This window comes from Vigna unguiculata, chromosome 8 (assembly GCF_004118075.2).
Source record: "Vigna unguiculata cultivar IT97K-499-35 chromosome 8, ASM411807v1, whole genome shotgun sequence".
NCBI classification, from domain to species: Eukaryota; Viridiplantae; Streptophyta; class Magnoliopsida; order Fabales; family Fabaceae; genus Vigna; species Vigna unguiculata.
The window spans coordinates 31,104,264-31,226,159 of record NC_040286.1 but is presented as its reverse complement, the minus strand read 5'-3'; the positions used below and the strand labels follow the sequence as shown (position 1 = coordinate 31,226,159).

The window sequence follows — 121,896 nt, the reverse complement described above, 5'->3', positions numbered from 1 at the left end:
CAAGGTTGAATTTTTTTTGAATCGACCCAGATCGAACCAGTTGAGATCTCGAGTTAACTTTAACCAAAAGTCAAGACAAGATGTACCAAATTAAAAGTCGTGTTAAGTTAATTTAGACTCAAATGTAGAGTTAAGTTTGTCGTAAAATATAAATTAAATTACTTCATCCAAACAAGAAAACTGAAATCTAAAATATTTCAATTACTTCGTCCAAACAAACTGTTTAAGAAATTGAAGGAATTTAATACAAGTAATTCAATTTTTATGTATTTCAATTTCTTGAAATTGTTGAAATCTCTCATTCAAATACAAGGTAAAAGTATTACTCACATTATACTTACTTGGCAGATCGGTCTTGTAGCCATTGTTATTCATTTTTACTGACACTTGAAACGGTTCATCTTCTTTAGGCTGGAGCTTGGATTTTCTCTGTTCAGAAAAGCTTTCTTTCCTCAAGTGTACCTAGACCCAATCTTCATAATTAAAGATTACTTGTTGTCTTCCTTTGTCGGCTTGTTAGGAATAACCTTCAATTTTCCATTCAATTGACTTATTCATGTAGCCTTTACAGAGAGATAACATTGTCATGTGCACCTTTATTCCTTAAAATAGAAATATTAGGCATAAATAACAAATCTAATGGTGTTAAAAGGGTTTAGTCTTTAAACTAAATTACATTAAAATCATATATTTAAAACTCTTTACTTCTAAAATAAAATATTTTAATAATAGTTTATATTTTGTTGATGATTTGTAAGTGATATATAATATTAATGAGAAAATTTAAAATGTTAATTATAAATAAAGACATATTTAATTTATTTTATATTTTAGTTTAAAATTTGAAAATTAAGGGTGACAATACGAGTTGGATCATCCCATTTTTGTCTGTTCCACATTTGTTTCCAAAAAATATGTCAAGCTCATTTGTCCCATATGAAAAATATGAACTAACTTTTTTGACTCACTTAATATAACATCTGGTTCGCGAGTCTGGGTCAACCTGCATAAAGATCGTTTAATTTTGTTATTTTAAATTAACAAATATATTACATTGTATTCAAGAAAAAGAAAAATATAATTTAAACATGACCAATAAAATATTACTACAAATTTTAATTCTATTTTAAGTTCAAATAACATTATTACTTAGTCACCTTAAAGATAACCTAATTTATGTTACTAACGAAGTCAAACCATATCAATGACTTGTTTTATGATTAATAGAAGTGGAACACATATCCAATAAGGAGGTGATACCAATCTCATCTACATGTTCCAACCATTTAATTTAACGGTGCTAAAATACCAACCAATTTAGAAAGAAGATAAGAAAATATCTTATATCCATGCTGACCTACCAAACATATCCCCACACCGTTTATTTATTCCTATCAACACTACTTTTGGTACGACTCATCCCTTCTTCAATACAAACAATATAAAGATTTTAAGCACGAGAAAAAAAAAATCCAAATAAAAGATTAAAAATATTAATTTACCGAACTAAGAGAGTCTCTGAACCCTTGAATACCCTATCAAATAACTAACATTCTCACTCCTACCAACTAATCATTCATCACTTTCCACATTTAATTAATCTAATCATGTTTACCAATCTAACCAACCTCGACTCTTAATTCTCAACACTAACACCTTTTTCCCATTAAATAATGGGTAATGAGATCTGAGTCAAAAACGTTTCCCACTATCATATAGAGAATTAGGTCCATTAATTAATTGCAAAAACCTTAAAGTACCCAAATGTTTATGATTTAATTTGACCTACCAATCCAGTTTCGGTAAATAGCAGTGACAAGTGTCCGTGGATCTGCGTCAAGACAAGTGAAATAGTGATCCAGTGCGATGAGATCCACAGAAGGTGCAAATTGCGTACGTGTCAAATTGTGTTGGAATGAACGTGTGTGTCCCATTTTTCTCAATTCCTATTCATTTGTTCCACTTTTCCACTGTGTAGGGTATTATGCAAACCGACAAAGGCCCACTGGGCCCCATGCAGCCCATTTAGGGGTAAAAAAGTGCAAAAACTCTATAATTGGCAACCCGGTAGGGCCCACGCTCTCACCATCAAACCAATCCCGCGATCCCGTGAAATAAGTGTATAGTCAATGGGAGAGTGCCACGTCAGTAACCACATCACCGTTTTGAACACCGCTTTGTGGCACACGATAAGGTTATCCTTCTCTCATTGGCTGATTGCATCCACGTGGATTTCACTTTTCTTGCGCACTTTATGTACCTGCCGTCATTTCTGGGTCGTATCCGATTCATTTTTTTCCTACCCGGGTCGGGTCTATTCACAAGTGAAAACTCTAAGCCACATGCTGATTTATTTCGTATCATTTGTTGTAATTGTATTATAAAAACATTTTTAATCTTTCGTCACTCATTTGGTAGATTATTTAGATTATGGAAATTAAAAAAATTAAATTCTAAACAATATGACAATGTTGTAACATCTTCCTATAATTATTTTGTTGAAACGAGAATATTAACTAATATAAATAATGTAAAACTTATTAGATGATAGAACATAAACAATGTAATCATGTCAAACATTTACAAATTATTTGCAATAAAAATATAATTTTACAATTTCAATGCATTACAATTTTCTTAATATTGTAATTGCTTTTACCTTTTTCAATAATATTAATTTACTAATTTAATTCTAAAAAAATATTTATATAAAAAATCATAGATGGTAGAGTTGAAGATATGGACATGATTATACCATACTCATCTTATTAATGAGCGTAATGTGTCCGTCGCCTTTGTTAAAAATACTAACCTTACCAACATCGAAAATTTTTACTCACAAATATTTGGAATGTGACTTTTTTTTGTTTCATCCATAATAATTTTAAACACATATACTAAAATAGAATTTTTATTTTAAAGTATAATATAAAAAAATAACATTGTAAAATATTATTATAAATACATTTATAAAAAGAAACAACATAATAAAGTATAAGTTGAACTAAAATTATTATTATTTTTTAAATAATTTCATTTCAATAAATTTAAATATAACAAATATATAAAAGAAAATTATGTAAAAACAATGGTGCTATCCACACTATATAATTAATTTAACATATACAAACTTTGTTTGACCTTTTTTATAATTACTATGTCCTAAAATACTTTCAAAAGAATACGAAAAAAAAATTAATAATAGAATTAATTAATTAAGTTATTGACGAGGAATATATATATATATATATATATATATATATATATATATATATATATATATATTTAAAGAGAGAGAGATAATAGGACACATTTGGGTTTCTCTATTTCAAAATATTTTTGTGAAAAATAAAAAAAAGTTTAATGTTTATGTAATTTATATTTATATAAATTTGTAACAATTTCTTAAAATAAGAAGACTTATTTAAAATTTTGAAAATTTATTACAATTATATTTATTTATTAGAATTAAATTATTACATTCAATGAAAATTAAATGTTACTTAATATATTAACTAAAATGGTTTTATATTTGTTACAATCATATTCATTTATTAACATTAAATTATTGAATTTGATAAACAAATTACATTCAATAAATAATTAATATTATATTAATAGCATTGGCTAAATGTTTTGATTATGAGTTTTTAATGGCAATTGTAATTTTACTTAAAGGATTAAATATGTTGTTGTCCCTCAAGTTTTAATGAAATATGGAATCAGTCTTTTTTCAATTTTTTTTACCAATTTAATCATTTATTTTTAAAAATATGTGAATTTAGTTATTTTAACCAACTTTTGTTGAGTTTATCTGACATTTTAAGTGCATTTTATGATAGTATTTGAATTGTTTACATCGTTTGACACATTTTTCGCTTTAATGTTAATTCAATTATTATCATAAAATACGTTTAAAATGTTAAATAAACTTAATAAAATTTGGTAAGAATAATTAAATTCACGTATTTTTAAGGAGGAAATACTAAATTGGTATAAAGTTTCGAAGAAAAACTAATTTCAAAATTCACTAAAACTTGAAACACATATTTAACCCTTATTTAAATAACGAGAGAGATGCGTGATTAACTATTGGAGAGATGTGTATTTTTCTACATAAGAGCGAACCATGTGATAATATATATATATATATATATATATATATATATATATATATATATTATTAATTTTATCTTTTAAAGAAGAGAATTATACTTAGTTTCTTTAATTTTATATAAGTTCAAGTATCAATTTTTTTATCATATTTAAAAATAATAAAGGTTAAATATACTTTTTAGTTTTTATATTTTTAATTTGACACTTACTTTTATCTTAAATTTTAGTATATTTTAGTCCAAAATTTTCAAAATAAATAATATAATCATTTTAATTTAATTATATTAATTTTTTAACATATTAAATATATTTTTAGTTAATTTTGACCTTTTAACGCATTTCAATTCAAATATTAAAAACATTATTTAACAAGAAATTTTTTATATAATTAAATTAAAAAGATAATATTTATTTATAAGAAATTTGAAAATCAAGGCATAATGAATTAAAAATAAAGATAAATTTTAATTTTGAGTAAATTTAAATTTAAAAAATATATTTAACTCAAATAATAAAAATACTATTCCATTTTTGTGTTCACCCTTTTTGATTACTTATTTTACTTTTTAAACTGCACAGTATAATTAATAGTATTAATTTTCTACATGTAACACTGTATAGTTAATAAATGTGATTTAATTTCGTATTCAATATTTTTCCTGGCATTTCTTTATGAAATTTTTATTTTTACCAAGAAAAATAAAAGCTCACTGCAAAAGCAAAATGCGGGTATGGAGCTGGGAACCCGACCCACTATAAATGTGAGTAGCTTACGTTGAATTGATACACAGAAGGCTCCAAAGAACAAACTATTGTAACAAGAGGCGTGTGAGACTCAGAACCAGACAGTTCTGTCGTGTCACACAAGAGTGTGGTCTCAAATGCCGTAAGAGAGATTAGCACAGCAAAGAGAGAATTACCCTTTAACAAAAGGGGCACACTTTTTTTCCTTTTTCTTTTTAAAAAAGGAAGAAACAAAAAGACGAGCAAAAAAATAGTATTAAGACTCTGGAAGAGTGGAGAGAATTTGGTGGGTCATATCATATGGTGAGTGTAAGAAATTGCTCTTTAGTGGCCGTTGTTAGTTTTTGCTTCTTCCATGATGTTGATGCGTCCAACCATTTTTTCAATTAATGGGAACCTCTCCTGAGTGGGTCACAGCAGCACCACCCAACACAGGTGTTTGTGTGTGCCTGCATTTTGTTTATATCTTTTCATTCATGCTCTTTCTCTAAGAGGTTGGATTTTCGTGTAGGTTAGGAAATATAGTACGTAGATACATAATATGTTTGACCAACTTCATAATTTAGTGCTGTTTTGGTGTTGGAATGAATGAATGGATGAAAAGTCGTAGCAAACACTGTTTGTTGGCTGGTGTTTTCTCTGGTGACAGTTGTAACTCATTTGTTTTCTACCGGGGGGAGGGGGTGTTGTTTGGATTTGGATCTTCATTAGGTGTGTTTTTGTAATCTTGTTGTATCTGATCAAAAGGGTTTTTCCTGTTTTGTGTTGTTTTATGTTTTTGTCTTGTTTTAGGTTGATGTCACTGTGATACTGAATAAGATGTTTGTTTTTTGTCCAGTCACAGATATCTTTGGTAGACCAAGTTTTGCGGCTGCTGTCTGAGACTTGCATGGAAATAGAGGCAATTGTTTTTGCGTGATTTGCCGGTGTCTTCAATTTAGTGGTTCTCTGAAGGATAACTATTTGAGAAAAGGAAGTGAAGGAGGAAAGAAGCTCCACGAGCAAGTTTCAAGAACACAATTGTATAGTCATGTCTGTGACATTACTATGGGTTGCTTCCTTCCCTGGTTTGGAGGTTTCGCGTTCCCCCGGGTTATTTGATTCTATCCAACATGCGAAGTTCTTGGATTCTTCGAAGGTTATGTCTCAAGATTATGGGTCGATTAGAGCGAAGGATAGGGAGAGGAGATGGAGATTTTACTCTTTGAGTACAGACATGAAGTATGCATGTGTTGGACGGTCTGGCTTAGAACGTGCTAGCAACTTCCCTATGGTAGCGAATGTGCTAGCAAACCCAGCAGCTGGAGAAGTGGCTGTTTCATCAGAGCAGAAGGTCTATGATGTGGTGTTGAAGCAGGCATCTTTGGTTAAGAGGAAGTTTGGCTCTATGGGTGAAATTGATGCAAGACCAGATATTGCTCTGCCTGGGAATTTGAGTTTGTTGAGTGAAGCATATGATCGTTGTGGAGAAGTTTGTGCAGAATATGCTAAAACATTTTACCTGGGTTAGCTTTCTCTTATCCTTCCTTCATGTGAGGATGTCAACCTCAGATTTCATTTGGGTTTGTGGCATGGTTTGAGTCCAATTTACATGGGTTTTTGTCTTTGCAGGAACTCTCCTAATGACTCCCGAAAGACAAAGAGCTATTTGGGCAATATATGGTGAGTGATCATGCTTATTTGGTTAGGATTGCTTTCTCTTACAGTATAGTTGGAATCACCTCAAGCAGGCACTTTTTAGGAAGACTTTTCACAAACTGTTATTGAATTGAGACATATTGTAACAACAAAATTTTTTGGTTTTAGAATACCCTAAGATGGGTTTTTTTACTCAGTTTCGGTCCAAACTCCATATCTGATTGCAGTATCTGACTTAGAAGTTAAAAGGGCAAGAGAAAAGTTTTGGTCATCAGAAAGCATGTTGACTAATTATACATACTTGATCAAATCTTTTTTGAACTTTCAGGCTAGTTTATGTTTGAAACAAGAACTAGCAGACTTGTTTCGCTCTAGGTCTTCAGGCTTGAAAATCTGGTTGTTTGAATGTTTGAATGAGTCCTCAAAAATTGAAAAAATCTGTGTATGTTCCTTCGAAACTTCAAAGGAATCCGTGGCAATGTCCATTCCTTGGTGAAACTAAATCATTGCATGAAAATGTATCTGACCAAATATGTAAATGAGAACTTAATCCTCCTATGTACACTATAAATTGACAAACCTTTAAGGTGAATCAATAATGAAGCTTTCTCCTTCAGATGATAAAATTGCAAAAGCACAATTGTCTTACTTTAATCTCTGACCAATGCTTAAATTGTTAGATAACCAAAATTGGAAGGATATGGGTAAACTGTGTTATGGATTCCTTGGTGAATAAAATCTGCTTGTGCTTTATCTTGTAATGTATTGCCTATCTTTTGTCAGATGATCGTGCAAGACTGTAAGATGATCGTGCAAGACTGTAAGAACAATTGCCTTGTATTGATCCCTGTTTTTCAGTGTGGTGCAGGAGAACAGATGAACTTGTTGATGGCCCTAATGCTTCTCAAATTACACCAGGTGCTTTGGATAGGTGGGAATCAAGACTGGAAGAACTTTTTCAGGGTCGTCCATTTGATATGCTTGATGCTGCTTTATCTGATACAGTTGCCAGATTTCCTGTTGATATCCAGGTACGGATCCATTTCCTTAATCATTTAAGATATTTTCCGGAAATTCATCGCTAATCTTTGCACAGACATATGTCATGTAATATGAATTGTGTGTGTTTTAAAACATTTCAATCTATGCACAGACATATGTTATGTCCGAATCAGAGTTCTTAACTGCTCATGATACTAATCTGTTTGTTTCTTAATTTCAATTCTGTACTACATTTCAATCTTGAGTCCTTGGAGAAAAAACTTATATAGCGGTTGCACGTTTTGAAATTCTGTTTAAATTTTTCTGAGAATATCACTGCTTGTCTTTGCTATAAAATCCTGTAAACCGCCAAGGTATTTCAGGTGCCCCTCAAATCCATTAATCATGTTTTATTACATATAATAAACTTGAGTTTAATAGTTCATCTTCATTTTTAGAGAACATATTTTTCAACTCTTTTATTCATGTCCATGCAGCCATTTAAAGATATGATAGAAGGAATGAGAATGGATCTTAAGAAGTCGAGATACAAAAACTTTGATGAACTATATCTTTACTGTTACTATGTTGCTGGGACAGTCGGTATAATGAGTGTTCCAATCATGGGCATTTCTCCATATTCACAAGCCACAACTGAGAGTGTTTACAATGCTGCCTTGGCCCTGGGAATTGCAAATCAGTTAACAAACATCCTCAGAGATGTTGGAGAGGAGTAAGTCCGTAAATACTCATGTTTTATTCAAGTCTTTAGAAAAATTTGGAAGAAAATACTCGTAGAATCAAGATTGTGAAGTTTACTTGTCTCACTGTGGTATTGTCCATTATACCATTATATGTCAATGTCTAACTTGATTTTTTGATGATTATGAGATGCATATCCCCTTATTGAGACACAGGATAGCTGGACTCTATTGTCTCCAAAAAAAAAAACATAAATAAATAAAAGCTTGAGATGTATACTAGATGCTGTATTTAGTATTAATGTTCAACATCAGCAAGTCTTTCTGTTAGTCCTTTTCTGGACTTGTAAAAACTTATGTAGGAGTTATTTTTATTGTTAACACACCAGTAAGCCTTTCATGCTATGTCTGGTTTGGGTTTCAGGATGTTTTTATTCTTTCTCCGGTCCATAAAACTTGAATATGCTTCTATGTGATTTGTTAGAATTTACTACTCTGTGGTGTCTAACATGATTAGGTAGAGAAAAGAAAAATAGGTGGCTGAAAAATGAAAAATTATAGTGGAACTAATACCAAAATATGCTTCAAGGATACCTTGTTAGTTTATTCTGATGCTGATTTCAAGAATGAATCTGCATCATAATTTGGTTATACCCTTTTCATTTTCAACAGTGCCAGCAGAGGAAGAGTGTATCTACCTCAAGATGAGTTGGCTCAAGCAGGGCTCTCAGATGAAGACATATTTGCTGGTAAGGTGACAGACAAGTGGAGGAACTTCATGAAGAGCCAAATAAAAAGAGCTAGAATGTTTTTTGATGAGGCAGAAAAGGGAGTGACGGAGCTCAATGAAGCTAGCAGATGGCCGGTATGAGATTCCAACATATATAATTTTATAAAACCTTTTCTGTGCTTGAGATTTTAAGAATAATCATCAATTCATCCTTGAAGTATTTTCCTCTCTCCTAAATGGTCCCTAAAGTAATTTAAGTATTAGAAATCAAGATTCATAGTCTGCAAAATTTGAAAATCCCTTCAAAATGGTCCTCGGAGGATATAGTAAAATATGTTAACACAGGAGGAATCAAAGTGATGGATATTCCATACTCAGGGAATCATTTCAGTACTTTAATTGTTTAGGGACTACTTAGTAATCCTTGAAAGATCAAATTGTTGGTTTATTCAAATTTTAAAGGGGACACACATGCAAAACCTTTTCAGAATCAATGGGGGTGGGCCTGTGGAAGCTTGACGAAACATGTTCTTGGTCAAAATATTTGTTTAACAATGATAGTCACACACAAATATAAAAATCTGAACTTTAATCCAAGAGATAAAGCTTTGCAGTCAGTGTCAACAAAGAAATATATTTATAATTGGTTATGCTGTTAGGTATCTGTATACGAGTCTGTAGCATGTTCTAATGGAGTGACGTCATTGTAACCACATTTTGCCAATATAATAACAGTGTAAAGTTGAATGTGGACTAATAAATTTTCTAGGGCTACCCAAGTGAGAATACACACACTCCTAGAAAGATTATGGCAATTCTAGAACCAAAATGGAAAAAGGTGAAGCCTTTCATGCATTATTTAAGTACTTTGACGTGTGAACTCAAAAGGGTTGTGTGGGATTTGTAGGTTTGGGCGTCCTTGCTGTTGTATCGCCAGATTTTGGACGAGATTGAAGCTAATGATTACAACAATTTCACCAGAAGGGCTTATGTGGGCAAAACCAAGAAGTTTCTTTCCTTGCCAGTGGCTTTTGCTAGATCTATGGTTCCTCCATCAAAAGTACTATCTCCTGTAATGAAAACCTAAATCCAATGCCATATAGTGTTATGTGGAAGAATGGATTTAGGAGAGCCACAGAAAATGCAAAAGCACAATTTGTATATAGTCAAATAAGGCATAATTTTAGTTAATATTGGATTTTGATATTGATGTTCCCCTTTTTATGAAAAAGAAGTTTGGATTAATATGTTGTCTTTATCTTTTTATTTATTTTTTGGTATAGTTCACTTTGATGCTAGTTATGAATTATGTGAACCGACCCACGTTTTAGTTCTTTATTGTTACTATTATAATTGGAAATTGGCTAAACTTTACTGAAAGGTCTTTCCAAATTGACAACCATTACTTTGTAGTGTTTCAATTAAATAATAACTTCATGAAAAAGCAACTTATATTTTAGATTAAAAATTATTTAGTTGGAATATTTGAATATTTCTAATGAATATTATTTGATTATAACACCCCAGCATAATGAGATGTATGAAAAAATGAGAGGTTTTAAAATATTTTCTTAGGCAACCGAGTCAATAGCAGAAAGAAACTACAATTATAAATACCAGAAACATAAAATGTGAACTTCCTCTTTATGGTAATCAAAATAGTGACTATAACTAATTTTTTTATATAACTATGGATACAATAAAAGGTTTGCAGAAACATAAAAAAGTAGAATGTGAACACTTTCGATTTTATGTATAAACATAAGTTATAAAAATATTTTAATTTTCAGTAATTATATTAATTTTTATAATAAGAACACTTCCAATTTTACATCATGTATGGTTTACGTTTATTGTAGACCAGGAAACTAAAAAATTGATTAACCAACATAATAAAACAAAGGATAAGTGAGATAAGAAAATGCATACACAAAAATAATTACAAAAATTATTTCACTTAAATAATCTTATAAAGTCACAATCAAGTTATGCTGAAAGTTATTAAATTGATAAATTGTTTTAAAAGATACACTCTTGAGAAGTTGCATGAAATTTGGAGAATGTTTTAATTCGTCAAAATTATTACACAGAATAACATATCAAACAGGCCTATTAGCTCAGCTGGTTAGAGCGTCGTGCTAATAACGCGAAGGTCGCAGGTTCGAGACCTGCATGGGCCATAATTCAGTTTTTATTTACAGTGTCTTGATAAGATGACGTGGCAGAATACAGACCGTTGATTCAACGGGAGCGACGCGCAGATTCGATGTAGTCTTGAAGGGCTTTGACTTGCTCTTCGGAAGGGGGTGTTTGGTTGTTCTTGATGGATCTATGGACATCATAGGTTGTCGATGCAAAGAACAGAAGCCTGTAATGTTTAGGTTTGCACGTTTAAGCCCGTTTATAACGAACAATTTAACGGAATTAGTAGGATCTATTAGAACTGAAATTCACTAGAAAATTGAATTGAATTAGAACGTATGCATACATACCCAGAAGCAAAAAGTATAATCTGGCTCGGGAAAACGTGTTTGCCGAAGATCCTCATCGTACTGTTTATTGTCTGGGTCGCTGTTCGACGCGCTTCTTGCTCCTTTGTCTCCAACCAAACGCAAAGAATGCGTGCAACTGATTATTTATTATTACTTTTTGTTTGTGTTTATTAAACTTTTTGGCTTGGGTCAAGGGTAAGGGGAAGTTTCTTACTGCACCCCATTTTTTCCACCTGCACCCTAAAAGGGGCGATGAAATGTTCATTGTACCCTTAATGTAAAAATAAATAAAAACATATTTTTTCTTCTCCTTTAATAGCGGCACACCCTCCCTCTCGAGATCTCTTGTGATTTTCTGCCTAAAGTCAATGTGCATGATCCCTTTGCCAGTTTCAGGAACTGCTTACAGAGTGGTTGTTCTGTTGCATTCATGGATAACACTCTTGCTTTTCGTATACTATAGGATATTAATTTATAGAGATAATTAGTTTTACTTTATAATCCTTAAGTTTAATGGTTAGAGAATATTTAGTTTTGGTTAATTTTTCTTGCATCTTATAAAAAACTTGTTGCACTCCCTTTCACTTTGGAATGTAACAAAAGGAGACTGATAAAAAATTTTATAGATCGTAATTGTTGTGGTCAATATTGCATGTAACAAAGGTAAATCGAACCTAGAGAGAATTTGTAGTTTTGAGAGCTAAACATTATCAGGTTTGGATAATTTCTTTATAATTACTCTTAAGAGAGAGAAAAAAAAAACGATGAATTTCTCTATGAATAAAAGTTAGCTTTGGTGATATTTTACCATGGTTTAAGTTGAACTACAATGTGCAATTACTCTAAACAACAGCAACTCATTCTGCTGAGCATTGTTCTCATTTTCAAGAACAGGAAGGTACACAAATCACATTCTAGAGATTTGAAGAGGTATAGTAGTTTCAAACATTTCATGCCTAACAGCAGGAACCAGAGGGAGATTTTCTCTGTGGCCATGTTTCTGCAGAAGATGTCTCTGACAATTTTCAGCAGCCATGACCCCAGCAGAGTAAGCTCCATGCACAGATCCCTGGTGATCATCCATGCTCACAGCTTCTCCACCAAAGAATACATTTCCCAATGGTGCACGAAGCCTCTCATACACATCATCTGGTTTCCCAACTAAATCACATGCATAACAGCCAAGAGAGTTTGGATCTGTTCCCCAATGTGACACAAGATATTGAACCTGCAATAGTCATCAAAACTCAAAATCCATGATCATGAAAGTGGATATAGAGAAACACATGGCATGAGAGGTGAACTTACAGGCCTAGAAGCATGAGGAAACATGTTCTTGAGCTTTTGCATTACAAAATTTGCAGCTGATTCATCAGATAGCTTTTCAAGATCATAAGCAAACCTTCCAGCAGCCATATACACAAGAATTGGATGACCTGTTGCTTTGTGGAGATTGAGAAAATAACCACAGGCATAAGAGGTGGGTGCCACCATGCCCAGAACTTCTACATTAGGCCAAAATACTCTATCAAATCTTAGGGCAACTTTGTTCTCATTTCCCACACCAATATCTTTAATTGCTGTAGTCTTCCATTCAGGCCATTTTGGTGTAAATTCAATTGAATTGGCCTTAAGGATTCCAATAGGAACAGTTAGAATAACAGCATCAGCAACAAAGTTCCTGCCACCCTCAACTGTGACCATTACCATGTTGTAACCATTGGATATTTTGGTCACCCTACATATGAGGTTTCACAAGAAGGGTCAAATCTTCACCCCTAATCACCCCATGAGAGGGGCAGAAAAAATTGGTCTTATTGATAGAAGTCACCAAAAGTTATAATAAGTAATTCCACATAAATTTTAGTTTTCTCTTTTCTTTTTTGCATGTTGTGACACAAATCATGAATACGATTATGTATCAAATCACATAGCTAGGTCGTGCAATAAATTATACAGAAAACCTGTGGTTTAAGCGTATGTCGAGATCAGTTGCAAGAGCTTTTACAACAGGATCATATCCTTGCACCACGAGTCCATGGCCACCAGTGAGGACATGCTCCTGTACGAAAACCAAGAACAAGAGCAATACTAGCATTCACTTGAATACTAAACAATGCCAAGTTCATCTTGTACATACAGACGGAACCTTGTTTAAATTTTATCACTTCAACCATCGGAATAACTCGATGAATCAAGGGCCTAACAGGGTAACACGTAAGTGTCATGCGGAAATATAGCTTGTTCAGCAAAGACTTCTATAGAAGAAAATACAAAAACAGATAGATATTTTTCATATTAGTACCCCAAATGAGTACAAAGTTACCAATAGAGGTAATACTTAATATTAGGGTTAAATATGTTTTTTGTCCCTTAACTTTCAGTGAATTTTGGAATTAGTCTAATTTGAAATTTTGCACCAATTTAATCCTTCATCTTTCGAAATATATGGATTTAGTCTTTTTAATCAAATTTTGTTAGGTTTATTTGATGTTTGGTACGCATTTCAGGATCATATTTGAGTTGTTTATACTGTTTGACACATTTTTGCTTTAATGTCAAGTCAAATACTATTATGAAACACGTTTGAAATGTCAAATAAATTTAACAAGATTTGATTAAAAGGACTAAATCCACGTATTTTAAAAAATGAAGGACTAAATTGGTCCAAAGTTTCAAAATGGACTAATTCTAAAATACACTCAAAGTTGAGGGACCAAAAACATATTTAACCCTTAATATTATAATGAAAATCCATATAACTTATCAGTATTGTGAAATTCACAAAGCTTGTTCGAACAATCATAATCTTGACCCAGTCCCACTCACCCAATATCAGTCAATTTAACTCTTCTAAAATTTTAATGAAGTTTAGAAATATAATCTTTAGTAGAAAAGAATATTGTGTATGCTTTATAAAAGTTGGTAACTTAAAGCTTTCTGCTTATTATAAAAGTTCCAACAAAGCAGAATTCATCAGTTATATCAACAACTATTTAGCCCGGGACCTAGTGGCTAAACGAGATTTCATAATGAAATCATACTAAAGTATGAAAGAACAGAAAACGACAAACGTAGAAGTTCAAGGCAAAGAGAATCTTGTTGTATTCTTCAACTAATATAATGGCACTTGCCTGATCCCAGGTTTTCAGTGATATCATATCTGCATCAGTAGCAAACCAAGCTTCCATTCGGCATATGTACCACTGCAGCACTTCATGAGCCAGTCCTTGTTGCCTGCAGAAAACTGTCATGTTACACGGATACATTGAAATTCAGGTCTTAGCGCTTATATACAATATATGCTCTTATCAATCCCTTACTTCAGTTCTGGATGTCTATTTAACACAACTGAAATTGCTTGGAGAATAGACATGTCATCAGGATGCTCTTCCCTCACTTTCACTGTCTAAAAATATGACACGAAAGCCAATAGATTAAAGTTTAAGATAATCACAATTTCCTTCATGATCAAGGAGAAACACACGCCATATTCAACAAAGATCTCACCTCCGCTAGAATTCTTTTGAAAGTGTCTCCAACTTCCATTACCATTTGTTGAGGGACTTGATGACCATCCATGTCAAATAGCATACAGCTATAAAGATTAAATAGCAAAGTAGTACAATTGCAAAAGTTTCAGACGTTCTACACTCGTTAGAAAATCATATGTGAATTCTTCAGTTCAACGAGAAACAGATTGTAGAACTGTCTAGGCATAATAAAAGGTTAAGGTTCATGCAATACATCATCTTGCAGAAACATGGAGAAGAAATCTAAATTATTACCTTTCCAAGTCATGATCATATAAGACAGAGTTATCACTACTGGTACGATATAATGTGAGCCCTAAACCACGTATCAATGGTGCCAAGGGATTCTCATTGCAAACACCATGTAGCCTGGAACATAATCAAGAAATAATCAATAAAATAGAAACAAAGTTATTGACTTCTTCTAACTCATTTCGTTGCTTTACACTTAAAAAATACAGTGTGGTGATCTGAAGAGTGCAAAGAAAGATCATATAAACTAAAATAATAATAAATAAGGTCCCCATTTGCTGGTATACTGCTGGAAGGAGAGTACAGGGGACTTTTCATTTTTGGTACAACTGCTACTGGGGTCACAACAAATACACTGGCATAGCTTTATTACTATATTGGAAATTTTAGATCAACATTGATGTTTACAAGCTTTAAATCTCTTATGTAATGTAATGGTTACTGGGAAAAAATCCGCTAAGATGCAGTTCACACTTTTAGCACACTTCACACATTGTTTCATTGAAAATAGGCAAGAGAGGATATTTTTCAATCTCAGCATATCTAGGACTTTGGTGCAGTATGGCTAAGAACAATGAACACACCAAATTAATGAATGTAGTTAGAAGATGGTGAACAAGGTTCACAATTTCAGGTCATCTTCCATTTCTAAAACAGTGTATTAGCAACAAAAGAAAATTTAGTTCAAGTAGAACTTACCATGAGGCTCCCATATCTACAGGACAGCCAAATGAGTAATCAGTATATATCCGGCCACCTACCCTATCCCTTGACTCCAGAACAATTACCTAACCAAATGATGAGAATGAGACAAAGCAAAAAGCAATAAAAAATCTTTCCCTGACCTAATTAGAGAAATAGAAAGAAGAAGTAAATAAAGATGAATCTGACAATAGTGATATAACACCTTAAAAGATGCATCATAGAGACTTCGTGCAGCAGCAATTCCTGATATTCCAGCACCAATGACAATAACTGTTGGAAGAGAATTGCATGGCCTCTTGATGTGTGCAGCAACAGTACCTGGTGGACACCAAAATCACAAGGGAAAAAATTCTCTATGAACACACAGTGCAAAATATCTCTTACGTGTCAAAGAGATGAGAGAACAAGAAGTAAGAAAACATAGATATTGAACCACCAATACAAAAATAGTATTTTGCATCATAATTTATCTACTTGAAAGAGATTCACATAAATACACCACTCTAAAATTTCTTAGACAAGCCATGTAAAAAGTTTCATTTGCATTCCACTAAAGAATCTATATCCTTGTTTTAAAAGGCTCTCACACAAGGTCAGATCACTACAGAACATACATTTCCCTCAGTTTTACCTCATCAAAACGATTACGTTACTTTGGTTAAAGGAAAGATTTTATTATTCTTTATTTTTTCTTCTTAATTTTTAAGTGCAAGTTGCAAGAGTGATCATTTTCAAACAATTAATAAATGAATAGGGGAATTTCACTCAAATAATGTGCAGTCATAAACTTCTTTCAGAAGACGATATGTACACAATATAGACAAGAGAATTAACTTTCTGTTTTACAAGAATAAATTTTTATGAGAGTATTCATTTACTTGACACTACTAACTTTAAAAACAGTACTATGTGTCTTGGTGAGGTTTAAAGCTCATGTTCATTCCTCTGACGAAAATTGAAATAATAACACCGGAAATTGCACCCAATTTTGTTCATTTTAAATAGGACTACACGATATTCTGTTTTTTCAGCAATTTATTTTATGGTGTCCGAAATTAGAACAACAAATTGGATATTGAACTGATAAATTGTTCATTCGGTATTTAAAGACTCAAACAGGAATCAGTCCAACTTTACCAGGCTCTGACTCAAGCTAAACCTAAAACAATTTTAAAAAGAAAAAGAAAACTGAAAAATCAATATCAAAATTAGATCCTCCCAGCTCAATGTTTTAGCACAAAAAGTTTCACTTGGAAATGAAATAATTCTTCAACTAAATTATTTCTCACTTTTCCTTTCAAAATGGAAGTTTGAAATTGACAAATAGACCAACCGAAACAAATGCAATCATATCATATGAAACAGAATGTGACATAGCGTAACTGAAACCTATTTATGAACTTAGTATGTGCTCCGTCATGTTATTTGTATTTTCCCTAAAATTGAAGGAAGGATAGAAGAAATAGCACCTGAACATAACAGTGGACCAAAAAAGAACATAATAACAGCAAAAAACTATTTTTGTAGCAAGCATCTACAATGCAGCATGATTAAGATCTTAATTATTCAAGAAACATTCCATGCACCGGTTTGCAATCACTGACAGAACAATTCAGCATTCAGAAACGTTACCATCCACGCACAATATTACTGTTATATTGAGATATATTAATGACAAGATCCTCAGCAAGAAAAAGGTAAAACCTAAATGTTTTAAACATTAAATCGAACAGTTAAGAGACGTAGCTCAAATGTCACCCCTTACGATTGTTTGATCCCTAAATCAAGCCCCATAATCAAAGTGGCTTGGTTAACTAAGGGAAACCAACTTCCTACAAAGTCTCCAAACAGTTAAACCTTTCATTTGTAACGAAAATACATTAAATGAGAGCAAAAGTAAAACAAGCCATGTAAAAAAGCATATAAAACAATGCATAAACAAACACTGTATGTGCATGTGAATGAGAGCAACAAAAAGAAAACACTCACCATCAATCATATCTGTGGAGCATAATTCTTTTGGATCCATGGAAAAGGAAAGAGATCACAAGACTTCCAACAGAAGGGTAGGCAATCAAAAGGGTGTGTTGTTGAGATGAAGCAATGGAATCAAAGGATTTCAATCAAGGGGAAATAGATTGGAAGAGAAACACAGTTCATCAAAATTATTCATATTAGAGCTGAATGTTCATTCATTTTATTTCTTATGAAAATGAAACGATCTCTTCAGAAGATGACCTCAGATTTGCCATGAGTTTCACCGATGAAGGGACAATTGGCAATGAACCTCTCTTCCACAATCAGATCACCACACGCTTCCTCTTCTTCTGAATCTCTCTCTAAAACTAGAGAAATCCAACTACCAACGGCACTTTGTTGGTGTAATGTAATAAACTAATAAACTAATAATAACATTAATATTATGTAATCTAACAAAGACAATTTGTTATCATGTGTTTGTGTGTGTTATCATTTATTCATAGATATTTATTTAATCCCTGCATCCATGTCCTAACCACTCCCTGTTTCTGTTTAAATAGAATTTTCTTTGAACATTTTCTTTTCTATTTCTCAACCATTTCAAAGTTTAAAATGATATTAATTATTTTTCAATTACGTCATTACTTTTCACTTAGCCTTGTTAATTAGTTTATATATAGGGAAATAAAAAGGATAAAAAAAAAGTAGATATAAACACAACAAACAACTATAAGAGTTATTGTTTATGTAATTCTTTAACTATATTTAAAACTTTATCTATAAAATATAAAATTTTAAGTACACAATATTTGTTAAATATTAATATATACTAGATGAAAATTTAAATCTGATTGAAAATTGTTCAATAATATTTATGAAATTGCGTGTAAGTTTTGTATTCATAAAAGTATTTTTCAAATACGAGACATGGAACTCAATGATATGTGTAGCAAGTGACAAACTTTGACGAAGACAGTAACCAAACAAACATGAGTTTAAGAATGGTGATGTACGATATTTAAGAGAAGCACTTTTGGAACTTAAGAATATGTTGAAAAAGTATCGAACCGTTTTTTTACTGCCAAAGAACAAAAGAAACTTTTAAACTTTAAAATCAACAAAACTATATTATGTGTCTGGTGAAGTATCGGTTAAAAACATACTATTTAGATAACTAGATTTGATCTTTGTGTGAGGTGCTCTCAAACTTGTTCATGAAGAAAGAAAAACTCAATTTAGTTTATAAATTTCTAAAAAATTCAAATTGGTTTCTAATTATTAAAATAAATATTCATGAAATTGGTGTCTAATCATGAGTATTTATTTTAATAATAATATTATTATTATTATTTACAAAAATGATGTATAATATGATGATTCCATTGGTTATATATTTGAAATTATATGATGAATGAATGCATGATATTTTTATGATAAGTTGTCTAATGTCGTCGGCCATCAAATACTACATGCATTCATTTATAAAGTGTATGAATGAAATTAATACAAAGTTTATATGTAATTTCGCTTAAAAATTTCTGATTAAAAAATAATTTTAAAAAAAATTTATGTACAAGTTATTACTGGAAAGTTATATATCTAATTTAGTGACAATCTAAACCATATAAATTAAAATATCATGAAGTGAGAAATTGAAAAAATTTGTTACATTAATAGAACAAGACATTGGTGCGGAATGAATTCTTCATCATCTATAAAGGTTTGTAATCCTGAAATACTTAAAATGAGTCAAATATTAGTTTTTAAGACATCATGTTTAATATGAATGTTTTGGAAAAATGTTTATTTGTTATTTCTATTTTGTGTTTTTGTAATAGATAGATCTACAATGCATGACAATAGTTTAAATAAAGTTTTTTTGATTTTGTAATGAATACAATTATATATAATGATATTGATTCTAATGTTAAATATCTCACTTTAATATGGTTGTTGCTTTTTTTCTTGTAGTGATTATATTTGGTAGTTTGTTTTCGTGGTGTGATTATATTTGGTAGACTAGAAAAGAATGTTATAAGTTGAAATAGAAAACCTTAGATAGATATAGACCAGTGGGTTAATAATATAAAGAGGATTACATTAGATCTTCAAGAAGTTAACGTATCTCATCTATTGATTAATTAATTAATTAAGTTAAAATTTAGTAGTTGAAGTTATTATGTATATATTAAACACTTAATCATAAAATTCTAGAAAATACTTTTAGGGTGTGTTAAATTTTAATACCCCTAGAAAAAGTCGGAAAAAACAATAGAAAACAGAAGAATATTATAAAACTGGAAAGTTCATCTACCAATTACCTATTTGATTCATTCATACATTCAACGGGCCAGAAGAGGCCCAAAACAAAATACAACAACTTAAGGACAGTTTCTTCCTACACCTCCATAATCTCACTCTGCATACTGTACACTTTGTAAATTTCAAATTTAACCTGTAGTTTACGAGGGGTGCATATTGAAATGTATAGAGATTTAGGAAGAAACTACCAGCTCAAAAGGAGTGGCCAACATTTCAGGAAGATCTAAGAACTACTGCAATGATGCTCACTCACCTGAAACTTAGTAGTAACAAATTGCTACAAATAAGAAGTCAGAAAGAAAAACACTCTAACAGCTAATAAATCATAATTTCATACCTTCAAAATATGTTGGCCAAAAGGTTGAAAACAAATCTAATATGCAGCAATTGACCAGGCATAGTTACCATATTCAAAAAGAATTTCCGAACAGAGACACTTTCTTTAAAAGACAAGTTTCAAAAGCAAGCCTTAACAAACTTGAAACTTAACAAAACTTGGCTGCACCAAAATTTCATTTGTTTTCATATCACTCTTTTTTTCATACCCTGAGCGTACACAAAAGTTACAAGGATCATTTCATTTCCTTAAAAGTCATGCTATCTTTTCTCATGTCTTCTGTTGTTCTCAATAATACAACCATTCATTTTGTTATGATTCCAAGACACTCGTTTCCTTCCTTTACAAACCCCACCCATCATATTCACACCCAATCCAACGTGCTTCACCTCCTCCCCTCTAATTTTAAACTTCATTCTTTCTCTTCCCTCTGGCAATTCCCTCCTTGTGTCTTTTCCTTCTTTTCCATTCATATGATTGCTATGTGATATGACACTGTTTTCGTCCACAGCAAATGAATCCTCCCAATATTTCTCTCCACATTTCCTCTCCTTAACTAAAACCTGATCACAGTTTTGCTCAGGAAAATGTGGGAGCCACCTTGGTATGTGAATTTTGGTTTGGTTAGAGGAACACATTAATGTACCAGAATCAATGGTTACATCAGAAACATTTCTACATTGAATTGATTTAGCAAAAGGAACTTTATCAGAGAGATTGACAAAATTCATAATCTCTCTTAGAGCTGAAGACCTCAGCAGGTCATCTTCGTGCAACGCTGAACCACCGGGAAATCCTTGAACAGAACAAAGATCATGAATGCCATTGACAAGGTCAAAGAGATTGGAGTCAGTACGATTGGATGCATTAGCAAATGAGGCAGCTGCTCTCACTATTGCTTCCAGATATCTTGTGGAAACAGCAGTTAAGGTTTCAAGTGCATTATTTTCGGACTTTTTGAATCCAGCTGATTGACAGATTTGAGAAACTGCAATTTTGGCTATAGCAAATGAGAATTCTGATGGGTTTTCTGCTACTGGAGGATCCTTTAGTGCCAAACCCTTCTTTTTTCTTTTTCCCCTTCGGGATAGTTTTGATGTGGCTTTCGTGTTGCTGTCCTTTAGCATAGGGTTCATGGAAAAGGAGTTAGAAAAGGAACTATAAGAAGGTATATAGAAGAACTCAGAACCCTTTGAAGAACACTGAAGTTACAATTTGTCCCTAATATCAAAGACAAGCACCCTAGCTCCTCTCCTGCAATCAGCAGACAAAAAAATATAATAAACAAAATTGAACACACAACGGTATGTATGTGCGCTAGTAGTTAATAGTAATTTGCTCAATCAAAAAATGATCGAGATTCACGAGGTTCTAACAAGCAGCTTCAATTTGAAAGCAAAACTAAACATTCACAGTATGATCAATATCTTAATCCAGAAACCCGAAGATTAATTCTACAAATTCTAAAAAGGCACTTCAATTGTTCTTCACCAGCCATGGAATAACCCCATGGTTCTGGGAACTGATAGAAACTACATTGATCAAAGGGATCAACGAAGGCAAAGCTAGAATTTTTTCTGAGAATTTGGAATATGAAACAGCAACACATGAAATAAACGAGGTCAATAAAAGCTAACAAAAAGGGCATTCTAGTTCATTATCTGACAACCCCGCCAAAAACACATTTTTTTTCTGTTCTCCTTCACACTGCCCCATCATACCCTTTTATCACTCAGCAGCCATCATTCATAAACCAAAAAATAAAAAAAAATAACAATTAACCCAACAAAACCAGAGTTCAACAAAACACGAGGACACGCTGTAAGAAGAAAATACCAGTTAGCAAGAGATGGATATGACAACAATGTAACATCCAAAATTAATTTGAAATTTGAAGATCATGGTATTCAAAATATGTGGCAATACTACAAGAAAGACCCAATCTATGTGTATGAAAGGGGAAAGAAATGAAAATATAAAGAAAAAGAAATTGGCAAACAGAAAAGAAAATGAAGAAAAGAAAAACAAACCGTTGGTTCAAAGGAAGTAAAAACTGTTCGGTGCCATCCTTTGGCGTTCGCTGTACTCCTCCGCGGCAACTGAGAAGGTTAAGCGCAAAAACAAGTATTTGTTTATGCGAGGAAAACTCACATCACTATTAATTGGGTCATATTTGGACTTTATGGGCTATTTGGGCTTCTTTCTCGCAAGGACTGTAATTGTTTTTTGTTTTTTGCTTTTTGAATTTATCATTGAACTATTGAAAATTGAAAAGAAAAAACAATTATCTTTATTCAATAAACATAATGAATAAGTAAGATGAAGTAACTTACACCATTTAATAATTCTTTATTATGCAGTAAATAGTATTAATTTTAATTTCATCATAATATTAATTTCAATTATATCCATTGATATTATCAATTCAACATAATCACCAAATAATATATATACTAATTATATATATATATATAATTAGTATGAATGATCGTATTAATATTAATAATATCAATAAAATTGAGTAATATATATACTAATTTAATATATATATATATATATATTATTTAATTTTATCTCAGAATATTTCGATGTTATCAATATTAACATGATCATCAAGTAGTATATATATTAAAAGTGAATAATTATCTTAATCAATTAGATTAAAAGTTTACTTATTTTTCACTCACAAAACTAGTAAGTTTTTATTCTATACTTTTATGAATTTGACTTTTTATTTTATTTTACAAACTATGCGTGTATATATTTCTTTTTATGATCTTTTTATCCTCAACCAAGAAATAAGGATTAATTTCCTGATATATTGTAATTTAAGAGCGGATATCTGACCTAAATTTTAGATGTGATTTCGTAAAAGCATTGTTTTTTTATAAACATTCTTTAAATATTGAAAATGGAGAGTTTTTTAGTAGAAATTATAGGTATTAGTTGTTAGAAAAAATCTATTCGAGCCGAACAAAATAGAGTTGGTGATGAATACTTTATACTAGAGTATTTTATGGGTTTTTATTTTTTATGATTCGATTATATTTCTCTTACTGTAGCTGGGTCTGAGTTAAAAGAAAGAAACTTTTTGATGGGTTTAAATTTAATAAGAAAAAAATACTTGTAATATGTTTTAAGAATGAACTATATTACACTCTGAGTTATCCCAATCTAATCTAATGTCATACTTTTTTTAATAATTGTGTTTGAATAATACTTTTTTTTTATATGTAATAATTGTCCTAACGTGGTATTACATTTTATTATTTATCTTTTTATATTTTAACTTACATTTTGTAAATACATTATTTTTTCAATTTTACTATTTAACTACATGTAAATTTTAATATATTATGTTGATAAATGGAGTTCACTGGATTATAAATATATGCTATTTAACTCCTTAAAAACAATCCGTCATCCGTATCTGTAACGATATATAACTATGTATAAAGAATTTTTTTTTTCAAATTTTATTCTTTATAATATAATTATTTATTAACTTTTTTATTAACTTTTCTAAAATTAATAATTATTTTTATTTATTTTTTACAAAATCATTTTCCTTTTTTCTTATTCATCAAGAATTAATTTTTCTATTCAATTTACTTTATTTTTAATAAATATAAATTTCTTTTATATATTAACTTAATAATATTATATTTTTATCAACTTAATAATATTATATTTTTATCACCTATTATCATATTATCATTCATATTAAATTATCTGATTCATATTAAATTATCTGTTTTACGAATTACTTTATATTCATAAATATCTACAAAATATCTTAAATATTTGTATTTTTATTTTCTTTAATTCTTAATATATACTTTTAAAATAAATCATTGCAAAATATATTTAAAATAAAATTATATTATAAATAGTAAGGTAAATAGAATTGACTTTATAAAATAAATTCACTTTTTTGATTCTAAATAACATTTAAATAAAATGATTAACAATAATTAATAAAGTGGTGAAATAAATACCATATTATTTAAAATTTGTTGTTTATTAAATTTATTTATTATTCAACTATTGATTCACTTGTTACTTTTATTGATATATATATATATATGGAAGAAAATTAGTTTAAAATTTCACATTAACTATACATATAATTACATATCAATTGATTCAATTAGAAAGCGCTGCTAATAACGGATTAAATAATTTTCGCATCATCAGCCAATTATAAATCACTAATCTCTTTTATAATAACCATTTTATTCACAGTGGATGTTCTAACTTAAGCTTCTTATCCGATTTCTTTGAGAGAACAAAAAACGAAAAAACTAATTAAATCAACATATCACTAATTATTACATTTTTAAAGATTATGACTGAAAATTTCTAAAACCAAAACTCTGAACTTACTAATCTACCAAAAGAACTAAAAAACCATTAGATCCCAAGTTGTTTCTTCCACCCCTTTCAAACAAACAAAACAGTTTGATTAGGAAGGGTGGTGGCAGTAGAAGATCTACGAGGTACCATTGGAGGTATTCTAACCATTAACTTCTCACTTCCTCTTTTAGAACTCTGCTTAGAGATAACACCATTGGTAGAAGAAGAAGTACTGCACTTTGCTTTCTCAGACTCACCCATTACCCCTCCATTGTTGCTTCTGCAAGACTTGAACTTCTTATTGTATGGATTCTCTGGCTTCACAAGATCCTCCAAGCTCCTCACTTTTTCCAATGAAGTGAAAGACTCTGCCTTTCCCTGGTAATACTTTGAAAGCCCCCTCCTACACATTCACAAAATTTTACAACCAAAATCAAACACTTTCATCACATGCATAACAATAAATGATTCTTACGATCACATGGTGTAATCTATTGTATTCTAGAAAGTAACTCCTTTTCAACTTAATAAACTTTTACAAACTCGGAACAAAATCTCATGGAGAGAACAAAAGGGGTGGAAAAAGAAGCTTACTTGACAGGGAGTTGTTGAATCAAAGAAGACATATCATTCAAAGGTTCTGTTGCGAATTGATCCGTCGAAGAAGAAGAAGAAGAAACAGAGGATGTAACTTCTTCAAACGAATCAGAATCCGACCACGAAGCACTTGAAATTCCAGACTCAGATTCAGACTCAGAAAAAGAAAAGGAACGAGCAAGGGCACAGTCATTAAGTGGTTCCTTGTTATCATCAGCAGCTTCGACAACCTTATAGTTTGGGTGTTCCATCTCCTACCAAATCTTGTTTCTGAAATACCCCTTTTGAGGGTTTTAATGTCTCCACTTTATTGTTCTTCTCCCCCAACAATAAACCACACGCAACGATTTGTATCTGTGGCTGGCACTGAATGCGTGAAAACATATAGGCACACTTTTCTCTCTGTTCTAAAGGTTCGCTTTAAATAGAATCACGAGTACCTTTTTGTGTTTGTGAAGAGAAGACTTGGACGGTTTATAAGCAAGGCTCTGAGATGTGTAGGATAAGATTAGTACGTGCTATTTTCTTTTTTATTTATTATTCGCATTAAATCAAAATTATCATAATCTTTTTTGACAGAGAGAGTAAGATTCGGCTTTATCCGAATGTGATATTTGTTGTTCCCCCAACTGCAACTTCCACTATTCCATCCTTCTCTCTAGCCATTACCAAAACATATTTTTAACAATCTATACATATATTATTAAAGTATAATATAACATTTGAGACTAAAATTATATTTTTTAGATTTAAGAAAATAAGGGTTCCGTCTAATAGTCTCATTTCTAGTAAAGAGAATAGGTCATACAAAATAAAATTAGTAAATTGAAGATTGGTGATGCTTGTTGGATGGATTAAAAATAGAAGAAAAAGTGTGTACATGAATTCCTATAATATAAACATTATTAAAAATGAGAATATATTATAGTAAGGAATAAAATAAAAGGAATTATGATGATGATTAAAAAGGGTTTGAAGATGAAAGTTAAGGTGAGTGCATGGATTGTGAAATTGGGAAGAAATTTGGATAAGGGTGAAGTCCTTGTAAGTTGTATTGTGTCTCATTCCATCCCGTGTTGATGGAAAGTGGATATCTCCGAAGCTGGAAGATGTCTCTGTTGGGTAAGCCCAATGTTTGTCAGTTTTATGAATTCCGGATCTTGCGTTCATCCACTCACCTATATTTTATTATTTAATTATGACCTTTTTAATAATTACTTTCTTTTATAATAAATAATATTTTATTATTATTATTACTATTAATTCTTACGTTAATATTTATTTGTTACAAGATGTTGTTGTTAGAAGGGGAGGTTGTTACTCAACGAACAGTGTGTTGGGTTGTTTTGGGCCGTACGTGATATTGGGCCCGTTAGTCTCGGTTGATTAAGATTTAAGGCATTTGTTTGTCTTATTACTAAGAAACTTTTGTTATGCATGGATATTAAAAATATTAGTTATTTTATTAAAATTTTCCAAATAAATTACATCAAAGTTTGTATATAATATATATATATATATATATATATATAATTTATAAAAAATTAGAACGAATCCGAACATTAAAATTAATGATATAGTTATTTTAATCCATATATGTTAAATTATTTTAAATTACAAAATACATTTGTTATATGTTAGTATTTGAATTATTTATACCTTTTCATATATTTTTGTATAAAAGTTTGTTGAAAAATATGTTAGATACGTCAAAAAAAATTTAATGTATTAGATTATAAATGTTATATTCATTTATTTTTAAAATTAAAATATATCAAAATTTTAAATAAAAATGAGTAATAATTTTACAACGCTTTGAATCTTGATTCATGTAAGAAAATGTTGCTATTTTGAATCAATAGATGTGGCTGTCTTAGGTTAGGACTAGATTCCACTGAAAATTGTACACGTGGTCGGTGTGCATTCATTTTGTATTGTAGCGAAAATGAAACTACTTGTCGTATTATCGATCTATTTGATTGAATTAACTTTATTTCCTTTTCATATAGACTCAATCTTCTTCCTTCAATAATGAATGAAATTCGATCACTTTGACTTCTTTCTTCAAACTCTTCAATTATTAAATCCCCAATCTTCACTATCTTGAACAGTAAAAAAGGACTCTGTGTGGATCTGTTCTACTCCATCAAGCACCATTCCTGCGTCAAGTTTTTTGGTTAAAGATAGAATTAGTTTAAACAGTATATATAAGCGATGAAAAATCATACGGTGCAAAATATATAATTCTGAATAGATGCTATTGAAGTGGGTGAGAAAATTAAGAAGCAGAACCCACTTTAACTGGAAATTTATGGCTTATAATTGCCTCAATTTCACCGTCTACGAAAGTAAATTTAAGCCAAGTGAAGAAGTAGCCGTGTCTCACCTTCCTAGAGTCTAATCATAAATTCGATGTGATGTCCTCTTCCAAAATTTATTACTCTCAACCATCACCATATCACGTACCATTCAGCCAGCATTTAGGGTAATTGATAATTTTTTTTTTCTTAAGGTCCCAAAGAAAAAAATTGCTATAAATGAAAGACTTCAAATCAAAGGAAAAACGGACTCTAACAATCGATTATGGTGTAGTTTGAGAGGTATCGTGATTATAACAGCATAAGACAAGACACTAGAAAGAAAATGACCTTATATACGACGCTTACTAGTATTTTGGGTAGTAGTCATATTATAATGACGTGATGCACATTGAATTGGCCTTAATTAGAGCCTTGAGCGGATAGAGGGGGCTATATCATAACCTAATTCATGCACATTTCAAAATGAGAGAATAGCTATGGAAGAGGGAGGTGCAGTGCTTCAAAATTCGAGATCTGACAAACACCTGATAGGAGGAGGTGAAGGAAGAAGACATGAGGAATTTGAAGGCAACGACAACAGCGTCTTGCGCGTGGTGGAGACGTTGCTGCGTCTGTTCCCCATTGTTCTCTCTGTGACGGCTCTTATCATCATGCTTAAGAACTCTGAGGAGAATGAGCATGGCTCTGTTAGCTACACCGACCTTAGCGCTTTCAGGTATCTCTCATTCAACTCACACATACTTTCGCTCCTTTTGGTTTTACAGAGATTCATTCAGAGTAGATTTGTAGATAGCGTTTGCGGATTTGTGCTGAGGTTCTCGTGATTTGGGAACTAACAGAGGGAAATTGGAAGCTTAGGGATTTTGTTTTATATTTAGCAAGATAGAAATTAAATTGTGATTGTTTTTCTAATGAACTAAAATGAATGCTTTGAGCTATGGATTTCGTATGTTGCAGATATTTGGTGCAGGCCAATGGCATCTGTGCAGGGTATTCATTATTCTCAGTGGTTTTTGTTGCTTTGCCTCGTCTTTCCAGCATGCCCAGAAATTGGACTTTCTTTTTGCTTGATCAGGTCAACTCACCTTGATCTCTTAATATTATTTGTTCATGAATGAACCAAATATACGGTTAAATCACTCTTATATTTAATAAAATAAATAATTATTATCTCTACAAAACACTTTTACAATTGGTCTTTCAAAGTTTTAATCAAATTTAACATCTTTCTTAAATTTAATTATTTTTATTTAATTAATTATTTAAGTTTTATTTTTCTGGTATGACACGACTGTTTTATTCTTTTGTCATTATAATTACTTGTTTTTACATATTAAAAATATAATTAATATGAAAATAATGTTTTGATTAAGGTAAAATATTAATTACATCAGTTCAGAGGTCTCCATCTAATGAGATCTCAAGTAGGTCTCCTCATTTTTATTTTACTCAATTGAGTCGTTTTGAAAAATTTATTGCAATTAGATCCTTTATGATAATAATACATTAACGATGTTAGTTGTGTGCCATGTCATGTGTTACCATGTGGTTTATTTATTTATTTATTAATTAATTTCTTTTTATATTTTTTTTAAAAAAATCACGTGTCAACCTGACATTATGTCACGTGGCAAAAACAGTGTGAAGTGACGGTGTTACGTGTCACTATTAGATAGGGATGTCAAAAAAATCCGTACCCGAGGGTATCCGCGGGTAAAACCCGCAACGGGTAAGAAATGGATATTAAAAATTGATACCCGCTACCCGTGGGTATGGATATTTTTGATACCCGCATGTTAACGGGACGGGTACGGGTATCATAGTATCCGTACCCGTGGCTACCCGTACTCGCTAAACTTTACCCTTATATATATATATATATATATATATATATATATATATATATATTAGTAAAAAACATTATGAATCTTAATTGAATAATGGTGGTCAGATTCTTACCCCACAAATGAGTAAATTACTTGCATATAATGTGGAGGCATTGATGTGTCTCTAAGACTGGTTATGGACCAACATGGGAGGTAATAAAATTAACACTTTTACTTAGATATTTTAATTAAGTGATTGTTAGAATTTTTTACTGAACTTCTTATGTTTTAAGGTTCTTCTAGATTAAAATTGGACAACCATGAAACTTTATACAATGTTGCAAGAGGTGGACATTGATGAAGTTAGTAATTTCTTTAATATTTTATTCAAAAATAAACTACAATATAAATTGGTAGTAATTTTTTATTTGTTTGTTTTTCAATAATCAATCGGAGAAAGGGGACAGACTTGTTGATCTAAGCACTGATTATGGTTAAATATTTATTTTTTAAAATATTTTTGTAAATACCCGCGGGTACCTGTGGATACCCGCGAATATGAAAAAAATAGACGAGTACCCGCATAACGGATACCCAACGGATATGGGTATGGATACGGGACTAATATTTATCCAGCGGGTAGGGTACGGGGGAGCTACTACCCGTACCCTACCCGCCCCGTTGACATCCCTACTATTAGATATGAGATCTCGATGCATTCTTTGTATTTGTTATTTTATCTTAATTTAGTTCCAATTTTTTTAAAACTAAATAAATTTCATTTATATATCAAATTTAGTTTTTATATAAATTTTATAATGATATTTTTATTATAAGTGATATTTTTAACAAAATTAAATTTATTTAAATATATATTTTGCATTGAACTTTATTTAAATATTGTTTCAAATATTTATATATCAATAATTTATAAACCAATTATAAAATTGATTTAAAAATAACAATTTTATAAATTGAATTGTAAAATTTAAAATAAATATATTTATTTTAAATTGTTATAAAATTGTTTTAGATCGTATATATCTTAACCAAAATACTTGCTCTTTTGAAAAATATATATGAAAATTGAATATATAAACTTAAAGCAAACAATACATTATTATAACCGTGTCCACAACGAACTCTATAAAACTGAGACCTTCTTCTCCTCAAAGCTTTTAACTGATACTACGACTGTTTGAAAATGCATGAAATATTTATTGGCACGACAGAACTTAAGAAGAATTTAAGAGAATAAATAAGTTTCCATTTGGTTTGTAGGTTTTAACATACCTAATCCTTGCTGCTGGAGCTGCATCAATGGAGGTACTGTACTTGGCTGAGAAGGGAAACGCTGCAACAACATGGAGCTCTGCCTGTGGTGCCTTTGGTCCCTTTTGCCACAAGGTTACTGCATCGATAGCTATCACTTTTGTTGCTGTTATTTGCTATGTCTTCCTTTCTCTCATTTCTTCCTACAAGTTATTCACCAAGTATGATGCACCAGATATCACCAACATCTCTAAGGCTGTTCACATTGCTGCTTTTCATGCCTAATCCAACTCTTTCTGCTTCTCATTTGTGTTAGTGTGGACTCATTAAGACATGCTTATATGATGTAATCTTCTTTCCCTTCTTCTAAGTAATCAATCGCATGTCAAATATTACTGCTTGCTTCACACATAATAAAATTAACCATAAACTTTATTAGTGATTATAAAAACATAATATACTAAAAGTAACTAAATTAAGTATCTAAACTACTGCTTGCTTGTCGCACACTAAAATTAATTGCTGATATGGGATAATTTTAATTACAGATTTTTCAAACCTTCTTGTTTATCATAGGTAAGATACTATAATAGTGTTTTTTTGTTTTTTTTTAAATTACCAAAATAAAAAAATTTTAAAAAAATTATAAAAATGGACAAGCCGATTAAATTTGATATAATTTTAGTATAAAAAAATTGTATCAGTTTACCATGATTTTTAACTTAGTTTATATTTAAAGTTATATTTTAGTTATATGTATATTTAAATTAGATATGTTCCATCACAAACAGAAGTCTTCCAAAACTTTTGTTTCCTTCCTGTGAATGACATTTATATTACCGTTAATGCAGTGATTTTTAATTCATTAATTAACATTTAACTACTGTGATAAATGAAAAAATCACATGTATACTAACATTTGATTACAGCAACAAATCACAAAAAATTAATTAAAAATATATTAGCGTACTTATTTTTTTAATCTTATATAATCTTTAAAATAAAATCATAAATATAATTTCAATAATATTCTAGAATTAAGCACGAAACACTTCAATTAATGAACATATAAAAAAATTTAATTTATCAGTTAATAAAAAAAATTCAATATATATATATATATATATGATTATTTTAGTGTAGAGATAATAATGGGTCAAATAACCGATCTACACTAAAAAAAATCAATCTTATTACCTGTTTCAAAAATATAGGTTAAAATACTTTATTGGTATACGTTTTTATTCAAAAATTTCAATTAGGTCCTAAGATTTTTTTTAGTCTCAATTAAGTTTATATTTTTAAAAATGCATAACAATTAGGTTCATTTCATTAGTATGGTGGTAACGATATTAAGAATGTGTCACGTGTCAGCTCCTCATTTTTTTTTTAAATATTTTTATTTTTTTTTTAAATTATTCATGCCACATGTTATGTCAATATTGATATGCAAGTGACAAACATTCTCAAGAACATGTAAAATCTAAATGTGACAGTTATATGTATAACCTCTAACCGGTGTACATGCTCATTGTTGAAAGTGGAGCATACCACCCTACTCATATGGAGTTTTTGAAGATGTTTAAGTCAAGTAAATATGGTCTAGCATTGCTAGTAAGATGTTTAATCATGAATAGAATAGTTCTGCATGTTTAGAATTATTGTAAGTCAAACTTAGAATCCTTTAGATCAATGAATCCAAATGTGGTGAGTGTTAACACAAAATGAAAAACATTAATATGGAGTAAGAAAAATTCTCACAGAGCTTTATAATGGATTAATTCACTTATCTAATCAATTACAATATTCATTAGTGTCATTGCATTCACAATCTAACCACAATAATTAATTAGGTTAATCTCTTAATCCATTCATCTTAGAAGAGGACTCTTTCTAAATCAATATTAACTCATTTTAAATAAAATACAAGAAACAACTTCTAAAATCTGATTTGATGGGTCTTAAAAAAGTCTAATAGATGAATTTAATCTTGAGAGTTCAAGCTTGACACTATAGATCAATTGTAAAATCTGCGGATCGATGTATTCATTCATTCTTTTCTTTGACTTGCACATTTATGTGTATCTTGTTCACTATTTAGGTGGTGAATGATTGCTTGCAATGTGCATTACCTTCTCTTTTCTTATCTTTGACCTGTATAAAATAATTTATTATATGCACATCCACTAATTGATAAGAGTGTTTGTTAAACATCGAAAACAATTTAAAAAACTGTTTAATATATTAAAATCTTAAAAATCCAATTCACCCCGTTATATTAAAATCTTGAAAGTCATTCACCCTTTTAGTTTGTGTATACTAGACGTACTGTTTTAACACTCGTAAATAAACCAAACAATAATTTCTTTTTATATACTTTCCATGTTAGAAGTAACATAAATTAAATAAAAAATAATTGTTATTATGTTTAAATATTTGGAACAATAAATTTAAATTTTTATAAGAGAGCGGTTGTTTTGAGTCTTCGGTAAAAATGTGATATTGTTAAATTTGATAAAATTATATATTATAAAGATATAATTTTCAAACTAATTGACACTAAACTAGCATTTATATGGGTACTAAATTATTATACAAGACAATGATTTAAGCTTTAAACATATTCAAAAACTAATTTAAAATTTTTATTTATAAAAAATTGAACGACCAAGAAAGCCCACACAATTTTTCATTTCATAATGTATTATAGTTAAAAAAGAACAAAAGATAAAGTATCTACTAAAAGTGTAACGTCCCAATTAAACGGACAAAAATCAATTTAAATAAAACGTCACATATTAAATATTCAGAGAGTACAGAAATTTAGAATATGACACATATAGTACTCCAACATATTCATAACAAAAGAAAAAGGCCCCACATGGCCTAAATAAAGTACAGAGTCTCGTCAAGTGCGAGAGAGAAACTACTACTACTACTACACTCCAAGCTGTGGGCCCCCAGAGTGAGCCCGATAGACGTCCAAGGATTTCATGATTTCATCAAACTGCGACATCTCTATTATTGTTACCACTGCTAGAGGTTCTCACATCTGCTCACATCAACGAGGTTGATGATCATCGCAAAGGAGGAAACCACACACAATCATACAAAGTAATGGGTAAGCTAGTGAAAAAGAAAAGTATTCAAATCGTACACTCAACATACATTTCCATATTCAACCATAAGTACTGGGAAAACAAACATGATATACCAAACCAATTAGAGCTTCAATAATAAACAAACATGCATATCCACCCCCTTTATACATAATAATTCACTGAACCAGCCAATCAAACAACCATCAACATTCATACATCCAAGCATAGCAAAAACCAAGCTAGGTCTCGCTCAAGCTGGGAGTCCTCGCTCAGACGAGAGGAGTGCTCTCGCTCAAGCTGCAGACTTTTGCTTAGGCGAGACTGCGACAATGCCCCTGGAAGGATTCGCGAACTCTCGCTTAGGCGAGACGGCCCCGCCTGGGCGAGATTGTTCGTCGCTCAAAAATACAGCCGCTCGCCTAGGCGAGCGCTCGAGCAGAAACCTGAACGAGTTCCCGCTATTCTCGCCTGGGCGAGATGAGCTCGCCTGGGCGAGTATATCAGTTCCCACCACTGTTCCACGCACGTTCTATCAAGGACTCACTCATGACAGCACCCAAAGCATTTTTACATCATCATAAGCAGCATACTAGCACCAGAAACTCGAAACAGAACCAACGCATACAAAAAGTGAATCAAAAACGTGAAGCCTATCTTCCCTTACCTGGAACTAGCTAGAATAGGGGTTCAACTCCAACAGTGGGATGCAACAGTACAAGGAAGATGTGAGCTAGCTGGAACAGAACAACGGAACAAGTCTTAACATAACTCAAAACGAAACCCTATCTGGAAAAAAGAATAACGAACGGAAAAAGGTGTGTATGAGTCACAGAGTACCTACGTGAATCAAGAAGATGAACGAAGCTCACTTGATTGAGATTGAGTAAACCCTAGCAGAGCTTCTGGGGAGAGGTTGGGGACTCGACGCCTGCGATTTCTACGAATGAAGGGAAAGATTAGGCTATGACAGACTTAGGGTATGGTTCCCCTTTTTGGACCAACCCTAGGCCCAACCAACTTTGGAGCAGCCCTTAAGGATTTAGGCAGAAAATAAAAGGGCCTTACAAAAAGTTATCATACTAATTAGTAATCCAAACACAATTAACTAGTACACTGTATAACATTTAACATTTAGTTTTTTCACAAACAACATTCCAAAATAAGAAGCTCGTTATAGAGAACCGATGAAAAAATTCCAAAATCACCGCAATAGTGTCTCTGATGAATTCATTAACCACATGCTACAGTGCATTACCTCCTCCTTGATTTGTATGACCTGCACCAGACATAAGACAAAGACAATGTAAATTGTACTAACAACATTTTACAAAGAGAAATTTTATCACATGGTTTCAACAATGGAAGATATGCAAATAGTTTTATCACGCATCACTATGAAACAAATATTCCTCAATTTACCTGGACAACTTAGGGGCAGTTACAGACTTTTCTGCCAAACTGAGTCTCTTAAACAGAGACTCAGATTCATCAAGCAGTTCAAGTTCAAGAATAGCATCCTCAATAGCCTGACCCAATTTTTTGTCCTCATCAGCATTATGGAAACAGTCCCTTTTCTTAGCATCATGAACCACATTTCTCCATACAGAGTTGCTATTCATTAATGTTGCACCATTTCCTACTATCCAAAGACAGTATCTGAAGTAAAACAAAAATAATCCATTACCTATTTGCCTATTCATTACAAAGAACACTAAAAAAAATGACCAAATTACAAGAAACATACTTAGCTCGGGTAAGAGCAACATTTGCTCTTTGCCTGTTTGAAAGAAAACCCACTTTTCCACTCCCATTAGACCTCACAGTAGATAATATTATAATATCCTCTTCACCACCTTGAAAACCATCAACAGAACGAACACTAACAGAGAATAAAGAATCAGAAACTGAAATGTACTGCTTAATTTTCTGCTGGATTTCATAAACTTGAGCCTTATATGGTGATATGATTCCTACACTAACTTTCTTCCTGGTCTTCAAAATATCTGGAAATAAAAGAATGAATTAGTCTTTTCTTTTTGTGTATTCTTATGATTATAGAGATTTTACTTAATCTTTTCAAATGACATATCAAGGACAGAACAGAAGGAGTAAGAGAAAGTAACCTTTTTTAAGATTTCCAATAATCTCAGAGATAGCTGCAACCTCAATTTTGTTCATCAAACTATGATCATGGTTGGACTGTTCTTTACCCTTAGAAATGTTTATAAAAGAATATGAAGCATACATTTTCCCATGAAGAAAACTTTTATCATAGCTTGTTCCTCTGACAAGTGGAGCATCAGAAAGTTGCTGATTGTAGAACTCTTTATTTGGGAACATGCTAATGGATGGACGCATTCTATATTGAACATTGAGCATATGTCTCTTGTATCCCAACAACACCATCCTTTCAAACAAACTTCTTCCAAATTCAGCCCTGTCAGCAATCTAAATTTTTTGATCCATTTATGCATACAAGACAAAAAAAATATACAATAGTCACAATCAAATCACTACTCCTCTTACCTTGCTTTTGACCATTGCCGGAAGTTGTCTCTCATCACCTATGAGGATACCTCTACGAAGGCCTGGAAGTTGTAATGGAATGGTTGATTCACATTCTTTTAGTTGTGCTGCTTCATCAATCACTACATATCTGAATGGTGTCATCTCCTTCTTGTACAATTTAAAAGAACTTGATGCTGTACAGAAAACAAGGCACGCATTGTTCAAGCAAAATTGTGATATGGCATATTTGCTTCTGAGGTCGTTAGGAAGGGAAATTGACTGAGAAAGTATATTTAGAAGCTCCAGACACTCATCTCTATCTTCATTATCAGAGTTTGTGTGTTTAGAAATGTTTTGAAGAATGGAAACTTCAAGAGATTTTAGCAAATTCATAGCTCTCAACATACTCTTCAACACATTTAATGGAATAAAAGATGTTGGCAAGTGCGTGTACAAGGTTCGCATTAGTTTCTTGAGCTTCTCTCCAAAGTAACTCAACCTCTGCTTTATAAATTGCTCCATTGTCATACCAGAACTTAACTTTTTGTCATCCTTGTAGGCCTGGTATAGGTCTACAATATGAGCGTACTTTTTCACCAGAAATTGCTCAAATGTCATTGGATCGCGATTCTTACGAACGCGTTTCTTATATGAACCATATGCAATGTCTGCATTTTTGACTCTTCCCTTAGCAAATTCTTCTAATGACATAACATTCTCAACATCCACACGATTCTTGTATGAAACATAAGCCTCTTCAGGTTCCTTTAGAAACTTGATCGTTGATTCCATGTAGTATTTCCAACCAATATCTGGAGAAAAACAGCGCAACAAATCATCAACACGATTGTCCAAAAACACTGTCTCAAGACCCTTGTAACTCTCAATTTTCATCCTAGAACTGTTGCCAAATAGCACTATGTCACCAAACCCATGTGTCTCACACTCAGGTGTATCAGCAGAATCCTTAACCAAACCATGCAGTCTAACAGCCACTTCCAACACTGCAGTGTTAGTTGGAGCACATGCCAATGTTTTGGTTTTAAGCTTGAAAAGGGAAAGTAACAAAGAAGCAACTGTCTTCGTTTTCCCAGTTCCTGGTGGACCCCATATAAGTTTAATATCGTCGTTATGCTTACATTTCTTCATTGTCACAGAACTTAAAACTGCATCCTTTTGAGACTCATTTAGATTATGAGCACTGATTATAGTTTGTGCAACAGTATAGGCTCTACCGTGGCTAGAATTTTCTCCAGATAAGCAGATATGACAGTTTTCTCCGTTCTGTAAAATACAAAGAAAACTTGAAGAGTGTTTTTTCATACACAATAGTTTAGAAAAAGAACAAAAAACGAATGATTTATTGATTCTTACCGTTGAAACAACACCTAGCACTTTCTTAAGTATGTTGGTATCTGCACCCTCCAATCTCGAGGTCAAGGCTTTCGAAATACGAATATTTGTTGTCATGTTCATAAGATACACTGCATAAAGCTTCTGTGATTTGTTGCTTCTCACGTCAATTTCAATATCATTCTCCATGAACTTAGATGTGAGTATAGTGATTTCATCACTAAACACATCTGGGGACTTAAGAACATAAGCAATATGGCAATATTCTTTGGTCATTTTCAAGTCATCTATGCGTCTAGGTTTTACATTTGTGAATGCAATGATATCTCCAGACTCAGGTTTATACTTTCGTGCACCTTTCACTTCATCAGTGATGCTCTTCACGGTAATCTCATAGAACAAGCCATAGGGAAGTTGGAAGTCGTTGGACCTTTGAAGGGTGCTGATTTCAGAAAAAGGAGCTTGAGACACGCTCATCAAGCTTGAAGACAAGTCACTGTGTGTTTCCTCAATCAATGCCGGAATGAATGATTTCATGTAATCTTTTATTGAGTGGAATGTCTTAGGAATTTTCCTCACCTGCGACAAAACAATTTTTCAATACAAAAACTCTTGCATTTTACTGAAAAATATTGCAAAGTGAAAAAGAAACCTCGTGCTTGAAAAGCTTTTCGTTGAACACATCATTGAGAGTCCAAGAGAACACAGTATCTACCAAGCTTCCATGCCCAAGATTTTCCATCCTTGCTCACGCTTATCGATCGATCAGTAGCTCAAGCACAACACAAAACTCTTTCTCTGTTTTTCTTTGTTTATACACACAGTAATCAAGGGCTTACTTAGCATTTAAGGAACTGAAAAGTTTCAAGTACGAAACTTGTTCACCAGCAAAAATAAAAAGCTACTTCAGTTAAATCCAAGCAGATTGAAAACTGTATAACAAAATAGTTTTGAATAACTGTGTTGAAAATTTGAAAGTTTTAGAACTTGGGAACTTCTGATCGCTAAAAACCGATGGAATGGAATTTTATGAGTCAAGGTATACAAACAGATCAAGGGAATATATTTTAACCAACTTGACAAACTTTGTTTTATACATTAAAATACTACAGTTTTAATTTTAATTTTTTATTATATTTTTAAAATTTTTCACTTTGGTCGGAAAAAGAACAAAGGATTGTCAAAGTTTGTTAAAATTTTCTTGGTTAAAATATCATTCACCCAAACAAATAAAGTGAGATAAAATCATTCTTACATTGAGATACCTAAAAATATATGCCTTGTGCGTAAATAAATAGGTAATTATTATTTTTTCCTTATTTTTATACGTTAAGTACTCGTTCCGTAAATTAACCTATAATTATAATAGGGAACATTTATGATGCGTTAGATCAGACAATTTAAGAGATTACTTCATTTATTAGAAAAAATTGAAATTTTTTAATAGAAAATTATATGTTTAAATGAAAAAATTAAAAAAATATTGAAACTGAAAAATTATAAATATTTCAAATAACTACAATAGTAAAATTTTAAATTCATTAAAAAAAATTGAAATTCTCCAAGTTGAAAATTATTCATTGGTTAGAATAAAAAAAGTCTTCACGTCCAGAAGATTGATTTAGCCCATAACCATTTGAAGATTGAGTTGTGTCGAAGATCAAACTAAACCGAGTCGACCTGGCCTGACTCGAAAGTTGAACCATGTCGGCCTGAATCAAAGATTGAGCCGGGTTGGCCTGAACCAAAGGTCGAGATGAGTCGGTCTGGCTTGAAGGTTAAGTCGAGTCACCCTGACCCAAAGGTCGAGTCGAGTCGGCTCGGACCGAATCTCAAGCTGAGTCGGACTAGGCTAAATCTCGAGTTAAGTCGGGTCAAGTCGAGCCGGGTTGGCCTGACCCAAAGGTTGAGTCGAGTCAGCCTAACTTGAAGGTTGAGTCGGGTCACCTTGACCCAAAGGTTGAGTCGAGTTTGAAGGTCGAGCCGGTCCGAACCGAATCTTGAGCTGAGTCGGGCCAAACCGAATCTCAAGCTGAGTCGGGCCAGGTCAAATCTCATGCCGAGCTAAGGACCGAGACTTATAGGTCAGGGTTGAAAGTCAAGATGACTCAGACCGAAGGCACAGACCGGTCGGAGCGGTCCAAGCCATGCTGGGCCAATGACCAAAACAATCAAGCTAAAGGTCAAGACTTGTCGTGCGGGTTGAAAGTCGAGCCGGGTAGGGCCAGGCTAAAGGTTAATCAGGCCAATCCAAACCGAAGATTGAATTGAGCTGGCCCAAGTCGAAGGTCAAGTTGGGACAACTTGACTAGAGGTCGAGTCAGGTCGACCTAGGCAAAAGTTAAAGTTGGATCGGGGCTGACTTAAGGTTGAAATGGGTCTGCTCAAGCCAAAAATCGAGTTTGACTAGTACGGGCCGAAGGTCGGGATTGCTCGGGCTGGGTTAAAGGTCGAATTTAATCACTAAAATTAAAAATCAAGCTAAATTAAGTTAGAGTCGAAAGTAGAGTTGAATTCGTCGTAAAATAAAATAAAATTATTTCATTCAAATAAAAAAATAAAATTTAAGATATTTGAGTGAGTTCGTAAAAACTAATTATTTAAAAAATAAAAATAATTAATTACAAGTAATTAAATTAGTATGAATTTTAACTTCTTGTTAAAATGTCTTACCCAAACACAAATCACAAGATTAAAGTATATACCATTATATTTTTAAAATTTTAAAGTTTTGGCGTGTACAGTTGTCCAAAATACTCTAGTTCCCAAAACTGAATACTACAGTGAAAAATATGTTTTGATAATAAGAGAAAGAAGAACAATAGCTTTATTGTTTTAGATATCGAGCTTCCCAAGTCGATTTTGATGATTGTGGTCATAAATGCAGAATCTAGAGATTGGAAAGATCCTACAAATTGCAGTCACGTGATGAAAACCAAAAGTCATGAATAAGTAACAATTGTTATTAAACAACACGTCATTTCTGGTACACTTCTAAAACTTTTATACTTCCGATAATAGATTACTTTCATCAAATTGATTTAACATTTTACTTTCATCAACCAAAACTACTAAAAAAGTAGTGACTTTAGCAATTCCTTGTAGATAATTAACTTCAATTAGCATACCAAAAGACATTTAATCATTCTGTTTTGTTCTATTTGAACCACATTTCCACCCAAAAAATCACCCATTTTCTTAGGTCCATTCATATTCTTGTCATTCAATTTGTACAACATAATGAGAAAGGAATTGGGAAAGTCTGTAAAATTCATTTTATTTTGTTTTCTATTAAATGATTATGCATCACTACTTTTTGTCTGCAAGAGAATTTTAAGGTGCGTGCTTCATTTGTTATATATATTTTTTAATTATTTGAGATTTTTATACCAGTTTCATTTCAGGGCACATTTATGAGAGAAGCCAAACGACGACGTACACCCGAAGTAATGCCTCTTAACATTTATTTTCCAAGAACATAGTGTGAGGCCTCAATTCGTAGGAAAGCCAGTCTTGTTTTGTTTCAGAAAAAAACGTTTTTTATTTTTGTAAATAGCAAGAAGAAAGAAACTGTTTATTTCATGAGAATATTTTCAAAAGAATTTGATTTTTATGCACTCTAGGTATCACTGTCTATTTATATATAATTTCTTTAAATGTTTTATTTATTTATATTCATTTATAAACATCTTTTTAAATATATTTATTTTAAAAACTAATTTATCTAATTTTTTTATTAGTCTAATTAATTAAATATTATATAATTAATTTTAATTTCTTCTAAATTTTTATTTTTAATTAATTAAAAATCAAGGAAATAAAAAAAAAAACATACAAACCAGTTTTCTAAGAACTAACTTAAAACTGTAGTATTTCAGTCAATATAAAATACAGTACTGAAGAAATAAAATTGAAAATAGTGTGAGTGTGGTAAAAATTCTCATAATTGTAGCACACTGAAATTCAAGAATAAATACACCATTATTTATGTTATGTTTATAGCAAACTCATTTGAAGGAGCTTTTCCCATCCCTTTCCATTTTCTGCTCTCTGATCTCTTTCCCTTCACATTCCACCAAAATTATCAAACACTGCACAAAGTTCGCCTCTCTAACTCTGCCTCATGGAACGACTTGAGGCTTTGTCCCAACTTCATTCTTACTTTGGAAAGTAAGAATTGCAACTTACATTTATATACACTACGATTTTAACCTTTTTTTTTTCTCTTTTACTTCAGTGTAATGTGTTGCATGATCACGAGAGTCTTCAAGTTTTTTTCATTCACTGTTTATTTGTGTTTTGGTTCAAAATGAAAGGAAGCTGATTGTGTTGTTTATGCATTTGTTTTACGTAGAGTGGAGAAGAAAGTGACAAGTGCGGAACCCAAGAAGACTATCATCTGTTCTTCAACAGAAGAGGATGATGATAAGTACAGCCTTTTACACACTGTTTTCTCTTGGAAACTTAAGGATGCTCTGAATGAAGATCTTTACAAAAACAAGGTTCTTTTACCTCTTACTCAAAGCAAAAATCTTTGTCCAAATCTCACATTCTTATGTAACCTTTTCCATTTCTGTTCAAGCTTTTGTTGTTGCTTTTTCATATTGAATTTCTTCGATTTGGTTTACGTAGTATTTTTCGTGCCAGACTACTTATTGGTACTCACCTTTATCACTCATTGAAAAAAATACTTATGCGTTATTAAATTGAAAGTATTTCAAAAAAAGTATATTTTAACTAGTGTTATTAATGTTGAATACTGTGGAAATTAAACCATTTTCTCGCAGGTACAAAAAATACCAGAGACATTTGAGTCAGTATCTAGTTACTTGAACTCCTTCATCGTTCCATTGATCGAGGAAACACACTCTGATCTTTGTTCAAGCTTGAAGGGTGTGCCTCGTGCTCGTTTCTGTGAAATCAAAAGTTTCCAGAGGGCCAGGTTTTTTAGACCTGACAAGGAGCTGTTCTATCAGATAACGTTGAAAAATATATCTGATGAAGTAGAAGATGAGGAGGAAGAAAACGGTGGAAAATATGTTCCTGAGTCAGGAGATATATTTTCTTTAACAGATGTTAAACCTAGAAGAGTCGATGACCTGAATAGACCAAGAAGATTCTACCATATTGCTTATGTGTGTTCGCAAAATGAAGAAATACTAATACTGTCATCCAAGATAATGGAAATGGATATTCTAAATGACCTTAGCAGCAACAAACTATATGCTGTTTTTCTGTTCAACCTGACCACAAGTAATCGTGTATGGAAGGCACTACACTCATTGCCGGAGAATTACGACTTGGACATCATTAAGCAGGTGTTGCAGCCAGAAGTAAACGTAAGATTCACTATATCACCTTTAGTTGTAAAAAATAAAATTTTAACCTAATCTGTCTAAAGTTAAACGCTAAAACTTACAATTTTAGTGATCAAGTGTGCAGATAAATCGTTACTGTTTAACTTCAATACAATCTCAATCCTTCAAACGTTTAGTTTCTGAATGCCTAATTTATACTTTTCAGAGTGGAGAAACATGCGAAAATTGCCAGTCTGAAGAAAACAAAACGCTTCATGGTATAACTACACGTTGTCTTCTACAGAATCAGAATCTAAATGAATCCCAGGAGGAAGCTGTATCAAGCTGTGTTGGTATGATAAAATGTGCCCACAGTGATATCAAACTAATATGGGGCCCTCCCGGGACTGGAAAAACAAAGACTCTTGCTTGCTTGTTGTTTTGTCTACTCAAGTTGAAACACAGATCGTTGGCTTGTGCTCCAACTAACACTGCTATTTTGCAAGTTGCTGCTCGTTTGCATGGGTTATTTCAAGGTTCGGCTGAGTATGAAACTTATGGTTTAGGTGACATAGTTCTTATGGGCAATAAATCGAGGATGAAATTAGATTCTTGTCCGAACCTTAAGGATGTGTTTCTTGATCATCGTGTGAAAAATCTTGGGGAGTGCTTTTCTTCATTGTCGGGTTGGCAGCATAGTCTGGAATCAATGATTATTTACTTGTAGATCCTGAGAAAGAATACTCCTTATATAAGAAAGAAAAGGGTGCCATGTCGTTGGAAGAATTTGTCACGTTGAAAGATATTGATCTAGCTTCTGCGTTTCGTTCATGCAAGCAAAGAATGAAGATTAGTGGCACAATGACTTTTGCGGAGTATGTAATGCAGAACCGGATGGACGTTTTCGAACGATTTCATACGGAACAAGGGATGATAAGTGTTTTAACCATGAAGCAATTTATAAAGCAAACTTTTGCGGATTTAACAAAGAAGCTCAAGTTCTGTATGCAAACTTTGTATACACACTTGCCAACATCATTCATTTCAACAGAACAGGTGAAGAATATGATTGAAGTTATGGATTTGTTAGATTCTGTTGAAGCAAGATTGAAGGTATCTCTTAATAGTTATCAAGAAAGTAACATCGGTCCTGTTTGCTTTGGATCATCAGGCACAAAGTGCCGTAAATTAGATTGATTTTCGAATCAGTATCCCTTCCTGATATTCCAGAGATAGGTGGAATAGAAAAGTTTTGCTTAATGAATGCATGCACAATTTTATGTACTGCTTCAGGCTCTATTAAACTGTATACAGAAGGGATGAACCCAATAAAATTTTTAGTGATTGATGAAGCAGCTCAGCTTAAAGAATGCGAATCTGCCATTCCGTTAAGGCTTCCAGGGCTAAACCATTGCATTCTCATCGGTGATGAGAAACAACTTCCTGCATTGGTCAAAAGCAAGGTAATTAGTTTTGAGTTGTGCTATTTTTTATCATTGCTAGAAAAATGAAATTTGATATCTATTATATGAAACATCATTGTGTTTTTAGATTGCTGAAAATGCTGACTTTGGAAGGAGTTTGTTCGAGAGGCTTGTACGTTTGGGATACAAGAAACATATGCTAGCTGTTCAGTATAGAATGCACCCATCTATTAGCTTGTTTCCATGCAAAGAGTTCTACGATGGGTTAATTTCTGATGGCTCCAATGTTGTCCAAAGTAGTTACAGTAAGAGTTTCATTGAGGGAGCGATGTATGGATCTTTTTCTTTTATTAACGTATCAAAGGGTAAAGAGCATTTCGGTCGTGGAGGATTTAGTTCAAAGAACATGGTGGAAGCTGCAACAATTTCTGAGATTATTGGAAGCCTCAAAGAAGGTTTAATTTTCAGACTGCTTTCTATAAAGATATCTCTATATTTATAGTTTTGAATGCGCTATTTTGATTCATCTTAATTGTATTCTCTTTTTTGGCAGCGTTTATGAAGTCAAAGAAAAGGGTTAGCATTGGAATCATATCTCCATACAATGCACAAGTGTATGAGATTCAGGAAAAAATTAAGCAGTACTGTTCCACTTCTCATCCTGGTTTCTCTGTGAGCGTTCGTTCTGTGGATGGTTTTCAAGGAGGCGAAGAAGATATCATAATAATTTCAACTGTGAGATCCAATGGGAGTGGAAAAGTGGGTTTTCTTACCAATGCACAAAGAGCAAATGTTGCTTTGACTAGGGCTAGGTATGGTACTCGAACATTCCGCTCAAACTTACTTTTTTTTCCATGTTACGATAAATTAATGAGTGTTTTCAATGCAGATATTGCCTTTGGGTAATAGGAAATGCATCTACTTTAGTGAGCAGTGACTGTGTATGGAAAAAGCTTGTTCTTGATGCAAAGAAAAGAGATTGTTATTATAATGCTGATGATGACAAGAGATTGGCTCAAGCTATTGACATGGCTGCATTTGAGCTTGATCTGCTAGAAGAATCTGATTCACGGTTTAAGAAACTGAGTCTAGGTGATAAATTGCCAACCAAATTCTCCAAGTGAGTCTCTATATCTTCATAATTTCACGTATTCATAAAGCTTTTTTCTTCTGTATTTAATATGCTGCATCTTTTATGAATTTGGTACTTGGTTTCAGTGTTAGTTTACACTTGGTATTTGCTTCGCTTTCTTATTTTCTTTACGTGATAGGCCCCGAAAATCAAGGAGGTGAAGTGTGAAGTGTGAAGTTTCTAGTTTTTTGGCGTTGCTACTCGTTCTTTCAGAAAGACAAGATGTTGAATTGTACACCATTGACAATATAATTGTCAATTTTTGAATTTCTGCTATATATCTTTCAGACATCTTGTTTTAAATTAAGTTAGCAATTTACTTAGTAACTGTTATAATTACTTGGTAACTTTCTTTTGACGCTGCATAGCATTTATTATATAGTCTTCTGCTCATATTCCTCAAAATCCTTGATAACTTTAGATAGAGAAGATGGTAAAACATAAGCAATTTTTTTTAATATTTTCATCATTTCCAAGCGTTGTTGTAAGCCTATAAATACAAGCATATGTTTGCCGTTGGAGTTAAATAAGAGAATTTAATAACATTTCTTCCGATAACAGAAGTGCTACACTACATCTACATTTTCCTCTATTCTTAACTAGTGTCATGTGAAAAAAATTTAAGAGAATCCTAATTTCTATTCTTAATTAATGTAATGTAATAATTATTATTACGATTGAATTAATATATATCTATCCTATAATATGACTTCTTATAAGCATAAATATTGAAAAGTATAATGAAAAGTTTGTGAGTCTTTTAATCAAAAGGTCAAATTATGATTTTGGAGTAAACAAAATTGTGAAAAGAAGAATAGAGAAATTTTGGAAGATAACAGAACTTTTTATGCAATTCTTTAAAAGGAAGAGATAATCTTAATTTAATCATTTTAAGAAGTGTTGGAGAATAAGAACTTCATGAAAGAACTTAAATAGCTTATGGAAGTGTGTATCCAAGGTGGATCCAACTCAACGCACCAAAGGAAAAAAAGAAAAGAAAAGAAGAAGAAGCAAGAATAAGTTGAAAAAAAAAATGGATTGAGGAAAGAAAATGACAAAGAACGCATTATGATAAATCCTAAAGGATAAATATAATTGAGGAGGATTCATCACTTCAAAAAAATTTCCAACAATCACATCCTCAAGACATCTTACAAAATATATAATCTCCAAAAGTGATTTTACAGTAATGATTTGACACCAAAAGTCACCAACAATGTCTTTAGAAAACAAAAATTCTAAGACTAACTAAATTAATGATTATACTTTGAGTATTATGTTTAACACTTTAGTTAATTTCAAATCAGGATCAGCACATGGATGATTTCTTGAATTTAGGAGAGACAAAAGGGTAGTTGCTTAAATTTATATAAAGTTCATTGAGGTTTTGCTAAAAAAAGTAAATGTGACACCTAAAAACAAGAAAGAATAATGTGAAGTTACAACAATCACATACATTTGAACATGACATGTGTTACTTAGAAACTCTATGTACCTTCTCACATGTCTCATTCATCCACGATATGTTTACATGTTTCTCTTAGAATCGTATTTTGATTTCTTCTTCCTTGTTTGTTTCTTGTTGTGCTTCTTGTATTTACTCCCCCTTCCTTTTCTACTACATCTTAAACAACTTCTTCCTTGTCCTTATTTGTATCAATTATATAAATTTTTTAGTCTAATTAAGACAAATATCCTCGATGTGGCATATACAAGATGTCAAGTCACTTAGATAAAGGTTGTTGGTATCATGGAAAATCACAATGTTACTACTGTAAGAAATTTGAACATGTGAAGAAGGATTCTTGTAAAAAGATAAAGCATCAAGCAAAGTTCATCTAGAACAAAATCATGAGCAACAACTTTATTATGTTACCTTATATTCTAGTGAATAAAAAGTGGAAGTTGGCTCTTGGGTAGAGAATGCAATAATCAAATGGCCAAAGACAAAATAATCTTTAGTGATAACGATAACTATGTAAAATTTAAAAGTTTTACTGGTAAATTATACTCTAGTGAAGTCATTGTGACGTAGACAAAAAAAGATGAGACTCATCAAAGACATCTTACTTATTGTTATTCTTAAAGAGAATCTTTTTATCATTAGTCAAATGATAGAGAAAGATTGTTGGTATGTGCTTAATTTACTTATTTTTATATATGTTTTTTGACACTTAAAATACATAAATTTGATATGATCTTGAGTAAATTTAACCTATTTAGTTTAAAATTACAATATGAGGTATTGAGAAACAAAAAAATAGGAAATTGTTTTTTTTTTTTGTGATTTGCAACAATTTTTTGGTAAATTGAAGTATGATGCAGCTAAGCCCCAAATTTGATTTTGAACACCAAAAGGTGGTTAAGCAAGAATTCAAATATGACCTTTGTAACTGAGTAAAGATATTGGTGTTGAGCCATAAGAGAAAACTTTCACAAGAAAACACCAAGCACTAGAATAGGGAGGTGAGCCTTGAAGAAAACTCTCTGTGGGAGGAAATCTCTAATGCTGAAGAACAAAAGCCCAAGCCAAGAGAAAACCCTCCAAGAAAGGAAACTTCTAAAGTTAATCACCATAATTGGAGCTAGAGTTGTGCTCTATTTTCTATAAAAACATAATCATGTTTTTGTTTTTCATATAATGATTATAGGTTCTCTCTAGAACTACTTTTAGATACTTATTGTAATATTATTTTGAGAGACATGGGAAAGGGGAGAAACTTCAAATGCTTGTAATAATATCCATTGTCATGAGTAGCTAGACTCTCACGTTTTGGGTTGAATGTAGACTTTTCTGATTTTCTGTACTGGTATTAATATTATATGTATTCAAGTGTTTTATTCAATGTTAGTGATTTGATTTGCGTTAATTGTTTTTTATGAACTAACCACTCATCTTACTTCATCATCTTGGATTGATTTGGGAAACCGATATAAGTTAAGATCCAATTAGATCATCTAATGTTGTTGGATGCTAGGAATAGATCCAACTATTTTAGTTGAACATAGAGTCATGTTCTTAAATCAACGACTCACTCAATCAAGAATTGAGAAATGACACTAAATTTGATATCCTTAGGTTCTTTAGTCAATGAACTGATTTAAAATTAACTCAATACTTCCAGGAACACTGAGTAATGAACTTGTCATATAGCAAATAAGTAACAGTACAATAGAGGAAGATTAGTGAGGTTTAATCCCAGAGCTCCTATATCAGTATCATTTACATTAATTATTAACGAGTTATATTTTAATCTAGTAATCCAAATTATTGTTTCATTGCAAATTCAAATAGATTATAGATCACTATTTCATATGAACAAATTTTTGTGAATATAACCTTGTTGATGCTACAATTAAATCCAACACACTTGCTAAAAATTAAACTAACATTTGGAATCAAATAACTATGCTATTTACTTCAAATGAAATGCATGCGTGGAGAAGAGGGATAGAAGTATACATATTAGATTTAATTATACTACTAATATTGTCATGAAAGTCCTAATTGATTATTCATGACATTACCATTAAAGATTTTATCACTTCAACACCCAAGTTTTGAAGTTGCTATAAGAGAAAAACATGATAAAAGGCCTACTAGACCTAAAGGAAAATGATGAAGCTTGGGATGTCTTCTCACAAAACAACACAAATTCCCTTTTTCAACAAACAAAGCTTGTTAGCATTAAAAATAACGAGAAACAACTCCCTTGTTCTAGCACAACAAAATCAAGAAGAAGTTTAAGAAGTGGCAAATAGTTTAAGTACGCTTCATTCACCTACACAATAATAAGATTCTTCATTAGAGTATACTCTTAGATAAGTAAGATTCTTAAAGGATATACATGAAAAATTAATAAGACAATGTTTGAGTCTAAGTGTTTTAAAACCTATAAAAATGAAAAAAATGTGTATTAAGGTAATGGAGGAAGTACCTAAATTGATTAAAACAACAATACTTAGGAACTCTAATAGATTGTCCGCATGGAAATATGTCTTTGGACTTAATTGAGTTTATAAAAAATGTTCAATCATGATGACATTATATAAAATTGCAAGATAAGGTTTTCAATAAGGGATACTTGCAACAACTTGGAATTGACTAAAACATTTGCTTCAATTGCTTGCATAAATATAATTATAAGTTTAATAATTCTCTTACACTAGTGCAAAACAATGATTTTAGAACAACATAGTAGATCGGTTGTACAAGAATCAATCTAATAAAAGACGCAGTGGCAATTTTGTAAAGATTGTGAAGTATATTAGATTGGTTATGAGGAGAATCGATCTAATATAGGAATATTAGATTGGTTATGAAGTGAACCAATCTAATATGCCGTTTTTTCAAAAATAAATATCAGGATGTATATTAGATCGGTTATGTGGAAAATCGATATAATATTATACCTTTTGTAAAGCGCGAAACCATTTCTTTTTCTTCTGTCTCACACCTCCACTGTGCATCAAGTGTTCTTCTTCTTTTGTCATGTCGCATTGTCATCACGAACCACAACCTCGACTTCCCTCACGTTGTCGTTGCTGATAGGGTTGAACCAAGAATTTTCGCCAACCATCAATGTGGAAGCGTCATTCCTCACCTTATTCAATAAGGAATACTTGCAATAACTTAGAATTGTGTAAAACATTCGTTTCAATTGCTTGCATAAATACAATTATATGTTTAATAACTCTCTTAGCACAAGATTTGACATCACAGTGATTTATAAGCAAAGGCATTGAATAAAATGTTAAGGTTTAAAAATGTCAAGTATGATATAATATAGTTGATTACTACTTTATCGATCAAGGAAATATATTAAAAGTTTATTAAAGAAGTTTAAGATGTATATATAATTGCAAGTTTGTTTTTTATGCACTTGTAGCAAGTAAAAAAACTACATAAAGATTATAAAACACTAGAAGATATATAACGCATCAAATTATTAGAGTTCAATAAAAGAACTTATTATATCTTATTATAACATGACCGAATATCATGTGTGCTACATGTCTTCTTCAAGGTTCATGCAAATACTTTGCCAAATTTATTTTGAAATAACAATTAATATATATATATATATATATATATATATATATTTAAGACAAGTTGACTATACTAATAATGATTACACACAGGATGGATAAACAGTATGTCTTCTCACTTGGATCATTTTTATTTTAACAATTACGCAATTGATAACTAAAGCAGGTGTGGTAGTAGATGCAAAAATTACTAATCTTACATTGTAGGAAAAAAAAATACATCAATATCAATATAACTTCTCTATTATCTATTTCGATGAGAAATATATAATAAGAATAACATAAGATAGTTTCCATTAGAATTACTTTATTGAAAAATGTTGTAAGAGTCGTAAGACAAGTCATAATAATACTATTCAAAATTCTAGATAACTCTATACAGAAAAAAAAAATGCTAGAATCTATAATATTTTTATAGGATAATAATGTAGAATTTGCACCCTCCAATGCATGAAAAGTTTTGTATGAAAAAAACAAAAATCGTGAACGGCAGGATTCGAACCTGCGCGGGCAGAGCCCACATGATTTCTAGTCATGCCCGATAACCACTCCGGCACGTCCACTTCGTGGTTGAACTTTTATTTTTTACCTCAAGATATTAAATCTTCTTAAGATAGCTATAAAAAACTAAATATTTTAATAATTTATTATGCATATAGTTGACTACAATTATAATAATATTTATATTGTTTATATACTAGAAAAGTTAGTCAAATTCGTTTGTTTTAAAATTTTTGGCTTAAAGTTAGGCTAAAAAGTGTCAACAGTGGCGGATCTTGACCAAAATTGATGGGAAAGTCAAAATAATATACTTAAAATTTATATATTTAATATTACTGTTACTAATTCAATAAAAATGAATATATAATTTAGTATAGCTATAACTATAAAAAAATTACACATATCTAAAGATTATCCATTATTTTTTTTTTATATTCTAGAACTTATAACTACATTTTTTAGCTATTATTTTTCCAATAGAAATAACCATATTATCTACAAAATATTCATTTTGCCTTTTTACTAATGTTCACATATCGATTCAAAAGTCATTACAAACATTTCATTTCATTTCATTGTTATGCGATGAGTAATGATATTGTCCTGTTTTGATTTTCACTTTTCTTTTATCAATTTAAAAAAATAAATTTATTCTTTTATTTTTCATCAATATACCTATTTAAAAAAACAAATTTAATACTAATTTTTTTATCATAATCTAATCAAACATTAAGAGACATAACTACTACAAAAAATTATGATAATCAAGTACACTTAAAAATTGTTTATAAAAAATCACATAATACATTACTTACTCTTCTACATTCATAAAAAAATAAATAATATACAAAATTTCATAAGATAAAAAATAGTGCTAAATATTAAACAACTATTTCATTACCAAGTGAGATAAGAGAAAGTTACCTTCTTTTTTCTTTAAAAATGAAAGAAAAGATTAAAAAATGAGGATAAAAATAATGAGTTTTTATTTAACTTGTTTTTTTTTCTTCAATAATAAAAATAATTAGGTAAAAGTGAGAGATGAGTACAACATATGAAAAACTCATAGGAGAGAAAATGAAAATTATCTTAATAAATTTTTTTCTTTATTATATTTTATTATTTATTAACATTAAATATTGTACTTTAAAAAAATACATAACTTAAATTTTTATTAAATTTTTAATATATTATTTCCTAACTTAAAAAGATAAACATCATTTAAGAAATTTAATAATATATATATAAATTACAAAATTTTAAACATAATTTTAAAAAAATTGAAAAATATTTGGGGCCGTGATCCGCCAGCTCCAAAAGAGCTTCGCCACTGAGTGTCAAGTTTGAAAATTGAAGTGATAATAAGTGATGATATAAGTCACAAGTAAGGAAGTTAAACTGTGACCTTTTTAAACTTTTGTGCCTACATCAACATGGTTTCATATATCACACCATGAATCAAATCAAATGATTTCATATAAATGATTTCAACAAAAGGAAAAGATGCAGCATAAGAACAAAGAAAACTGCCCAAATATAATTGTCAAACTAGAATAATAAATTTAACCAAGCATGTGGTGCCAAAGGACATCGTCTCTAGCCGAAGAATTATAACTATATGATTGTATGATTGTTTTCAAGTTAAATATGGTTTTGGTCATTCAAGTTTTAATGAAAAAGAATTATTTCTTTGTGAAAAAGATAAGCAAAATTGAGAATTAAAACAATGAGACTTTTCAAATTTATCCATAGCGGATGAGATATACTTCAAAGGTGGTGGTGTATCTATAGTACATTCAAGAGAGAATTCAAGAGAGTTAAGATGATATGATGATTTGCTAAATATGTTGTGTCAATTTGTGATGTAACACTAATTTTTTGCCTTGTAAAATCTATAATTAATACAAGTTATATAATTTAGAATAAAACTTCATATTCCTATTTTATTGAAAATTTCAATAAACAAAATTGTACATTATTTTACAAACAAACTTTATTGAAAAAAAAAAATATGACTAAAAGATTATCCAAATATCTCTCGATGTTAGCCTCTCTCTAGTGTTGTGCATCTTTCTCAACGCAGTACTATTATCTGCTCCCATGATAAATAACAATCATGGTGGATGGAAACCATCAATGTAAAGCTGAACTAACATACAATCATCCTAACATCATAACAAAAATATACATCAATCATAATATAACACTCACTCAAACCTTTCTTAACTCTAAGTGGTCCGAAAAAGTAATAAAAAATAAAGAATCGGTCAAAACGTCGACAACAGGGTTTGAACCTGCGCGGGCGTAACCCAACAGATTTCAAGTCTGTCTCCTTAACCACTCGGACATATTGACAATTTACATATCATTTATGGAGACGGATTTATTTTTCATCACAATGTAATATTAAAATAAAAATATCCGATATTTAGTCCGGAAAAGTAATAAAAAAACAAAGAATCGGTCAAAACCGTCAACAGCAGGGTTTGAACCTACGCAAGCATAACCCAAGAGATTTCGAGTCTATCTCCTTAACCACTCGGACATATCGACAATTTACATATTGTTCATGGAGACAGATTTATTTTTCATCACAATGTACTATTAAAATAAAAATAACCAATATTTAGTGCGAAAAAGTAATAAAAAACAAAAAAACGTCCACAACAGAGTTTGAACCTGCACGGGCATAACCCAACAAATTTCAAGTCTATCTCCTTAACCACTTGGACATATCGACAATCTACATATCATTCATGGAGACGGATTTATTTTTCATCACAATGTATTATTAAAATAAAAATATCCAATATTTAGTCCGAAAAAGTAATAAAAAACAAAGAATCGGCCAAAAACGTCGACAACAGGGTTTGAACCTGCGCGGGCATAACCCAATAGATTTCGAGTCTATCTCCTTAACCACTCGGACATATCGACAATTTACACATTGTTCATGGAGACGGATTTATTTTTCATCACAATGTTCTATTAAAATAAAAATAACCAATATTTAGTGCGAAAAAGTAATAAAAAACAATAAAACATCAACAGCAGGGTTTGAACCTGCACAGGCGTAACCCAACAGTTTTCAAGTCTATCTCCTTAACCACTCGAACATATCAACAATCTACAAATCATTCATGGAGACAAATTTATTTTTCATCACAATGTAATATTAAAATAAAAATATCCAATATTTAGTCCGAAAAAGTAATAAAAACAAAGAATCGGTCAAAACGTCGACAATAAGGTTTGAACTGGAAAACCTTCTTTGGATTTGCCAAAAATTTTTGGAATTCATTTATTTCTTGCAGGGGTGGCTTGTTTTGGTTTTGGCGCATTTCATGTAACAGGATTGTATGGTCCCGGAATATGGGTGTTTGATCCTTATGGACTAACTGGAAGGATACAATCCGTAAATCCCGCGTAACTTCAGGAGAAAAAAGGGCATTCACTTATTACAGAGATGGTGTGATTTGATTCCATTTTTTTTGACCGATTTCGGTCAAAAAAAATGGAATGGAAAAACCCCACGCGTGTTGAAGGTGAAATTTGTAAATAAAAGGATTAATTCCTTCTGTCGTGTATCCTCGATTAATGAAGCCTTATATGCTTGAATTTTAGGTTTCTAGTATTAAGCGAAAGGTTATACCTATACTTATGGGGTTAGGTCAACCCCAAATTACTAGTACTGATAGGCAACATTGGGAAAGAAGCACTACGCTTGGGAATCAAGGACACGAAAACTTTGTATCTATCTATATCCATGGCTTATCGAGATTGGGACTAACAGGAATGGTTGGGACAATAAATATCCATCTCGTTCATATTTTGGATACCCATAGAACCATCGAAGATTATTGAGGTGACTAATTCTAGGAAATTAAGCAGCGTAGAGGACAAAGAAATTGTTGAAGTTCTTATTTTTTTTTATCAAGTACCTACATACTTAATGTTAAGAAATAATTTTTGACAGGAAGGTTGGCTAGAGATTTATTGGAAGGTTTTGATCCTTTTGTTCCGGGGGGATAGCTTCTCATCATATTGCGGCAGAAACGTTGGGCATATTAGCGGGTCTTTTCCATCTTAGTGTGCGTCCACCCCAACGTCTGTATAAAGGATTACGTATGGGAAATATTGAAACTGTCCTTTCTAGCAGTATTGATGCTGTCTTTTTTGCAGCTTTTGTCAAAAATATCCAATATTTAGCTCAAAAAAGTAATAAAAAAACAAAGTGCAAAACGTCGACAACAGGATTTGAACCTGCGCGGGCATAACCCAACAGATTTCAAGTCTGTCTCCTTAACCACTCGGACATATCGACAAATTACATATAATTCATGGAGACGGATTTATTTTTCATCACAATGTAATATTAAAATAAAAATATCCAATATTTAGTCCGAAAAAGTAATAAAAAACAAAGAATAACAAAGAATCGGTTAATAAATAGCAGGATTTGAACCTGCGCGGGCATAACCCAATAGATTTCGAGTCTATCTCCTTAACCACTCGGACATATTGACAATCTAAACATTATTTATGGAAACAGATTTATTTTTCATCCCAATGTACTATTAAAATAAAAATATCCAATATTAAGTTCTGAAAAGTAATAAAAAACAAAGAAATCGGATAAAAACATCGACAGTAGGTTTAAACCTATGCGGACATAGCCTAATAGATTTCAAGTCTATCTCCTTAACCACTCGGACATATTTCATATATATATATATATATATATATATATATATATATATATATATATATATATATATATATATATATATATATATATATATATATATATATATATATATATATATATATATATATATATATATATATATATATATATATATATATATATATATATATATATATATATATATATATATATATATATATATACATGAAAAATGAAAGAATAGATGAATTTTTTAAAAGTGATAAAAGATCTAATTGTCTAATTGGAGGATGATAATAAGGATCTTGTTGCATTAGAGAACCCTTAATTAAGTACAATCATTTAACAATAATGGAAAAATAATTCTACTATTGATTATTATTATTATTATTATTATTATATATATATATATTTTGGATGATTATATTTTGAAGGATAAGTACAATCATATTTTATACAATTATATTTTAAATTTTAATTTTAATTATAGATAAAAAAGATAAGGAAGAGATAAAAAAAGTTAAATCTTAATATATAAATCACAAATAATCTCATCAACTCAATATAAAGAATTTTAATATTGGACAATTATATTGACACTTTGTATGACATCCCATTTAAATAGATTAAGTCTACTAAATAAGCATCGCATAATTATGATAAAAGGAAACAATAAGAGGAAACAGAACACGTATAAAAAGCTATTACAGTTATTCATAAGGGTACTTAAAAGGAACTTAGGCATACCACCATGCCAAGAATGAAACAAGGACAAAACGTTAACTGTCTTGCAAAAGGGGTCCCCTCTATAGCAGGAAATCATAAAAGAGAGGGGCATTAAAGCTATGAAGACTACTAATAGGGCTATTAATGACTGGTCCAAACTACACAACATCGCTACCACCAGCAGATCCACCTCCTGAGCTCTTTCCATCTGCTCCCACCGTAGGGTGATCATAGCATAAGGAGAAGAACCACGGCAAAGCATACACAATAACGAAAGGGTAAGCTAGAGTAATTTAGAATTTACATGGCATAGTAGTACTTAAACAGTTCAAGCATGTCAACACAGTGAGTACATCGAATCATGTTATCACAGACAGGCAGGACACTATGACTCAATTATCTGGATAAATATACTAAGATCGGATTCATCGGACGCTTGCACTTGTGGTGGCCTCTACTGTTCTGCAGAGCCATTGCCAATGGGTTTCACCCTACCATGCACAAGGTTAACCTTCAAACATCTAAGGCCATTATCCTGCCAAAGACTAAGGTCTCCCGCTACTCTCACCACTTGGGTCAGTTTGCTCTACCTGAGACTCACTGACCCTTTAGAGTTTCAGGATGCGATCCTTACTTGATCCATATCTTAATATATACACTACGCACCACCATGAGGTCTCCCCATGAGACTCATGGAATTACGCCTATCACATACAAATTTCATGTCTCTCATCCCACAACCACCACTTTCATCTCATACATCCAATTCTCATTTCACCCAATCATCATGTACAATTCAATGCCATCACTCATACCAAACATACCAATTTCGTTCATAAAACCCAAACACCCAAGCATATTCACGTACATCATATTTAGGAAGAATAATCCAGACAATACATGCAACAAATAATCCAAACAGTCAATAAAACAGTGCACGCACTCACGAACTCGCTCAGGCGAGGGGCTGGCCTCACTCAAACAGCGAGCTCTCGCCCAGGCGAGACATGCAACAGGGGGTTTTCACGAATTCTCGCTCAGGCGAGACCTCCTCGCCTGAGCGAGACAGGGCGTCGCTCAAAACATGGACTGGTCGCCTAGGTGAGCGTTCGAGGCAGAACCTTAGGCGAGCCTCTGATATTCTCGCCTAGGCGAGACGAGGTCGCTTGGGAAGAATATCAGATCTCTCCCACTGTTCCACGCATGCAACCCCAGAAACAAACCACATCAAGCATTTTAACTCCATCTTACACAAATACACGCATTCTCCGGTCATTTCATGCATATCAATAGTGGAAACAAGCACATGCAGTAAAAAGAGACGAAAAACTTAGCTCCCCTTACCTCTGTTTTGGAGTACCAAAAGCAACCAACCCTATCTATGAGGTATCGCAGCTACAAGGACTAGAGTAGAGCTGAAATAAGAAGATCCAGACCAAAACGGGGTTAGGAGATCGAACCCTAATATACCCAATGCGCTCAACAACGAAGAAAAGAGGAAGAATTAAACTAAAGCTCTAGAGTTCGACTTACCAGGAGTACAAGATGGTTTATGCTAGCTTGGAAATGGGAGATGATGCATGCCCTAGCAGAGCTTTGCTTCGTAAAGGGAGACAGGAGGAAGCTCTGTTTCTGAAAACCCAGACAGAGAGAAATGAGGAAACAGAAAGGGTATGGGGGCTCCACAGTTGGGCTGGCCTTGGGCCTACGAAAAGGCCAGGCCCAAGAGTTATAACTGTAAAAAGGGGTTTACACTTTGAAGGGGCCTAGCCATGCTCACAAAATTAAATTGAATTAATTAGAGGTTAATTTCCATCTCACTAAGTTAAAAGATAAATAAATAATAATTTTTTTTCAATAAAATTATGATATTTTTAAGTTTGATAAAATTATTTATTATTAAAATATATTTTTCAAACTTTCTCTCCTTCCCACTTCCCACTTTGTTAGACTGATATGTGCTGATAAATTATTCAAAAACTAAACTTCAATCACCCGTTACTTTGTTATACTGATATGTGCAAATTAATAAAACTTCACCATGAATGGGGCAAAGAGAACTTGAATTATTATGAAAACCTCTTATTTAAAATCATCATAACACAATCTTGAAGGATTGTATTTAAAATATTATCTAACAATATTCTTAATTTAATTTTATATATATATATATTAAAAAATTTAAAAAAATCACAAGTATTTAAAAAAATTAAGATTAATTTAACAAAAATTAAAACTAAAAAATTATTTTAACCAGAAAAAATATACCTTCATTTATTCACTTAGGGTATGTTCAACATTGTAGAACTAATGGTAAGAAGAAGAAAAGAAAAATGAAGTAGGGAGACCGTACTAATTTGATCTATATCCATTGTTTGTTTGTTTAGAAGTGATGAGGATTATTTTCAATTATCTTGTTATGACATTCATGATGAGTAGTTTATTTATTAAAAAAAAAAATCATAGTGTTTTATTTATTTATTTTCTAAAATGTCATAACGTGTATTAAAATATGACATTTTATTGCAATACTTTTACATAAATATTAAAATAAACATAAGTTCAATAAACATAATTATAGTGATGGTGATTCTCCCTCATCTATTAGTTAGATACAGTAACAATTTTATGGATAAAAAGGAAAATGGGAATATTTTTGAGTGGTGTAAATGTTTTGATTCTATTTTTTTTTATCTCTACCACTAGCAATAGATTTTTCATCTACAACTATTAAGAACAACCCTTAACTATTTTGGGTATAAGAGATTATGTTTTTTGAAAATAAATGGAGCAATTTTTTTAGTTTGGTTGGTTATTTATCTTTACTTCTTTGGATGTGTATCTTAATGCATAAGCAACTTTACTTACAACAAAATAAGGTGGGAGAAGTGAAAAAGAAAGTAACTTTATCTATTTTAAGAAAGTTGAGACTAAAAGAACACAAATGTTTTATCTCTCAAGTGTTCACGAACAACAAGATATCTCAAACTATATTCTCTTCTCAAAGTGCTATGTTGGATAACTAGATGCCCAGTAGACATCACATCAATTTTTTTTCTATTTTTTTTTTCTTGAAATTAGTTTTAAGAGATTTTAAAATTTCAAAATATTTATAGTGTGTGTTTGATTTTATGTCAAATTAATGTAAAATTGATTATAATTAATTTTCTAACGCAGAATCTGTTTGGTTTTCAAAATCAATTAAAAGATAAAAAATTTTATGTTGAATGAGAAGTAACCAATTTTTATTTCTACGTCAGAGAATTGATTTAATTGGAATCAATTCTGTTGAACCAAATACACTCAGATTTTGTATTCTTGTTTCATGAACATGTCAATCTTCCCACTATAATTGAAACTTTGAAAGTAAATGTCTTTTGACTTGTTATTTGAGATTTGTTTTTCCAGCTCAACTTCCAATTCTTCCATAAAGTTCAGAAATCAAATGTTTTCATTATATTTTTCAAGACTCCAAGCTACACTCCATTAAGCTCCTTCTAGACCTTCTTTCCACACCAACACTCAAAATTGATTGGGACATGTGAGAAGTCTACAAATATAAGTCCAAAATTCCCACTATTCATCATCAATGTTGAGTGGATATTATTATTAAAAAAAAAATATTGATTAACACATTTACACTACCTTGGAATTTTATCTCATATTTGCATCTGAGGAAACTTAAAAAGATAAACCGTCATATCACATTATCATGACTGTGAAATCAACCAAGAAAAGGTTTTCCCAATTGAAGACAACAAAAAAGATAGTTTTTTCTAAGGTTTTACTAAAGTCAGAAATTTATCCCATGAAATAGTTATCTAATAAATGAGCAACTTTCTTATCAAGTCTAACAATTTTTTTTTTAAAATTCATCAAACACAAGTTCACTTGTCGAAAGAAATAAAATAAATCATTTAACTTGAACTATTAAAAAACCATCTATCAAATGTAATTTTTAGATAATTAGTTATACATAATAAAATATAAGAAATCGACTAGCTCGAATAAAGAAGTTTTTCTATAAAAACATTAAGATAATGAGTCGTGATCTTCACTATAAAATTGAGTGTTTTTTTTTTTTCATTTAAATTTCAAAGAAAAGGAGACCTGAAACTTATAAAAAAAATCATCTACATCATTAATATCAACATTATCAAAGATAAAATTCAATCACTCGAATATCTTTTTATTTATCTCTAATTATTTTATACTTGCTCGTATGTTTAATTATAAAAATGAAAGTTCATAAATCTATATGATAATATCTTCTCCACAAGGAATAAAATATGTCATTCTTCTATGTTAATTTACGTTTTAAGTATTCTCTTATTAATCTAAGTGTTCCTAGTACATATATTTTTTAGGGTTAAATATGTTTTTTGTCCCTTAACTTTTAGTGAATTTTGGAATTAGTCTATTTTAAAACTTTAGACCAATTTTGTTCTTCATCTTTCAAAATACGTGGATTTGGTCATTTTAATTAAATTTTGTTAGGTTTATTTGATGTTGTACGCGTTTCGGAATTGTATTTGAGTTGTTTATACTGTTTGACACATTTTTGCTTTAATGTTAAGTCAAATACTATTATGAAATGCGCTTAAAATGTCAAATAAACTTAATAAAAATTTATTAAAATGACTAAATCCACGTATTTCGAAAGATGAAGGTCTATATTGGTCCAAAATTTTAAAATGGACTAATTTTAAAATTCACTGAAGGGAGAAAAACATATTTAACCTTTTTTATTGCTAACTCATATCTTATAGATGGAAAGAGGTCATTCTCAAACAAAGTTTAATTGTTTCATAGAAGACATCAAAACCTAAAATGACAATATATTTGATTACTTGTTAAAGTACCTTAAAAAAGAAAGAGATAAGGGTATGTTTATTTAATAATATAAATATAAAAAAAAAATGTAAGGACATAACTCTAGCCTTTTGCTGTTGGTGTGGCTTGGAAGGAGTTAGGTATGACGGCTTTCATGTCATGAAACTGTTGGGTGCATGCTGCATGTTGCATGTTGGGGGAAACCATAACATTTAAATTATATACTTAGTAATAATTAATGGTTGGTAACATTCCATTGGACCATACCATCATAAAAATAAAAATTAAATTAAATTAAATTAAACAATCTCAAAAACAGTAAAACCATTCCCATCATCAATAGGAAAATTTAAACCTTCAAATAGAATAATATATAAATAATTTTTTTCTCAATGTTCTCCTTTTCCTTTATATTTGTCGTTTTCATTAATGCAAACGATAAGACAGAGGACATTACAAGTACAACCCTGAATTAGTTTGGGTAATCCGTTAATGCCATCGAAACAAACATTGGAACAACAGAACAATGTCAAAACAAACAATGAACTAAAAAGGAACACGCTGGTATTTTGTTGACCAATGTCTCACACAACCACGACAACGTAACTTTTGTTCTTACCACATAACCATGCTTGGTCTTGTGTTTAATCAGCACGAAAATTACCATCCAATTTCACTCTGTTGAAGTGCACACTTGAAAAGAGAGTGTTTGAAAGTAATGACACTTAATGATGTTAATGGCAATGTTGAAAAGGTTTAGTTTAGGAGGAGTGACCCACAAGAGAAGAGGGTGCATGTGAGACCCAGTCCTTGAATTCTACTTTTTACTGCTTATTGGGTCCTTTAATTTGTGGGTTTTGTTTTGTAGTAAAAAAATTGGGACCAAAGATAATGGCCTACTTGGATAAATTTTTGTGGGGTAGCTACGCATGATAGGATTTGGGTAGGGTCCCTTAACCTAGGATATGAATTTTCATTATTTGGAATAACTTTTTTTTTTCATCTTGATTTGCTTTTTAGGAGGCTCCCATATGGAGACAAGGACCGACCAACCCTTCCTCACTTTCACCACTCTTGGATACATATACTTCTCACTTTTCAATTGGAATCACCCTAATAGCCACTTGCAAAAAATTAACTATATGTATTGGCCATATATAATAACTTTTTTATTTTTTGCATTTTAAAGCAACTAACCTTTAAATGAATTTAAATTAAACATTACACAATTTAACATTTGACACCTAAAGAATTTGTTTGGATGGGAGGACAGATTTGGAAGAGTGGATTTGAGTGAATTTGGAGATGAATGTGAGGTTGTTTGGATTAAGAGAAAGATAGTGCGATTTGAGTGTATTTGAAAAAAAAATTGTGAAAATTTGTGTATGATGTGATAGATAAAATAAATGAAAAAAAAATATTTGATTAATATTATATTTAAAAAAATTCAAAAGTATGAATTAAAATTAAAATTTACTTAACAAAATATTATAACTTTTTATAAAACAATATTTATAATCACAAATCAAAATATTTTGAATAAATATCAAATTTCAAATTTCAAATTATTTTATTATTTTCATTATATATTTATTATATTATAAAAACATTATATATATATATATATATACTTATATATTAAAATATAATTAATATATGATTTTATATATGAAATAATAAGCTACTATAACTTTCTCTGTAAATCTTCATATATGTGAAAAGAAAGTTTAAGATGAGAAAATTTATTGTGATCAAAATATAAATCCAATCCTACAAAACTATAAATATCAAAATGAGACAAATAAATATTCATGTTAATAAGTGGTCTTTTTAAGCCTAATTTAATTACACATGAATTAGTTTAGTAAAGTAAGGCTTGCATAGATATCGAATGTGATATTAGATATTTAAGAGCAATATGATAAAAAATTACTACATTATAGGTTTAACAAATAACAACTTGTTAAAATGGATTATATATAGCTCTTATATCATCTTAAAAGGTAGAACTTAAGATTAACTCATTGTTATATAAAATTGATTTTATAAAATAAGATTTACATTCACTTATATTGTAACATCCCATTTAATAGCATAAATTACAAAATAAAACATTAGATATTCTAATAGAGCACAACAAATAGTTATAAGCATATAAAATATTAATACAGTCATCCAGAAGAAATAACTATAGAAATATGATATATACAAATTGGACCCAAAACCAACTAAAAGTTTTTCAAAAAGATCAATCTATTGTTGTGCAACTTCAAGAAATCTAAACACTACTCACCAACCTCACTACTATCCATCAGAGAAGCATCCTCACATGTGTCTTTCTCGGCTCACACAATCAAGTGATCATTGTAAAAGAAAATATAACACAAACACACCACAGGGTAAGCTAGTATACAAAGAAAGTTATTCAAAAGAAAGTAAGTCACATCACTTTTACACGAACATAAATATAAAACATGTTTATGTATACATAGCAGTTGACACTAAACTCAATTATTCGGGTACATGTCATTGATATAGAATTCACTAAAGGTGTGCACTTATTATTGTATGTAGACTCTACAGAGTCCAGCCTTAAGGGGTTATCACCCAACCATAGACAAGGTTAATCTCATTCATGCCTAACACCAAAGAACAAGTCCAAAGACTAAGATCTCTTGTGACTTTCATAATTCATTATACTCTATTTGAGTATGAATGATTGTTAGAGTTCAAGATACCTCATTCCTGACATTTCCTATATCAAGGCATATATACCATCACAAAGAATTCCCCTTAAAACTCTTTAAACATAATCATACATGCTCATAACAATATATTCCCTACAATTTATAATAATGAAAACCATAAATATGCTTCACATCAATCACTAAACATCCAAAAACAACCAAACAAGAAAAACAACCATTTGCCTCGCAAAAACTGGAGCTAATCGCCATTTGCCTCACAAAAATCGGTGCTCAACGTCATCATACCATTGCTTAGTGTCATTATGCCACTACTCAATGCCCTGAAGCCAAAAATGCTCCTAAACCTATAGTGATCACTAGTGCTCAACGCCATATCAATCCACAATAGATGAAGTTTCTGCAATTGGATGATCTTGAACCTAATTAAGGCCCAAATTGATATTCCTTTCTCAATGATTTAGTTCAAAATAGTTTTAGCACATGAAAGAAGTGTCAATTCATTCAATTGATCACTTTCTAAGTTTTTCAATCAACAGAAAGTTCAACCAGATCAAACAAGCATCAAGTCCAATTTACAACACACCAATTTACACTAAATCATACATATCAGTTCAGATTCATTAGGAAATTGCAACATTTCATCAGGTACCAAAAAGAAATTTTATAAATTCATACACATAAATAGTTACTAGTTTTCCTTACCTTAATCATACCGCTCACAAGCCCTAAACCGCAAAATCTCTTTCTATACATCGAAAACCCCTTTTTACACTTAGAAACCAAACAAAACGATCTAATAATGTCAACAAGAACATGAATCAACAGAGATTTCAAAAAACACTTGCAAGACACCATGCAGGTGAGAAAACCCCACATGCAACCAGATCATAGGGGAAGAAGAGGAGAGGGCAAAAATCTAACTTACCCTAAATGAAGGAATTGATAAGTTGGTCTTGATCAACTCGCAGCGATAAACAATCCTACAGTCTTTGATCTTCAAAAAGATAAACAGGGGTATGATATCTTATAAAGAAAGTTGATAACTCTTAAAAAATAATTTTTAGAAAGATAAAGTGTTTTTAATTAATGAGATCTTTTATAAAATTTCTATTTATAGTTAAACGTTTTATTATTAAAATAATATAATCTCATTATTTTAAAACTTTGTCACTCTTAACATACAATTTTCTAGGTTTACATATATAGTGTTTGCTTATTTATAATTGATGAGATGTTAAAGAAATAAAAAAATGTTATATTATATATTTAATTAATATTTATTACACTCATTCTTTAGAATAACGTCATGTTAAGTGAACTTTGACATCTCACTTGAGTTGACATTCAAAATTCATAAATTACTTTTTATCATATGAAAATTTATCAAAACAACAAAAATAAAAAAAAGTACAAATTATGAAAGGACCACACAAAACGATGATATAATATGTAAAATAAATTGCAGTTTTAATTAGAAAGTGTACACGGAGATTCATTTTATATTTGTACTAACTATCATGATCAAATGTGATACGATGGGATAAGTCATCCAAATAAGTCGATCTGAGCTTTGAATTTGTTATACGAAAGGAAAAGTTATAAACTTCCTCTTTTTTAAAAAATATATATATATCCCTCGTTGTTCTAACATTGATAAAGAGAAGATCGTATGAGCTCAAATTTCAAACTAATTATCTAAGCATATAATAATATGTTTACTTTCACTGTTATTGGAGGAAAAATTCAAAAGTTCAATCAAGAAAGTAATGACTTTTATAAATATATATATATATATATATATATATATATATATATATATATATATATATATATATATATATATATTGATGGGGAAAACAATAACACAAACAATATACCAAAAAATGCATCGGATATAATTTCCCCTAACTTACAAGAATCTATGAAGAGCAATAATCAAAAGAGTAGCAATAATAAATTACCAAAAGCACAAATAAAGGCACCAAGATTTTTAACGTGGAAACCCCCTCAAATCAAGGGTAAAAACCACAAGTCGTCCAGACCAAAGAAATAGCTTCACAATGATCAACAAGAGTACAAAAGAGTCTCAACCAATAGCACAAATTAGTGTCAATACCCAACCAAATAACAAAGCAACAAAGCTTTCAAATAGAGAAGAACAAGAGAGGAAAACCTCTAAAAATCACTGCTGTAGTGCGAAATTAATATCTCCCAACTCAGACCTCGTATCAAAGATCCGGTCAGAATGAAGAGCAACGAGTTCCGAACCTGCTGTAAAAATTTCAGCGCGATCCAACGGTGAACGAATCCGCAGCGCCGATTCTATTGTGACAACTATGTGAAAAACGTGGACAAAATTTTCCCTCTACCTCTCCCTCTATGTGTTAGGGCTTTCAGTGTGTTCTGACTCTATTGTTCTGCCTCTCTATTTATATTGCAGCCCCCTCTCCAATAGGTTAAGTGAGACATGAGCTTCTCAAGTTTTGGGCCTTTTCTCCACATAGGAAGAGAGCTCAATACCCAACAAATCTCCCCCTCACAACTATGTGGAGAGAACCGCCAAACCGGCAATCTCACAACAAGCTTCAAACTTCCCTCTTGGCAATGCTTTAGTCATCATATCAGCACCATTATCATCTGTATGAACCTTTTCCAACTCCAACAACTTAGCATCCAAAGCATCACGTATCCAATGATACCTCACATCAATATGTTTGGATCTAGAATGAAAAGTTAGATTCTTACCAAGATGGATAGCACTCTGACTATCCATAAATAATGGATAGTTGTTCTACACAAAACCAAGCTCCTGCAAGAATTTCTTCAACCATAGCAACTCCTTGCATGCTTCAGTAATAGCAATGAACTTTGTCTCTTCAAAACACTCAGGTTCTCCACCGTCAGTCAAGGTTATGTACTCGTCACAAGAATACCTTGTAGAAGGTTGTTTTTGTCTATTAGACCTCCTGAGTTGGACTTGAGGTGATTCAGGTATATCACCAAGATCATCATCAACATCATGTTCTTCTTGAGCATCATCAATTGGAACCTCTACTCCACTTCCAAACTGTTGATCATCAACATCACCATGTTGCTCATTGTTTTGAGCTTCCGTTTCAACATTCTCCAAATTGTGAGCGGGCAACCTCATCGGATTACCATCAGTGAGATTACTATCTTTCTCGGGTGTGGTCTTCTCCACCTTATCAATGTCTTCAATGGTCTGGTCTTCCATGAATTGTACATCACGGCTTCTAACAAGCTTCTTCTCAACAGGATCATAAAACCTGTAGCCAAATTCATCCTCACCATAGCCAATAAAGATACATTGCCTTGTCTTTTTATCTAACTTGGATCTTTCATCCTTAGGAACATGAACAAATGTCCTGCAACCAAAGACACGCAAATGATCATAGCTAACATTCTTACCAAACCAAATTTTTTCTAGCACCTCAGTATTCAAAGCAACTGCGGGACTGAGATTAATAACATGCACAACTGCGGGACTGAGATTAATAACATGCACAACTGCAAGCAATGCCTCTCCCCAAAAGTGCTTAGGCAACTTTGCTTCTGAAAGCATACATGTAACCCTTTCAACCAAGGTCTTATTCATCCTCTCCGTTAGACCATTCAACTGAGGAGTTTTAGGAGGAGTCTTCTCGTGTCTAATACCATGCTGCCTACAATAAACATCAAAAGGTCCACGGTACTCACCACCATTATCACTACGGATGCATTTCAGCTTCTTGCCTGATTGTCTCTCAACCATAGCATGAAATTCCTTGAACTTTTCAAGTACTTGATCTTTCCGCTGAAGAGCATAGACCCATAGCTTCCTAGAACAATCATCAATAAAAGTAACAAAGTAAAGTGCACCACTAAATGATTTTACCTTTAATGGGCCACAAACGTCAGAATGCACCAATTCAAGCAATTCTGACTTCCTTGAGGGTGGATGCTTCTTAAAAGATACTCTGGTTTGTTTACCAGCCATGCAATGAGAACATTTCTCCAATTCTGCATTTCTCAATCCCATAAGCACATCGTTTTTAGCTAAGCAGTTAAGCCCTTTCTCACTTATATGACCAAGCCTCCGGTGCCACAAAGATGTCTCCATATACATAGCATTCACACTGTCTTTAGCAATCAAAGCTTTAGTCCAGTACAATTTAGATTGTTTCTCCCCTCTGGCCAAAACCAAGTTACCTTTAGTGAGCTTCCATTTACTAGAACCAAAGTGATTGTCATAACCACAATCATCAAGCAACTGCACAGAGATTAAATTAAAACGGACATCCAAAGCATGTTTGACTCCTTTAAGCAACAACTGCACTCCCATGTTGGTTTGCAGGCAAACATCACCAACACCATCACTTTAGACTCACCATCATTACCCATCTTCAGCACTCCAAAATCACCAGAAGTGTAAGATGTGAAGAACTTCTTCCTAGGTGTAACATGCAGTGTAGTACCACTATCAATAATCCACATGCTCTCATCAAATACAAGATTAACGGACTCAAAGTCACGAAGAAGAACAAGATCACCATCTGTAGCAGTAGTGACACGATCATCATCATCATGGTCATTCTCTCTCTGCTTGCCCTTCTTGTCTTTGTTCTCCTTTTTCCACTTAAAGCAGTATTTCTGAATGTACCCAGTTTTATGACAAAAATGGCACTCTAAATTTTTGTATCTTGACTTGGACTTGCTCCTACTCTTCTCTCTACCACCTTTATGTTCCTTTTTCCGACTTCTCCCCTTAGCTTCTGTAACAAGCATCTCAGGCTGAGATAAAGAACCATGTGTCTTCTTCCTCAACTCTTCATTAAGAGCACCATTCTTTGCCATCTGAAAAGAAACAACACCATTCGAGGAAGAGTTCATACTTGAAACCCGAAATACCTCCTAAGACTCTGGTAGAGTATTAAGCAACCATAATCCCATAACCTCGTCATCAAACTTTATGCCCATTCCTGACAATTGATCTAGGAGCCCTTGAAACTCATTTAAGTGATCAGAAATATAAGAATTCTCCCTGTACCTCAAATTCATCAAGCAATTTAACAAATACAATTTATTATTGCCCGACTTAGAAGCATATAAAGACTCAATCTTCTCCTACAAAGCTCTGGCATGTGTCTCATTAGCAATATGATTATAAACATTATCTTCAACATATTACCGAATAAAACCGCATATTTGTTGGTGCTCAAAGTCTCATTCTTCTTCAGACATAGAATCTGGCTTCTGTGTAGTAAAGACCGGAAGATGCAATTTCTTGACAAATAATAAATCTTTCATCTTGCCCTTCCACAAATGATAATTTATACCATTCAAAGCAACCATCTTTGCATTTGCCTCCATCATTCAAGCAAGTAAATATAGCCCAACCAAGAGCTTTGATGCCACTATGATGGGGAAAACAATAACACAAACAATATACCAGAGAATGCAGCGGATATAATTTCCCCTAACTTGCAAGAATCTATGAGGAGTAATAATCAACGAGAAGCAATAATAAATCACCAAAAGCACAAATAAAGGCACCAAGATTTTTAACGTGGAAAACCCCTCAAATCAAGGGTAAAAACCACGAGTCGTCCAGACCAAAGAAATAGCTTCACTATGATCAACAAGAGTACAAAAGAGTCTCAACCAATAGCACAAATTAGTGCCAATACCCAACCAAATAACAAAGCAACAAAGCTTTCAAATAGAGAAGAACAAGAGAGGAAAACCTCTAAAAATCACTGCTGCAGTGCGAAATTAATATCTCCCAACTCAGACCTCGTATCAAAGATCCGGTCAGAATGAAGAGCAACGAGTTCCGAACCTGCTGTAAAAATTTCAGCCAGATCCAACGGTGAACGAATCCGCAACGCCGATTCTACTGTGACAACTCTGTGAAAAACGTGAACAGAATTTTCCTTCTACCTCTCCCTCTATGTGTTAGGGCTTTCAGTGTGTTCTGACTCTATTGTTCTGCCTCTCTATTTATATTGCAGCCCCCTCTCCAATAGGTTAAGTGAGACATGAGCTTCTCAAATTTTGAGACTTTTCTCCACATAGGAAGGGAGCCCAATACCCAACATATATATATATATATATATATATATATATATATATATATATATATATATATATATATATATATTTGTATTCGGTGAGCAAGAAGGTCAATGAGGCGGAGTGAGTAGAATAGGATAGTAATTTTCCCATACCTTACATACAAAATAAATATTTATTTTGTATCCGTCTTCACATTCGTGCAAGTATCGCTTATGTGCATACCCGTATTTTTCTTTAATATCCATAAATCCACGTTTACATACAGGTATTTAAAAAAAATAAAATTTTAATAATATATTTTAACCATAAATTCAAATAAAATACAATTTATAACATTCATAAATTTCAAACAAAATCTAAATAATTCATTTAAAAGGATTGAATGGCAGTTTATAAAAAAAAAATTAAAATCATTGATAAAAAGTAATTCATTCAAAACTAATATTTTAATAAAATTTTTCATTTTTTTAATTTAAATTAAAATATAACGGATACAGGTATAAATATTATGATATTTATACCCACTTCGATAATATACGGGTATAAAAAGTATCGGTACTTATCCTATTAGTGACATTAATAAGCATTTGAAGTTTGTCATATCACAATATATGAATATATATATATATATATATATATATATATATATATATATATATATATATAATATTTTGAAAGTTAAAGATAAGATTAAATTTGAAAATAAAAAGGAAGAGGTGATTGTAAGTGTTTTCTTAGTTGTTTTGTTGAGAAAGGGTACGTAGAATACACAAATACATCCAATTTATTTTACACAAATTAAAACATCATACTTATTTCTTTTAGATTATTTACATTTTACTTTTCCAAAAATTAACCTCAGGCATAAATCCTAATTTTTAATTTAAACTCCTGACTACCAGAAACAATCATTCGGTTCATAATTTTACAAAGCTTAAAAAACTAATTTAAAGTATAAGTTTAATAAATTAAATATTTACCTTTAATTATGTACATGAATAACCAGTCTATAATTTTAGATATTTTAAATTTTATATACAATAAAGAAAAAAAATTATAATTTATTTTATTTTTTAACAAAAATTATCACATTAACCATTGATTATATCAATTAGTACTTATATTAATTTGATTCGTAGTTAGTGTGAGCTAAAATTGTTAAAGAAACTAGAGAATCTAATCATAATGAAATTTTCAATAAATAATCAGTTTAATACAATAATAATATTAACATATTTTATTTTTAATATAAAAAGAAAAAAAATATTTTAACAATCGAACATGGTTTTAATCTTTAACAATTATCATGTGTGTTTATTAGAAAAAAATGAAATATGTTTCTCATTCTTAACTTTCAGTAAAAAATGAAATTTTCAAGTACAAAATTTTGAATCAATTTACTTATCAATATTTATAAATGATGAATTTAGTCATTTTAATAATATTTTATTAAGTTTATTTGACATTCCAAACGCATTTCATGCTAATATTTGAGTTTTTTATCCTGTTTGACACATTTCTATTTTAATATTAATTGAAAAACTATTTGAAACGTCAAATAAACTCAATAAAATTAACAAAATTAGGTTAAAAAAACTAAATTGATGCATTTTTAAAGTTTATAAACTAATATCAAAAATAACAAAAACTATAATTTTATAAGTTAAGACACATTTTTAAAGTTTATAGACTAATATCAATTTTCACTAAAAGTTAAGACACCAAAAACATATTTAACTCCAAAAATTAATAACAACTACTAAAGATTTTAATTTTATAAAAACAATATATATAATCATTATTAAATACCAAACATATACTTATATAAGTTATTTATATAATTTAAGCAAGACTAACAAAAATAAAATTATTGAATTAAGAATATAATTTTTTTATTATATTAAAATTAAAATACATCAATATGTATTATTCGGAACTACTATTTATCCTTAAAATAACAAAAAACTATAAATTTAAAATCATACAAAAATGATACACCAGAGGGGACTCAATTTTTTATTATAATTTAATAGGAGTAAAATCAATTTGTTGGAGTCAATAATGTCTATAACTATTTTGAGATTCTAAATTAATGCAAGTTTTTTTTTTTTGTCATATTGAACCGACAGAATAAAATAATATTTTGGTATAATAAAAATGACCCTACCAAACCACTCCCTTTTATAGTATTAAACAAGCACCGCATGAATCCTCTATTTGTGATCCATGTTGTGTGCCAAATATTAGTTAAACACTAACCTCATTAAAGCTTAAATGAATGTGGATTCAAATTCAAAATTTTCATCAATGGTTCTCAAATTAAGATCGAAGGGATTCTAAAAAGTTTTTGTTATATTCCTAACCCATTAAATTAATTTGATGACTTTTGAATCACACATAACTCTTTTAAGACCAATCAAAGTCCTTATTTTTGGCATGAAAAAGGAAATGACCAAGATTGCAGGCAACAATGATGACTTCTCATTATCATTTTTACTCCTCACATTCATAACACGGCCTTCGAATAAGCTAAAAACAATTAAAGAAGGTTACGAAAACTTAGGTCTATTTTCTTTAAATAGATTAGGCTCACCCATATTCATACCCAACATAATGGTAATTTGGGAAGGGGAGAACTTTCACACAATCGTCATTCATAAATTGTATAGATAAGTTACGAAAATCAAGAGTTTTTTTTTTTTACTCATTCATAAATGCAAAATCATTGAGCATAAATTTTAAAATTTTGGGATTCACATGACGAGAGCATTAAAAATATTATGTTTTAATAGATTAATGTTTTCCATGAGTATATGACCATGAGATTGTAACCAACCATTAAACTTTTTATCATATTGGACTAGACACTAATAAATGGTCTCATAGTGTCTCGATTGTAGGTAATACTATAGATCTAATAAATAATAAAATTTAGCTAATATTAAAGATGAAACAAGTTGGGTCGAACATGGATAGTGCTTACCTGCTACTTGACCTGCAACAAAAGAGTTTACCTGTTATCCATTTCGTCACACGCCAGATATTCCTTTAAAAAATATCCATAAATTTTTTTAAACCTGCGAGTATCCATGGACACCCGCATATATTTAAAAAATAATAATTTATAAATTTTTAAAATGAAATCTAAATGAAATTCAAAAATATATAAAATATAATGTAAATTAAATTTTAATTTTAATTAAATTTAACCTAATAAAATATAAATAAAATTTTACTTTAAATTAAATTTAACCTACTAAAATATAAATTAAATTTCAATTTTCATCTTTTACAAATACATATAATATTGATACACGCACTTGATTAGTTTATAAATAAATATTAAATTATCTATTACTTATTATTTACGGGTATCTTTTATGATATCTATCTATATTTTATTCACAAATACTTACTTAGTATCTCTAAATACAATAAATTTTGAATGATTTTGATATATTTTGAATAATAAAATTTAAACTAAATTCATTTTATTTCTAATAAATATGAAATTTTTAGCGTAAAAAAAGAAAAACACTATAAAAGATTAAGTGTCATAGATGTCAATATTTTATACCTGTCAACTCTAATAAAAATAGTTGTACAAGGCATAATATATTTAGCTATCAACAATAATCTTTCAAAGGTACATACCAGTTGTTGTTGCATATTGATTTATGTAAAGTGAACCTATTTGAATCAATTACATATAAACTTTTTGTGCCCTTTACATTAATATTCTTTTAATGCTTTTATTAAATCACACTAGACCATTATATATATATATATATATATATATATATATATATATATATATATATATATATATATATATATATATATATACGCGTTTTGTAATAAAAATTACCCTTGTTTGTAAGTAAAGGAATGAACATTTAAAATATTAATGAAAAGTGTTAAAATGGATCATAATTAAATGTATGACGTAGTATAAATTTTTTAAAATTCATGATGTAGTATATATGCATGTCAGTCCGCACAGGTTTATATGTCATAAAAATGTGGAGTGGATCACAATTTTACAGACCTAATGCGGATGAACCGATCCATATTATTATATAAATTAAAGTATTTATAAAAGTTAATACGTGATCTATGTAATGATTATGTGTGATAATTGTATTATCATTATATAAAATGGGTATTAAGATTTATTTCAATATTAAATTTAAGATTGATATGATTTAGTACACAATATTATTTGACAAGTATTGTTGTTACTGTATATTATTGTTTACTCTATTATAGTATGTAATGTCAACAGGAGACGAAATTTTATCTCGATTTCGTGAGAAATATATAGTTTTCAAATAAACTATTAGAATAAATAACTGAAATTTGTCATATTGAATATACATAATTATTTTTTTACAATTCTTTATCCACTATGATTGTGATTTATATTTAAGTTTAAAGAACTTTAATTTTACGTTTGAAATATAATATACCGAATAAAATACTAATTATAATATTGAATCTTGAAATGTGATTTAAATCATTTGAAAATATTTTTAAATACTTAATTAAAGACTGAATTTTGTATAAAAAAGAGTTTATTAAATTCAACATACACTATAGAGTTCAAATCTTTAGAAAATATTTAAATACACTTGGTTCAGCTCTTTACGTCTATAAATATTCAACATAAATATTATTACTTAGCATGTAAATCTTTTTGTTAAAAATACAAATCTTTATACATTTTCTATGGACAATTATGAAGGAAATTGTTTCTAGTATAAATTTTTTTGAACAAAATTACAAATCTACAATAACAAACAGCTATTTAAGTTTTTCATAAATCTAAAAGACTCGTTGAAGTGTAACTATTTTTCTGAAATCAACTTTTCATTTTTATAATAACTTTCTTCTATTTCTTTCTTTATGTTAATTGATACGAAACTTTTGTGAACATTCATTAAACAACTAACATATATATACAAATTTATTGACAATCACAATTTTTTCCTCATCAACCCTCCGCCTTGTACATTATATTTGTGGTTAACAACTTACACATCATTGGTTACTGACAACGTACTAATACTCAAGGTCACATCGATCAAGTCAAATCCAACCACATATGTATCAACAAAGTCATTCCACAAAAAGAATCAACAAGACTAACCTTTCTCCAAAGATGTAACACGCAATGTTATTTTGATTCACATGTCAAATTGTTCATCTTCCTTCGTGGATAAGAACCTTAACTCTAATACCATTTTGATACCACATTTGGAAAGTTTGCAATAGGAAAATAATATCTTTAGACAGAAACACATATACAAATAAGAGTAGAAATATAAATAAAAACACATAAGAAATTAAACATGGGTTGACATCTCAAAACATACATTCAACATAAATATTATTACTGAACATGCGATTTTCATAGAAAAAATTGCAAACCTTAATATTCTATCCACAAAATTGCAAACCATTCTTAATTCTTGTGTAATTTTTTATAGACAAAATTGCAAACATTTTTTGTACAAGTTATTGTTGACAAAACTACAAATGTTTCTCTGCATAATTTTTTTAAAAAAAATTAAAAATTAAAAATTGCAAACCATCTAATACAATTTTTCCAAACAAAATTACAACACCAAAAAATATGGAGATGAGATTATCTCTTTCAAATCGACCCTTCATTTTTATAATTACTTTATTCTACATTCTTTTGATGAATATCTATTAATGCTTTATTATATTTAAAATATATTTTCAAATTGATTATTTATTATTGTCGTGGTCACTTTTATAATTGCTAGTAACATCATTAAGTTTGCCATTAACTAATGGAACTAAAATGCTCATTTTAAGGATACAAATCAATATGATACAAATATAATATATTTTATTCTTCATCACCCTGTTATTCATCGTACTAGAATCTTTTGCTTACAATGATTTTGTTTTTCTTTTTACATGGACGAAACTTTCTTCATTCAACCGAATACAAGTGTGTTTGACTTGAATTGCTTTTAAAATTATAAGCTTTTATTATTTTCACCCATTCTTTCGAACCAAGTATCCTCTTAAACCTTTCTGGTTTTTGCTTCATTCCAGTAATATCTCATACATCAAATGAACAAGTGCATCTTATCTAAGTAAAATCCACAAAATATCTTACAAATCTCTGTTTCATTTGAACTGTTTGTAGCAGAAACAGAGAAAATTGGACCTCCCAATTTTCCACACAGTTACAATATCTAATTGAATATCTTAAAAAATATCCCACAGTCAATTTAGAGAGAACTCAACTCAAAAAACCATTTACCACATTCAGACACTGACTCACACTGACACACAAGTCAATAATTAATATTTAATAATTGTCACAATTTCCTCTCTCTCTTTCTCTTTCACACTCCATAATAATATCTCCATTCTCAACACTTTAACCAAAATTTAAGACCAGAAACATTTAATACTACTTATGACGATGATGATTCATTGGTATCTGATTTGGATGAAAATTGGAGAGAGAAAAAAAGGTGGTAGTAGGAATACACAACCATCAATGACAATCTCTTTGCTTTTAACTTTTTTCATGCTACTTATTACGCCTCTCTCTCTCTCTCTCACACACAAACACACACAAATTTTTTTTCTTTCTTCTCTGCCCATCCATTTGGGTAGCACGCTTTCTCTCTCTGTATCTCTCTCACACACACACAGATCACACAAACCTCACTTTCATTTAATAGATATTTTTATTTCTATTGTTTAAAAAACAGTTTATTATCACTATTATTATTTATGGCAATATATTTTCCTTCTCAAAACTCCGTACTCTGACAACGACCACTGAAGGATGGTGGCACATGCTGCAGTCACATCAGGTCTCAACCAACGGTCACGATTCAAATGTACGGATCATCCAACGGTTCTGATTCTCTTTGTCGAACATCTTCTCTCTCCTCTCACTTTCTCTCTCCTCTGCACCCATGTCCAGCTTGGTCGGGACCCCCTTATATATGGCAAAGACCCTTCCTTTACGCTCTCCCTCTCTCTTTCTCTCTCTCTCTTCTCTCTCTGCTCACTGTGCGTTTCAAACCCAAAAATCCTCACTCGGGTCTCAATCCGAAAGCGATAGGCCACAAAAGAGGGCCTTTACTTCCTCATACACTCACTTGTGTTGTGGCTCCTTCCTTCTTCATCTTTTGATATTTCTTGTTCATTTTTGCTTTCTTCTTGTTCAGTTTCGTTCATGGCGATCTCGGAGAACATGCCACGCTCGGTGTTGTTGTGCGGTTCCAATTGGGTCGTGGTTGCTGGGTTTGCTTGATGTTTTCCTTTTCTGGGTTTTTTTCTTCTTTGCTTTGGTTGGCTGGGGTTTGTGAGCATGTGGAGCTTAATGGATCCCTTTGAAGGGGTTGGGGGGTGTGTTTGATTTTTGGGAAGTTGGGTTTTTTGTGGACATGGAGTGCATTGGCAAGTGGGAGGGGAACATGGGGGAGTGCAATAATGATAATTATAATAATAATGGGTTTGGGGAAATTGAGGAGGGAGGCTCTGAGCTAGGGTTCCATGTGTTTCTGTGATTGCTGAATACTGTGTCTTCAAAAGGAGGAAAAAAGGGAAAGCTTGATATGAAGCTTTCAACATCAGGGTTGGGTCAGCAGGGACATGAAGGTATCCATTCACTCAATTTTCTCTCTTTTCACTTTTCTTTTGGGAAGAATAAATTATTTAGCTCCCTATTCTGTGCTCTTGGTTAGGGTGAACCTCAAATGTAAATGATTAGTATTGGTATTTAGAGTTAGTCTTAATAGGTGTCCCTTTCAAAAACCCTTTCGTATTTGCTTCAACGTTGCCTTGTGAGTTCTGAGTGTTCTTTCCTTTTTTTTTTTCTTTTGATTTTCGATGATTTTTGGAGATAATTTGATGTGGTATGATGATAGGAGGGGAAAAGAAGTGTTTGAATTCAGAGCTATGGCATGCATGCGCGGGTCCCTTGGTGTCCCTACCAACTGCAGGAACTCGTGTGGTCTATTTCCCTCAAGGTCATAGCGAGCAGGTGCTTTTTTACTCTAGTCCCTACTCTACTCCTGGTTGTTTCAATTTTGTCTACTTTACTGGCTATGAGGATTGCACAGCTTTCTTCCAATTTTGAGATTGGAAGCAATTCAATCCAGTTGTAGTGGATTTTGATGAATGGAGATTGGACTGAGCATGTTCTAAACAATGGTTTTAGGTTGCTGCCACAACTAACCGAGAAGTGGATGGTCACATACCCAATTATCCCAGTTTGCCACCCCAGTTGATTTGCCAACTTCACAATGTTACAATGCATGTGGGTATTATACCTTCCGTGTTGCTTGCTATGATAGTTGAGTTACTTCTACCTCCCACTAGAGTAGACTCAGTCAACTAGAGGGTGTCTTGATTTTCAGGCAGATGTTGAAACAGATGAAGTGTATGCTCAAATGACGCTGCAGCCATTGACTCCGGTATTTTGTTGCTCTTTTGAAGCTTTGGTGTATTGGTGGTAGAAATATTTCTTGTACATGGAATTGAAAAAATGTGTCTTCAATCGTATGTGTAGCAAGAGCAGAAGGATACGTTTCTTCCCATGGAGTTGGGCATTCCAAGTAAGCAGCCTTCAAATTATTTTTGCAAGACATTAACGGCAAGTGACACCAGCACGCATGGAGGGTTCTCTGTTCCTCGTCGTGCAGCTGAGAAAGTTTTCCCTCCACTGGTTGTGTTCATATTTTCCCTTTGTGTTTCAATTCTGGTTAGACATATATATATTTCTCTTCTTTCTCCGCTGTACAGGATTTCTCACAGCAACCACCTGCTCAAGAACTAATTGCTAGGGATCTCCATGATGTTGAGTGGAAGTTCCGACATATTTTTCGAGGTAAGGGTTTATTTCTTTGTTGTTTCAATTCTTATTATCTTTGCATTTTATAGGACGAGTTCTACTAAGTTGAAGATGATTATGATAAGATTGTCTGTTCTATCCTTCCTAATGATCCACTATTTTATACATTCACCATATGTGGACCGTGGTTTAGCACTTTGCATTACCAAAAAAGACCATCACTGTACAAATACTGAAACCTTTTTTGTATGCTAAAGTAGTAGTTAATGAGAATGAAATGTATTTATTGCATTACTGCATTAGTGTAACTAGATATTGTTGTGTGATAGTTATTTGCCCTGCCTCCTTATGTTCCCTCGTTATTGCCCCTTCTTTATCTTATTATCTGTCACTCTAGACGTCTGTATTAAAACCTTCGTGAATGTAGAAAATCAAGGAAGCATTAATAACTTTTATTCTCTGCTGTCCTTACATACTGAATCTCTCGCCTGAACACATAATGAATCTAATTATTCTAACGTTTTTCCCTACGGAAATACAGTTCCAAACTAATATTTATATTTTTTAATGATTGAGATGCTTTCAAAGGGGATCATTTAAGACGAAGGATGAACTATTTAGTAGTTTACTAACCCTGGAAAATCTAGTCTAACTTCTTAATAGTTTTCCCCCTTAAATGCTATGAGAATTGGTAGATAAATGTTCTCATTATTTTTCAAGCTTTTGAAGAATCCTTTTTCATACTTGTAGTAACCTAAGTAAGACTGATGCTTTAGTCATGTTTTGACTCACTTATAAGCTGCTTATAATACATCACAATAGGAACTTTGAAACTAAAATTTATTGTTCAAGAAATATCTGACTATCTAATAATAATGTTTCCAAACAATTGGGGATCCTGGCGATGGACTGTAGTCAACTAGACATGTTGAGTGGAAAATTAACTTTTTTCTTGTTTTTGGGACTTTACCTTGATCCCTTCAAAAGAAACCCTGATAACTGAAAAACTGATGCAGCAACTCATTAATTAGCCAGAGAATGCTCTCACGTGAGAAGATCTCACTGTAAATTTGACGAATTGGTGTGAATTAGAAGTATGAACAGGTCCCTTTAAATTGTTCATATTACATGTGTTAAAGGTCAGTCACTAACTTTTTTTAAGTGAAGTATAAAACAAATTAGCAAATTTGGTATAAACACAATCATAATTGATGCTGCAAATGTATTATTATTATGTTTGCACGAAAAAAGTAATATGATTTTACCTGATCAAGAGCTTCTTGAGCTTTTTCCTACATTATTATGCTTGAGTATGACATGTATGACATTATAAACATAGAAATAATATTTGCGTTAAAGGTGTTGGGTTTGGAATGAAGACACCAAGTAACATATTGCAAATAAAAAAAAAAGGTATATATTTATCAAATTGTTATAAAAATTCTATCATTACTACGATTTTCCAGTTGCTAAATGTTAAATTATTGAGTATTAGTATTTTTTTTTCAACTTATCATGGATTTTTGGTTTCTATAAATTTAATGTTTGTATTAGTTGAATCTTGTATTAGTAGTTGAAATATTTTTAAATCTTGTATTAGTAGACACTCAGTAAGAAGAGTAATCGGAAAAAAAAATGTAGGATGGTCAATTAAGTAGTTGAGAGGACCAAGGTAACCTAATCATAGAGATTCAAATCGTGATTCACTAAGATAATTTTGTTTTAAGATTCATATACAATAAAAAAATGGGTTAAATATGTTTTTAGTCACTTTAAAAGTTGGTGTGTTTTATTTTTTGATCCCTATATAATTTTTTCTATTTCTCATTTCTCTGATATTTGAAGTCACCCACCCTTTTTATTTCTTATGAAATGAGTGGAGATTTTTATTTTAGCTTTTAAAACATTTTTCTTTATTTTCATCCCTAGAAAATTTCAAATAATTTTCTACTCATTTCTTATGAAATGAGTAGAGATTTTTATTTTAGCTTTTAAAACATTTTTCTTTGATTTTCATCCCTAGAAAATTTCAAATAATTTTCTACTCATTTCAAATGAGTAGAGATTTTTATTTTAGCTTTTAAAACATTTTTCTTTGATTTTCATACCTAGAAAATTTCAAATCACTCTTTTTAGTCCCTAATATTCATTTTAAGTTAGATAGATAATATTCGTTTTATGAATCTTCAGAGTTTTTTGAGGTGACACCTGCTAACATTATATTAAAATGTTAATCATTTTCACTTTAAATGTCCTTTTAATTATTTGTCCAACACATAAGTTGTTAATCAGTGTCATTATACTAGGGATTAATAGTGACAAATTTTCAATTTTAGAGGGACCAAAACCAAATAAATCTCTTCTGTAGGGGGCCAAAATAAAAACTCACTTATCGTGTAGGGGTTGAAAGCATATTTAAGCCTACAAATATTTATGTCAAGTGACTTTGAATCTTAACCATAACTGTATGTAAAGACAATATTGTGTTCAATGTAATAATTTTAGATTAGTAATGGATAAAACAACTTAACCTTAAGTATTGTAAAGCGAAATTATTAGCTATATTTGATATTGTGAAGTCTTTATTTCAAGAGAATGGAAATGAAGCAATAGAATGGCTAATTTAACAAGTGATATATTCCTTTCATTTAGCAATTTTAACTTTTAAGACTCATTAAATCTTATGATTCATATTGATGGTTCAAAATTGCACAAATTCATTCATGCATTGTTAAATGCAAAATAATTTTAGATTCATCTTGTGATATGATAATGGTATCGAATTGTAGGATTTGCAGTGTGAGTTGTGTGATTCTAAATTTCTAAGGACTATGGAATAGACATTTGTAAGAATAAAGTTAGAGTGCGATATGAAATTAATAGTGTTGGATTGGTAGAATTAACTCTGTCCAAAGATTATTTCACTTTGTCTGATAACAATGGTAAGAGGAGTTAAAAAGATAGCAAAGAGAAGCTAAGTATATGAATACTTAAATTTTCCTGATGTGGCTTAAAAGTAAGACAGAGAAGCTGACGTGGCAGCTTCATAACCATCACTGTTCTATAGTCCAAGCTTTAACTTTTATATATTATAATAGCTTTTGTTCCAACAGAAACATACCATTCATCAATTATATCGATTGGAAAAGTGCTTTCTTGGTATTAATTATCAAATCTTTGGTGCACTGCTTACAAAAACTGCGCTGACCATCTCTGACATCAATCAAGGAAGTTAAAATTATCCATCCATTGTGATGATTTCTGCTCTCTACTTCAACGCTTAACACACTCGTGCTCATTTTTGTGAGATTGCACAAGATTGATGTGCTGGACTGTGAAATCAGTAGGATCTGACAATGTTATCATGCTGGGTTATTGGTTCATTTCTGAAACATGAAACCCTCTCACAGTATAAAGAACCCAATCCAAGGATGGCTTCTCCAAATCATTCCAGACCTTTTGCCTAAAACTCAGATTCAATTGTGGACTTTAGATGCGTGATTTTGAGATTTGATTTGGTTTGGAGGCACTTCTGGTTGAGTGTCTTGATGGTCAATTTGTTGATGCTTCTATGCTAGTACTTGACTGAGACAGTATTTAGTTTCTTAATTGAAAAGCAGTCAACTTTGCAGTGGAGCAGGTGATGAACAACATGAGGGTGTGTGGCTGTGTCTTTGGCCAGGTTGCTGCCGGTCATTTGAGTGTTGTACAATGTCTTTTTTAATGTGGGAGCGTTGATTCAGTGGATGGGCTCTGTTATGTTGGCAAAAACTTAGTATTTTTTCTTATGAGGTGTCACCTTACTTTAGTTATGACTTGCAACGCATGTATTTTAATGGAAATGTAATCAATAGTGATGTGATTTGTTAAGTGGTCAGTTGACAACTTCCCTGTCTCAATCCCCTAGGTAGGTTTTTTTTACTGCCTTGATCTCTGTCGTTCCAGATAAATAATTTTGAATTTAGAGTGAGACCTTTGCCAGAATCTTGAGTCAACTAATTAAAGTACCTTAGTGGTTACCAGTGTCTTTCTCATCTTAGTTGACTTGAAGATCTATGATATCTCCTTACATGCATTATATATGTAGAGCTTACCACTTGTTAGCAATTTTTTCTACTCTTTTTTGTTTCTAGTAATGTATAGCAAATTCATTAGCTTCAAAATTATTTAGTGTCAAGATATCAACTTGCAAATAATTAGTGTTATCGTAAAATCCTGACTATCGCCAATAATAGTTATTGTCAATGATATCAAATATCAGTTGAACTGTCTCGAATAGGTGGTGCAAAAGTCTGAGGTCTCGTGTAACTCCCTTGAGGAATATGAAAGATACCCCAAATTAAGTGATCTGAGCATGGATAAGAAATTGCAGTCTCTTGTGGCTGTTCAGTATCACTACTTAACTTAAGAAAGTGTAAACAACTTCTGAGTTGTTGAATCTGAATTATATACCATAGGAAATATACTGGATCTTTTAGGAAAGTCTATTTTTCAGTAATAAATAATGGGACTCATTCAAATCTTTATGGAGTAAAAAGCTTTACCATTATTATAAAACACACCAATTTTAAGTTTCTTGATTTACCCCTTGGCTAATCTTAAGTAATTGCATTGGCTAATAATCCTTGAATTTTGATTGCGAGGATAAAAAATTGATTATGTTTGTTGAAATCTGTATTATCTTTTGCATAATGTCCTGCAAGATTTTAGGTTACACAAATAGAACAACTTAGCAAACATTTGCTTTGACGAACACATTTATGCTAGGAAATCTGTATTGTACAATTAGTTTAATTGCATAAAATTTAATTTAGCTTGCAAAGCTAGCTGTATTACAGACATGGAAAGTCAGCTACATTATACTCAAAGGAAGTTCCAAAATTGAGGTCTTCAGTCTTCCACTAAACCTCTTGTTTTGTACTTTGTTAGGCTAACATATTTCTATCAGTCCTTTTACAATATTTTGTAGCTTGTGATTTTCTGTTTCCAAAATATAGACAAACCTATTTGATGAATAACTACGGACTCCTTAATGTTTGATGTTTCTGTTTTAATGGAAAAACCACCAGCTTTGGACCCAGAAAAATTCGCTATAGTGAATTTTTATTAAGTTAGAGCTTGTTTGCTAGGATCATTGTTAACCATACTTATTATTGCACTTTTTATTATTTCTGGGAAAAAAACCGTTATTTTACATAAATCTCTCTTCAGACATGAGTGTAAGCTGCTTTGAATACATAAATAAGCTAAATTCAAACACTTACATTTGACAAAACATCGTTAATGTAGTTGTATTTTCTGCACAATGTGATATTTTGTTTTTTGCTTATCATTTCAGGACAGCCAAAACGACACCTTCTTACAACTGGCTGGAGTGTATTTGTTAGTGCCAAAAGACTAGTGGCTGGGGATTCTGTGCTTTTTATATGGTATTTATTTCATTTTATCTTGTTTTACTTTTTCTCACCCTTAGATTCTGCAAACTGCTTTTTTATTTTTTACAATTTGTTAGGAACGAAAAGAATCAGCTTCTTTTGGGAATACGGAGAGCCAATCGACCGCAAACTGTCATGCCATCCTCAGTTCTATCCAGTGATAGTATGCACATTGGGCTTCTTGCAGCTGCTGCTCATGCTGCAGCAACTAATAGCTGCTTTACAGTGTTCTATAACCCAAGGTTGTATTTATTATCTATGTATCTGTCTTTGAATCTGATATTTATTAGAAATATAATGCGTGTTGACACTTCCATGAACAGGGCTAGTCCATCTGAGTTTGTCATACCACTTTCAAAATATATCAAAGCTGTGTACCACACACGAGTGTCTGTTGGTATGCGTTTTAGGATGCTTTTCGAGACTGAAGAATCAAGTGTACGCAGGTAATTTTAACCATCAATTTTTTTCTTCAGGGTATGATATTTTGATTTTTTTTTTTACTCTATAAATTGTTCACATATTTATTCGGTTTCTTAGATCAGATAATTGTATTTGAAGGAGTAATCATAGTTATAAACATCTGTAGCAGAAGCTGTCTTTTAAAATAGCATAGCTATGACAAGGTTGATGTGGCATCTGCATCTGTAATGTATAAGGTGGATAGTTTATTGCTAAATGGATCTATGGTTATAAAATAGATTTACCAGTTGCATGTTTTTTAAATGCGTTTAAATTTTGGGTTTAAGAGAAAAGAGTTAGCAGCTGCAATCTGATGGAGTGGAAGCCAACTGCTAAGTGCTATTCTATGGTAGGGTATTGTACATTTTGCCCATGCTTTTCCTTTACTTATGCACAAGCCACAATCTTTTTGTAGGTACATGGGTACTATAACTGGCATAAGTGACTTGGATCCTGTTCGTTGGCCGAATTCTCATTGGCGGTCTGTTAAGGTAAAATCTTCAGTGTAATGCATATGATTGAATAACGTTTATATGAAAATGGCCCTTTGCTATTATAAATGCAGGACCATTAAGAGGGTAAACTTTCATAGTGTGTCAACGTTGGGGTAGCCTTAATTGCACTTTCATGGTGATGGTTTTTAGTCCCACATTCTGGAAATATGATTTAAATAGAGCTTATAATGCTTGGTCATTTCTCATTTTACAAGTCAGTTTTATGCAGATAAGATAGGTTCAATCCCAAATTTTTAAGATAGTATAAGAGTTATTTTTGTCATTCCTAGCTTCATGATTATTTTGTAGTTGCAATAAACTTTGTTCCTATGTGACTGCTGTCCAGAAAGATTGTGACAAGGTTTTAACCGGTCGATGGTTTTATCTTTTATGAGTAGGTTGGCTGGGATGAATCAACTGCAGGAGAGAGACAGCCACGAGTATCATTGTGGGAAATTGAGCCTTTAACAACATTTCCAATGTATCCATCACTGTTTCCTCTTAGATTGAAACGTCCATGGCATCCTGGCACCTCTTCTTTTCATGGTACATGTCTGCCTCAATACCATTTTTCACTTTGAATTTTCCTTTTATATGTGAAGTACATCATAGAATAAACCTTATGATAACACTAATGCTATGTTTAAATATCCCTTTCCCACTACTTTTTAAATATCACTTTTATTGTAGGATAATGCTAACATAAGGGAAATGATTCAGGAAACAAAAGCAAGACAGGTTTTATTGGAAAAGAATGTATTTGTTATTATTGAAAACACAGTAATGTTTTTTTAAGTAATTGAAAGCATTTAGTAAGGTATATTTAAAGCTCTTTAACCAGGATCCTTAGCCATGACATTTATTTTTAATAAAATTATTAAAATTGGATATTAAGCTCAAATTATGTTTGCCAGTAATTGATTATAAATGTAAATCTAGTTTACTACACAAGGTTTTATTGTTCGTTGGTGATCCATTTTTCATGTCCAAAAAAATAGGGATGTAGTTTGCCTTGTTTTCATTTTCATTTTACCTGCTGTGGTGTCTCCTACCCCATCATTATAACAAGTGGCCATGGTGGTTTTGAGGGCACTTTTTTTGTCTCCTTTATTCACAAAGGGTATTGTTACAGATGGCAGAGATGAAGCGACGAATGGGCTAATGTGGCTGAGGGGTGGACCTGGAGACCAAGGTCTCAATTCCCTGAGTTTTCAAGGGTCTGGTTTGTTGCCATGGATGCAGCAGAGAATGGACCCAACTTTGCTAGGAAGTGATCATAATCAGCAGTACCAAGCCATGTTTGCATCTGGTTTGCAGAACATAGGGAGTGGAGATTTGATGAGACAACAAATGATGAATTTTCAACAGCCTTTCAACTATGTTCAACAATCAGGAAACCCCAATCCTTCCTTGCAGCTTCAGCAACCACAAGCAATTCAGCAATCGGTATCTTCCAATAATATCCTACAGCCACAAGCCCAAGTATTGGCAGAGAACCTGTCTCAGCATCTCCTTCAAAAATCACACAATCGCGAAGATCAAACACAGCAGCAGCAGCAGCACACTTATCAAGATACGGTTTTACTTCAAAGTGATCAGCTTCATCAAAGGCAACACTCTGGTTTACCTTCACCATCATATTCAAAACCAGATTTCTTAGATTCAAGCATGAAGTTCCCTGCTACCGTTTCACCAGGACAAAATATGCTGAGTTCACTTTGTCCCGAAGGGAGTGGCAGTCTCTTGAATCTATCCAGAAGTGGTCAGTCAATGCTGACTGAACAACAGTTACCCCAACAATCATGGGCCCCAAAGTTTACACCTTTGCAGGTCAACACTTTTGGCAACTCAATGCCCCATGTGCAATATTCTGGAAAAGATACCACAATGGTGTCACCACACTGTAACTCTGACACCCAAAATCCTATTCTATTTGGTGTCAACATCGATTCATCTGGCCTTCTGCTCCCTACCACTGTCCCTCGTTATACCACCGCATCAGCTGATACCGATGCATCAGCAATACCATTAGGGGAGTCTGGATTCCAAGCTCCTCTATATCCTTGCGTCCAAGATTCATCAGAGTTGTTGCGAAGTGCAGGGCAAGTTGACCCTCAAAACCAGACACGAACATTTGTCAAGGTTGGAATGATAAATGTATCTTTTTGCAAAATGAAAGCCCTTGTTTTTCTTAAACATTGTTGTTTGTTGTCTTTTCAACAGGTTTACAAATCAGGGTCGGTAGGGCGGTCTCTTGACATCTCCCGGTTCAGCAGTTATCATGAGCTGAGGGAGGAGTTGGCACAGATGTTTGGTATTGAGGGGAAATTAGAAGACCCTCTTAGATCAGGCTGGCAGCTTGTATTCGTCGACAGGGAGAACGATGTTCTTCTCCTTGGAGACGATCCGTGGGAGTAAGTTCAACTGCAACTTGTGATCTAAATTTTGATGTTCTATCTCAAAACATGTTATGATTGTTTTGACTTCACTTGTTCATGTTTTGCTGACATTTGTTTTTCATCCTTCTGGTGTGTGGATTTGGTGCATACCCTTTTGTAGATCATTTGTGAATAATGTTTGGTACATCAAAATACTTTCACCTGAAGATATCCAGAAAATGGGAGAACAAGCCGTGGAATCCCTTGGTCCAAGTTCAGGACAGAGGCTGAATAGCACTGGTGCTGATTCCCATGAAATTGTTTCTGGACTTCCATCAATAGGCTCCCTTGAATACTGAGAATTTTAAAATGTATTCTCTCCCAGATCCCACGGTTAAGAAGACTTATCACACATGTTTAGTACTTCTGTTGAACACTACTTTCCGACCTTGCATATCTGAATCAATATATACTGTATTGTCTGTCACTTTAAACATCCTTATTATTTCTTAGAGTACTGTTGAGATTTTCAGGACAAAGTATCTCTCTCTCTCTCTCATGACAAACTAACGACAAACTTTGTGCAAATTTGTAGCATGTGTTCTGGAAGCTAGAAATAGTGTTACTGTTACTGTAGCATTTGATTGATCCCCAAGCTGTACTGTAAAAAAATCCATGCATTTATTCCAAAAAATAAAAAATTAGGAGGGTAATATAAATCCATGCATACTTCAATTTTAATACAACCTCTTCTATCCTAATTTTTTAAGCCTATTTTATCTTTACATAAACATCTATTGTGCATGAAATTTGTTTTCATTTTTTTTTTCAATATAGTGATTCGTTGTTTGAAATTACTGATTTATATAAGATTGATTAATTACTTCGGTTCAAGATGGAGAATAACATGCAACTGAAGTCAAAACTTCTGTCAAAAATAAACTAATTTTCTCTTGAATTTGCTATTAAAACCAATCTGGTATGATAAATCTTGGGTCAAGTATAAGTCTAAGATGTAAATTTTATAGTTTTTATTTCTATTATTTATCAAAGTAAGCTTGTATGATATGAAGTTTAAAATTTTGGTCATATAAGTAACAAAAATTATTTTATTCAAGGAAAACTTTTACAAGTAGAGATTATGTTACAATTTAGAAAACAATAATAATATAACATTTATTTTCTAACAGTAATAATTACATTCCATTTATTTTTTATAACAATAATAATTACATAATGTAATTCTTGTTAATTAAAATAATATGTCAATGTTTTTAATGTGAATCGTGACTGAATCTGTACGCTTGTTGAATGTTTAATAACCAATTATGGTCGAAGAATTATCTATCCAATAATAATAATGATTAGGTGACATATAAAATCATATTAAATAAATGTAGTTCAAAATTTTACAATTCTAGAAATTAAGATGAATCAGGATTTTGTAATTTATAACATTAAAGTTTAAGTTAAATTTAGGTTTGGCAGTTTTCTTTTCCTTATATGATGATATTTTTTTATTTTGATCAACTTTTTGAAATTTGATCCACTTTTTTAAAACAAGTCTCTGTAATTATTTTTTTAAAATTTATGGTAGTTAGGTTACTGCATCATAAGTGACATAACAATTTGCACAAATTAAGGTTAATTTGTCTGTGAAAAAGGTTTAAATACCTTTTTGGTCCTCATTTTTGTAGTGTTTGTTGTAGATGATTCTTATTTTGACAGAATGTTTAAAATGGTCATCATTTTGACAGAATGTTTAAAATGATCTTCATTTTCGCAATTCGTGCTTTATTTGGTCCTTTTCTGTAACGCTGTTTAAATCATTAACGAAGCATTGTACAGGTGGCACGTTGTATTAGGGTGTGTTACGTGTACTGTACATATGTCTAATTAACGTCGTTAATTTTTAATTTAGGGGAAATTTCTTCATCTTTGTCTTTCTTGAGCTCGGATTTGCAAAGGAAGCCGCTAATATTTGTCATTTTCTCATTGGATTGCAGTTGCGCTCTTCATTTCAATTTTTCAGTTAATCATTATCAACGAGGTAAGTGGGTTTAGGATTTTCTGGGTTGTGTTTGCTCGTGGGTTAGGGTTTTCGTAATTCTATTTTCTGCATGGTTGTGTTGGTGTAATGGTCCCCATTATTTTATTTGTAATTGATTGTAGCAATGGTCCCCCGTTGTGTTACTTTAAAGAGCAATATAAAAGAATCTACGACTATGCACATGAATTACTAAAATGTAATCCTGAATCAAATATAAAAATCAAAGTGGAAAATGATAATGATGAAGCAATTTTTCAGAGGTTTTACTCTTGTTTAAAAGCATGTAAAGATTTCTTTGTCTTCTGTAGACCCATCATAGGTTTGGATGGTTGCTTTTTAAAAGGAAAATACGAAGGTGAGTTGTTGAGTGTTGTGGGTAGAGATTCTAATGATCAGTTATTGCCCTTAGCGTATGTTGTTGTGGAAGTTGAAAACAAAGAAACTTAGACATGGTTCTTAGAATTGCTTATTGGTGAGGACTTCATACCAATCTGCTTCAGGAGATCCATCTACGAAGAAATATATCAATCCATCATCTTTCCAGTCAATGGTGAAGTCTTATGGGAAAAAACTCTCTATCCTGACGTCCATCCACCACATAAGAGGATCTTACCAGGAAGACCCAAGAAGAAAGAAGGTTGGAAGAGTGTGAGTTGAGAAAGGATAACACACAAATCAGCAAAGGAGGTCATAGAAAAAAAATGTAGCATATGCCATCAGATTGGACATAACAGGAACAATTGTCGAGATAAACCTGTGGATGAGCAAACTGTAACACCTGCTGAGATTGCACCAGATGCACAAACTGCTGAGAATGCATCAACTGCTGAAACTGCTGAGAATGCAACAACTGCTGAAACTCAAACAACTCAACCACTAAGGAATGAAGTGGAGAGTCAAGCAACATCACTACCAACACCAGAAGAACCATCTCAGCAGTTTAGGATGAAATTACAGATTAGGAGGAGGCCATGATAGCAGCTACAAACGTCTTAATTATTTTTTGGAATTTCTGATATAGAATTCATTATTGATGTATTGTATTTTGACTTTCCTTAAACTTCGTTCAATTTCACTTTTGCCAAACATTGATGTAGTGCATTTTGATGAGGATGAATTAATGTTATGAATTTAACTTCTTCCAGACTTAGATCAATTTAATTTTTCTCAAACTTAGATCAATATCCTTTACTTCAATGCTCATATTAAGATGTCATTTTCGGACTAATATCAACATAATCAAACTAATTCATTTCTTCATTTAATAATAGTACAAAATAGATTAGACTTTAAAAGATTACACACAATAACAGTACAGTACGAATAATACAATAACAACACAAGTGAATCTTATTACTAATTGCAGTCAGCAACCTTCAATAACTTCTCCAAATCATTAATCTGCCTCATTTGTGTCATCATGATGACATCCTTTTCATCAACACCACCATTTGAAAAAGTTGCAGCCCACATTATTGGAACCACCACTCTATAAATTAATAAACCAAACATTAAAACCAATTTATTATTAACACAAAAAAAAACCAGATTGTACCCAAAATTTTCTACCAATATTCTTTGGAGTTCTTGTCATCCTCAAAGTTGTCATCTCTCTGCAGCTACAAATCGGGGTTAATCCATTTCTCGTTGAACCACCAATAGTGCACGAAGTGATACAACACAGTTGCCTCTAACGATTACAACCAGAGGTAAAGGAAGAAGATTGGGACCGTAACATACCTATATAATGGGATTGCAGAAAGAAGAAGATTGCAGCAACACCAATTGGAAATGAAGGAACAAGATTACCAAAACTCACCAACTGACCAAACATTCTTTATCAAAACCCTAGCTCACTTATTTATCCCCAAATATCTAATTACCACACTTGTACAGTACACGTAACACACCCTAATACAAACCGTGCCACATGTACACTACTTCGTTAATGATTTAAACGACGTTACAGAAAAGGACCAAATAAAACACAAATTGTGAAAATGAGGACCATTTTAAACATTCGATAAAAATGAGGACCAAATAAAACACAAATTGTGAAAATGAGGACCATTTTAAACATTCTATCAAAATGATGACTATCCGCAACAAACACTACGAAAATGAGGACCAAAAAGGTATTTAAGCCCTATGAAAAATGAGTAATAATTATTATAACCACCTCATTCTTGGAAATGGTGTTTAAATTAAGAGATCATCGTAACTAGAACAAATAAAGAGTTGTTTAAATTCGTATTCTATTTAAATCTACAGTAGAAAAGAAAAAAATTTCAAACCATTAATTTTGTAACTTTATTTTCAAAAAATCAAGTAAAATTATTTGATTTTATATTCTATTACATTTTGTTATATATATATATATATATATATATATATATATATATATGAATAAAATAAAATAATAAGTTCTTCTTGTAAATATCTCTTACATCTATCATATATCTTATATTTTTCATGTGTTTATCATTTTTAAAAATTGTTAACACTCATAATATTTTATACTATAATTATATGACCTATAATATTTTATATTGTAATATAATTCTTAAAATTTTATAAGTCCGCATTCCAATTAAATCTACGTCAAGCTCTCAAAGATAAAAATACAGACTTAAAAGAATGTTTATTGTTGTATCATACTTAAATTTGAATTTGAATAAAACATAAATATATTTATTAACAGGAAATAGTTTACACATATAAGAAAAAAATAAGATGACATAGTGTAGCATATAACTATAAGAAATAAGTGTATATCAAGCTGTGCGAAAAATAGGAATGGCTATACTATAAGTTTTTTTTTTAGAAATATTACGTAATAATTGGTAAAATAATTTATACATACATGTGATCTTATCAAGAATGTGTTTGTTAATCATACTAAATTCTGTACTAAAATTAAAAATACCACTCCAACCTACTTTTTTTTATAGACGTTATCAAATAATTCAACCTATATTAGAAAAATCATTTATATTGTTGCATTTTATTTGTAAGAACCTAACAAAAAGTACTTTAGAGCGTTTAAAATATGATATTTGATTAATTGAATATTAAGAAGTTAAATAAATAGAAATTTTGTAAATTTTATTATTTATAAATACATCATCTCTATAAAAATATTTTTGGAGAGTCTTCCCACCTCTCTCTACAATTTCTTATTCTCTCTTCATCTCTTTGAAGATCGGAGATTGCTCCACTTCTGACCGATTAGTTTTTCAATTGAGTAAGTTGGTTATTTGTTCTTTTCTCATGGTTAATTGATCTTTATGTTGCATGTGGGTGTCGCATTAGTGTCAGAGTCATCTTTGTGAGTCTTTTATGATTAGTGGTTCTAACGATATACCTTGATCATGTTTGTGTTGTTCCAAGGGCATCTTGTTAAATTGAAGGAGGTTGGATACTCTTTTAGCTGTTTGAGAGCTCTCACATGTAAGGGTAGTTAAGTACATTGTTTTTAAGTTATAGAAATGTTGAATAAATAAATAGTATGATTATATTGTGATTTGCCTGAGCATTTGATCTGTTGAATAATATAAGATGTGTGAATTTTTGGTTCTAGGTCTGATGATGCTTAGTTTGAATTATTTGGTCTTGTGTTTGAGATCAATTAGTTCTAATGTTTGGGTTGAATTTGAGTTTGACATGTTTTTAGCAATTATAATGACTATTGGACTGGTTAAATTGGATTGGAACGACATAGTTATGCAAAATTATGCAAACTCATTAAGCGAGAATATGCTTGCTGAGCGAATCCAGTAGAATCGCTTAGCGAGAATATGCTCATTGAGCGAATCCAAATTTGGAGAGGTCAACGACTTTATAGTTGCTGAGCAAATCCAAAGTCAGGGAGCTTACTGACTTTGTAGTCGTTGAGCAAGATTACACTCGTTGAGCGAATTTTGGACAAATTTACCTTTATGACTTCTAGTGATCTATTCATTGAGCGAGCCATTTGGTCGCTAGGCAAGTAGGCATTAGTGCATTTTTTGCCCGACGAATGGATGATTTGGGTGTGTTGTGGAAGATATGAATTATTGCTTAGGAAATGACTGGTATATGAGATGGATTTAAGATTGGTTTTGAGTTTTAATTGAAATTTGTTGATGTTAATTCAAGGAGGATTAGTAGTGATTTATAATAGTGTATACATGGTATATGGATCAAGTTGGAAGTTATCTTCACGCTCTAATGATCATATCAAATTCTCAAGTAGAGAAGGATGAGGCATGTGGTGATAGAATGATTCATAATTGATTGTGTATGATTCATTTATTCTATTCTTTTATATGATCAAGTTTTTATACATTAGCTTATCCTTTCCTTTGTGTCTTATGTTTTACTCTTATTTGTAATTATCACCTGATTGGTGACTGGAGATGAGAAAGTTGTAGCTGGATAAGTTCAAGGGAAGGAGGATGATGCAGTTGTCTAGATGGTGGTTAGGACTCCTTTGTTTGTCTTTTTACAAAACTCCAACTCATTAGATTGTCATGTATAAACTTGTATTTTAGTTTATCTTTTGGATGACTATAATATAATAATTATATATTATATTAGTATCTATGTTTTATGATCGTCACCTATAAAATGTTGTTAATAGTTTTATATTATTAAATGAGATGTTATATTATTATTCTTATTTTTTTAAAATTAAAAATATATTAGAGTCCTTATTATATATTTCATAACTTGAAATATAAAAAAAAAAAATTTAAAAAATTAAATTTTCTTTTGTATTTATGATATATTTTGGCAAAGATAACGTTTAAAGTAGTAGGTAAGTTATAAGTTAAGAAACATATGTTTGTGTATAATACAATAAATTCATAACTTGTAAGTTATGAGTTTACAAGTTATGTGGTGAGTAAAATTAAATGATAAAGTACTTGTTATATATAAATGATATAATCCCATAAGTTTTATCATATAAAGGTAACTCATATTTAAAAAAAATATAATTATGTAATTATAATTTTTTCATATAATTAATTCTTAATATATATATATATATATATATATATATATATATTAATTTGAATAGGATTTAAATGAGTTTATTTCATAAATAACAATTAAATTAAATTTGATTTATTGTCAGAAGTTTACTTTTTTATTTTTTAATATAAAGTATTGTTACATTAAATTACTTTTATGATTTTTATTGTCTATAAATTTTACATAATATTATACAATCAAATATTAATTATTTAATTTATATTTATAATAGTAATACATTCAATTCGAACTCTATGATAAGGTAACTCCAAATTATTAAAAAGTAGTGTAATAATTATTTATCTCTATAAAAATACAATAAAAAAATAATATTACCAACAATAAAAGAAATTAATTGATATAAATAATTCTAAAAAGAAAAATTAAATAAATTATAAACCCTAATGCAAATATATGATTTTTTTTTGTTTACACAGTTTCGTTTTTTTCTTCAAAACTACTCTGTGTGATTATATGTATTTAATATATGTTGGGAGAGAAGAAGAAAGAGAGGGACTGAAAGCAATTGAAAAAACGTAAGTGGTACGAGAGTGCCATCACCTTACAAATTGGGCACATTCAACTGAGATTTTCTTCCTACCATTTCCTTTTGCTTTTGATTCTCTCTCAGAGAGAGAGAAGAAAATGGGAGTGTTATCCAATATGATCGACCGTGAAAATCTGAAGCCCGGTGATCACATTTACTCTTGGAGGCAAGCCTACATCTATGCGCACCACGGTCTCTTCGTAATCCCTTCTTTTTTTTTTTTTCATTGCTTTTTCCAAATTCATAATCTGTGTCACTGTATTTGCTTGTACTTGAGATAGATTGAGACTTTTCATGCTTTTCCTTCTCAATTAAGTTTGCTTCGTGTTGTTTTCGTTCGCTTGGTGTCATCAACTTCAACCCCCAATTCATATTTCTTTTCTTTTTGGATTTTTAGGGTTGGTTAGAACTGTTCCTTTTGTTTTGATTGTTATGTGTTGCATTGAGAATATCTAATGGATACGAGTTGGGGTTTGGTTAGTTTACAATGTGAATTGTAGATTCACAGAGTGTCTTGTGTTGGGTTGGCATTGGCGATTTATGATACAGTCTAGCTGCAATTTTCTGCTGAACATAGAATCCAGTATACTGAAGGGTTGGCGCCGCACTTATTTTTGGCTTAAGCTTAGTTGCTTTACTGTTCACAAACGATGTTCCTGCATAAAAAAAATGACCGTAGATTAAACCAGGAGAGATAAAGGGATAGCAGTGAAGATTGTGTCTTGTACCTTTGAATTTTCCTGAATTCTAGTGGGACAGAGTTGGTTCTTGCCTTCTATTTGTTGGTGACGAAGTGGGGGTTGTACTGTTACTCTTGTAGTTTTGGTCTTTATTGAAGGCCAACTGCTCAAATTACTGGCAATCTTTTGTGTTCGATTTGGGAATCTATGATTTTAACCCTCAGTTTTGACATCCGAATTTTGGACCATTTTGTTTACAGAAGCACATGAATGGGGTTGATATGGCTAGGGGATGTTTTGTAGACTTGTTCTTATGAAATTACACGTCACTGATGGCACTTATCACTGTTCTGATTGGGAATACTAGCTGTGTCTCACGATTTTAAAAAGTTGTCTCTTATGAAATTATTTGTTGAATGTTTTAGTTTTCCCACTTTAATGTGGCTTACAATTGTTATTTGTGCTAAATAATCACTGATATGTTTCATGGCTATGTTCTAACTGTCGTTGTGCACTCAGAACCGAAAGCTATAACTATTAGTTTTTTATGATCAATTGTACAATTTTTGTATGTACTTTGGTGAACTGTGTGACTAATTTATTTATGCGGTCAATTGTCGGTGAATCTTCCATCTTTGTAGTTTTATTGTGTTGTTCCCTAAATACAATGGAAATATGTAACTTCTACAACTGGACATACGAAATAAGTTAGAAATTGAACTTTCTTTTGCAATTTATGTAAGGTAACATTGAATCTGATGTTTGATTAATTCGGTAACTGCATGAGTTATGAAACTACTGAGAAGGGATAAATTAGATGTCAATGAGAAAATATAATGTAGAGTTTGAATGCTTTTCTCGGCTGCTTAATATTTTGTAAAAGGAATGATAGGTGGGGTGAGAAGTTATAGGTTGTGTGTGCTCACTTGCTTTTTATGTGTAAATGTGCTACTCTTTTTTGCGGGGTAGTAAAAATACTTGGGCTCTGTGTACAAAAGAGGACTTCAAGATAGAAAAGATATCATTCACAAGAGTTCTAGGATTAATAAGCATTTAGGTCAGATTAATGATGCCAATGCCATTGATCCTGTTGTTCGGTTTAACCTTTTTTCTGTTTTTAGAATTTTGGATACTTCAACTTGAATTGAGCTAACAAAATTTCTGTTTGTTTGTGTATTGTATTGAAATTTTCATCTGGGTTTTGCCGATGGTTTTCATGCAAAATACCAGGAATATATGTTGGCGATGGAATGGTGATCCACTTTACCAGAGGAGCAGGTCAAGAAATTGGAACAGGAACTGTGTTGGACAATTTCCTTTTAAGTTCATCTCCCACTCATTCTTCTGACACTCCATGCGCAAGATGTGGTGACCAAACTGGGACCGATGGTGTCTTCTCTTCCTGTTTGGATTGTTTTCTTGCCGGTGGTAATCTATACATCTTTGAGTATGGGGTATCACCTGCATTTTTTCTAGCCAAAGCTCGAGGAGGTACCTGCACTCTAAAACAATCTGATCCAACAGATGAGGTCCTTCATCGGTCTTCATTTCTTCTCGAAAATGGGTTTGGTGGCTACAATATTTTCAAGAATAACTGTGAAGACTTTGCAATTTACTGCAAAACAGGTCTGCTTGTGTCCACAAGCATCAGTGTTGGCCGCAGTGGGCAATTGGCATCTTACATATCTGCTGCTAGTACTGTGGTTTCCACACCGCTTCGTTTTCTGACCACCAGTTTCAGTGGTTTGGCATTGGTTAGTTTTGGCATGTACTGTGTTGGAAGGTTGATGTCTGATATTGGAGTACGGCGTGATGTGCTGAAAGTTCCAGTGGAAAGGCTTATAGCTACACCTGGCCTGGATATATCAGAGAGGACAACTCAGATGGCCAAGGAAGATTAATGTTGTTGATGGTTACTGGTAGTAGACATGTAAAGTTACATTCCATTCCCTCCAACATCTGTTGTTTGTATTTCTGCAGTTTATATTTGTGACATGTTCTTCGTAAACCAATCTGTCATTTGGGTGCAAAAACTTTGTCGCTACCTTGTTAATATATTATGAAACACTGGATTCCCCCTTCATGGTTGTAAGAGTGCATGCACCTTAGATGACGAGCAACATAAAATATTGAAAGCTACTATGACTTTCACAGATCTGAGTTTCTTGTTTTCAATGCATGGTTGTTAAAGTGGTATATGGATGGAAATATACAGAAAAATATGATGCGACTCATTTTACGTTCATCTATCAATTTAATGGCGAAAAAATGTGCGAAAGGTTCAAGACAAATTTATATTCTTAGTTCAGAGTAATTTTTAGTTTAAAATTAGTTTTTTTTTTTAATATTATAGTATCAAAATAAATTAATAGTGTTGAAAAAAGAAAAAAAAAACCCATTATGATAGAGTGGATTGGTGTTGGACTTACTGTAAGGCCCCATTTCTTTTCTGCCCTAGAGTTGGTGGGCTGCCCTTGTAAGTGGGCCTAAGGGTTGGCCCAATGTATATAAACCTTGCTATGTTGCCCTAATCCCATCTCACACTCACTCTTTCAGAAATCAGCCGTCAACCCTTTCTCCCTCTCACGAAAAGCTCTGCTAGGGTTAGGTTTTGTCATCTTCAAGCTAGCTCGAAGCTATTCTCTACTCCATGTAAGTACTATGCTAGCCATTCTCGTCTCCATTGCTCCTTTTCGTTTCTTTCCGTTAGGGCTTCCAAGTAACCCATATCGTGCTCTTGTTTCTCTATCCTTTCAGTTCTTCCATTCGCTCCTTGAGCTGTTGTGCTCGTGCGTTCGGTGTCGAGGGAGTGTTGGGTCGTTTGCTAGCTTATTCCAGGTAAGGGAAGCTAGAACTTCTTTTATGGTGTGATTTGACTTGTGTCCTTGTCGTTCGTTGAATTATTGAGTTTGCGTGCTGCCATGAGTGACTGTGCTAGCTGGAATATCTGTTTGGTATGTGTGTACGCGTTGTGCAGGTGTAAACAGTGGCGAGGACTGTTAAACTCGCCTAAGCGGGCATGTCTCGCCTAGGCGAGATTAACAGGGGCTCGCCTAGGTATTTTTGCCACGAAGGGTCGCCCAGGCGACCTACTGTGTTTTTGAGCGAGCGAGCATCTTGTCTAGGCGAGAGGGGTCTTGCCTAAGCGAGGTCCCGCGTGTGCTTCTGCTCCATGTTTCGAGCCCTCGCCTAGGCGAAGGGGGCTCGCCTGGGCGAGAACGTCTCGCCTGAGCGAGACCCTCCAGCCTGAGCGAGGTGCTGGGCGAGACAGTGCAATGAGGGATTGCTTTCTTGGCTTTGTATAGATAATGCATGCTTGGTTTTGAGTATTGTGATAAAGGTTTGATATGAATGAGTATGATTGAGTGATACAAGTCATGAATTATGAAAAATGGGTTGACATGAGTTTCGCATGAGATTGTAATGAAATGGTTGGTATGAAAGAGGCATGATAACGATATGATTTGGAAATCCTTAGTACATGGATAGTTTATGATGAGATGAAATGAGTTAGGCCTGGAACATGAAAGGCGTTGGCTTTAAAAATTGGTACAAGTAACGTATACGTGCATGGTGTATATTATTTTGGCTGCGGGATTTTGTTTTGTATGCGTCAGTGCATAATTCCTTGGGGTCTCTAGGTGAGACTTTCAGGGTCGCGCTTCAGTGGTCGGGACGTAATTCCATGACCTCTGTTAGTGGGTGTCCATGGTGGTGCCCCATCTGTATAACTAGGTAAGGATTCAAGGTAAGGACTGCATCCTGACACTCTAAGGGGCCAGTTAGTCTCATTTAGAGCGGACTGACTCCTGTGGGGAGAGTAGTAGGAGGCCTGTAATTCATTAAGGGCTAACCTTGTGGTGAGGGAGATTTGATTCATCGTAACACTTGTAACACATAGCTCAGAGATGAGCAGCTCAGGGTCGAGCATGGATATCCACCACAAGTGCAAGCATCCGCTGAATCCGACTAAGTTATACGTATCCGGATGAGTCGAGTCGAGTCGTAGTGTATTGATTGAAGAGTCTTAACATGATTGGATGTGGTATTTATATTGGATGGCGAAAGTATGTTTAATTGTATGATAAAGATGTTGATTGGCTCTAGCTTACCCTTTTCTTGTTGGTTGCCTTGTATGTCGTGTTTCTATCTTTGCGATGATCATCAATCTATTGATGGGAGCAGACGCGAGGGATCATCATGGTCATCAGGGAGGAGGCGACTCTACAACTTAATGTTCTTGGGATATCTTGAGGGCTATGGCCTATGTACTCGTCAATCTTTATATGCTAGTGTTCCAGTAGACTTTTGTAATACTTTTTTATCTCTTGTGGCATCGTGGTGTGCCTTATTTTTGTAAGGTCTTACGTTTAAACTCCAGAACTGCGCTGTTATATTATATTTATGTGACGTTTCCTTTAATTACACTCATTAATTAATTGGGACGTTACATTTACAAAAATTGAAATTAGACTGGAGCATAAAATGGTAGCCCATAACAAATTCGTGTTCAGTTAAATTAGGCCATTTTCCCTTTTGATCCATTGAGTTAGATTAATATATATATATATATATATATATATATATATATATATTAAAATCTATCATTTTAAAATGTGTTTAAATATATGTTTGTATGATAATAATGTTGATAATTAAAATGATAATGGTAATAATAATAATAATAATAATAATAATTTTGATTACAATAACATCATTGACATTTGTGGTTATACCGGTGACAGTCATATAAAAGTAGAAAACATCAATATTAAAGATTATTAGAGTTCAAACTAAAAAATTAGATTTATAATTTTTTTCTTGATTTAAAAATGCTTGAAATTAAGTAGAAAATCATTTCAGATATTTTTTTTCTGTGTGTGAAACATATTTAGTTTCGAAATTATAACTGAAAACAAAAAACTGAACCACCCGAAATGGCCTAAAGTATCGAAGTATTTTTCTGTTGCTTCGCCAATTGGATAGATAAACAATTAATCATTTTTACATACAAATGTCAAACGTTAATGTTGCAATCTCCTTTCACTTTTCTCGAAAGAAGTCCTTTTCCTTGTCCAAAATTGATTGATTATTATAATGAATGTCACAGAAAACCCAAGATACCAGATAATTTCTGTAAAGATAAAATGGTCTTAATAAAAATTAATTTTTATATTTTAAAATAGAGTGCAGGATATAAAATGAGTGTAAAATTGAATTCTCTTATATATTAATGCTAATAATACACTGAATGAAATTTATCTAAATACCGTCCTCTTTCTTGTGAGCTATTTGAGAATCCCTTTACAGTCTCATGTATCATAGTTAGCTGGAACTCACGTAAACATTCGTTGGAATTAACCAAAGTACGAACATTTCTTCTGCTACATTATTTTGTCGCCTAATGGAACATTATTCTGTTGGGTTATATATATTTCATATAGGTTATGGTCATGCATAGTTATGGTAATTGAGAGATTGTGGTTCTATATGGTTATATGACATTAGTCTTACACATATAAGATTTTAGACACCACTTTAACTCCAAAACCTTAAGACAATGTTGTTATGGGTCTTTATTCTTATATAGTGTGTTTAACTTTGTCTTTTCTATCCAATGTGGAACTTTGACTCACACTTGGACTATTCCCGAGATGTGACCCCTTTTTGTTATGGTTATGGTTATGCGATCAATCACTCCGAACCATCGACTCTGATACCAGAGTTGGGTTATGTTTCATATGGTTATATGTTTTTTCATATATGGTTATGATTAGTCATGACATAGTTATGGTAAGTGAGAGATTGTGGTTCTATATGATTATATGACATTAGTCTTACACATATAAGACCTTAGACACCACTTTAACCCCAAAACCTTAAGGCAATGTTGTTATGGGTCTTTATTCTTATATAGTGTTTAACTTTGTCTTTTCTATCCAATGTGGAACTTTGACTATTCCCAACATTCAAATAAATTTAAGTAAGATACATCAAAGACAAAAGGAATCAACCTAAACTAGTTGAGGTATAGAGGCACTTAAATATTTGTAGAAGGAGTAAATTATAAATCTCACAAAATTAATTTATAAGATGATATTTATAATATGATTTGCTGCATGTGAAATTTTCAACATGATCAAATTTGTAGACAGTTCCAAATTCACAATCTATGGTAATTTTGGTTTTATTGTGTAACATCTCACCAATCTTATAAACAATTGCATTACTACTAATAAAAATTAAATAAATAAACATTCAAATAATATTTACATTACCCTTTTGTAATTATTTAAGAAAAAAATAAACGTTCCTCCCCATATCAAATCATATTTCACATACATACTACCACATATAATAATGTAATCCTTTTTTATCTCATTAACCTATTTATTCTGAGATTGTTCTCCTGCAACAACGTATGTTTTCTGTATTACATGATAATCACAATTAATAAACAACATACAAACACACAAAGTAAAGTAAAGGTAGTGCTTTAAAACAAGCTTATATAGTTGCATTTAACAAAATCAAATCGTGTACATATGTCGGGAGAACAAATTCATATATCTCATCCATATACTCTCATAGATACAATCTCAATTCATTCATTAAACATCTAACAATAATCATTTATCTATTAAAAGGCTACATTTCATTTCATATAAATTACTAACATCATAATACATCACATGACTCTACTTCCAAAAAATACATTGAATTAGACTTAGAGTTATATTTGTCATACTATTTTCACTATATCATCGTCAACAAAGTAACATAATAAGATTTCATTCCACTTATATGACAGGGTAAATCTTTATGAACTACCAATCAATTTTTTTCATACCACAGATTACGTCATAATAACTCTTTTGAACTCTCCACTAGTGCAAAATTATTGTTCAATGACGCGAATTAACGACGTGTCCAACACATACGTAGTAAAAACGAGCAGTACGTCAGACTTTATGATTATTGGTTGCAGATTTTGATAAACTTTATTTAAATTTCCTATTTCGATCATTCATCATTCATTCACTCACTCACAAAGTCCTTTCCATCATTAAAAATGCATGCACTGAAGCGGTAGCACAATAGGCTAAAAACGCAACTCAAACAAAAGTGGGAAGTAAGTCATACGTATGTAGGGAGTTATGTCAAACTTTATTTTCAAACGCTGCAGATTTCAATATAGTTAATTTAAATTTCGTGTTTGGATCATTCATCATTCATTCACTCACACAAATTTCTTTCCATCATGCAATCCTCATTCAATGAATTGGGTGGTAGTCTAACCTCACAATAGCCAAAATAAACAATTGTATGAAAAATGGGGAGTTACTCATACATATGTGGGGACTTACGTCGGACTTTATGATTATTGGTTGCAGATTTTGATAAACTTTATTTAAATTTTCTATTTCGATCATTCATCATTCATTCACTCACTCACTCACAAAGTCTTTTCCATCATTAAAACTACATGCACTGAAGTGGTTGGTTTGTCTAACTGCACGATAGGCTAAAAAAGCAACTAAAACAAAAATGGGGAATAAGTCATACGTATGTGAGGAGTAACGTCAAACTTTGTCATTATGGGTTGCAGATCAAATAAAGTTGCTGGTTGTCTTCAGTGGAGTGTGAAAAATGCATTTGTGGGGAGTCACGCATGAATATGTGGGGACTAATGTTGGTTATTATGTTTCGAGGGTTCAGATTTCTTTAATAGTTAATTTGAAATCGTATTTTGGTTCACTTTAATAACTCACTTGAAATTATTTTCCATCGTCAAATCTGCATTGACTTAAGTGGTTGTTTTGTTCATTGCCAACTGGAAAAATAATTAGAACAACCACAAACTGGAGAGTCAACCACTTATACGTGGGGAGCAGTGATGCAAATTCCTAATTGCACTTCCACTTGGTTACAAAATTTAAATATCACAACAGACAATATCATAACAAATATTGTCCTACATACAATTTCAATAAAGGATATTGCTCCTTTCCGTCGACGACGGAAGGTGGCCGCAGTCTCTGCAAACCCACTCTCAACTCTGAATGCAACGGTCTGGATGAATGATAGTGTATGAGAATAATGTGAGTGACCTCCGGTGTGGGCGGTGAAATGGTTACCGGCGAAAACTTTAGGTCCGTGGGTCTCTGAATCCGATTACTACGGCGACAGACACTTGCTTTCTCTCTCTGTTTCACTTATCCCTTTTTCCTTTCTTTCTTTCTCTCTCTAATTAACTTTTTCCTTTCAATTTAAAAAAAAAAAAACCAACCCCGCACATGTATGCTTTACCTTATTAAACCATTGTGTAATAAAAAATTTAAAAGTTTAGTGTCATGTTAAATTTGTCAAAATCTTATCAAAAAATTGTTGAAATATCATTTCCAGTTTTAAAACAACTTTTGTAACATGTGGACTATCACAAACGTTTAAAATTTAGACAATTATTTGACATGATCAAAATTATCGGAATTATGATTAAATTAAGTTATTTCTAAATTATTTTTGTCACATTAATTATTTCAGATCTTTGGGGTCTCATACGTATCATTTGAGATTGCTTAAAGATACTGTAGCAAAACTTCTCGTCAGTCAATTATTACATCTTATCCTACTTTTATAGAAAAAGTTATCATAGACGAGAAAAACGCACTTCATTTTACTATTTTTATTTTGTCATACAAGAAAAGTTTTAAAAAAATGTGAAATTTAAAAATGAGTAATAGACAAAAGTATTATTTTAAAGTTTGAGTACTCAAAAGTCAGTCTAAGAGTATTGAAAGTCACACCTAGTTCTCCGACTATTTTTTCATTTTTGTTTTCTATATTTCATTAAATATTAAAGATGTCTAAAGTGTGATTGTATTTAAAATAATACTTTTCTGTTTGATGAAGTTTCGATTTCAGTCAATCAAACTTAAAACTTTTTAAATGAAATCTAAACAGACTTTGTTTTATTGATTTTCATAATGTGTGCAAAACTTGTTTCTACATTGAATATTAAAAGTTATTAATATGTATATTTGGCTGAGAGATAGGAAAGATTTGATATTAATAATCATTGGTGTTATAGAAATAAAATATTGTAGACATTCAAAAATAATAATAACTCTTCACGGTTGTTAATAGGAAAAAGATTAAAAATATAAATGTTTTAACAATCTCAACATTCACATTGATAAATATTAATAATTTAAAACAACAATAAAGTAATCCTAATATAAATGAAAACAGCATACACGTAAAATTAATAGAAAAATAAATAAAAAATAGTGTTTCCAAATGTCAACTAAAGAAATTTGAATTAAAGTAGTGTAATAATACAATTGTTTCGAAAATAAGTATAACTAATATTGATTGAAAAAAAAATACTGATATTATTAATTGAAAATAACTTTTGTTAATGTAAATTAAGAAAGATGTGTTTGAAACTATTCTATTCCCTGCTTTATCTGTATGCATTCTTTTCGGATCCTTTCACTTACTTTACATCATTCACTTTTATTCGTTTTACATTCCTAAACTTTACTTGTTACATTCCATTACACTTCTTCTTCACTTTAGATTTTTTTTCAAATTTCTTTTGTAACTCCACTTTTATTTGTTGAATTATGAACCAATTCTCCTTCAAATTCATTTTCCAAACTAATACAAACTTCTATTTTTGTTCAAAAAAATCCTATTAAGATAAACTGAAGTTTGATATTTGTTTTTATCAAAGCATGGAATTGATTTTGATTAGAACTAATCATATCGATGAATTACTCCACCACTAATTATTGTCAAACCCAAATTGAAAAATATGGATATGTGATGCAATGAACGAATATTATTGTGATATTATGAAGAGTAAAATTGAAATATTTCTTTTTTACATAAAAGAAATATTTTTTTTACTATTTTAATTTAATTTAATTTATTTGTCTTCAAAAGCAATTTTACGGAAAAAGCATTTCTTTAAAAAAGTTTAGTCCTCTACCTTACAATTCCGTTTATAATGATATGTTCAATCGTATATCTTTTAACTTCAAAAATCTAGTTATTATTTTCCTCCTTTTATTGTTTGAAATTAAAAATATAATAGTATTGCAAACTTTCATAAATGAATACAATATCATAGATAATATAAAATATTATTATTTAAAAAAAAAAAATTCCCAAAATAGCAAATTGTCCTTCTTCTGATACTTTACTTTTTATATCATGTATGGATGACGATGTGCGTCGTTCTGTTCTATTTTTTGTCCTTTTGTATTTAGTTTGTAAAATGTGGGTTGAATTACAAGCTAGTGATTGCTCATGTGCACGTGAATTAGCTTGCATAACAACTTTGATTTTTTGAAAGTATAACCTTATTTTAATATTTTATATCTTTGTTGTATTTTCTGAGTGAGTTTATCATTGACAATAAAATTAAAATTAATTATCTAAATATAAGATTAAGATCCACATGAAATAAATTTGTCAAATTCAAACATTTCATGAATAAAGAGATATAAAAGTAAATTATTGTCAAAGTTATAAAAAAACTACAACAATTAATCAATGTTCAAGACAAACAAGAGAATTATTTAGGAATTCAAGCATGAAATAAAAAAATTAAAAAAAAATAAAAAATAGAAAAGTTTTTGTTTTAGTTACTGATAAAATATTATAAAAAATACTTTTATGCATTACACTATGAGTCTCTCCTATCCCGTTATTAGCCTACAAGGATGATAAGCTATATAAGACAAACTTATGCGATCATTCTACACCTTATCTTTCCTAAGATACAACTTCATAGACAATCAAATTTATCCTACCTTAACATTAATATGTAATTATTTAAAATACCAAAAGTTAAAAATAATCTCATAAAAAAGAAAACAGCTATGATCAAGAAAATAAAAATAGGTTTCTATGTTTAAAATTTGTTTGACTTAAATGCTTGAAATCATATAAAACTATGATAAATTTATTATATTATTAATGATTTATTTAATATTTATAAATTTCTATGTTTAAATTTTTTTTACTTAAATGCTTGAAATCATATAACACTATGATAAATTTATTATATTATTAATGATTTATTTAATATTTATAAATTTAGCCATAATAAATTTTATAAAAATTGATTAATTTAGTGTGTAGGTTGTGAGTCTTGTCTCTCACGGATTCCATTCTCTCATTCCCAATCTCATTTTGGCTTGTCTTGCTCATTACCATGAACCTGTGAGGGAAGAACGTGTGACGCTATGGGTCCATGTTCAGTGACAGATACGTGTATAACTATAATACCTTTATAATGGGTTCTGATGCCGGAATTTTTTACATTCATTTTATATTATCCTCGAGTATTTTTTTTATTTGTTTTTTAAATGTAACAATTAACTTTTATTAAAATTATTTTACTTTTTGTAAAGGTTGTCAAATAACAGTGAAATGATATCAAGTACCAAGCCCAGTTGGTGTAATATTTTATTTTATTTTAGTATTTTTAGGTTAATTTACTTTAAATATTAAACTATTGAAAATGTTAATGACATTTGTTTTATATGCAATATTGTAGTGTATGATTTGACGTACATTACTCCCAACAAATGCAGTTTTGGATACTTCCTCTTGACCAAACCACATGTGAGGTGGAGCCATTGCATACATCGGAAAACAAGCTGTTTTTGGAAAATTAGTTTATATATCAACCTTTATATATGTATGTTATTTTATAGGATGAAATATATATTTTTTTTTTAAATTTTGGTGAATTTTATAATTAGTTTTTTTTAAAAATTTATATCAATTTAGTATTTTATTTTTAAATATATACATATTTAATTATTTTTATTAAATTTATTTAATATTTTAAATGTATTAATGATAATATTTAAGCTAATATTAAAATAAAGATGTATTAGTATTTAAAGAAGTAAAAATATATTTAACTCTATTTTATATATTATGTTTTGGAAAAATCCTAAACAGGTTTTGTTGAAATTATTTGTTCAAAATAAATTATGCCTATAGTGTTATTTACTGAAAAACTGTGTTTCTGCATGTATACACAAATTAAATATAATCTAAAAATATAATTTATTTAAAAATAAAATAAAAAAACTCGATAATTTGTCGTGATTTACACGTGGGACTTGAAGATATAAATTGATCTCAACTAAAATATAAAAGATAAACTAAGTAGTATATCTCATTATTTCATCACTTTCTATTTCATTTTTTCATCATGTCCATTAATTGCTCTCTTTCTTTTTATTTATACAATCCACACTTATTTAACTTATTCCTTTATTACCCAACCCTCAACAGTGTACTGCGATATATCATAAAACCCAGATCATATAATCTATCATCAAATTATTTGTGAAATAATAAACTTAGACTGTCACATAATGAAAATTTAGTATACTAAAATTAAAATATATTTGAAGATCTAAGCATCGAATCCTTGTTTCAACGATTTTGATTCATGAAAGAAAACGCTGTAAACATGAAATCATTAGGGTCCCTGAAATCATAATCTATGCATTAATTTAATATATCAGTATTTAATATATCAGTGTTTATACTATATACTATATATATATATATATATTTCTCCCACCTAAAGGTAAGAGTGTGTTCTCCTTCGCAGAATTCAGACTTCATCGTTGACTACCCAATGGAACAACTCAAGCCAAGCGCAGCTAACTCTTCTCCTCTCACACCGCTGGGTTTCTTGGACAGAGCCGCCACCGTTTACGGCGACGTCCCTTCCATTGTCTACAACCACACAACCTTCACCTGGGCCCAAACCCACCGCCGATGCCTCCAGCTCGCCTCCGCCATCTCCTCCCTCGGAATCCGCCGCGGCAGCGTCGTCTCCGTCGTCGCTCCCAACATCCCCGCCATGTACGAGCTCCAGTTTTCCATCCCCTTCGCCGGCGCTGTCCTCAACAACATCAACATCCGCCTCGACGCCCGCACCATCTCCGTCATCCTCCGCCATGCGAACTCCGCGCTCGTCTTCGTCGACTGTGCCTCACGCGACCTCGTCCTCGAAGCCTTGTCCCTCTTCCCTAAACACCACACTCAACGCCCACTCCTGGTTCTCATCGCCGACGACAGTGTCGAAAACGCAGACGTCTCACGCACCGCTGATTTCGTTGACACATACGAGGGCCTGGTGAGTAAGGGCGATCCGAACTTCGAATGGGTACGGCCCAAATCAGAGTGGGACCCGATGATACTTAACTACACCTCAGGAACGACGTCGTCTCCGAAAGGGGTTGTTCACTCCCACAGAGGAATATTCATAGTCTCCGTCGACACGCTCGTCGACTGGGCGGTTCCAAAGTGCCCGATTTATCTCTGGACGCTCCCGATATTCCACGCCAACGGGTGGACCCTCCCGTGGGGAATCGCAGCCTCGGGCGGCACCAACATCTGCGTCCGCAAGTTCGACGCGGGGATTATATACTCTCTCATAAAACGCCACCACGTCACACACATGTGCGGCGCGCCGGTGGTGCTCAGCATGTTGACAAACTCCCCGGACAACAAACCGTTGGAGAGGCCGGTTCATATACTCACCGCGGGAGCACCGCCGCCAGCGGCGGTGCTCCACCGAACGGAGGCACTTGGGTTTGTTGTGAGCCACGGGTACGGATTGACGGAAACCGCGGGGTTGGTGGTGTCGTGCGCGTGGAAGGAGAAGTGGAACCGGCTGCCGGCGGCTGAGCGGGCGAGGTTGAAGGCGCGGCAGGGGGTGAGGACGGTGGGGATGGCGGAGGTTGACGTGGTGGGTCCGACTGGGGAGAGCGTGAAGCGCGACGGAGTGAGCGTGGGGGAGATTGTGATGAGAGGAGGGTGCGTGATGTTGGGATACCTTAAAGACCCCGAAGGAAGCGCGAGTTGTTTTAAAAATGGGTGGTTCTACACGGGGGACGTCGGGGTGATGCACGAGGACGGGTACTTGGAAATTAAGGACAGGTCAAAGGATGTGATCATCAGCGGCGGCGAGAACCTGAGCAGCGTGGAGGTGGAGTCGATTTTGTACGGGCATCCGGCTGTGGTGGAGGCGGCGGTGGTGGCGCGACCGCATGAGTATTGGGGAGAGACGCCGTGCGCGTTCGTGAGCTTGAAGGCGGGGTTGAAAGAGAAACCCAGTGAAGAGGAGATAATAAAGTACTGCAGGGAGAAGATGCCGCGTTATATGGTTCCGAAGACGGTGGTTTTCAAGGATGAACTTCCGAAGACATCGACGGGGAAGATCCAGAAGTTTCTCTTGAGACAGATTGCGAAGGAGATGGGTTCTTTCTCGCAAAGTCGAATGTGAACACTACAAGAGCTTCCGTCCAAAACTATTGTCATTATCCACCTTTCCTTACTCACCTTTTCACTGTGTTTAGTGTTCACCATTTGTTTGTTTATTCATGGTGGAAGATACGCTTGGATTCACAATACCATGTTAAAGGTTTCCCAAACCTGTTTTTACTGTACCTCATCATTCTACTTGTCTTCAAATATAAATATTTTTCTTTTGAAATTTCTACGGTCTAAGGAATTGCCGGCCTTTAACATGCTCCTTTGATTTTGATTCCGTAAGAATTTGATATGAAATAATGAATTTCATTAAAGATATGTTATGAGGTAACTTTTTAAGATTTGGGTTAACTCCTGACATTTAAGAGGAGGGTAAGAACATGGAAGCAAAGGTAAATCCTAAAAAAGAAGAAAAAAAACAATTTTAACCTTAGTCCTCTTAATTTTACCTAAATAAAAAGTTAACCTACCCTCTTTATCTTCGATAAAGAACGTAAGTTTTCTACTGGAATGACGACACGTCACTATTGTACCATACCTCAACTCTTATCATTGTATATTATAAAATTTTAAATGGATGTTTCCCAATTCCCGATGATAGAGAACGTGAATAAGAGCAGGAATCACTTGAATTTGGAAATTTTTTTCTTTTATTTAAAATAAGGCTTTATTTTGCAAGAAATTACTATTCTCAACCCCTGGTTGATTGAAGTTTATAAAGTACATGTTTTAGGACAATCGAGTCTTATAAATAGAAATAATAAAATGAGTTAATTATTGTGAGTTTTTTATAAATGAAAATTAATCTTTGTTTACGTATAAATTAATTTTGACTTACACAGAAGTTAATTATTTTTTAGTAACAATTTCGTGTAATATAAATTACTTTCGGAATAGATAAAAAACAATTTGGTCAAGGGTTAGTTTCCGTAACAAATGGGGAACTAAATGATTTAAATGCATAAGTTTCTTTGCCATGTCAATGCGATTATCCATTAGACATTTTAAGTTATTTCTTCCATATATATGCAATGTATTCGTATTTAGTTTATTCAATTTGAATTTATATATGTATAGTATGTAGACGTACTTTGATATTTTAAAGTTATTAGTAGGAAGATAATCTTTTCTATTTAAATCCTCATCATCATTATGCATTGATTTTTTGAAGAGAAGGATAATTGAGGATAAACTCTATGCTATAAATATGGTATTTATACAAATTTGGTCTTATCTTATGTTCCTTGGGGGATAAACTTCAAAATTAGTTAATTACATTAACTCAATGGTGCATAATTAATTAGAAGAAAGAGAAAAAAAACCCAAAAGAAGAATGAATCCTCCAATTATTATCATTTATTGAAGGATAAATTAATAGCTGAAAAAAATCATATTGAGACATGAATAGTTGAAATTAAGGCAACATGTCATCGATTTAATTACATGTATATCACTCTTAACTTGAATATCTTTTAAGTGTTTAACTAACAAATTCAATGCTGAGAAACCTAAAAGAACATTTTTAACTATCAAACTAATTCTAAATTAGATAACCGAAAGAAAAAGTAACCCAAGCCATAATTTTAATTGTTCCAATCTTTCTAAATTTAAAATCGTAATTTAAAGTAAGTAAAAATTTAAATTAATTTATCCTTAATTATTGACCTTCTACTTAAAATTGTGCGAGTTAAACAAAAAGATAAAACTTAAATGTCTTCTAATCTTTCTAAAAATTAAATACTATAACTTTTTATTTATTTTGTTTCTTATTTCAAATAAAAGACACGTAGTCTTCATAAAATAACGAATCTATTTCTTGGGCATGGTTAACATAAAATATTTCACAACAAACATTTTTCAAATGATTATTATAAAAGTTAACAAGTATTCATAAATTAAAAGAGAAATATTAGATATAATTCACTAATTAAAAGAGAAAAAAACACATTAATAGTTTGACAATTTTAAATGATGTTTGAATGAGCTGGTTGATTTTTTGTTGATCGAGGATATTTGGAATTTGATTAAATGAACAAATTGGTAACCTTTTATGTACTAAAATAATTTTGAACCAAAGTATTAAGAAAGAATTATCAATTTAAGCAATTGATCAGGTTTAAGATCACTCAAAATTATAAAATGAATTTGTTGTCAATTGATGCAGCGTTGAGTGTCATCCTAATGGCATTGAGCACCAGTGTCCCCTATAGTCCTAGGAGCAATCTTGGTCTAGGGCGCTAAGCAGTGGAATTTTACCGCTGATCACCACCTTTTGCGAGTTGATGGAACCTGAGCAGTATCCAGGTGGCGTTGAGTGTTAGGTCCACTACAGGTCTAGAAGCATTTGTAGCTCCTAATATTAGGCGGTAGGTTGTATGGTTAGGCACTTGCTTTGGCGTTGAGCTCCAATCTTCTCTGATTGATTATGTTTTTGTGTTATGTTATCCTTGGTGATGCTTTCTATTGATGAAGTTGTTTAGTTTACTGTTTTATGAATAATAATGATTGTGAGAATGATGTTGTGAGCATGCGGAATGATGATGTTTATAGAGTTTTAAGGAAAATTCTTAGTGCTGATATTGTTAGTGTATACCTTAATATGTGAGATGTCTAGAATATCTTGAACTCTAATAATCATTCACACTCAAATAAAACATAATGACTTATGTGGTGAGAGTCGCAGGAGATCTTAGTATTTGGACTTGTTCTTTGGTCTTAGGCGTGAAGGAGATTAACCTTGTATGTGGTTAAGTGATAACCTCTTGAGGCTAGACTCTACAAAGTTTAGGAACCATCACACGTACACCTCCAATGAATTTTATATCAATGACATGTCTCCAGATAATTGAGTTTGGTGTCAACTTCTTTTGTGGCTAAGGGCACTAATGTGTCTTATACCATGTTTTATGGGTTTTTGGCATGATTGAATTATTTGGATATTTATTTTGTACACTAATTTACCTTGTTGTTTGTTTTCTGTTTCTTGTGTTGTTCATGTTTTTCTTTTGCAATTATCACATATTTGGTGGGAACAAATGAAGTTGTGAGTTTATAGGCACCTCTAGAGGATGAGAAGCTATAAGTTAAAGTAGTGAAAGACCTTAGGGAGCTTCAATAGTGGTTAGTTTTTGTATAGAGCTTGTTGATTTAATTTGAGTATATAAATTTTATATTTTTATATTCTTATCTTTTGTAATATTGTATTAATATTATACACTGGATATATATTTTAAATACTATGATAAAGTGTTCTATGTTACAACATTTGTTGTATTTGTTAATAAAAGTTTAAGCATTGCTATTGGAAAAAAAGTTATTTCCTAAATTAGTGTATTGTCATTAAGTCTAATTACTAGTTAAACATTTAGCTCTACAAGATTTTTGAAATAAATTTTTTATATTTGTTATAATATTATTAATTAAAAAAATTAATTTAACTATTTTATTTTTTAGAATTAATGATCTACTTCTTATAAGTATTTAGTATTTAGGCTTTCTTTGAAAATCAAATGAAAAAACTCGTGAATATTAAAGAATTAAATTACAATTTCGGACAAAAGACTTTTTAAAACTAATGTATGCATGCACTGATTTTAAAAAATTAAATTATATAATTTTTCTAATTTTTTGTTTTTAGTTTATGAATAAACTAATTTTAATTTATATTTTTAAATTGTGTTTTAGAGAAATTCGTTAAAAGCAAAAATAAAATTTATGAATTCCTTAAAAAGTTAAGTTATAATAAAATTGTATGATAGAAAAATAAAAATAGAAAGAACTTTTTTAAAAAGTATTTGAACAAATAATTTTTTATATTTAGCTGTGTATATTAATTTTCAAGATAACCCTGAAAAATTACACAAAGAACGAGATGAAAGAAAAGTTATACCGTTTTTCTTGTATGGGAGCAGTTAGGTGATTGAAAGAGATGTGCCATATGGGAAGAGATGTGTCACTTAAGGCATCATTGTCGCTCTATTTTTCGAATTGTCGAATGTGTTTCTTTTAAATGGTTTTTTCATCTCATAGAATTGGTGAAATTATTTCATTCCATTTTATGCCATCAAAAGTTCTCTGTAATCAGGGGAAAAGATTACTAATAGAGTGAAATGGTTCTTTCAACTACTTTTAGAGAGAAAGAGATTATGCACGGGGAGAAATGATCATATAAGAAATAATTTCTTTAAGATTTATGGTTATTATTTAAAAAATGTTAAATATATTTATACTTCTTAAATTAGGGAGTGAAATTGGACCTGTCTACTCAAACGTTAGTTTGGAATGTCGTTCAACAAGTAAAGAAACTAACATCATTGGGTTAAGTTAAAAAATTATAAATTGAGTAAACAACTCAAATGTTAACCTAAAACGTCATTTGACACGTTGAAAACAAAAAGTAGCGATGTTAGGTTACACTATATTCATTTTTAAAATTTAGAGACCAAACTATATCAAAATTTGGGACATAAAAGAATTACAATTTCAAGTGAAAGTTTAAGGACTAAAACATATTTAATTCGTCCTATTAAAACATAATTAAATTCTAGGATTTAATACAGGGTTTGTACCTATATCTATTATCATTTACTCTTGTATTTAATTGTTGTGGGATCTTCAATATACTTTTAAATCTCAACGCCAATATCTAATGTTAAGGATATTGAGCGAAAAATAGAAAAATACTCCATAATAAGTGATTCAATAATATCAATTAATTTTACTATTCTAATACTATATTAAAGTAATAAAATTTAAATATAACTTAATATGACAAAATTGACTCAATAAAATGAAACTTAAACTCATTTATATACGAGTTAAGTGTTTTAACTTTAATGCAAAATTAGAATTCGTCCATGTCTGATTTTTTTAAATATTTTGGTTCTCAAACTTTAAGAATCAAGAGATACAGTTCTTTTAATCCAATTACGTTATTTTTTTTTTCTTGACGTAGCAAACATGTTTCATATTAGTATTTAAGTTTTTTACATAGTTTGACATGTTTCTACTTTAATATCTATTGGTAAATTTGTTGGATATGTCAAAATAATGTAAGTAATTAGGTAAAATAAAAAAGGGTTAAATATGTTTTTGGTCCCTCAAGTTTCAATGAAATTTGGAATTAGTCCCTCTTTAAAACTTTTGATCAATTTAGTCTTTCATCTTTAAAAATGCGTGAATTTAATCATTTTTAACCAAATTTTGTTAAGTTTATCTGACGTTAAGCGTATGTTATGATAGTATTTGAATTATTTACACTGTTTGACACATTTTCGCTTTAATATTAACTCAAATATTATCATAAAATACGTTTAAAATGTCAAATAAACTTAATAAAATTTGGTAAGAAGGACTAAATCCACACATTTCTAAAGATGAATGACTAAATTGGTATAGAGTTTCAAAAAGGGACTAATTCCAAAATTCACTGAAACTTGAGAAACCAAAAATATATTTAACCTAATAAAAAACACAAACAAGTTTTTATAATCAATAAATACATAAAAGCAACAATGCTATCAAATATAAAAAAAAAATAAAGAAGAACCTAAAATAAAGCAACTACCTTTTCTAAGTACATGCAATGAGCCTACTATCAAAATCTCAGTAACATGAATAGTAATTTTACATAGTAGTTCAATGAATAGGCCAACCATTATTTATTTATTTTTTTCTGAAAGTAATGTGTTGTCATAACCTAGAGAAGACTCTCTCCATTTAGATAAATTAATTGAGACAAAATGAACTTTAACTAGTCTAAAAGATTATTTTAATACCAGTACAACAAAATGTCTAAATAACTAAATTTAGAGACAAAAACCAAGAAAATATACTTTAACAAACTAATTATTTAAGTGAAAATTACTACTTTATTACTTCATTTTAATTAAAAAATAAAAAATTAATCTATTTGAATTTTATTTATAGAAAGTTTGTCAAATTTATCAAAAATAATTATCATAAATTTGTTTTTCAAAAAATAATCAGTCACTATAATAACTAATTTAGACACTAACTTTTTTGATACACTGAAATTTTTGATAACTAATTTTATCTATCAATTCACAACCTAATTATATTATTTATATATATATATATATATAATAGAGATTATTTTAAATACTAATAATTTTTTGTTTATAAATTAATTACTATAATGATTAATTATTATTTTTTATGGTAGTATACATAATTGAGTCCAGCTTAACAAATGCATTATGTACATTAAACAACAATAAAGAAGCAAACATATGTTTTCTTAGGATGATTATACATCAAATATATGTATGTGTGAAGATACTTTTCGTAATAAAAATATGCAACTAGTTGACTTAAATGGATAGGTTTCTTTCCCATGTGATTGCGTATTATTGGCTACATATTTAGCATGAAACCGATAATATCCTTTGACCCTACTGTGCCAACTTATATAATTACAGTATAAACATTCTTGTTGCCAACTTTTATTATTTAGTATATAATAAGATTCAAGATAACTATGCAAAGATGTCAAATCAGAAAGAGTCTAAGCAAAGAGGAAAAAGAAAAATCACCAATTTAATTGAAATATCATAGAATGTGAGGCACTTCGGGTGAAACAATTTACAATAATAAAAAAGAAAAACATGAAAAATATATATGAAGAAAATGAGCATTTTGTTTTTCTTTTGATTAATTAGTGACAATCACATTTTGGAACCATCCAAACCGATATATATGGTTGGGTCAATTCAATACTAGGATGTTAACATTTGCTTAGGTTTTTATTCAGTTTTTTCTTCTTTGAGGATAAGTAACATGAGACTTCGTGGAATCGACATTGTGATAAGAATGGCCATCTAAGGAAAATTATTTTAAAGAAGAGTTTTGCTTTTCTAATTTCTTTGGTCATTATCTTATGCACGATTGGATCTATTCAGAATTATATCTAAACCTAATTTATTCTCGTAATTTTCGTTAAGGATTTACCTTACCTATATTATAAAATTGTTTTATAAAGTAAGGATTATCTCTATTTATATATTATAAATTAATCACAATCTTAAGATACATATATATTATAAATTAATCACAATCTTAAGATATTATGTATGAGATTAGATAATTTCGAAAGATTACATAATAATAGTTTAATAGTCATAAAATAGGTCAAATAAGTTTTGGTAAGATAAATTATAATATTATATTAGTAAATAGATTGATATATAATTTACACTTATAAAATTTTGCTTCGACACACGATTTGAAATAACCTTCAATTCAACTTTATTTCTCTTACTGCTATCTTAATGAGTGAGAAAAGAAATAGAAATATTTATGTAAATAAAAAGTACAAATTAAATATTTTTAATACTTAATATATTATAAATTTAATATATTATAAATTGTTCTTATTTTGAGTTGAAGTGATATTTAAAAAAGAAAATGACGATTTTATTTAAGAATAAAACCTTATTTTTCTTATAATGAAATGTGGTTTAAAAAAATTACTACATAAATTAAAATATTATAAATGTAAATAAAGTGATAAATAGAATGATAATTTTCTTATTTTCTAATATTTTTCATGAAAGAATTTGATATTTATATCAAAAGCTCCTTTACATTTTATTCTTTTATGTACCGAGAATTTTGATTTCAGACGTTTTCCGGTGCAATTAATAACCATGCATCAAGTCTTGTTTTGATCGTTGTGGGCAATTGTGTCGGACATGAGAAATGGGCAATTGCTTCAACGTCACCCTTTATATGGCCCAATTGGAGGTATCGTGGGCCCAATCACGCTTAGCCCAATCATCCGTTTCAATGGGCTTCGGATTTTTACTCAACAGACTATTTATGTACAATTCCTGGGGGTTTCTTCCTGAACCCCCAATATTCCTTTTGCACCTCCTAAGATTCATGTTTTTTCATTTATGCCATTGAAAAATTAAATAAATAAATAAACTTTAATTAGGTACACGTAATAATTAAACAATTATGAAGTGGTAGAGGTAATTGACTGCATGAATTAATTGAAAGTAGTGTTTTATATATACCCCTCCACCCCTTCTTTTTTCACTTTCACTTGAAGTGCCAAAGAAGAACTTTCGTTGCCGGTTGAGGTGTGAATTTTGCAGTTTAGGATCCAGTCGTATTTCACCATTTGCTTCATTTTTTTTCAAAAAAAATGTACGCATTAAAGATAAGTTTATATTTGATAAGTTTATGTTTGAGGTAAATGTTATAGGTGAAAAAAATAAAAAAAAACTGAGTTGGTTTTTAATATTTCATGTTACGGAAGTCATTTTTCATTTGGCGGAAGTCGACTTCCGAAGACAAGTGAACTTCTGCAGAAGTTAAGTTATTTTTTTCTATATACGGAAGTCGACTTCCGGAAGTGTATGTGTAAAACGGAAGTCGACTTCTGGAAGACAAGTGAACTTCTCTGGAAGTCAAATTATTTTTTCCATATACGGAAGTCGACTTCCGGAAGTGTATGTGTAAAACAGAAGTCGACTTTCGGAAGACAAGTGAACTTCTACGGAAGTCAAATTATTTTTTCCCATATACGAAAGTCGACTTCCAGAAGTGTATGTGTTAAATGAAAGTTGACTTCCGGAAGTGTATGTGTAAAACGGAAGTGGACTTTCGGTAGTGAAGTGAAATTCTTTTTAGTGTTACGGAAGTGGACTTCCGGTCTTTAAAGTGAATTTTTCGCAATTACGGAAGTCGACATCCGGAAATAAAATTTAATTAAAATTAAAATTATTCAAAATCGTAAATAATTAAAATTTTAATTATTCTAAATTATAATTAATTAAAATTATAATTAATTAATATCAAATTTTATTTACATTAAAATTAAAATTAAGTACAAAAAAAGTTACAAACAGAAATCGCCACGTGCTTACGGAAGTCGACTTTCGATGATAATTTTCTCACACCTACGAAAGTCCACTTTCGGGCACGACATGGAAGTCACGCCTCATATGGAAGTCACGTCTCCAACGGAAGTCACTCCTTCTATGGAAGTCACGCCTTCTACGGAAGTCACGTCTCTTATGGAAGTCACTAAATCACTATCTCTTCTTACGGAAGTCACTTTAGCTTACGGAAGTCATTTTCAACTACGGAAGTCGACTACCGGTATTGATGGCTTACGGAAGTCGACTTCCATAAGTGCCATTTTCAATGTTATTCATGGTGATCTACGAAAGTTCACTTCCGAAACTTGTTTTTGTCTACGGAAGTCCACTTCTGTCATTTCATGGCTTACAAAAGTTGACTTCCGGAATTAAATCACTTGCGAAAGTCAACTTTCGGTTTGTGGTTTATGTTTTTCACTCACAACTCTATGCTCGAATAAAAAAAATGTTTATACCTATAGATGCAGCAAACATGGCAGCAACAATACAAAAAATTAAAAACTACAAAGAGAAGGATATGATTACCTGTTAATTTAGAGGAATGACGAAAGGAAGAGGAAGAACAGAGCAAAAGGAGAGGAGTGTGGCTTGAGGGGCACTTTAGAGAGTGAGAAGAGTGAGACAAATGAGAATCTGAGGTGAAGTGAGGAGGCGGCTAAGTTTAGGTTAAACGAGGATGAGGAGTAGTTTTTATTAGATAAAAAAAAGAGAAGGGATTGATTTAAAATTTTAAAATAGTCAAAGGACAGTTTTGGATTTTAAGAAAAATTTAGAGGTACAGAAAAAATATTGAGGTGCAGGATGAAAACCCCACAATTCCTTCTACCCTAAGAAAACGGTAATAACTAAAATAATTATTTGTTAACTAACAGTTTTATTCATCAAAGAATTTTAAAATGTTGGTAACTAAGATAAATATAAACAAAGATCTATCACTTTGAGAGAACTATTTACATTATATTTAGCCATTATAATTGCATGACAAAAAATATGAAGAAGTTTGTGTATGATTATACGAATTTGCCATATTTTTTTTGTAGTGAATGTTTGAAATATAGTTACGTGTTTTTTAAAATATTTAATACCACTTAATTAGTGATAAGAGAAGCATAAAAATATAACTTATATTATTATATTATGAAAATGAAAATACTTTCTTATACAACTCATAAAAAGATAGTTTAACACATTTAGGAGTGGAGGTTTGACCAGAACAATAATACATTTATATATTTAACATGATTTATTTACATAAAATTTATTAATACAAAGATAAACATTTATTTTGTTTATTACACAAGCTAAAATAGTAGACCTGCAATATTAGTTAAATAATGTTTCTAAACTATTTTTTATTCTTTCTTTCAACTTAGTAATTTATTTATGTAAATTTCAAAATAAATACACTAGTGCAAAAATTGATTTTTACCTTGCCTTATATGTCTTAGTTGTCCAGGAACCGAAGCATATAATGGCGCGATGACATTTTTGTAATTTCAGACAACTTTTATGCCTCGGTTCAGCTTAACCCGAAGCAAAAAAAAGCTATATGCTTCGGTTCGCCAAAAACTGATGCCAAAGGAGGCTCATATGCTTCAGTTACACAGACCTGAAGCCAAAAACCCACTAGCCATTACCTCTTTGGCCTCAGGTGGGTCTGAACCGGTGCCAAATAGGGCTATATGCCTCGGTTCAATTAATAATCGAGGCCATATGGTTTAATTAGGACACAAAATTCGCGAGCCCCCTTTCTCTTCTTCTTCCCCGCGCCCCTCTCTGCAACAATACCCTTTCTCTTCTCCCTCCGGCATGGCTGTTCCAGGCGCGGTGGTGATGTCGTCGACGTTCCAGATGTAGCAATGGTGGCTCTGGTGGCGCGGATTCGCTGCTGCTCCGATCTGTTCGAAGGTGGTGGTGGCGTTGCGTTGTTGTAGTGGTGGTGATTCTGCAGCAATGGTGGTTCGCTACCTTCGTTCGCCAATGGAGGTGTTGTTGTCGTGCGTTGCAATGGAAGGAGGCTCGAACAGGTGGCGCTACTCTCTGCATCTGGTGCGTTGTTCACGGTGGCGTGATGATGGTGGTTCGCAGGTGCAGGTGAGGCTGGATGTGCGTTCGCGTTTCGCACAGATTAAATGCAGGTTGTGGATCTGTGTTGATGGTGAACGTTGCAGGTGCTGCCTTGGTGGTTGCAGGTCCAGACGGTGTTGCTGCTGTTACGGAACGCAGGCTGCTGTTGCGGTGCCAGAACTCACGGTCAAGGTGGTGCTGCTGAGCGTGACGCGGTGGCTTTCATGGAGGTTGGTTGTGGTTATGGTTCGTTGCAGGTGGCACGGTGGCTGACAGCGAACATATGCAGATCTGGTTCGCTCATGGTACTTGCTCGAGCATGGTGCAGATGCGTGGAAGAAGATGGTGGTTGCTGCTGCATTTCGCCGGCGAGGATGGTTTGCTTCGG

At 31.6% G+C, this 121,896-nt stretch overlaps 9 protein-coding genes, 1 long non-coding RNA gene, 7 other non-coding genes and 1 pseudogene across 27 annotated transcripts; 7 read left to right on the top strand and 11 right to left on the bottom strand.

Moving 5' to 3' along the window:
- The first annotated feature begins 4,965 nt into the window (after window positions 1-4,965).
- Window positions 4,966-10,155, top strand: LOC114194468 (phytoene synthase 2, chloroplastic). 7 transcript variants are annotated; one of them, XM_028084715.1, is made up of 7 exons: window positions 4,966-5,163; window positions 5,699-6,365; window positions 6,472-6,522; window positions 7,357-7,529; window positions 7,977-8,212; window positions 8,853-9,045; window positions 9,818-9,997. In XM_028084715.1, exons 2-7 carry the CDS (start codon window positions 5,891-5,893, stop codon window positions 9,995-9,997), a joined length of 1,308 nt encoding a protein of 435 aa, XP_027940516.1. In that variant the 5' UTR covers window positions 4,966-5,163; window positions 5,699-5,890. The 7 variants fall into 7 exon arrangements, with proteins under 7 accessions (XP_027940516.1, XP_027940515.1, XP_027940519.1 ...); XM_028084714.1 differs by having other exon boundaries at window positions 4,982-5,295; XM_028084718.1 differs by lacking the exon at window positions 4,966-5,163 and adding an exon at window positions 5,170-5,295 and having other exon boundaries at window positions 5,705-6,365.
- Window positions 10,156-10,896: 741 nt separating this feature from the next.
- LOC114195376 lies at window positions 10,897-11,563 on the bottom strand. The gene is made up of 2 exons (XR_003606476.1): window positions 11,403-11,563; window positions 10,897-11,278 (listed from the first exon to the last, which is right to left on the bottom strand). It is a non-coding gene; the product is annotated as an uncharacterized LOC114195376 (long non-coding RNA).
- TRNAI-AAU lies at window positions 11,017-11,090 on the top strand. Its single transcript has one exon. It is a non-coding gene; the product is annotated as a tRNA-Ile (tRNA).
- Window positions 11,564-12,114: 551 nt separating the features above from the next.
- LOC114193147 (probable polyamine oxidase 4) lies at window positions 12,115-18,298 on the bottom strand. Of its 2 annotated transcripts, none has more exons than XM_028082853.1 (10): window positions 17,882-18,298; window positions 16,095-16,210; window positions 15,887-15,975; window positions 15,191-15,304; window positions 14,913-14,968; window positions 14,726-14,807; window positions 14,537-14,639; window positions 13,367-13,464; window positions 12,711-13,140; window positions 12,115-12,630 (listed from the first exon to the last, which is right to left on the bottom strand). In XM_028082853.1, the coding sequence occupies exons 1-10, from the start codon at window positions 17,919-17,921 to the stop codon at window positions 12,310-12,312; spliced, it is 1,449 nt and encodes a 482-aa protein (XP_027938654.1). In that variant the 5' UTR covers window positions 17,922-18,298; the 3' UTR covers window positions 12,115-12,309. The 2 variants fall into 2 exon arrangements, with proteins under 2 accessions (XP_027938654.1, XP_027938653.1); XM_028082852.1 differs by having other exon boundaries at window positions 14,726-14,811; window positions 14,913-15,000; window positions 17,882-18,297.
- A 2,337-nt stretch (window positions 18,299-20,635) lies between these two features.
- On the bottom strand, window positions 20,636-22,672 carry LOC114193842. Its single transcript, XM_028083789.1, has 2 exons — window positions 22,562-22,672; window positions 20,636-21,785 (listed from the first exon to the last, which is right to left on the bottom strand). Exon 2 carries the CDS (start codon window positions 21,665-21,667, stop codon window positions 20,792-20,794), a length of 876 nt encoding a protein of 291 aa, XP_027939590.1. The 5' UTR covers window positions 21,668-21,785; window positions 22,562-22,672; the 3' UTR covers window positions 20,636-20,791.
- A 2,076-nt stretch (window positions 22,673-24,748) lies between these two features.
- On the bottom strand, window positions 24,749-25,941 carry LOC114193786. Its single transcript, XM_028083720.1, has 2 exons — window positions 25,482-25,941; window positions 24,749-25,290 (listed from the first exon to the last, which is right to left on the bottom strand). Exons 1-2 carry the CDS (start codon window positions 25,733-25,735, stop codon window positions 24,975-24,977), a joined length of 570 nt encoding a protein of 189 aa, XP_027939521.1. The 5' UTR covers window positions 25,736-25,941; the 3' UTR covers window positions 24,749-24,974.
- A 2,160-nt stretch (window positions 25,942-28,101) lies between these two features.
- LOC114193825 (CASP-like protein 2A1) lies at window positions 28,102-31,338 on the top strand. The gene is made up of 3 exons (XM_028083768.1): window positions 28,102-28,520; window positions 28,763-28,880; window positions 30,913-31,338. Exons 1-3 carry the CDS (start codon window positions 28,282-28,284, stop codon window positions 31,186-31,188), a joined length of 633 nt encoding a protein of 210 aa, XP_027939569.1. The 5' UTR covers window positions 28,102-28,281; the 3' UTR covers window positions 31,189-31,338.
- Window positions 31,339-33,663: 2,325 nt separating this feature from the next.
- LOC114193894 (uncharacterized ATP-dependent helicase C29A10.10c-like) lies at window positions 33,664-38,852 on the bottom strand. 3 transcript variants are annotated; one of them, XM_028083874.1, is made up of 10 exons: window positions 38,518-38,852; window positions 37,887-38,444; window positions 36,531-37,796; window positions 36,128-36,452; window positions 35,749-36,007; window positions 35,424-35,660; window positions 35,260-35,280; window positions 34,842-34,941; window positions 34,669-34,738; window positions 33,664-33,955 (listed from the first exon to the last, which is right to left on the bottom strand). In XM_028083874.1, the coding sequence occupies exons 1-8, from the start codon at window positions 38,605-38,607 to the stop codon at window positions 34,851-34,853; spliced, it is 2,847 nt and encodes a 948-aa protein (XP_027939675.1). In that variant the 5' UTR covers window positions 38,608-38,852; the 3' UTR covers window positions 33,664-33,955; window positions 34,669-34,738; window positions 34,842-34,850. The 3 variants fall into 3 exon arrangements, with proteins under 3 accessions (XP_027939675.1, XP_027939674.1, XP_027939677.1); XM_028083873.1 differs by having other exon boundaries at window positions 34,846-34,941; window positions 38,518-38,849; XM_028083876.1 differs by lacking the exons at window positions 33,664-33,955; window positions 34,669-34,738; window positions 34,842-34,941 and having other exon boundaries at window positions 35,066-35,280.
- Window positions 38,853-41,988: 3,136 nt separating this feature from the next.
- On the top strand, window positions 41,989-45,710 carry LOC114195102 (annotated as a pseudogene).
- Window positions 45,711-51,248: 5,538 nt separating this feature from the next.
- TRNAS-AGA lies at window positions 51,249-51,330 on the bottom strand. Its single transcript has one exon. It is a non-coding gene; the product is annotated as a tRNA-Ser (tRNA).
- A 2,211-nt stretch (window positions 51,331-53,541) lies between these two features.
- On the bottom strand, window positions 53,542-53,623 carry TRNAS-UGA. The gene has a single exon. It is a non-coding gene; the product is annotated as a tRNA-Ser (tRNA).
- A 116-nt stretch (window positions 53,624-53,739) lies between these two features.
- TRNAS-CGA lies at window positions 53,740-53,821 on the bottom strand. Its single transcript has one exon. It is a non-coding gene; the product is annotated as a tRNA-Ser (tRNA).
- Window positions 53,822-54,123: 302 nt separating this feature from the next.
- TRNAS-CGA lies at window positions 54,124-54,205 on the bottom strand. The gene has a single exon. It is a non-coding gene; the product is annotated as a tRNA-Ser (tRNA).
- A 1,305-nt stretch (window positions 54,206-55,510) lies between these two features.
- On the bottom strand, window positions 55,511-55,592 carry TRNAS-UGA. The gene has a single exon. It is a non-coding gene; the product is annotated as a tRNA-Ser (tRNA).
- A 120-nt stretch (window positions 55,593-55,712) lies between these two features.
- TRNAS-CGA lies at window positions 55,713-55,794 on the bottom strand. Its single transcript has one exon. It is a non-coding gene; the product is annotated as a tRNA-Ser (tRNA).
- Window positions 55,795-77,316: 21,522 nt separating this feature from the next.
- LOC114193813 (auxin response factor 8-like) lies at window positions 77,317-88,565 on the top strand. 2 transcript variants are annotated; one of them, XM_028083755.1, is made up of 14 exons: window positions 77,317-77,956; window positions 78,226-78,341; window positions 78,519-78,617; window positions 78,718-78,774; window positions 78,870-79,025; window positions 79,103-79,187; window positions 84,490-84,580; window positions 84,664-84,828; window positions 84,910-85,032; window positions 85,464-85,539; window positions 85,941-86,088; window positions 86,675-87,684; window positions 87,766-87,956; window positions 88,102-88,565. In XM_028083755.1, the coding sequence occupies exons 1-14, from the start codon at window positions 77,914-77,916 to the stop codon at window positions 88,277-88,279; spliced, it is 2,538 nt and encodes an 845-aa protein (XP_027939556.1). In that variant the 5' UTR covers window positions 77,317-77,913; the 3' UTR covers window positions 88,280-88,565. The 2 variants fall into 2 exon arrangements, with proteins under 2 accessions (XP_027939556.1, XP_027939557.1); XM_028083756.1 differs by lacking the exon at window positions 77,317-77,956 and having other exon boundaries at window positions 78,232-78,341; window positions 78,519-78,621.
- Window positions 88,566-95,440: 6,875 nt separating this feature from the next.
- LOC114195248 lies at window positions 95,441-98,366 on the top strand. The gene is made up of 2 exons (XM_028085650.1): window positions 95,441-95,725; window positions 97,444-98,366. Exons 1-2 carry the CDS (start codon window positions 95,632-95,634, stop codon window positions 98,112-98,114), a joined length of 765 nt encoding a protein of 254 aa, XP_027941451.1. The 5' UTR covers window positions 95,441-95,631; the 3' UTR covers window positions 98,115-98,366.
- Window positions 98,367-108,796: 10,430 nt separating this feature from the next.
- Window positions 108,797-110,755, top strand: LOC114194411 (probable acyl-activating enzyme 5, peroxisomal). The gene has a single exon (XM_028084602.1). The coding sequence runs from the start codon at window positions 108,890-108,892 to the stop codon at window positions 110,543-110,545; it is 1,656 nt and encodes a 551-aa protein (XP_027940403.1). The 5' UTR covers window positions 108,797-108,889; the 3' UTR covers window positions 110,546-110,755.
- The last annotated feature ends 11,141 nt before the right edge of the window (window positions 110,756-121,896 follow it).

Excerpts from the sequence above, each read along its gene's own strand:
- LOC114194468 (XM_028084712.1), top strand. The coding sequence starts at position 5,891 with ATGTCTGTGACATTACTATGGGTTGCTTCCTTCCCTGGTTTGGAGGTT. Across the intron at positions 6,523-7,356 it reads AGCTATTTGGGCAATATATG|TGTGGTGCAGGAGAACAGAT; the intron begins GTGAGTGATCAT and ends CCTGTTTTTCAG. Across the intron at positions 9,046-9,817 it reads ATGAAGCTAGCAGATGGCCG|GTTTGGGCGTCCTTGCTGTT; the intron begins GTATGAGATTCC and ends TGGGATTTGTAG.
- LOC114193147 (XM_028082852.1), bottom strand. The coding sequence starts at position 17,921 with ATGGATCCAAAAGAATTATGCTCCACAGATATGATTGATG. Across the intron at positions 16,211-17,881 it reads CTCCACAGATATGATTGATG|GTACTGTTGCTGCACACATC; the intron begins GTGAGTGTTTTC and ends GGTGTCCACCAG. Across the intron at positions 13,465-14,536 it reads CACTGAAAACCTGGGATCAG|GAGCATGTCCTCACTGGTGG; the intron begins GCAAGTGCCATT and ends GTTTTCGTACAG.
- LOC114193825 (XM_028083768.1), top strand. The coding sequence starts at position 28,282 with ATGGAAGAGGGAGGTGCAGTGCTTCAAAATTCGAGATCTGACAAACAC. Across the intron at positions 28,521-28,762 it reads ACCGACCTTAGCGCTTTCAG|ATATTTGGTGCAGGCCAATG; the intron begins GTATCTCTCATT and ends CGTATGTTGCAG. Across the intron at positions 28,881-30,912 it reads CTTTCTTTTTGCTTGATCAG|GTTTTAACATACCTAATCCT; the intron begins GTCAACTCACCT and ends TTTGGTTTGTAG.
- LOC114193894 (XM_028083874.1), bottom strand. The coding sequence starts at position 38,607 with ATGGAAAATCTTGGGCATGGAAGCTTGGTAGATACTGTGTTCTCTTGG. Across the intron at positions 36,453-36,530 it reads CGGCAATGGTCAAAAGCAAG|ATTGCTGACAGGGCTGAATT; the intron begins GTAAGAGGAGTA and ends CAAAAAATTTAG. Across the intron at positions 36,008-36,127 it reads TATTGGAAATCTTAAAAAAG|ATATTTTGAAGACCAGGAAG; the intron begins GTTACTTTCTCT and ends TTTTATTTCCAG.
- LOC114193786 (XM_028083720.1), bottom strand. The coding sequence starts at position 25,735 with ATGGAACACCCAAACTATAAGGTTGTCGAAGCTGCTGATGATAACAAG. Across the intron at positions 25,291-25,481 it reads ATTCAACAACTCCCTGTCAA|GAGGGGGCTTTCAAAGTATT; the intron begins GTAAGCTTCTTT and ends GTGAATGTGTAG.
- LOC114195248 (XM_028085650.1), top strand. The coding sequence starts at position 95,632 with ATGGGAGTGTTATCCAATATGATCGACCGTGAAAATCTGAAGCCCGGT. Across the intron at positions 95,726-97,443 it reads CTACATCTATGCGCACCACG|GAATATATGTTGGCGATGGA; the intron begins GTCTCTTCGTAA and ends GCAAAATACCAG.
- LOC114193813 (XM_028083755.1), top strand. The coding sequence starts at position 77,914 with ATGAAGCTTTCAACATCAGGGTTGGGTCAGCAGGGACATGAAG. Across the intron at positions 79,026-79,102 it reads AGAAAGTTTTCCCTCCACTG|GATTTCTCACAGCAACCACC; the intron begins GTTGTGTTCATA and ends TCCGCTGTACAG. Across the intron at positions 87,685-87,765 it reads AGACACGAACATTTGTCAAG|GTTTACAAATCAGGGTCGGT; the intron begins GTTGGAATGATA and ends TCTTTTCAACAG.
- LOC114194411 (XM_028084602.1), top strand. The coding sequence starts at position 108,890 with ATGGAACAACTCAAGCCAAGCGCAGCTAACTCTTCTCCTCTCACACCG.
- LOC114193842 (XM_028083789.1), bottom strand. The coding sequence starts at position 21,667 with ATGAACCCTATGCTAAAGGACAGCAACACGAAAGCCACATCAAAACTA.